Below are 144,179 nucleotides of genomic sequence, written 5' to 3' on the forward strand. Positions count from 1 at the left end.
AAATAAATGTTAGAATAAAAATATTCAAGCGTCATAGAGATGACACTAGTCTAGAGCAATCGTAACTACTCGGCCATTCTCGCTATGCAGTAAAGTTATTTCTTCGTGCAACCAGAAAGGCCGAGTAGTTCCGATTGTAGTCTAGAGATATTTTCCTCTGTTATCTAGCTGGTTACTATTCGAATAAAAATAAAGAATAAGCGTAGTCACGGTGCTGAAATCTCATAAAAATATGATAAAATCTTCTTTCCCTATATAAGTCAAGTACATCTGCCCTTAAGTTATAAATGAAATCAATTATTATATTTATATTGGTATTTTTCAAAAGATGTCGAATATTTGAATTGCAAATTCTCACTATTTTGAATAACCTCTTTACAATCAATTCATAACAAACTACTAGTATAATTTTGGAACAACATATAACAAATGCGATCTTAATATAAATGTCATACTTGTAAGTTAGAATAATTTAAAAAAAAAAAGATTAAATTACTATATATTTTCTTTCTGTGTAGTGATATATTGATTGTTAGTTTTCCATTTTGTAGATAAAAACGGTTACCAACGTAAATCCCAACAAGTAATTCCCTTATCAAGTTTTACTTCGGTCATTTTTGTTCGGTTACAGCACGTACTTTAACAACAGACCGTGACCACCCTATTAAGTTCTATCATGTGACCAGTTTTGTATATCCTGTTACCGATAGCACACGAGTATTGTATTTTGTGTGTGCTAGATATCCAAGGCGAAGCTTAGGAAAGACCTTGTAAGACCTTGTTACCTTTAACATGTGATCGATTCAGACTCTTAATTGAGAGCCTCTTGTTTATATTTAATAGAATAAGTTGTAAGAGGATGTGGTATGAGTGCCATTGAGACAACTCTATCATCCAAGTAATTTATAAAAGTAAACCATTATAGGTCAAAGTACGGTCTTCACGAATGAAGCCTTGGCTCACACCGAACTGCAAGCTATATTGAAAGGACCCCAAAATGACACTTGTGACTGAGTTTTTTTGCCTTTTGTTTTGCTAAATGGTCGCATTTTTTTTATACGGTCGTCATCTCTTGAAAATTATATTTTCAAATATCTAACTGATTTATCTGCAATTATATGATTTCTTATTTTGTATGAACAGAGACATATATTATATATGTCTCTGGTATGAACTGTTCATTTCTGGAGAGACATATACGTGTCTGATTTCTATAATCATTTTCATTATTATGATAACCCGTTCTTAAATTTTTTTTACAACTTTTCCTATTTTTCTCTTCTCCTTATTTTTTTCTCATTTTACTTTCCCAAGAGCTAATTTTCTAATAATGGACTTCTGCTATTAGTCAATATTTTTTTGGTCATTTTTATCTATTCCATAAACCCCATCCTGCTGTATATTGTACTTTTGTTGTCTAAGCTTCTGATTTGAGTTACAAATATCCTTTATTAAATATACTGGGTTATTTGCAGTATACCTCATAGTCAAATGTGGGAGTGCTTAATTGTTGAGTTTTTTATTGGGTTCTTTTTGTATTTTTTATATTGCCTGAGATTTCTCCGCACAAACTTCTAATGCCTCATGTTTGTCTTTTCAAAGTGAAAATACACTTACCGGGTGCACTTGAATCAATTTCAACAGAGTATTCATTGAATAATAATACATTGCTACTATTTTGTTGATTGTATTTTCTGTGGTATATTATTTTATTTTATTATTTTTATAACACTTGTTACATATATCTTTTAGTGTGTGTGAATTGCATATGTTATTGTTTATAATAATATTGTCTGTATGATATGCGCTCCTGGGGCCCTAATTTGGTAAATAAAAATATTCTATCCTATTCTATTCATATCCGATACTGGTTAATTATGGTACATATTAAATTGTTGTACAGTAAAGCAAATCCTTTAATTAGGTCCTTTCCAGTACTTTAAAGTTATATTACTAAAACACCTGTTGGTTATCGGTTAAACTTTTTGTTTCTGGTTTCCAGATTTGACGGTGCTTCTCTTTTTACTAGGCTCTTTACCTAAACAACCGATAAGGGCCCAGGTGACCGAGTTAGAAGAAATCAAGAAATATATGTGAAAGTTTTGGAAGACCTTTTCAGCGTAAAATGGCAAGCCAGAGAGCTAACAGAGGTAAAAATGACATCATGATTCACTTTAAGAAATGCACGAGAAAGCCCAAATCTGTAGTACATAATACACTGTAGGTTGTGTTGGAATAATATAATGTGAAACATGAATGATGTATTGATGGATATACTCAGTCTCTCTTTAATAGAAAAAATATAAATGGTCTTAAGATTTTATAAATTTATTCAGGTTTTTACATTTCTAAGGCTAAGCATGTTAAGTTATATAGAACCTTGTGTTTACTTGATAATGAAAAATGTATGTTTTCCCTGAGCCTTACGTTTGTTTGAAGTATATGATTTATTATTATATATTTATACTACTTAAATATTGAGGTCCAATTTGTTAGCTGGCATGATGTTAAAACAATAAATCAAACAATTCAACTTTATATATACTATAAAATTGAGAATGGAAATGGGGAATGTGTCAAAGAGACAACAACCCGACCAAAATAAAAGCCAAAATTTGTTCCTGTGAAAAAAGTTCCAGTGGAACTAATTTCACAGGAAATATGTTCTGGGAGAACTTTTTTCACAGACAATTTCTATATATATAATTTGTTCCATCTCTATGAAATAAGTTCCACACTTTACCTTGTGAAATAAGTTCTGGGTTTGTGAACTTTGTTCCTTACCTAGTGAAATAAGTTCCATGTTTGTGAGATTTGTTCCTTACCTGGTGAAATAAGTTCTGGATTTATATGTGAAATTTGTTCTTCACCTAGTGAAAATAGTTCCTTGTCTGTGAAATATGTTCCACTGGTTAAACAAGTTATCTTATATACTAAGCACTTGTCATCAGTAAGTTAAAGTCATTATAAAAACATGTATTATATTGATAATGCAATAAATAGAAAGTGTATACATCAAATTTGGATCATGTGGAGTAAAGCAAAAGTTTAATAACATACTCAATTAATAAAACTAAAAATGACACTTATGGTCCAGGGAAGAGTAGAATAAGAAATAATAATAAAAGTCTTTCCGAAAAAAAAGTATTAACAGTTAAAGATGAACATTACATAGAGATGGAACAAATTATATATTAAAAAACTCATGGTGCTGTGATTTTTGTTCTGGTACTTATTTCACACTTGGTTACAAAATTAATTCCAGAACAAATTTCATAGTACTGGAACATATTTTCTGTGACATAAGTTCCGGTGGAACAAATTTTATATGTTGTGACGTTTTTGATTTTAACGAACGCAACCTATGTATTACTGGTAAATTATTAAACCAGGGATATCGTTACCATAAATTACTTAAAACCTTTACTTAATTTTTCCATAGATATAAAGATTTGGTTTTGAAGTTTGGTTGTACCTGTAGAAAACTTATTTCAAACGGGATAGCACATCCTCATTTTTACGGAAATGTTGTTAACCGTGCCCGGAAATTTAGAAATGATCCATGTAAACTTGTTGCTCCTTTAAATAAACTTATTCTTAAAGGTTACCTATTTAACACTGTAATAAGATCATTGAATATTGTTTTATTGGTATAAATATTGACTTTGTTATCAGTAGATTAAAAGCTAACTAAATATTACTAGTACATGTATGTTATATACATATACTTTTTCTTGGATCTACAATCTGTCGATACCTGTAACTTGGCATTGCACAAGGTCATGTTTTTCTCTGGCTGATTATGACGTCTTTACACTAAATCCATTGTATGTTGGATGTGTACGGATTGATTGCTTAGTCTTAGAGGCATGATTTTTTTATTAGTTGTTAATGGCTTTGAACTAGCTGTCAGATAACTGCGAGTACTCTCAGATCTGTTCATTGTGTCTTTTTGTGTCGGGATGTATAAGTACCCGGCCAAGTCCACTTGTATTTTTGTCTATCTGATGAGTTCAGCCTTTTTCAACTGATTTTTATAGTTCCTTCTTATAATGTACTGTTATACCACTGTCCCAGGTTAGGGGGAGGGTTGGGATCCCGCTTACATGTTTAACCCCGCCACATTATTTATGTATGTGCCTGTCCCAAGTCAGGAGCCTGTAATTCAGTGGTTGTCGTTTGTTTATGTGTTACATATTTGTTTTTCGTTTATTTTTTTACATAAATAAGGCCGTTAGTTTTCTCGTTTGAATTGTTTTACATTGTCTTATCGGGGCCTTTTATAGCTGACTATATGCGGTATGGGCTTTGCTCATTGTTGAAGGCTGTACGGTGACCTATAATTGTTAATGTTTGTGTCATTTTGGTCTTTTGTGGATAGTTGTCTCATTGGCAATCATACCACATCTTCTTTTTCATATATAGTAGAAATGGACGTTTAACATGTTTAAACAAATTCAACTTCTCCTTTTTGAAGCCGATTCTAGTGAAAATGCATAGAAAAATATGCGGCTAAGTTTTTTTGCAGTAGCACATTGCTGATGATAAATAATTTTGCATGACGTCAAATTGGAAATCCAGAGATGTCACAAACTTGCAAGCATAACGAACTTGCAAGCATAACGAACTTGCAAGCGTAGATGATATTTAGCATGATCAATAAAAAGAGTTGGGTAAACTATTATAAATTGACAGCATCATTTAAAGCCAAGACACAGTGTCATTCATTTGTCAGTGAGAACCTTGACAATTTTTTCATGGATCTTTTCCTATTAGTTGAATTTTTAAAATAATTTTCAGATCAGCTGAATTAATTTGATGGAAATTTCAGTATATTTTGTAAAACAAAAATTTGTTTTAAAAAGAAATCAAACATGGTTTTGTCTTTTCCAGTGTTATACAACCATGATTTAAGCTTTAATTGCACATGTACAAATGTAGTATTACTGCTTCAGCAATGCACTATCTTTTATTTTTCATAAGGACCAAATAAGTGTCCTTCTTTATCATAAATAAGGACATTTATTTGGTCTCTATGAAAAGTCAATGATCATTCAATATTCTTACACTAGAAAATAAATTGTGGTATTCTAGCTACATGTTCATCTCTTCTACTGATATAATAACTAGAATCATGCAAATAAACGAATAAAGCTTGTCATACAAATATGACAGTTTTTCTAGACCACAAAAAAGCATGCACAAAAACGTCACAAAATTCAATGCAAATAGATATAGGAAGATGTGGTGTGAGTGCCAATGAGACAACTCTCCATCCAAATAACAATTTAAAAAGTAAACCATTATAGGTTAAAGTACGTCCTTCAACACGGAGCCTTGGCTCACACCGAACAACAAGCTATAAAGGGCCCCAACATTACTAGTGTAAAACCATTCAAACGGGAAAACCAACGGTCTAATCTATATAAAAAAAACGAGAAACATGTATATATTACATAAACAAACGACAACTACTGTACATCAGATTGTAACCTGGGAAATTTTTGTTGCACACTAAAACCCCCATGGGGATCATAAAAAGTTGGCATGTATGGTTTAGGAATTTGTGTCAGATGTTCAGACTCCTTGGTATTTTCCTTCTAAACAGGGTAAAATATTTTGCCACATAACAACCATTTTTCTATTCATATAACTATAAGACTTCAATATCTCAGAAAGGTAATTGATCGAAATTTTGGCAGATTCAAGATTTCTTTTCTTTTGATTTGAGACCCAAACATTTTAAAGTTGTGATTTTCAGTATAGATCTTTAAAAAAATGTTTTTAAAACCTGGAGTATAAAGTCATCATATATATATAAATCCTTTCAGATTCATTAATGGATGCTCTTCATCTAATGAATTGGCTGTCCTTGAAATATTCATGGACATTTTATTTTCAAGTTTCAACTCTTGACTGCAAAAAAAAATGAAATAAACAGCCAAGAAAATGTCCCTGTTTACAGAATATATACCATTGACTTATACCTTACATGATATCTTCTGTTATTTTTATTATCAATTTATGTCTAACTAGAGTTACTGCTCTTCATCTACATTTTCTGAACGAATCTACATGGAATTTTTCTATTTTGTATTTAAGGATTTTAGACAGAAAAATGGTACAGTGACCCTATCTTTTCTTTTGATATTCACACATCATTTTCTAATAGCTATCTTCTTGTATTTTATTTTACAATTCTATCATTTAGTTTAGCTTCTAATCACATTACAATGTTTTTTTCCTGTAAAATCCATAAAAAATGTGTCATTTTGCCACAACCTGTAGCTTGAGAAAATGCATGGTGACCTAACATTTTTATTATATTTTGAACATATATATCAATAAAAGTTTTGGGAAGTAGGATCAAATATTATCATGTTTAATTTAGACACCCATACCACCTTAAATGGGCTTTCAGAAAATAGAAAATAAAAATTAGGGTCATATAGGACTTTTTTTTCTCATTAAACAAAACTAAATAGTATATTCATAACAAATTCCAATGTAAAAGTGTCATTATCTAAGTTATATCCCCTTTGTATCTTTTTATATGGCAAACCCATGTTAAAAAGAGCATAGAGCATGGCATGAAAGAATTATTTCTTAAGTATACACTTTGTATACTCAGATGTTAAAAGTATGTCAGTATTTACCACTTTGATAAGCCATAGACTGTACTGTTCTTATACATCAGTCACATTAATTACAATCATTGTTACTAATACATGTATATATGTTATTAGAAGAAAGATTCCATTGTGCCAAAGCTCTGTTCAGAACTAATTTTATTTTCTGATGGCTAAAGGATATTATTCTTTATGGAGCATACTAATTACCGTATAAAAGTTTGATGAGGAATTTTTTTTTTTCATATTGATTGTTGGTCCTGAGGGGGTTCTTTGTTTGGAAAAATGCAGATAAGGGATAAATGTTTAAATAATTTGCTTTTATATAGAAAAAGATATATATGTGAATGTGAAAAAAAGTGGTTTTAAACAAATTGTAATATGATTATTGCTTATAAACATGATTATAATGTTAAATGGAATATAGATAAAACATACAAGTCACAACCTGTTAAAGTAAAAACTACATTAACTAGACAAGTAGGTACTATTGGAAATTCATCAATCAAATTGGCTAAGTGATATTTCAAGGGGAAATATTTTCATGATAATGAAGTATAAAAACATGAGATAAGCAAACAGAAAAGTGAATATTGTAGAAATTATGATTGAGAAAATAATAGTAATATTAATTTTTACCAAGTATTCACAGCTTTATAATGTGAAAACAGGTTGGAGACAAATGATAAGCATATGCTACAGAGAATATTAGTGAAAATTAAAAAGTTAATAGATATATATTTAATATGATATGAACAAAATTAAATAAAAACTGAGAATGTAACAGGTGAATTTATAGGATAATCCAACATCTATCTAGTTCATGCTTTAAGGCGGTTGTTTTAATGGATATTAAAATTCATCAAATGGAAGAAATTATAAAATAATGCTGAAAGGTGATGGTACAGCATGTTTATAAAGATGGCTGATAAAATTGGAATGAAACATAATGTGTGTTTCTTCTAGATAATAGAATAGCAGGAGGATTTGAATTGTGACTTTACTTGAGTTGTCTCAAGTAGAATTCTTTGTTAAACAAGTTTTACTCTGCTTAGAAGTTCGACCATACATTTAGTTACATGAACTATTGGGAACATTGTGTTATAACACTAAATGGAATATGTGGTCTTTACAAACATTTATACAATCATGTTTTGATATTTGAAAAAGGAGATATTTTATTATTTGTAATATGAACATGGAATTAAATAATTATCAAAAAATTATGATTTATTATGGTATACATGTCATATTATATATATTTACATGTACCTATACATTTTTAGGATAGGATAATGTAAAAAAACTATATGAAATATTTGGCTAATTGTTTAGCAAAATATGATTATGTTTTATAACATGATACATAATATCTCAAAAACTTGTATGTGAAACTAAAAAGATGACTATATAGTTTAGGGAAAATGAAATGAATTCTCAAATGTGGACTGCTTTTTACCCTTATCAACACATACATGCAGGAAAAGTTAATTAAACAATATGCTTAAAATGTGTACAATTCCCAGTCTCTGCATTACTCTATAAATATTGGATTTACTGGATTAATTCAAATGACATGGAATAGAAAATGTTCAATATAAAACCTGTTTTATGTGGATTTACTACTTAATGTTGACTTAGAACAAAAAAAACTGCTTTGTCACTAATTCTGTTTAACAATAGAAACACACATATCATATGTTACTTCCAATAGTTAATAGCTTATAAGGTTTTCCAATATTCTTGGTTTTATTTAATGGGATATTAAGTGAAGTATAATTTTACACTGGATATGGTTAATTTACTTTGTACATGATGTTAAATTTATGTGATTCATGAATAAAGAAGAATCAGCAACTTGGCCACTGGTCACTTCATCTGACCAATCAGAAATCAGCTCACAAGATGAAGATGAAAAACAAAATTATAAACTTTTAAAGAGAACAGGATCAAATGACTCTGTATGTGAAATTAATAATAGTAAGGAATATAGGAAACTGAAGCAGTTTAGGAAAACCAATAGAAAGAAAAAATCCAGGAGTAGATGTTGTGTGGGCTGTCTTTGTTGCTTCAAGGGAAATACAGGTAAATCATATCAAAACTCACATGTTAATGGACAGGTAAATAACATCAACACTTACATGTTAATAGACAGGTAAATAATATCAACACTCACATGATAATAGACAGGTAAATCAATCAACACTTGTAAGCTAATAGACAGGTAAATCATATCAACACTCACATGTTAATAGACAGGTCAATCATATCAACACTCACATGCTAATAGACAGGTAAATCATATCAACACTCACATGATAATAGGCAGGTAAATCTGATCAAAAATCACAAGCTTATAGACAGGTAAATCAATCAACACTTGTAAGCTAATAGACAGGTAAATCATATCAACACTCACATGATAATAGACAGGTAAATCATATCAACACTCACATGCTAATAGACAGGTTTATATTATCAACACTCACATGATAATAGACAGATAAATCATACCAACATTCACATGTTAATAGACAGGTAAATCTAGGAATAGATGTTGTGTGGACTGTCTTTGTTGCTTCAAGGGGAATACAGGTAAATCATATCAACATTCACATGATAATAGACAAGTAAATCATATCAACATTCTCATGAATAGACAGGTATATCTAATCAACACTCACATGATAATAGACAGGTAAATCATACCAACATTCACATGTTAATAGACAGGTAAATCTAGGAATAGATGTTGTGTGGACTGTCTTTGTTGCTTCAAGGGGAATACAGGTAAATCATATCAACATTCACATGATAATAGACAAGTAAATCATATCAACATTCTCATGAATAGACAGGTATATCTAATCAACACTCACATGATTATAGACAGGTAAATCATATTAACATTCACATGATAATAGACAAGTAAATCATATCAACATTCACATTCTAATAGACAGGTAAATCATATCAACATTCACATGCTAAGTCTAATAGACAGGTAAATCATATCAACATTCACATGAAAATAGACAGGTAAATCATATCAACACTTACATGTTAATAGACAGGTAAATCATATCAACACTCAAAATGATAATAGACAGGTAAATCATATCAACACTCACATTCTAATAGACAGGTAAATCATATCAACACTCACATGTTAATAGACAGGTAAATCATATCAACACTCACATTCTAATAGACAGGTAAATCATATCAACACTCACATTCTAATAGACATGTTAATCATATCAACACTCACATGACAATAGACAGGTAAATCAAATCAACCTCCACATGATAATAGACAGGTAAATCATATCATCATTCACATGATAATAGACAGGTAAATCATATCAACCTCCAAATGATAATAGACAGATAAATCATGTCAACATTCACATTCTAATAGACAGGTAAATCATATCAACATTCACATGTTAATAGACAGGAAAATCATATCATCATTCACATTCTAATAGACAGGAAAATCATATCAACACTCACATTCTAATAGACAGGTAAATCATATCAACACTCACATGTTAATAGACAGGTAAATCATATCAACACTCACATTCTAATAGACAGGTAAATCATATCAACACTCACATTCTAATAGACAGGTTAATCATATCAACACTCACATGACAATAGACAGGTAAATCAAATCAACCTCCACATGACAATAGACAGGTAAATCATATCATCATTCACATGATAATAGACAGGTAAATCATATCAACCTCCACATGATAATAGACAGATAAATCATATCAACATTCACATTCTAATAGACAGGTAAATCATATCAACACTCACATTCTAATAGACAGGTAAATCATATCAACCTCCACATGATAATAGACAGGTAAATCATATCAACACTCACATGCTAATAGACAGGTAAATCATATTAACCTCCACATGATAATAGACAGGTAAATCATATCAACCTCCACATGATAATAGACAGATAAATCATATGAACATTCACATGATAATAGACAGGTAAATCATATCAACGTTCACATGATAATAGACAGGTAAATCATATCAACATTCACATGATAATAGGCAGATAAATCATATCAACACTCACATTCTAATAGACAGGTAAATCATATCAACACTCACATGTTAATAGACAGGTAAATCATATCAACACTCACATGCTAATAGACAGGTAAATCATATCAACACTTACATGTTAATAGACAGGTAAATCATATCATTATTCACATGCTAATAGACAGGTAAATCATATCAACATCCACATGATAATAGACAGGTTAATCATATCAACCTCCACATGATAATAGACAGCTAAATCATATCAACAATCACATGCTAATAGACAGGTAAATCATATCAACACTTACATGTTAATAGACAGGTAAATCACATCAACACTCACATGACAATAGACAGGAAAATCATATCAACATTCACATTCTAATAGACAGGTAAATCATATCAACGTTCACATGTTAATAGACAGGTAAATCATATCAACACTCACATGTTAATAGACAGATAAATCACATCAACACTCACATGACAATAGACAGGTAAATCATATCAACATTCACATGATAATAGACAGGTAAATCATATCAACGTTCACATGATAATAGACAGGTAAATCATATCAACAATCACATGCTAATAGACAGGTAAATCATATCAACACTTACATGTTAATAGACAGGTAAATCATATCAACATTCACATGATAATAGGCAGATAAATCATATCAACACTCACATTCTAATAGACAGGTAAATCATATCAACACTTACATGTTAATAGACAGATAAATCACATCAACACTCACATGACAATAGACAGGTAAATCATATCAACATTCACATGATAATAGACAGGTAAATCATATCAACATTCACATGATAATAGGCAGATAAATCATATCAACATTCACATGATAATAGACAGGTAAATCACATCAACATTCACATGCTAATAGACAGGTAAATCATATCAACGTTCACATGTTAATAGACAGGTAAATCATATCAACACTTACATGCTAATAGACAGATAAATCAAATCAACACTCACATGATAATAGACAGGTAAATCATATCAACACTCACATGACAATAGACAGATAAATCATATCAACACTCACATGACAATAGACAGATAAATCATATCAACACTCACATTCTAATAGACAGGTAAATCATATCAACACTTACATGTTAATAGACAGAAAAATCACATCAACACTCACATGACAATAGACAGGTAAATCATATCAACATTCACATGATAATAGACAGGTATATCATATCAACGTTCACATGATAATAGACAGGTAAATCATATCAACATCCACATGACAATAGACAGGTAAATCATATCAACACTCACATGATAATAGACAGGTAAATCATATCAACATTCACATGATAATAGGCAGATAAATCATATCAACACTCACATGATAAAAGACAGGTAAATCATATCAACATCCACATGATAATAGACAGATAAATCATATCAACACTCACATGATAAAAGACAGGTAAATCATATCAACACTCACATGCTAATAGACAGGTAAATCATATCAACACTCACATGTTAATAGACAGGTAAATCATATCAACACTCACATTCTATTAGACAGGTAAATCATATCAACACTCACATGACAATAGACAGGTAAATCATATCAACATCCACATGATAATAGACAGGTAAATCATATCAACCTCAACATGATAATAGACAGATAAATCATATCAACATTCACATGATAATAGACAAGTACATCATATCAACACTTACATGTTAATAGACAGGTAAATCATATCAACACTCACATGCTAATAGACAGGTAAATCATATCAACCTCCACATGATAATAGACAGGTAAATCATATCAACCTCCACATGATAATTGACAGATAAATCATATCAACACTCACATTCTAATAGACAGGTAAATCATATTAACCTCCACATGATAATAGACAGGTAAATCATATCAACCTCCACATGATAATAGACAGGTAAATCATATCAACACTCACATTCTAATAGACAGGTAAATCATATCAACCTCCACATGATAATAGACAGGTAAATCATATCAACCTCCACATGATAATAGACAGGTAAATCATATCAACACTCACATGCTAATAGACAGGTAAATCATATCAACACTCACATGCTAATAGACAGGTAAATCATATTAACCTCCACATGATAATAGACAGGTAAATCATATCAACCTCCACATGATAATAGGCAGATAAATCATATCAACACTCACATTCTAATAGACAGGTAAATCATATCAACATTCACATGATAATAGACAGATAAATCATATCAACATTCACATGATAATAGACAAGTACATCATATCAACACTTACATGATAATAGACAGGTAAATCATATCAACACTTACATGTTAATAGACAGGTAAATCATATCAACACTTACATGATAATAGACAGGTAAATCATATCAACACTCACATGCTAATAGACAAGTAAATTATATCAACACTCACATGATACTTCATAATGTCTCCCTTACAGTTTAGTGAGAAAAAGATATAGTTTGGAAGTTCATTCTTTGAACTAGAAAGAGAACCAAACATTGATGCCAAATTAAAGTTTGACCCCAAAATCATGGTCCACTGACTATAGAAAAATGATAGTACAAGTGGCGCATCTTTGTACTATGGGCAGGTTCTTGTTTTCGTAAAGCACTTACTGGCATTTATTGCAAATTCTAATTTCATATGAACACCTTCAAAAGTTTTCTCTGAAAGAAACTCTATTGATTCAGAAAAAATAGGAAAAAATGGAAATAGTAATTAAATTTCATTTGAGATGGAGGAAGTACTATATATAATACAATATCTCAGTATTTTATGTCCTTAGACCTATAGTTAAGTGTATATTACTTTATAATTATCTGTACAGGACAAGTATTGATCTAATATGCTATATAGTTAATGTGGAAAAAAGGCAGATTGATGGATGGAACCTTTAATGAAATAAATTATTGAGAGTATGGAAACTTTTCTGTATTAAATAGTAAACATGGTAAAGCAACTATAACCTGAAGGAAAACATTGGAAAGGATCACATTGGCTTTTAAAGTTGAAATGATCCAGTCTAGTCCAAGGTTCCCCGTGAGTTAATGTATTTACATATTTTCTGGCACATTGAACCTCAAGAATTTCTTAACCTAAATATTGACCTACTGGTTGTTTGTCTTAACTTGGACATGAAGGCTAACACAGCCTGTTTGACCTTTATATTCCTCTGTGGACTGTATTGAAGTCTTTCCCATTATAAGGCCTCATATGTCTACAAGGCATTTAAATTTATCTTTGGGCCATTACTTTTAGACATGAGACTATTATTGATCTTGCTGAAATATTGTCTGTAGTGTAAAATCATTCACCAGGATGGATATTAAACTTTCTGTTAATTTGGGTTCCACAAGGCTGACATAGAAATGTCGTCTGTCTGTCTGTCTGTCTGTCAAATTTATTTGGTCAAAACAGGGTGTATATAAAAAGATAAATTGGAAGAGTTTTATCACTTAGAAATATAAGATTATATGAAATATAAACACTGTATATAAGATGATTTTTTAATTAGTTCAACTTACACCACCACACATACCTCAAATAGATTGTAACAAATAGATCATGTTGATTGGTTGTCTTTAATAATTTTAAGAGCTGGCGTAGTTGACATGCAAAGTTAAGTAGGATAAATATAAAAATTACATATTCTAAATGGCATACACTCATCTGCATCTGCAAAAATATTATCAGATCAAGGAGACTTATTAAATTCTAAATTTGTTTTTCATCTGCAAACATATTTTGTGTACAATATAGAAATATGATAATTCTACAGTGAATTATGTCATATTAAAACTACAGGAAAGTTTCATTATCGATTGAATGTGGGTCTTTTCAGTAAAGTATTAGATGATTATCAGTAATCAGATCTGCATATGTTCTGTAATACACTTTGATGAAATCATTTAATTTTCTTCTGTGTAGGTAGTGCTCATGCACTGAGGCACCATCTGAAAATATCTTACAGGAAAAAAGTTTTGTACATTAGAAATGAATAAAATGTTGATTTTTGGATACCTGGTTGATTTTGAATTATGGTTTTATTTGTATTTCATTTATTATCTAAACTTTGTAGTTAATTGTTTTCTGAGGTGTTGTTTGCTGTAGATAGTATCATCATGATTATTGCAGAACTGAATGGCATTAATTATATTTATGTTTGAGTTTATTATGTAGATTGTCCATAATGTATTTACTCACGGAACCTTTTGATTGTTGGTTTACTAAGTGTATCATAAAGATAAAAGGATATATTATATGGATTTGTTTGTTAAGTTGCATTGCTTTTAATTAATTAATTTAGATTTTATTAATATTGATCTACATGTGATTCTCTGTCAATTTGCTTCTGATATTTGTCACTGAACATCTATATGTGATTCTTTGAATTTGCTTGTGATATTGGTCACTGAAAATCTATATGTGATTATTTGAATTTGCTTGTGATATTGGTCACTGAACATCTTTATGTGATTGCCTTGAATTTGCTTGTGATAGTTGTCACTGTGAACATCTTTTACATGTGATTGCCTTGAATTTGCTTGGAACATTTGTCACTGAACATCTTTTACATGTAATTGTCTTGAATTTGTTTGTGATATTTGTCATTAAACTTCTTCATGTAAATTTGCTTGTAATATTTGTCACTGAACATCTTCTACACATGATTATCTTGAATTTGCTTGTGATATCTGTCACTGAACATCTTCAACATGTGATTGTCTTGACTTTGCGTGTGATGTTTGTCACTGAACATCTTCTTCCTGTGATTTTCTTGACTTTGCTTGTGATATTTGTCACTGAATATCTTCTACATGTGTTTGTCTTGAATTTGCTTGTGATATTTGTCACTGAATATCTTCTACATGTGTTTGTCTTAAACTTGTTTGTGATATTTGTCACTGAATATACTCTACATGTAATTGTCTTTTATTTGCTTGTGATATTGTCATCACTGAACATATTCTACATGTGATTGTCTTGAATTTGCTTGTGATATTTGTCACTGAACTTTTACATGGGATTCTCTTGAATTTGCTTGTGATATTTGACACTGAACATTATAATTATATGATTGCCTTGACTTTGCTTGTGATATTTGTCACTGAACTTCCACATGGGATTATCTTGAATTTGCTTGTGATATTTGTTACTGAACATCTTCTACATGAGATTGCCTTGAATTTGCTTGTTGTATTTGTCACTGAACATATACTTGACATAAGGAAGATCACAAGAACTCTGTGAGGTTTTCTGTTAATATCTTTGTGAGTATGAAACTATATTGTACATTATATTAATGTGACTAATTTTCATACAAAAATATACCTTTCCCATTAATATATGCAATGCTCTTTTCTTATTTTTGGCAATGAATGCAATTCTTTTTATACCTTTTTTTAACTTTTCAGAATAAATGACATTGTTGTTTCCTACTAAAAGATCAATTGATGTAAGATTGAGTGACCTGTATTTAAAGTGTCACATAAAACATCCATTACCACTCTGTCTGGTCAACAAAATCAATAGTCTCCCCTGTACCTCAACATATTCTACCAAGCTGCCTGTCATAAATACAAATTGATCATTGCAATTAGTTTGAACAATTTAAGAAAATTAGTTTTCCGTTAAATTTTCTGTATTTACAGAGTTTTAGAGAAGCAAGCTTCAGAAACAATTCCCTTGATTATGACATTAATTTTATTTGAAAGACAGAATTGGAAGATATAGGATGGGGTATAGATTCTGATAGAGTGAACTGCATCCAAGGCTATATAATGTGATAATTAGTACTCCACATTGAAGATTTTATACCACATCTCTCGGTAGTTGGTGTAGGTATTGACTTCAGTGTTTGAGACAAGAGAAAATGATTATTTTGTTTGTTTTTGGTAAATTGTCATTGATTTTGTTAGAATGGAATATAATCAGGTAATAATTCACACCACTTCTAAAATCAATGTATTGACTGGATAACATTGAATGCAATCAACATCATAAAGTATTCAATGAAAAAAAATCCGACCTATTTAGATTGGACTTTACCTGGCTAAACCATGCTTCATTATCCTAGGTCTGAGGTATTACTTCTAATCCAATAATAAGCACTGGCAAATGAAGAAAGACAAAAATGATTAAAAATACTGTCAATATAGAACGTGATATTGAAATGACCATGGAATTGATGTGTTTTGTGTAATGGTATAAGTTAATCCCTTGATATCAGTAAATATATAATGGTCAACCGTAGAGATGGATGATAATTAACGAGTGTCTATCTATATCAAGGATATCTAATGTCATACCGTGAACTCTTAATATCAAGGATATCTAAGGTGTCACACAGTGTGCAGTTATACGGCCAGGTTTAGTCATAAGTGATTTAAGATTCCATTATAACTGGTACCTTTCTATATCAAGGAAATCTAAGATGTCATACTGTGTATCGTTGTATGGCCACTTTTAGTCATAAGTGATTTAGGATTTCTGAAAATTGGTGCGTCCTTATGTCAAAGATGTTAGAGATGTCACCCAGTGCCTATACATCTATGGCCACTTTTATTCATAAGTGATTTTAGATTCCTGTAGACATCATGCCATGCAATTGATAGAACTATTTTAGGAATTTAATGACAATTTTATTGTGTTAAAATGATTGCTCTGTGTAATATTCAGTAGAACAAGAATAACATAAAGGAGGAAAAATAGATTAAGGTTTTAAATTGTTTATGGAATAACTTGTTGAAACATGGAATGTTTAGCGTATAATCAACAGAGATTTGCATGTGTCATTCAAAATATCAATAAAGAACTGCACCATAAAGGTGAGTCACTCTGAGACTGCAGATATATGATGTAATTCTTACAGAATAAAGAAAAGGATAAATAGGTTTCATAATGTCAACAGAATTTAGCATACATGTACATACATAAATTCTAGAAACACTGTCAAAGACACCAATCAGTAGTGGATCCATAACTTCTCAAAAAGGGGGGGGGGGGGGGGGGGCGCTCCAGTCATGCTGATTAAGTGATTCCTTCTATAATCAACCATTTTCTCCCATGAAAGGGGAGGCCGAGGCTCCCCAGGACCCCCTCCTCTTATCCGACTATGTTAATTGCAATTATTGATGTTTTTCAGATCATGTTAGTCTGTAAGTGTGAAAATGTGCATTACACTATGAAGGGGCCTCTGTGGCCAAGTGGTCTGTAGTATTTCATCTACTATGTTCTTTATAATCCTGTCTATAAACTCTTGGTCTTGAAACCGTATATGCAACTGACAAGGTGCGTTCAAAGCCTTTTATTTTCTTCTAAATTTTTCCTGCTGACTGTTATTAAAGTTCTCTCTGAGTACTTTAGCTTTCTCCACCAAATATAAATTGGCAACCATCATATATATGGAAATTGTCGTTAAAATGCTGAAGTACCACAAAAAAAACATAAATCAGGCTGTTAGAATTCTCATTTAAATGTTTTACAATCTTTATTTTGTGGCCTTTTATAGTATACTATGAACATGATGAAGTATATGTGACCTGTGGTTGAAACAGTTGTAATTTCTTCTTTATTTGGTATCTGGTGGTGTTGTCTAATTGACTCATTGGAAATCATACCACATCTTATTGTTATAATAACAAAGAAACAACAGACATTAACCATTGATGAACAGTTTTTTTTAACTAGTTTTAAATCTTGCTTTTCTAATGGAAGTTGTTACGTTTATTTTGGTGTTGTTAATAGAATTTTGAAGTTTTCATTTGGAAGCTCATTTTGTTTTCCTTGACTTTGACCATGAACAGTTTTATTTTGGTATTCCAATCCATTTCTTATACTGATGGTTGATTATCAATGTTGAAAATAATTTCACAACACAAAGCTCCCCTTTCCAAAGGCAGCATCCTCCAAATATAGAAGTCAAGATTTTTGTATTAACACAAACATTTGTCAAACATATTTCATACTTTCATAGTACATTTTGTAGTTTATGATTGATTTGATTATAATTCAATTTAATAGGAAGTGTTTATTGATTTTTCTTGTTTAAGTAGTATGCTATATCTTATTGTCAGCTAACTGTCAAAAAGCTCTTGGCTGTTCTTTGAAAATGTTTGGCATTGAAGTTGAACTGAGTTTTCCTCACTGAATTTTGCAAGAAGTTATAAGATATATTTGATGATGGCTAAATTTGGATAGTTCCTTCTATATATATAGAAGTCATTGTACTTTTAAGACACCAATTATTAAATGCATCTATATATATAGCATATATCTTCAAAACTTTACTTTCATTGTAATGTAACATTGTTATATCATAGCAATTAGTAAGGCCACACTTAAAAATATTTTGGTTTGCCCAAACCCTACCCAAAGGTTGAGACAGTGAGTAGGTAGGTAGGCTTTTTTTTTTTTTTTTTCAAAAACAGAAATTGAAGTATCAGATGTTTATTAGTCTTCATGCCTATTTGATTAAAAAAAAACTTCTTCAAATCAGGACTATAAAAGAATTTGAGTAGGCAGCTTTTTTCTGAGTAGGTAGCGTTTGGGCAAACAAACCTATTATTTATTATGGCCTAAGATTTTCAGGTCCTGCATAAGCACTAAAAATAAATAGTTGTTTGGTAATTTTTTTTAATATATATATTTCTGGTATATGAGTTGAAATAAAACCATGAAACAAAGACATGAAAGAGTAAGCTGTATGAGAAATATTTACATGAGTCATGGGTTAATGGAGACTTGAGTTCATTGTACAAAAATGTATCATATCTAATATTACTCAAATGTTACTGTATAAATTTAATACTTATATAGGCCTATCCATTGTAATAATTTTCAAGGTTGCTGATCATGAACAGATTTAATAATATAAAGAAGATGTGGTATGGGTGCCAATGAGACAAGTTTCCATCCATGTCACAATGTGTAAAAGTAAATAGTTATAGTCCTTCAACAGGGAGCCTTGGCTAACACTGAAAAACAGCAAGCTTTAAAGGAGTAAATAGTTATAGTCCTTCAACAGGGAGCCTTGGCTAACACTGAAAAACAGCAAGCTTTAAAGGAGTAAATAGTTATAGTCCTTCAACAGGGAGCCTTGGCTAACACTGAAAAACAGCAAGCTTTAAAGGCTCTAAAAAGACTTTTTTAAAACAATTTAAACAGGGAAACCAAGTCTAATTCTATATATGAAAAACAAGAAATGAGAAACACTTATGAAAATAGTAAAAGCACAAAAATACGGAACTCTAAAATTCAAAACAGAAATTCCCTTTACAAATGGCAAAATCAAAAGCTCAAACACATCGAACAAACAGACAACAACTCATATTCCTGGCTTTTTACATGCATTTTCTTATGTAGAACATGATGGATTAAACTTGTTTTATAGCTAGCTTAAGCCTCTTACTTGTATGTTTTATAGCTAGCTTAAGCCTCTTACTTGTATGTTTTATAGCTAGCTTAAGCCTCTTACTTGTATGAAAGTTCTATTGACAACAAACCACAACCACTGACTGTGACTGAGCAACAGTTCTCTGACTGAGGACAGTTGCATACAAATGCAGAGGGTTTATACCTTTTCTATATATATACATGTAAAATGTAATAATTTTCTATTCCAGGTTATGTAGTGGGAAGTCCTGAAGATGAAATTAAGATTTCAGAGGATATGAGTCCTACTACAAAAGTTCAACACCACAACAAACAGATATTAACAGAAATGAGTAAGTCAGGTCAATGAGGAGGTGTGGTATGACTGCTAATGAGACAACTATCCACCAGAGACCTAAAGAAGTAGACGCTAGTAATACTAAGTCAAAATACACCCTTCAACAATGAGCAAAACACATACTGCATAGCTAGTTATTAATACCTAAAAAAATAAAAACTTATATATAGAACATGTACCTCACATGTATGAAAGTGAAGAAAAATAGTATTCATTTGAATTTTGCAGTTTTAGGGATTTTTTTCATGAAGTCATAAACATATATCTGGGGTGTTTCATAGCACCATTCTTTTTTAATTTGGTATTTCTATAAAATATTTTGAAATTTGACGTGACATTGTTACCAAACCTAGTAACACAAACGTACCCAAATTGCACCAATGAGGGAATGACACCTTGTGAAGGCCATTTGACAGCTCAACTTTGTTTAACAGAATTCTCCCATGCTTAGTGGTTTTGTTTGCGGTCATGTGTCGTTATCTAGTTGACTGTATTGACGCATAATTATGATTTTGTCATTTCTGTGGGAATTATGAAAATTGTACCACAATGACACATTGTGACACACATTTGAATGCCTCATTCATACATTTTGTGGAACATTGTGCTATGGGGACTCAGGTAGCGATTTTGTTATTACCAAAAATATTGTACCCTTGAGTAACATTTCAAAAGATTTAAGGTATTCTATGATAACCTGATATATACAAGAATATTTCTGTTTAAGACTCTCCAATAGACTATTGCATGTTGATGATTACCTGGATATATTGAAGTTAATTAGTCTATAAGGTTATCAAAGTCATCTTAGGCATTGATAGATATCTCCACCATACTGGAATCAACCTTTATACAGGACCTCCAGCTATGAATACTATTGAACTTCCATTAAACACAGAAAATAACATTTATTAGGGTTAACTTGTACATTATTTAGTAGCCAGTCACACAAAGAAATGGTAATTAACAAATAATCATGATGGTTAATATTGGTGGTAGAATTGAAAATTGAAATAGAATCGATTCTTTGGAGATTTTATGTTTAATTTTGCTTCAATTGTAAAGCTTGTAGGAAGAAAAGTTGTGAATTTGAATAGTAAAGATTAAAGTGGGGGAGGTGAAACTTAATTTAAATTTGCGAAGGTTAGACTCTCAATTGAAAAAAGGGAGAAAGTCTGTGTAATCACATTATTTTTTTGGATGTTAATTTCGTAATTGATTGGTTATAACCTGCTAAATATCCAGTGGCAAATATTTCATGCATTTGAAGGATAAGGGCAACTATTAACAATTTAAAAAAACAGGTAGGCTCTGTAAGGTGGGGGGAATGGATTAAGGGAAAGAAATTTTGTCACTTTATGTTGTTGGATAGTGGCGGAAATATTGCTTTGTAACAGACTACCTACAAACCCCTCACTAAAAGTTATATGGTTGGCTATGGGTCAGTAGTTGACTGTAAAACGAATTTATTGGACCCTGGACTTTTTCTGCGGCGTTTTGTTGAAAAAAACACAATGAAACACTACAACATTAATAAATGACGTCGCAATAAACACGTCATGAACCCCATATGAAATCTACTAACAGTCTCATAGGGGGTCACCAAGTGACGGCGTTTATCCAATCACAACGTGGTAATTTATCTCTGGTCCGATAAAGAGTTATATCAAGTTCCAAGGGGTTCAAGAATGCCAGGCCAGGGTGGATTGTTGTACGATTGATCATGTTGATGTAGTGATGCTTTTATAAATGTTTCCAATTTACTAACCAAATTATAAAAAAGTTCTAAAATAATGTTTTATTTTGAGTTTAATCCAAGCATTTATATACAAGCATGTGATACAATAGTTCAAAACAAGTTAAGATGTTAAAAATCATAATAAAACCCAGTAACCATTAGTTAAGATAAGCTATGTATTCAACATGATCTAAAATTATAGACTTCTAGTTACAACAAGTTATATTATATACAGTATATATGTAAAAAGTAAAAAAATACCAAAGATACCTAACTCCGAGGAAAGGAATAGGTTCAGTAAGACCCATTTTTGGCCCAATAATATAGCAGTTTTACAAAATTGTTAAAATTTATACTTTTAGCTATTCATTGGAAAGTAAAATGAATTTGCTACATAAACATGATAAATATGTTGGTTTTTTTTACAAAACAATGCACATGTATATATTGGGTACTAGCATCATTAAGTCAAGCTAAATTACTGAAATCTTCACAACTTTAGCATTTTAGTTAAATTTAAGACAGTTTCCGTCATTAAAGGAAAGTGGCCGCATTCATATTCATTCTTAATATTGAAATGTAAGTTGTATTTGATGATAATACATAACATATATACAGGTTGAGGATGAACACGGATGCGGTCACTTTCATTTTTGACCAAAAAGTAACCACCTGAATAAATCAGTTAAAATCTTTCACATAAACTTATTGAATTTTGAAAACTGAAATAGACAGTTGAGTTTTTAAAAAGTGTCTAAAATCTGTTGTCAGATGAACTTGAAATTTGAGGCCAAAATCAGCCCTTACCGGACCTACTCCTTTCAAAATGGAAAATAGTTTATCATTGTTTATCATAATTATGAAAAAATCAAAAGCACACATACACATCAAACCAATGGGAAAAAACTGTTATATTCCTGACTTGGTACAAGTATTTCCTAATGCAGAAAATGGTGGATCTAACCTGGTTTTGTAGCGCTAAACCTCTCACTTGAATGACCGTCCCATAATTATCATGAACTTCCAATTTCATATGACAATGAAATAACAAAAATATACATGAGTAAATGTTTCTACTTCATGTCATCCTGTCCAAACCTTAAATATCTCTCTAGTCTTCAAGCTTATCATCTCCCATCAGCTCCTCAATGCTAAAACATAGGGCCTTTATATATCAATTGCCACCAACTTTTGTTCCTTTGTCCTAAATTGCCACTAAACATGCACCAACCTCTTTATGTAAAACTATATATCTAAACATGGTAAATACTAACATGCACTTTAAGTCTATATAACCTCTATGAAATCAGATACATTATATGATTACTTAATTAACTATGACAAATCTAAAGTAAAAAAATTAATGAATACTGTAAACCAACTTATTTTCGCAGATACTTTATTTCAAGTTTTACCCTTTCTTGACCTCTTTCCCGGCTATTTAATTTCGCAATTATCTGAATTACTTGATGAAGTTTATTAAGGAAAGATCAAAGATTGACATATTCGCGACGATTTTTATTTGTGTTATTTTTCTACTCGCGAAAGTTGCGAAAATAAATCGCTTGCGAAAGAATAAATAACTCGCGAAAATAAGTTGGTTTACAGTATACAGTTCAGAGTTTAAATGTGTTTGAAAAAAAAAATTACCATTAAACATCTAATTGCTACACATTTACATAGGTCTATTTTAACAATTTTCAATTTTTTGCCTCTTTATGAACATCTTGTGAACTCAGATTATTTATTTTAATATTTATTTTCAGGGACACAGAATTTCGATGTTATACGGTTTGCCACTTACAGAACGGCCTGTAAACTCAGATTTATACAGAAGAAGACCAGTCGTAAGTTTTTATAAATACTACAGTCAAAATTCAATACAAAAATCCAAAACTATTGACTACTGTGGATTCGTTATTATTCGTAGGAATCAATTTTCGTGGTATTAGTTGGTAATGGTGAACCACGAATTTAAATGTTCAACATATCACAAATTTGCTGTTGGGTGGTAAAAAAACTTTGACCAAACAATGAAATCAAATATCCACCAAAATTCAAGATTTTCCCAAACCGCGTAAATTTGTACCCACGAAAATAAATGAATCCACAGTAACATAATATACATAGTTTAGCACAAATAAATGAAATATAAAAATAAGGAGATGTGGTATTTGCAAATGGGATAACAAACTGTCCACCAGAGTGCAAATGAGGAGTTGAGTTATAACAATACAATTTATGAAAAACAATTATGTACAAACATGAACAAACTGGACAGCAACTGAATCACAGGCTATTACTTTGGAACAGAGGTGTAACAGCATTACATAAAAATATTTTGGAAAGAAGAAAACTATTATACAAACAAGAGACAAAGCGCAGACATAAGAGTATTTTGAGTTGCAGAAAGCTGGTTCAAAGCTTATTACAACCAATAATTCTAATGTAATATGTTCAACCTATAAATAAAACAATAAAATTTGTCCTGTAAAAATTAAAATAATTCCTTGATGTCATGCTCTGTGCTCATTTTAAAATGGATAGGCATAATAATTGACAAAACACTTGCTGTAAGCAATGGTAAGATATAAACAAATATAATACCTACTCAAGTTAAAAGGAGCATAGAGCATGATACAAAGGAATTGTTTCTTAAAAAAAAAGTTTTACTCCCAGACTTTTTACTCCATATTTGACATGTTTAACAAATGACATATTATGCCTGCATTGATATATATTCACAATTTAATACAAAATATAAAATAAATGCAGAATAAAAAAAATAAAAAATGAATACATAGTTCAATACAAAACACAAAATGAATACACAGTTCAATTCAAAACACAAAATTAATGTGTAGTTCAAAACAAAACACAAAATGAATGCAGAATACAGAATACTAAACACAATAACTACAAAATGCAAGCAAAATTAGTTGTTTTTGTACTGGATTGATTGATTGATTCCTTAATTGCTGCTTACTTCACTTATGTAAATATTTCATGGTTAAATATGAGAACAAATTAACATTTGATATAGTAGGTAAGTTCTAGAAGGTAGATAACTTGAAGGACAGGAAATTAAGACTGCTATTGGAAAAGGAAAATTTGTGTAAAAGTTCATATAGTTAAGCTGTTATGAGCCTTTTCCAAAAAGGATCATTTTAGAATTATTGTCCATATTGGAGAATTTATATATAGGAGTAGGTCCAGTAAGACCCCTTTTTGGCCCCAAAATATAGCAGTTTTACAAAATTGTTAAAATGTAAACTTTTAGTTATTTATTGGACAGAAGAATGTTTCTGCTACATAAATATGGGCGGTTTTTGTCAATACAATGCACATATATATATATCAGGTACTAGCACCATTAAGTCATGCTAAAATACTGAAATCTTCACAATTCTAGCATTTTAGTTAAATTTTAGACGGTTTCGTGTAAAACGAAAGTGGTCCGTGTTCATCCTTCATATTGAAATGTAAGTTGTATTTTATGATAATACATAACATATATAAAGGTTGAGGATGAACACAGATGTGACCACTTTCATTTTTGACAAAAACAATCTGAAAAGTGACATTTTTTATCATATTTGGTAGATTTTTTATATTTTAGCTTGAATCAGTCGTTTTTAATGACTTATCAGTTAAAATCTTTCACAAAAAACTAATTGATTCAAATGAAATAGACACTTCAGTGTTAAAAAAGTGGTCAAAATCTTGTGTCCGATGAACCTGAAATTTGAGGCCAAAATCGGTCCTTACCAGACCTACTCCTTTTGTGTTTACATATTTTTCTTAAGCTTTTTTCTGATCAATAAAGTATACAGATTACATGCACAAATCAATACAATACACAAAAAAACACCTGAAAAACAGACCAAGTTCAATTCTATAAAATATAAAATACAAAATTTACATGCATAATTAAAAAAATACAGATAATCTAAAAAATCATTTAAAAAATACAGATCTCACTTCTGATAGATTGATAATATCTATCTGAACATCATCTTTGCAAACTTTGGTTAACCTAGATGGAAGTTTGAAAATATTGGTTCTCTTTGTATTGCTTGTAAACTATTATATTTCTCCACATCGTTTGTATGATGTTCATGATAAGACTTGTCAGTCAGCCATCAATCTTATTAAAATAAGTTCTCATCACTTGCTCCTTGATTTTTTATATGTCACTGCTCACAAGGCGACATATAAAATCTTTCAGGAGCAAGTGATGAGAACTAATTTTAATAAGATTGTTCAGCCATTGTCATAAGACCTTCACCTCATTTCATTTGAATGATTCATTATCATGATTATGTGAATTTAAACAAAAAAATAATATGAAAATGGAAATTGTGCATTTTTTAAAGTTATATTAATCAGAAAAAAGGGAAAAATCAAATAGAACATGACCTTTTTACAAAAATAGAATAGAAAATCAGTAGCATTCATTTCATGATGTAAAACAATAAGGAAAAGTTTGATGTAATTATGAAGCATGTTTAATATCATAGTTGTAGTGGGGAAATATTAATTGGTTAGATCTAAATAGAAAATTTGTTATATAGATATATGTGACAAAAAAAACCTAAAAAAATATTTAATAATTGAATGTTGTGTTGCATACCTATACATGAATCATTTGGAAAATTAGAAACATAGTAAAGTATAAAAAAGAAAATAGTTTCTGAAAAAGCTTTGTTGAAATTCAATGAAATAAAATAAAAAAATGTTGGAATGTATTGTAATCCAAAACCATTAGTAATATTTCATGAATCAATGACATAAATATACATTGTAATATTAAATACTCAAAATCACAATCTTATAAAGAGAACTTTCAATATTTAAACAAAATCTGTCTGACCAAATAAAAAAATGTATTATACAGCCATACAGGAATCAGGACTTTTATTTTATTGTTAGCAAAATTGTTGGTATAATGTGATTGTAATATATATTTGATGATTAAAAAATTGAATCAGTAAACTAAAACAATTAACTTTGTGTCATTTCAGTATCAGTAGTAGATATATGGAACATTATAGAAGCTTTCAGAGAGAATGGACTTAACACTTTAGAACCAGAATCAGAACTGAATTCCTCCAGAGTCGAGGCTGTGTTAAACAGTATATATGTCCACCTAAACAAACGATTGCCGTTATCACAACAGGTCGACTCTCATCAATGTGTACAGATGTTATTAAACTGGCTGGTGGGAGCTTTTGACAGGTAGGATTTATAGAAACATGTCCTCTCATTTCTATGTATGTTGACAGTAAGATATACAGTGGAAGGGATCACAGAGGTTATACTGTAAGCAATTGGTTAATTATATTTGGTGTATGGAATGACCTGATTTTCTTGGATATGTGATTTATTTGAGTTGTCTCTAGTAGAATTCATTATTAGATAAATATTATTCTGCCTAAACCATGGTTTAATGAACTTAGACTAACTGTGCACTACATGAAATATATGTTGTTCATATACTATTTATAAGACAAATTGAATTTTGCCATGTATGTGCCTCTGTTATCACAAATTAAACCTGCAGACTCATTATGTTTAAAACAAATATACTTTGGATCCTCCAGTCCATCCTCTTCACCAATCAGTACTTTACTGTTCTGTCCATCTTTTGATATTACTATTATTCTATCAGATTCATGGTCTGCTACAATAATGTTACCATAAGTATCTATACAAAGTCCTCTTGGTCCTGATAAATCCTGTGTATATTGCCAGATTTGTTTACCTGATTCATCATAACAGTATACTGCTTTACCTTTCCACTCACTATATATTACTCTGTCATTACAGTAAGCAAGGTTAAGCAGGACTGATTTACTCTCAACTTGTATTGACTTCAGTGTATTTCCTTTCAAGTCTACAATACAGATTTCATCTCTACCCAGACCTACAGCTAGAGAATTATTGTAGAATGATAAACCATAGCAATCTTTGCCTAATTTGATAACTTTGGTAACTTTTTCATTCTCCATATTGAAGATCTTAATGGCTTTCTTATCAGTATAAGTTATAGCTATAGTGTTCTGATTAATCTGGGTAACACTGTAGGCTCCATGAGGTATGGGTAATTGTTTCTGTAGTTCGCCATCAGAAGTAAACAGGTTAACTTTACCCCACAGTTCCACTTCTATAACTCTACCATCCATCAGACAAATCATGTCACTTATCTCCTTCTTTATGTTGATCTCTATCTTTGTCTCTATATTCATTGTCATGTTGTTTATGTTGGATTGTTCTCGTGATTCTACTTGTGCTTTCCTCCTCACACTGGTTTCTCTGCTAAAGCCTGTTTCTGTCCTAACAACCATTACATCTCCCAGGTATTCTAGTGATTCTAACTTCTTAAGTATCTTTTCTATTTCATCATTTTGCTTCATTTTCATTTCAAATTCTTTGGCCCTGTCATCTTTTTCCAGATCTTCAACATATCTTTGACATTGATGTACTTGTTGTTCAATCTGATGTAAACCTAGAAATGATTGTAATTTAGAGGTTTTTGTTGTGACTGCATGCAAATATTCTTTCATTTCCTTCACTTTTTTTTTCTTCCTTTCAACTTCAGAAATGAAATCTCTAGCTGTTGATATCTCTTGAGACTTGATGTTGTCTATTTCTTTGCATAACTTTTTCTCTAGACAGTCCAAATATTTATTTATTTTCTGCCTTATTTTAACAATTGATTCTTTAATGCCTTCACATTGTTGTTCTCCAGTTTTGATGTTTGTTGATTTGTTATTTACCATTTTATCCAAGAGATGTAAGATGGAGTTGATATCTTTCTCCACAGAGTCTTTGGTTTCTTCAATTTTTGTTTTCTCCACCACACTAGCTAAACTTTTTATTCCAGTACATTTCAAATGACTTGTGGAAATACATTCATCACAGCAAGGTATTAAATGACTGGGACAGTACAAGTTAAGCTGTTGACCATGTTTGTCACATTCTGTTTTGATAGCTTGGATGGAGGGTTTATAACTTTTGATATCAATAGTTTTATGATCACGAGATGATTTTATTCTTTTATGATGACCAGAACATGTTGAACATAATCCTTCATCACAGTTGTAACACCAGATGTCAGCTTTAGTGTTGACTTTTACTTCTTGACAAGGTCCACATGGTATAGGTTTACTGGATGCCATGGCCTAAAAATATACAAGATATAAGTTATTTAGCCTCATGTAGCAACTTTTGCAACTTTATCTCATGGGCAGGTACACCTGGTATAGGTTTACTGGATGCCATGAGTGCATGACTTACACATATATAAAATGTAAGTTATTAAGCCTCATGGGCAGGTACACCTGGTATAGGTGTACTGGATGCCATGAGTCCATGACTTACACATATATAAAATGTAAGTTATTAAGCCTCATGGGCAGGTACACCTGGTATAGGTGTACTGGATGCCATGAGTCCATGACTTACACATATATAAATGTAAGTTATTTAGCCTCATGGGCAGTTACACCTGGTATAGGATTACTGGATGCCATGAGTCCATGACTTACACATATATAAAATGTAAGTTATTTAGCCTCATGGGCAGTTACACCTGGTATAGGTTTACTGGATGCCATGAGTCCATGACTTACACATATATAAAATGTAAGTTATTAAGCCTCATGGGCAGGTACACCTGGTATAGGTGTACTGGATGCCATGAGTCCATGACTTACACATATATAAAATGTAAGTTATTAAGCCTTATGGTCAGGATTCACATGGTTCCAGATTTATTATCTACCTGATGTTATTGGCTCTTGACCTTGTAATTAAAAATAATGGGGCTTGGTGAATTACCCTTGTCTGTCTTTACATACATACTTAAGTCTGTATGTCCAAAAATTGGCTTCTGTTTTCTAACTTAAACCAAATGTTATGAAACTAATACACAAAAATACAAATGACCACAAAACACAGATCAAGTGTGAATTTTAGTGGCGTCACTTTTACAATTCTCGAGTTATGCACCTTTACAAATGAAGATTTGATGAATTTTTCGTTTCCGTTATTGAAATTAAGTTTCCCTTATCTAAATGTAATGAAACTTATTCAGTACTATACACAATGCTTATTAGTACAAAACTCAGTTTAAGTACACATTTTGGAAGCGTAACTTTTTCTTTAGTACAGTCCCTTTTTGTCGAAAAAGCGAGACTAAGCGATCCTACATTCCGTCGTCGTCAGTGTCGTCGTCGTCGGCAGCGTCCACAAATATTCACTGTGTGGTTAAAGTTTTTGAATTTTGATAACTTTCTTGAAATATCCTGGATTTCTACTAAACTTGGGACAGAAGCTAAAGTGTTTATGTTTATAAGATAGTATACAGGAGTAAATTTTGTAAAAATAAAATTCCATTTTTTCCGTATTTTACTTATAAATGGACTTAGTTTTTCTGCCCGGAACCATAACATTCACTCTGTGGTTAAAGTTTTTAAAATTGTAATAACTTTCTTAAACTATTCTGGAATTGTACGAAGCTTGTTTATGATCAGAAGATAGCATCTAGAAGTAAATTTTGTAAAAATAAAATTTCATTTTTCCTGTATTTTCTTATTATAAATGGACTTAGTTTTAAAGGCAGTGCTTTAAGGCCTGACTTTTAAGTCATGAGGTTCATCTTTTCATACGCAATCCATGCTGGGGGTCTTTTGGCCAGAAATAGATCCGGAAATGTTCGAATTTCTCCTCTTCTTTTTATGGTATGATATGGTTTTTGTTTCTTTCATTTACATTGGGGACTAAAGAAACGATCAGTGTGTATTGTTCGTTTTATAGAACTTGTTATAAGTGTGTATTTTTCATTATAAGCAGTCAACCTGACTACAAACTATCATTATTTGTATATTCCGTGTGGAAAGAGGTCGGGTCAATTTCAAGTGTTATCTGACATCTAAAGATTCTTTAATTAGTTCAGACGTTGATATAACAATGAAAAGTCGACTGAACATGATTAATATTGCATCTTCTATAATTCAAAGCGGAATTCAGTTTATGAACGAGAAACCGTAAAGCGTTTTCAATTTCGGTATTAGTTATGTATGTTATCTACGTATTATCCTGGTTCCCGGTACTACGTTCCGGGTATTAGCTATTTGATATATTTGATGTGTAACATTACAATCGGGTACCAGCCAATCTACGTGTGTATGTGTACATGATTTACCGCCAAAATGACCGACTTAAAAAATAGTCCATAAACGTTCCGTATAATGATATGCAAATTCATAACTAATCGTAACTTTTTTTTATCTTTGTATAATTAATATAACAAAATGGATTCCACAAAATTGAAAATAGCATTATTTTACGAGGATTTCTCATATTTTTTTTCACTTCCGGGCGCAGTAATACGTATGTTTTGAAGAAACTCGAAGAATTTGACAAAGTGAATATTGAGAAGGAAACGGATAGATATACGTTCTTGCTATCAGGTAAAACAATTTAAATGTACAGAACAAACACATTTACTTCACACAAATAGTACAGGCTTAAGCTTTTTATTGTCTAGCTTATACACGACTGTAGTCAAGTGTTTAAACGACGGCAGTGACCTACAAGGTACGGGTCATACTGGGTCAAGTCCAAATATGTAAACATATCCACGTGCTATTAGGTAGAACGCATCGTAGTGCAATATCTACAATTTTTCCTCCTTTTTACATCGTTTAACCAGATATATTTCTCCTTTTTACATCGTTTAACCAGATTTATTTCTCTTTCAAATAGACTTAAACACGGGTTGTATGTACGTATCTTTTCTAGTGTTTTCTTGTTGTTATTAAAGTTCATTTGTTGATGTTTAGAAATTTTTGAACGACTGAACACAGGAGTGAATGAATGCAACAATTATATATACTGAAGACTTGGGCTGTACAATGATAGTGTACGTTTATCATACTGATAATCATTCTAGCAGTAATTATGTTAATTTAGGATGTAATGTCTAATGACAGGAATTCATGAGCTATGCCTCAGGCTTTCAGAAAAAATATCAATGACAATGTAAACAGGAACAAAACATTGACACGAATGATGCTCTCTTCTATGTTATATAGTTATTTAGGTATATGTGTTGCACAAGTTTCAATTAAGCTTAAGTTATAAAACTTTTTTTCAGGGCACAAACCCACTTTAAAGAGACTTGTCTACTGCCATACCCATCCTATTTTCATGCACCATTTGCAAGCAAGAGACTGAATGGTTTGCAAAATTAAAAATCAGGACGGTGTCCAATTAAAACAAAAGAACTAAACTGGATGAATATTGTAGGAGAAATCTAGACATGCTAGAGGAAAGTTTTGATTTGTGAAATTGGTTTTCCTGAAAAGTCATTCATCCTAGCCTGCAGAAAGGAACTATAACTGTCCACCACCAACTGACGAGCTAATGTTGAGCTTCACATATGGAATTACTCAAATACCATCAATGTCTATGTTTTCAGCACAAATTTCACAATTTATGACACAGCTGTGCTTTTTTTTATACCGTTAAAGAGTTGTATACTAAATTTTATTTTTTTATCAATAAATATATATTATATTAATTGTGTCATCTAAGAACAAAGTCTTGTATTTTGCCAAAAGATGCATACTAGTGAATGAAAGTGGTGCAGTTCATTTTGCTTTGGTGTATAGAATTGAATTACAATTGTTCATGTTATTGGAATGCATATAAAAATAAGGAGATGTGGTACAATGTATATGATATTTAGTGAGTTTATCAAGCAAAAGTGAATAAGAAATAGGTATAAGCAGTTACAGGTACTACTGTACAATCTCAAACAAGGAGAAAACCTCATACCGTAAAGAGAATTTCATATTTACAAGTAAGTTTTGTTTTTGCGTTGAATAATTTTCTTCTATTGTTTTAATTGAAAATATGGGAAGTGGTTAAAATGCTAATGAGACAGCTGTTATGGCCACAGAGCCTTAATTGAAAACTTCTTTTTCATTCATACCGGTAGATTTTGCCTGGAGTAAGAAACATATCTGCCAACTTTTCAAAATGCACATGGGGGTTTTACGTGAAAGATGGTTCATATAGTCATACAAAACCTTCAAGGGGGCCTTCAAATGGAAGCAGGACAAGTCGCCCCACTGGCTAATCTGTCCACTTTTTAAAAAAACACCACAAACTGATTTATCAAATCACCCCACATGTGAAATTGGTTAAATCATGTTTAATATTACTCCTGCCAACTCGCCCCACATGTGAAATTGGTTAAATCATTGTAAATCAGGGTTCTCACTAAGGATTTTTGAAGGCGAGTCCAGGGACTCGTCATTTTTGGCCACGGTGAGTCATGGTAACTGTGTTCAGTTTATACAAAATATTTCAATATTGATGTATTTGTGGACTCGCCCGTTTTGAAAATGGTGAGTCCAGACAGATTTTGTTGAGTCCAGGACTCATGGACTCGCCTTAGCGAGAACCCTGTTTAATATTACTCCTGCCAACTCGCCCTACTTATAAAAAAACGGTAATTTTTAGATTTATATATATATATAAATTAAAAATAAAAACTCGCACCACTTTAATGAAAACTAATCTACACAGAATACAAACAAACCGAAAATTAATTTAATTACTATTATTGATATATACTGAAGAATAAATGTAAGTTTTGAAGCTTAGTTATTTGCATAACAATTGAAAAGAAACCTGTTAATTGTATCATAATGCAATATAAGGAATTGAACTTATATTCAATGGGATAACATCTTTTTCCATACGTGGGGCGAGTTGGCATTACTAAATTCATCCTGGTTAATAATATATTTATCTAGATTTTACCGATTTCCATTAGGTGGGACACTGGGACCAGTTGGCAAGAGTTATATTAACAGAATTTAACTTATATACAATGGGATAACATCTTTTTACATAAGTGGGGCTAGTTGGCATTACTAAATTCTTCCTGGTTAATAATATATTTATCTAGATATTATCGTTTTCTATTAGGTGGGGCGAGTTGGCAGGAGTAATATTAACAGGATTTAACACAGTTCACAAGTGAGGCGATTTGATAATCCAGGTTGGGGCAGGTTTTTTTTTAAAGTGGGGCGAGTTAGTGAAAAAGTGGGGCTATTTGCTAATGGGGCGATTGTCATGGATTCCCTTCAAATATATTCTAATGTGGTTTTTGGCTTCTTCTTGCATTAACAAGCTTATAGCCATTGTTGAATTAATTGTTTTCTTTAAATAGTCGACAAAATTGCTCTTCCAAATTTCCATTTGGGAGCCTCGAGCTCGATGGGGGAAATACTCTGCAAATTCTGACAGTTGGCAGGTATGGTCATCAAAAAAGTTGACATGTTACTATGTACATTTACCATTATGTTACTTGATGTTCTTGCTATACACACAGTACAGAGACTAGTCAATCTTTGTGAACTATTTTTTTATGGGAGTCATAGAATATGCGTATACAATCAATAATTAAAAATAGTCTATTTATATTGAAAAGGAAAAGTTCTTATATGTCTAAAGAAGAGGGACGAAAGACACCAAAGGGACAGTCAAACTCATAAATTTAAAGCAAACTGACAAGGCCATGGCTAAAAATGCATTTCATGGCGAGGCACAGAAAATATACTGTAAACAGTAGACTATAGATACATGTATAAGTGAACTAAGGTACAAAAGAACTCTAAATCTTAAATTCTACAAACCAACTCTGTTCTATGGAAGATAATGATATAACTGGACTAGAAATACACACAACCTGTAATTAACTGCCTTTACAGCGCTTTCGCGCTTTGATTCTTCCAGTTAACATTACATACAGTCTGTAGTTAAAGTTTTTAAAACATAAGATTCATAAACTAGCCCGGATTTTTTCCAAACTTGGGCAGAAGCTTCTGACAATCATTGATAGTATCAAGAGGAATAATTTTATTGATTTTTTTCATCATTTTTGTTAGTGTGTGATCAACAGCAAAAGTAGGCGAGACACTGGGTTCTGCAGAACCCTTACAATTTTTTTATTATCATAAGAGACACTGTGTTTTATTCAGTTTTTTTTGCAGATATTTCAAAGGACATAAAACCTTTGTCATTCCCCAGAATCAGTTGGTATATATCTTGAATTGATTTTTTATTGCAAGGTTAACTGCTCAGTTGAATAAATACTAGTGTTCTCTGTGGACGTCATTCATTGGGAAATTTGAATTTCGCTTAGGATCTTTGTTTTTATAAAAACAACTACAGTAATTAAAAAATTTAAGGAAAACAATTATTGTTATAATAAGTTTATAAGAAAAGGTTCAACGTGAAAAAAAGTATCTGTGAAAATAAGTTGGTTCTCAGTTATTTAAGGGATATTTATGAAAGTTATCTCCCTTAGAATTTCTAGGTGTAGTGGTTAGCGCATCGGATTGCTAAGACAAAGGACTTTTAAGGTTCTTGATTTGATCCCGGTTCTGGGGAGAAAAATTCAGAGACTGAATTTTCAGCTCTCCTTTGACATCATTTGTAAGTATGGTCTTGAGAATCAATGATAGTCTGTAGGAAGGGAACAATAGATGGCTGACCCTTGTGAAGAGTGAGCAATATATCTTACATGTAAAAGACAACTTTGTAGATTTAGAAAAAGTACAGGATTATGCAAAATGGCCATGGAAACGGATTGATATAAGTTGTAATAACTTGTTTCCCAATCAACTATAAATAAATATGTTTGATCTAAGATTTCAATGGTTTTAACTGCTTAAAAGATCGGAAATATTTGTACAAAAACCTTACAGCAGGAATATATGATTCTTGAAAGATTGAAAAATGGTGTTTCCAGTCGTGTCCGTGCATTTACGCATGAACTGTTCTACCAAAGCTTCCCAAATTTTAATATGTTGTTACTGATGACAAAATGGAGGTCAAGTTCAATAATGATGATTTTGACTTTTACCATTCAGGAGTTATGGTTCTTGAAAGATTGAAAAATGGTGTTTCCAGTCGTGCCCGTGCATTATCTCATGAATCATTCAACCAAAGCTTTTGAAATTGTGATATGTTGTTACTGATGACAAAATGGAGGTCAAGTTCAATAATGATGATTTTGACTTTTAACGTTCAGGAGTTATGGTTCTTGAAAGATCGTAAAATGGTGTTTCCATTCACGTTGTTGCATTTACTCATGAACCATTCAATCTAAGCTTTTCAAATTTTAATATGTTGATACTAATGACAAAATGGAGGTCAAATTTGATATTGACGATTTTCACTTTCACCATTCATCAGTAATGGTTCTTGTGATATTGCCAGGACACAAATAAATGTTAATAAATCCGGTTTGCTGTTGTTGTGACAGCCTCTTGTCTCTCTTTTGGAACTTTAGAACGTGTATTCTACTTTAACATTGAACACTACATGAAACCCAAATAATAAAGGAAAAGGTGACCTTTTTATCATGGAATATATATATATGAAAAGGTTTTCTTTTTAACCAGATTTTTGACAAATCCGGTTAGAAATGAAAACCTTTTCATATATTCCATAGGTAAAAATATTACCTTTTCCTTTATTGTTATTCAGTTATTGATTTGTGGATGGTGGGGCGGGAGTCAGCCAAATGTTGTCTGTGCATTTACTCAGGAACGATTCAACCAAAGCTATTAAAATTTTAACATGGTGTTACTGACAGCTATATAAATTATATGAAAAAGGGTGGGAGGTTAACAGAACCCCACCGCTCCCTATATCAATTAAATATTGAATAGCTGATTCTCAAACAAACTATATAAATATTATATAATATGATAAGTATTTTCAATGACATCAAAGTATTATAGGCTCTTAAAACATTGTCAAAAGTATAAAGATTAGGTATTTTTCAACCTCATACCTATAACATGTATCTTTTGATTTTTAGTTTATAGTTACTTCTTCTGAGAATTTTTGTCTTCCATTTTCTGATATGTTTGTCTACCAGGAAGTTAATAAGGACAAGTTTATACCTGACCAAGATTTAAATATTTATATACATATAGAAGACATTTAAATTACACCAATAAACATTTAAATGACATGATAATAAAAAAAAGGATATATAATAAATTGATTTTGTTAGAAATGAATGAACTCTAAACTTTATGAGATGATACATCTTACTGAATTATGACAAACAAAGGAAAAGAATTTAATGTTATGGGTTTTAAACACAGGTTACTTATGATTGATTTGTCTATTTTTAGATGCATAAACATACTGAATATTTTTAAATTTTTAATTTTTCACAACACAAAATGTTATCAATTCTGTTAATGTTTAATGCATATCATTTCATAAAAAAGAATATATTTTTATTTATATTTCAGGGATAATGTATTTGTTTAATAGATTTGGGGGGAAATTCAAAAGCATAAAATGTTTTTTTTATTTGTATTCTACAAATCAGAAAAATATTGGCTACAGATCTGTAAACCAACAAATTAAAAAACCCTGGCCTCAAGAACAATTAATAATGTTAAAGTGTTATAACAGAGGGCAAAATATTGTGTTCTTCATAGCACAACAAAGAAACACTTAGATAAGGACAAAACTGCATTCATATGGCATAATGATTAGGTTACATGTATATTTCATTATAACACCTTATTATGATTGGCTATCAGGAATCTCACGTCATTCTGAAATCTACATTCATTTCAAAATGAATTGCAACTTCATGATGACATTATCTTCCACAATAAAGTGCACAGGTTAATAAAAGAAAAACTTGATAGAAATCGTGTCTTCATGATCCTAGAAAAAAAATGAAATAATAAATATTGAATGCTTCTTTTAGTCATTTTATAGGGTTGTAAAAGCATTGACCATGCACAGAAGTGCTGCATACAAAATGTACTTGGTCAACACTTTTACACCCCAATAAATTTACAAAATGAATCAGGGAATAATAATGAAAAGAACAAGCAAAGGGACAAGGATAATTCATTACAGGTTGAGAACAAAGTCTTTATATGGACCATAATTTGGTATTCGGCCTTTGGTTTCTTTTTGTATCCTTTTTTATAAGTTCTAAAATTTTAACTTTTATTTTGTGGGTTGTGTTGGTGTTAGCAATAGTATGAATGGAACAATTGAGTTTTTGAGAAAAAATTAATACATTTTGATTCACTGTTTACGTGACATGAAACCAAACAGGAAACCAATCTTTATTTTCTTTATTTTGCACAATATAATTCAAAAGGCATAAATAAACACCATTACTAGTGTTACTTGCTTCATGATAATATTTAAAATCTATTTTCAATGTTATATTAAAGTTTTTTTTAAACCTGACAGGAAACCATAAGAAACGAAAGCATTTTTTTAGTTTTATTTTATTGCAAAATCTGCTTAAAATAATCTGAACAGTATACTTTTTCTTAAAATCCATCTTAAATGTAACAGTATTATAAAACTCCTAAATATGTGCTTGTTTTGAAAACAATTAGTACAATTTATTCAGAATTTTCCATATTTTCTCCATTGATACAGGATACCATAATCGTTGTATCTTGATGTTTAAGCAAAAAAAATGTATTTATATTTGGTTTTGATATTCCAGTTATATACAATTTATTCCAAATCATTGGCAATGTAAAATTCTTTAAATCCAGTAAAGAAAAAAACTTATAACTTGGAATTAAAATCATTAAAATAGGCACACTGTGATACTTGTGACCTGTAACAAAAACAATGTTTAGACCTAGTATTTCGTACATCCGGCCGTAATGGCGTTATCACGTGTTAGTCACATGTTTCACGTATGACCGGAAATGGTTAGAACTTAAGGACAAAAACAATTTTAATAAATAACTGGACTTCTGTTTCGTGTGAAATGTAACGCATAACGACAACGTAATTTTATTACTTAATTATTACGAAGATCAAAACAAGAATGTAAATCATCTTGGATTTACCTGTTTGAACATCTCACGAGAGTTCATATTTGCATTTTGTTTTTAAGAATTCTATTACAACAAAGCAGATTACATCATCTAAAAATTGCGTTACGAAATCGGACACAAAAATCACGCCACTGTTCTTACATCTGCTACATAAATACTTATAGTTCTTGACATTTTCTTCTCACTATTCTTATTGGTCGATGTTCTTTGTTATTTGAAAGCAAAAGTTACGAATTTGCCGGTGACGATTATCTATAAATCAGTCAGCGTTATGCTCTTCGGAAGCAATAAGTAACACGAGAAACGACACAAAAATACGTTTGTAGAATCTTTGAAATTCGTATATTTTAAAAAAATTTCTAGGGAAGAGTAGCATACACTTGTATGTTGATAAAAATAATGGCATCTTTAGATGTAGTTGCAACTTTTCTTACAGTAATTCACATTTTATCACTTTTCTATAGTTATAGGAAACAGAGCCCAATAGCAAATTATATATAAACATGTTTTTTTTTGTGTATTTCAGTGTTGGAAGAGGAAAGATAAAAGTGTTCTCTCTGAAGGTTGCCTTATCTCATATGTGTGCTGGAAAATTGGTGGACAAACTCAGATGTAAGAAAATAAGGTTAAGACTTAATAAGCCAACTCATTTAGAAAATATTTCCCTAAATATCACCTCTGAATGCCCTTCACAGTTTTCCTGTGGAGGGTGTCTAAATTTTTTTGATTTTTTGTATTTTCTTTTTTAAATAATAGTTCTCAAATGGTTGCTTCTGACATGAATGTAATAACCAAATGAATATGAAATAATAGTTTCTCAACAGATACATTTGACAACACACAAATGTTATCTAACTTTGAAAGGGTATGGGTTATAAGTTTCAGTAGGAGGTTTTTCTGGATCATGGGTAAACCTTGAACTCTGAAAAAGTCTGGAAATGTAAAAAAAAACAACAATTGTTTATTTAAAATTACAACTACATGCAGATAGTAGACCATGTTCTAAATTTTACATTTTTATGAACAAAGAGAAATAACTCAATATTTCATTTTCCTGTTCCTTTGCTTATTATTACATGTATTAGAACAATTCAATCTTTAATTATTGTAAATAAAAAACAATCTGTACACACTCTGTGTTCAAAAGTACTTTAATTTTGATAAATGTACACACAAACTTTTGGATTAGGTAAGACATGAATACCAGAGTTTAGGACAGCTTGACAACAATTGATTGAGTTTATGCCCATAGCTGTCAGTATTCTTTGATGAAGTGATAAATAGATATAGGAAGATGTGGTATGAGTGCCAATGAGAAAACTCTCCATCCAAATAACAATTTATAAAAGTAAACCATTATAGGTCAAGGTACGGCCTTCAACACTGTGCCTTGGCTCAAACCAAACAGCAAGCTATAAAGGGCCCCAAAAATTGCTAGTGTAAAACCTTTAAACGAGTAAACCAAGGGTTTAATCTAAATAAAAAGTTGTGTTTTGTATTGGTTTTTTTTCATCTCCATGACTGGCATCTGTGACATAAGTGGCATCAACAATTAGGGTCCTTCTGTGGTAAAAGTCTTTTTAAGACATCAATAACTTAATTAAACCATTATGGAAATTTTATAAACCTTGGACAGCAGCTTTTTTATGACCAAAAGACACTATTCAATCATGCCAGTACAATATTTAAAAAATATTTTATGTTCATTTTCCTGTATTTACCTAAAGCTAGAGGCTCTAAAGAGCCTGTGTCGCTCACCTTGGTCTATGTGCATATTAAACAAAGGACACAAATGGATTCATGACAAAATTGTATTTTGGTGATTGTGATGTGTTTGAAGTTCTTACTTTACTGAACCATTTTGCTTCTTACAATTATATTTATAATGAACTTTGCCCATTAGTAACAGAGAACTATATTTGGTAAAAATTTACATAAATTTACCAAATTAATGAAAATTGATAAAAATTGACTATAAAGGGCAATAACTCCTTAAGGGGTCAATTGACCATTTAGGTCATTTGACTTATTTGTAGATCTTACTTTGCTCAACATTATTGCTGTTTACAGTTTATCGCTATCTATAATAGTATTCAAGATAACTAAAAACGGCAAAATTTCTTTAAAAATTACCAATTGGAGGGCAGCAGCCCAACAACCAGTTGTCCAATTCATCTGAAAAATTCAGGGCAGATAGATATTGACTTGATTAACAATTTAACTTCTTGTCAGATTTGCTCTAAATGCTTTGGTTTCATAGTTATAAGCCAAAAACTGCATTTTACCCCTATGTTCTATTTTTAGCCGTGGCGGCCATCTTGGTTAAATGGCCAGGTCATCGGACACATTTTTCAAACTAGATTCCCCAAAGATGATTGTGGCCTAGTAGTTTCAGTGGAGATTTTGTAAAAGATTACTTAGATTTATGAAAAATGGTTAAAAATTGACTATAAAGGGGAATGACTCCTAAAGGGGTCAACTGACCATTTCAATCATGCTGACTTATTTGTAAATCTAACTTTGCTGAACATTATTGATGTCTACAGTTTATCTCTATCTATAATAATATTCAAGATAATAACCAAAAACAGCAAAATTTCCTCAAAATTATCAATTCAGGGGCAGCAACCCAACAACAGGTTGACTGATTCATCTGAAAATTTCAGAGCAGATAGATCTTGACCTGATAAACATTTTTATCCCATGTCAGATTTCCTCAAAATGCTTTGGTTTTTGAGTTATAAGCCAAAAACTGCATTTTACCCATATGTTCTATTTTTAGCCATGGTGGCCATCTTGTTTGGTTTGGCGGGTCACGCCACACATTTTTTAAACTAGATACCCCAATGATGATTGTGGCCAAGTTTGGTTTCATTTGGCCCAGTAGTTTCAGAGGAGAAGATTTTTGTAAAAGTTAACGATGACGGACGACGATGGACGCCGACGCCGGACGCCGACGCCGGACGCCGGACGCCAAGTGATGGGAAAAGCTCACTTGGCCCTTCGGGCCAGGTGAGCTCAAAAAGGACTTATTTTTTGTCACAGTTACCATTCAGATAGTCTACTGTTTGAACAATCTTAATTTGAAGTTTTTCTGCCATCTATGTCCATGTCAAACCTTTTTAAAATATTATATAAATTTGACAGAAGCTGTTCAATGATCAAAAGACAATATTCAAAGCAAAATTTTTTTCTTTCTTAAATTTATTTTATTGATAAATGGACATCATGATTTTAACATTTAACAATTATTTACAGTCGTGTGTTACACTAGTCATGTTAGGTCCTATTATAGCTGGCTGGTTAGTGTGATCAAAGGCTCTGCGTTGAAGGCTGTACTTTGACCTATAATTGTTTACTTATTACACATTGTGACTTGAATGGAGAGTCTTCCCATTGGCACTCATACCACATCTTCTTATTTGTGATTTATGTTATTAGATATCAATTTTTTTTTCAACCTTTCATAGAATTTTATGAGATTTTTTGTAATTAAGAGATAATTTCTGGAGCAATTTTTTAACGACATTTGGCAGGTAACATTTGCAGACAGTCTGGGACGAAATATTTTTGATAAGATAAATCATAAACCTTATGGATTGTTATGAATAAGGATATAGGCTAATCTTCAAGATCTAGAAAAAAACCATTGGAAGAATAAAGATTGATTTTTAAAATTCTAATAAATGGACTTACATTTTAAAATCAACATTAAATTTTTGAACAGGAGTCCCAGACAAGACACAGCCTAAACAAGTATTTTAGGGAATTTGGTCTAAGATATATAGTCACCTATAATTGCTTACATCCACCTCATTTGAACTTCAACTGACCTTGTAAGCTGAGTAACAATATAATTTGATTTTTCCAGATGTTTTCACACAGATATCAGATTCAAGTGGTTGCCTGATTCGTAGCCGATTTATTGATTACCTAAAAGATTTGCTTGCCTTACCCACAGCAGTATTTGAAGGGCCTTCATTTGGATACAACGACACTGCCTGTAGAAGCTGTTTTGACAATGTAAATTGTAAACACTGTAGAATTGGAAGGTTTCTTTCTAAAGTTAATATAGGAATTAAAAGATGATTTATGATTACAAAATTAGACAACTATTCACCATAAACCAAAGAACAAGGATGTTTTAAGCAAATAGAGTACACACTTCAACAATGAACAAAACCTGTATATCCTGTAGTTAGCTAGATCACTGTTCACCCTTCAACAATGAACAAAACTCGCATATCATGTAGTAAACTTTTTAACCTTCAACAATGAATAAAACTCTTATTTTCTATCCTTCATACCTGGCTCAATCTTTTTTTTTTTAAATTGGATTAAGATTTCTGAATTCTCTTGTTTTTTTTCAGAGAACACAGATAAACGTAAATGATTTTCTCAATGCATTAATGGCTGACCCAGGCCCACAGTGTCTGATGTGGTTACCAATTCTAAATAAAATGGCTCATGTTGAAAATGGTGAGTTTATACAAATATTTCATAGAGTTTTTAATACAAATTTTTAAAATTCACCAATCTTAATTTTGTGCCAGTTTACTTAATAATGTTTGCAAATGAATCACTTTTCATTTTGATGAAATAAAGTTACAGGAAGTTTTAAACTTACAATAATGACAAAATCAAATGTTTGTGAATTGAACTTCAAAATAAACTTTATATGTATATCATAATATTATTTCATACCTCTGTATCTTTTTCAGTCTTTCATCCTGTACAATGTGAAGGTTGTCATAGGGAATCTTTTATGGGGTTCAGATACAAATGTCAAAGGTGCTATAATTATCAACTATGTCAAGATTGTTTCTGGAGAGGTCGAACATCGGGTAACCATGGCAATGATCATGAAATGAAAGAGTATACTACCTATGTAAGTGATCTTAATAAAACCAAATTTAATGATGGGGTACTGTGAATTCAATTATTTTTTATGGGTGTCAATTTTAGTGGATTGAGGAAAACTGGCATTATCATGGATATTTGGTTTCATTGTTTTCCAAAAGACTGCATATAATCATACAGCAATTCGTAATTCATTGAACTTTTAAATTCTTGGTTTCCCTGTACCTACGAATTCCCGAAAAATTGGTATCCAACAAAATATAATGAATCCACAGTATATAGATATAGATATCTACTTGCTTTTATGTACAAAATTTGGTTGCTGAATGAATTTAAGGAAATGTGGGTTAAATGTCAATAAAAAGCTTAAACATGTAACAACACAAAATACATTAAAAACAGCAACATTTGACTTACAGCAAGGCAATACTGTCTGTACAATGTGTCTAGACTAAAAATCTGCCGTTAAATTCTGTAAGGGACAAAAGCATTGCAATATGAACAATGACAATCACTGACCTCTTTCTTGTTCTTGGAACTGACACATTTCATTAACATGTGGTTGATCTAAACTAGGTTTTAGTTCAGGTCAACACAATTGGGATTTAAGCAAACTGTAATCTAAAGTTGAGGGGGCATTAAGTTTTACCCTTGCCGTCTGTAAATCTGTTTGCCCCGCAAATTGCTTTCTGTTTTTTAACTAGAGTTTGCTTCATCTAAATGTTATGAAAGTTATGCACAATGCTAATTACCACTAAACTAAGATCAAGGATATGAATTTGGGTAATGTCACATTTACCAATCTTGAGTTATGTCCCTTGAAAACATTATATGAAAGCATGGGCATCATCTGTGTGGTATGTACACATTTCACATTTATTTTACAAACAATTGTATTTTCTGAGATTCATGTATATTTTTTCCCACTTACAGAAATCTCCTGCCAAACAGATTGGTCATGCATTGAAGAAATCTTTGAAGTGTGTGCCAAAGTCTAATGCACATGTTCCACAGTTCCCCAATACACCAGAGAAGAAATTAGATCTGTCATATATTATGTAAGTGGAGACATCTCATTTAGTTTGTTATTGTTTTTATTCAAATATATGAATCAGATTAAGTGAAAGGAAATTAAATGTTAAAGGCTGTGGTGAACAAAAACCATTTTAAAAACGAATCGGTCATTTCAATGTTAAGACCATGTGGTAATGACCCAACACAAGTTTCTTTGCTCCTGATTTACTGTAGCCATCCCTACTATAATAGATATATGATCAAGGGGCCAAGTATTTTATTCAGCAAAATATTTGTTCTTGACAGAGACTTACTGAAAAAGTAAAATCACAAAAATACTAAACTCTGGGGAAATTCACAATGGAAACTCTGTATTCAAAGACTAACTGTAAATTGGTCTTAAGCTGAGTCAAGAATGAAAGACTTTTTCAGAATGGAGTAAAATTGAGCATTAAATAAGTTTAATGTTGATTAATGTATTTCAGTAATCTACCATTTGAAGAGATATTGGAGCTGTTAAAGTATGTCTGGAATGTGTGGAATGTCTGATCAGTTATCTTACCTACAGTTTGATCATCCACTTTACATGTCTTTGTGTCTCACAATAATCTTTCAACAACATTTTTCTTTTTTTTAATAAAATGCTTCATATTTGTTCTAAAATAGCTCTGGCAGTTTTTTTGTCAGTGTATAAATTAATCAAACTGTAGGTAATTTTGTGTACTTTTCTGTAGGATTTCCTTACATTACTGCATGAGTACGAATATAGAAATAAAGATTGTTAATCATACATGTCAACAGACATTTTCACTGTATTTCCGTTATTTGAAAATGTTTAGTTATTCCTAGTGTATGATACTAACACTATATGAATGCAGTTATCTGCCCTTGATTCATGGTACTATATAAAAGTTTTGTGTGCAGAAATGTTTTAGATGTTGATTATTCTACTAACAAAATTAGAATGAAGTTATATTATCTTGGTCCATTGCTCATGTCTTGATGTAAAAGAATTTGTAAGTGCAGTAATTTTTTTGATGAGTAGTCATGGTAGTCAAATGTTGATTTTTACACTAACAATATTACTTAATAGAATGAATGATGTTATTCCCCCCTTGATTCATGTTTTTTGAAAATTAGTCAGATGTTGATTGTTATACTAACAATATTACCTTGTAGAATGATATTACCTCCCCTTGATCTGTTATTTGAATACATTTGTTATCTCCCTTTGATCTGTTGTTGGAATACATGTGTTATGCCTCTTTGTTAGGAATGGATACATGTATATCTGCATGAATATTATAACATTAGGAATTAATCAGAATAGAAAAAGACGATTCACATCAAATTGATAGATACCAGGCAGTTTAAATATTATTTAAAATGTTTAAAGAAGATATGCAAGATATTAAATGTCAACAAACATTAACTCTATTAAAATATTACACAATTTTGCTTTAATTAGCTTTTGATTTTTTTGGATACAATTTAAAAAAAGAATTTCCACAAAATAACCCAACTTATTATTAAAAGTTGTTTGTACTTTGTGCTGTTTAATGGGAAACGAGGCATTATCTTGAATGGGAGGACTTTCACTTAAAGTTCTTTTCTACTTAAAAGGATTACAAAATCATGGCACTTTTAAATAAAATAATAAAAGTTTATGTCATTCTATTGATTTGACAATTTCAGATGATAATCCTGTTTATTTTTGCAAAACATGTAATAGTATGTATGTTCTTTGTAGACCACCTACACCAGTCCCCGTGAGGAATGGATACCATGAAACATCCATCGTTACAAGTCAGTCACCTGATGTTTTATCAATAGACAGTGGCAACAGTCCTCAAAGGTAGGGGGAACTAAATCACATTATTGCTATTTTATTATTAAAGTACATATAAATCATCCTAAGAATTAGGAAGTGGTGAAAATATGAGGAAAAAAACCCTTTACATTAATTTAAGTTCAGAATGAATAATGGTGCACAAATATAATAATATGTTCTGGAATTTCAAGATATAATTTGGTTGAAATGTGCTAGGGGAGATAACTCTATTATTGCTCTCAAAATCACCAAAATTATTTAGATATTGTTCATATTACTAATCACACAGAAATGAGAGATCTACCATTTCTAACTCTACAAAATCTATTTTAAAGCAGTGGTCTAGTGAATAAATTGTTCATTTCTCAAGGAGAGAATGATAAAAAACAATAGGATTTTGTTAAGTGAATTAATGATGAATACTAATAGTTTTCATTATGTAAATCCTTCTTTTACAAATTAACACTATAAAGAGTTCACTGAAAACTTGGGTATGTTTGTATTATTATATTTGCCTTTTTGCAGTCCCAGTAAGCTAACAGAGAGTTTGAATTCTATGTGTATTGATGATGAACATAGACTAATCGCACGGTATGCAGCGCGGCTAGCGGCAGATACAAAAGATGCTGTAAGTACAGTTATAATGTTTTATCAGTCTGGGACAAAGTTTGGAATGGGAGACAATTCTACATTCCCTCAGGATTTTAGAAGACATTTAGAAATTTATCAGACCTTCATAGAACCTTGAAAAGCTTTGATAGAAGCTACTACATAATCAAGGGACAGCATTAAAGCAAAAGTTTGTAAACATTTTCTGTATTTCACTGCTTAATAAACTTATATAGTCCTCTAAAACTTAATAAAATTTGGTAGTGTAACTTACATTTTGGACTATTTTTGATAATGTAAAATGTCAGTTTGTGTCTCAGCCATCTATGATTAATTGATCATATTTACATGTATCCATACACAACAAGAACAAAAAGATAGTCATGAACTGTAGAATACTATTAATTCATATAATTATATAGTGATAGACCAAATTCACTGTATTACAGTACATACACATTTAGCTACTCCAAACCATATGTTCAATTCCATTACTTTTTTTTTTAATGGGATTTCCAATGGAAAAATCAGTTATTGATTAGGGGTTGTACTTTTGGCATCTTGGTGGACGGCTGCCAAACAGTGTCTATAGATGCATTTACTCATGAACAGTTCAACCAAAACTTTTCAAATTTTGATATGGTGTTACTGATCCCACCCGCAAGTGGAAAGGGATTAATATAAGTTGCAAAACTTGTTTCCCAATCCACTATAAATAAATATGTTTAAACTGATGATAAAATTGAGGTCAAGTTCAATGTTGATGATTTCCAGTTTAACTGTTCAGGAGTTATGGTGGTTTCAGTTGTGTCTATGCTTTATCTTACTAACAGTTCAACCAAAGCTTTTCAAATTTTTAATATGTTGTAACTGATGACATAATGGAGGCCATGTTTGAAATTGACAATTTTCACAATAACCGTTCAGGAGTTGTGGTTAATGAAAGATTGGAAAACGATGTTTCTAGTATTGTCTTGAATTACAAGATAAAACACAGAAAATGATAAGAATGATAAGAATGATTGAAGTACATTTAAAAAAAAACAAACATGAATACACATTCACAATAAGTAACCTGATCATAAACAATGTTATTATCAAAACCTAGAGTTATTTTGGATGCCACTGTGACCCAGAGAAATTACAATATTTTTATAGTCTAAGGAAGACAACTCTGATAGATTTTATTACATATATTTTTAGATATTTTTTCTTCTTCTATTTTTTTCAAACAATAATGATATTTTCTATGATCATTCATTGTTCTTCAAAAAGGGAGTGCAATAAATAAGTTAAGTTTGAAGAAACAAATAAATCTTTAGATGATAGAATCCAAACAAATTTCATTTCATTGGATAACCTTGAAATTGTTTTGAATTTGTTGTTACTGATGAAAAAATGGAGGTCTTGTTTGATATTGTTTACTTTTACCGTTCAGGAGTTATGGTCCTTGTGATATTGTAAAATGTCAGGACACCAACCAAACAAATGTTCTAAAATCCAGTTACTGTCACTCGGACCGCCTCTAGTTTTATTACAAAATAGGAAAAGCAGCCTGGCTGAAAGATATTTCTAATTTTATCTCCCTTTAAATATTTTAAGGTTTCCTAGGTATTTTTCTGACCTCATTTTTTGAGAAGTAAATTATACTCTGTAATTAAAATGAAGTAAACTGTTGAATCGTATGATATAATGAGAATTAACTGCTGACTTTAACAAATAATTAGTGTAGTGTAAATATTGATATTATGTGAAATGGCCATATGTCAGCTAGATCTAGTAACACAGAAAACTTGTTATCAGTTTTACAATCTTACTCATGTTGTACTGTAAAATAAGATTAACATTGGACATTGCTTTAGTTGTTATAATGATTAAATGGAAACAAAGTGGAGGGGTAATGTAGTTCTTCAGGATTCTTTGCTTGTTATTCTATTTCATTTAACCAATTGACACAAAAGCTAACCTCTAAAGGTCACTGTCCAGCCTTCAACAATGAGCAAAGCCCATACCACATAGCAGAAATGTAGATGTTATAAAATCAGATTTGACAGTACATATATACTATTAAGAGGGTGTCCATGGAAAAAACAGGCAGTGGATGGCACATGACATATTTTGTTTTCAAAATTTTTTCATCTATTTCATATCACAAATTCATTCTTTCTCAAACTTAAATTTTTTTTTTTTTTATTAACAGCATCAAATAAAGAAAAAAATAATACATAGAGAGCACTGAAAATTCATCGAAAAAGGGAGAACTCTTCATTTTGAACAAAATTTTGTTGCATTGTTAGTGAACTTTAAAATCTTTTTCTGAGCCATCCACTGTTGATTCAAAAATATCTTTGACATACATATCCTTTGTATGATATAAACATTGCAATGGTATCAAAAATTCAGTGGGAAAAAAGTTATGTTGTGCCACCCATTATACATACCTGCCAACTTTCATTATTTGCGGGGGATTTCCCCCATGGAGGCTTCCAAATGAAAACTTTGAAAGAACAATTTTGTCTATAATTTTAAACAAAACATTAAATTTACAATAGCAATGGGCTTGGTAAAGTTTGAAGAGGCAAAAAACAACATTAAAATGTATCTGAAGGCCCCCTTGAATGTTTTATAGGACTGTAAGAGCCAACTTGCACATAAAACCCCAATGGGGATTTTGAAAAGTTGGCAGGTATGCCCATATCATAGGATTTGCCTGATATTTACTTGGACAGCCTCTTAAATCTTACAGAAATTCTATTTGATTGGCATAAGCTGTTGTTGAAAGTAATATTGAAATCAGATTCAGATTATCAATTCTGCAATAGAAAATGAGACTATATGACTATTATTCTGTGGGTAATTATCAGAAAAGTGAAATACTTATAGATTATCGTTGATCATCTCAATGAGATTGATTTTCTGGCTTGAGCTGGTACAGTGAAAGTGAGAAAAGCAATCGAGTTGAGATGACCAATGATAATCTGTTTATCGCTATTTTACCTATGACGACGTTGTCAATTTCATGTCAATTTCGTTAGCAACGCCACATGACGTCTTAGTTTCTAGCAATAATTTTTCCATCTCAAGCAAGAAGCATACATGTCAGTTTATTTACTTTTCAAAAAGTAGGTTGCAATCATATTCATTTAAATTTTCACTGATTTATGGTTATATTTTTTTTTGCATCTGAATTTGTTTTTTCCAATATAGTTTGTAGGTATGGTTTTATTCTGCAACCCACCGTTTTGAAAATTAAAAATGACTTACAATTAGATATTTGTGTGATAATTTTACATATATAATCTCCTGTTCATCATGTTCTATGATAAGCAGTTCATTTTATTATACTTCACACTAAATTGCCATATTTTGATTTCTTTATACGAGGGTGTTAATTTACTCTATAACATGGCTGAGAGGGTGACAATTTTTTGAATGTTACCCTCTCTTCCAGACAAATCAAAAAAGGGTAATTTAAAGGACAATGAATTGAATTTAAATCAAGTAATTAAATATAATGTTAAGTTATGTGTTTTGGCTCAGATTTTATTATTTGACTCAAAATAAAAAAACTAAAATAATTTCCATTTTTTTTTCTTTTTTTTTTCTAATACCCGTACTGTTGTTATGTACCTGACGTCATAGAAAATACTTTAAAAATAAAACTAATCTGTAAAAGACGATAATGATAGGACATTCAGTATAATAAATTAAATAACACATAGCTGACAGGGTGATAGAGTATATTGGTACCCCTCGATAAAGCATTGTCAACGTTGGCTTCTACGCAGTTGACAATGTTTTCTTGGGGTAACAATCTGCTCTATCACCCTTTCAGTTATGTGTTATTTATATAATATTGCATTAACAGTTTATATCATAATTTTTTTTGCTATCCTTGTCAGATCTTATACAGCCTATAAGGAAAATGCAGACAATACAAAGATTTTAAATATCAAAGTTTTTAGCATTTCTTTAATAGACAAAAAATATTTAAATGGCAAAAATTATTTGAAGTATGGGGATTTTATTAAATCAGATTTGACAAGACTGTTATGCTCATATAGAAATTCAGTCTGATTGATGTAAGACCTTGTTAAAAGCAATTTTGAAAGCAGAATATGCAATTAAGTTCATGTTTATAAATTCTGCAATAGAAAATGTATGACTGGTTTTTGTTGAGCAATCAGTTTTATTGATGAAATAATTTTCTATGATAATGCTAGTATAAGATCGACAGAACTAGAAGAAAAGAAAATAACTAGTATGGTTAATTATCTCTATGTTTTAGTATAATAGTCTTCCATTTATACTGTAATAAAAATCCTTCAGTGAAATGTTTATTTAAAAATTTATTAAAGATCGTTTATTCATTTTTATGCCCCACCTACGATAGTAGAGGGGCATTATGTTTTCTGGTCTGTGGGTCCGTTCATTCGTCCATCTGTTTGTCTGTTGGTCTCGCTTCAGGTTAAAGTTTATGATCAAGGTAGTTTTTGATGAAGTTGAAGTCCAATCCACTTGAAACTTAGTACACATGTTCTCTATGATATGATCTTTCTAATTTTATTTATTATAATGTAAAATCTATTATCAACTTCCAATTTAAAAAAAAGCAGTCTGATTAAAATAAAACCTCTCAGCTCTCCTGTTCCTGATATGTAGTTTGAAGAGCCATATAAGAAACAGGAGCGCTTAGAGGTTTGATGCGACATATTAGAAACAGGAGAGCTAAGAGGTTTGATGCGACATATCAGAAACAGGAGAGCTAAGAGGTTTGATGTGACATATCAGAAACAGGAGCGCTAAGAGGTTTGATGTGACATATTAGAAACAGGAGCACTGAGAGGTTTGATGTGACATATCAGAAACAGGAGCGCTAAGAGGTTTGATGTGACATATCAGAAACAGGAGAGCTAAGAGGTTTGATGTGACATATCAGAAACAGGAGAGCTAAGAGGTTTGATGCGACATATCAGAAACAGGAGAGCTAAGAGGTTTGATGCGACATATCAGAAACAGGAGAGCTAAGAGGTTTGATGTGACATATAAGAAACAGGAGCGCTAAGAGGTTTGATGCGACATATCAGAAACAGGAGCGCTAAGAGGTTTGATGCGACATATCAGAAACAGGAGAGCTAAGAGGTTTGATGTGACATATCAGAAACAGGAGAGCTAAGAGGTTTGATGTGACATATCAGAAACAGGAGAGCTAAGAGGTTTGCTGCGACATATCAGAAACGGGAGCGTTAAGAGGTTTGATGTGACATATCAGAAACAGAAGCGCTAAGAGGTTTGATGCGACATATAAGAAACAGGAGCGCTAAGAGGTTTGATGCGACATATAAGAAACAGGAGCGCTAAGAGGTTTGATGCGACATATCAGAAACAGGAACGCTAAGAGGTTTGATGCGACATATAAGAAACAGGAGCGCTAAGAGGTTTGATGCGACATATAAGAAACAGGAGCGCTAAGAGGTTTGATGCGACATATCAGAAACAGGAGAGCTAAGAGGTTTGATGCGACATATAAGAAACAGGAGCGTTAAGAGGTTTGATGTGACATATCAGAAACAGAAGCGCTAAGAGGTTTGATGCGACATATAAGAAACAGGAGAGCTAAGAGGTTTGATGCGACATATAAGAAACAGGAGCGCTAAGAGGTTTGATGCGACGACATATCAGAAACAGGAGCGCTAAGAGGTTTGATGCGACATATCAGAAACAGGAGAGCTAAGAGGTTTGATGCGACATATCAGAAACAGGAGAGCTAAGAGGTTTGATGCGACATATCAGAAACAGGAGCGCTGAAAGGTTTGATGCGACATATCAGAAACAGGAGCACTGAAAGGTTTGTTGCGACATATCAGAAACAGGAGAGCTAAGAGGTTTGATTTTAATCAGTTTGAAAAGATCATGTACTAAAGCTAATGTTGTGTCCAGAAGAATCTGTAAAACTTCTTGATATAACTTGAAATTTGTTTATCCTTTATTCAACTTTAAATCTATGAAGATAGATATAAGAAGATGTGTTTATGTATATAGATTATAGACAAGTATATGATTTGGTTCAAAGTTGTCCTAATTTATTATGGTACAATGCACTGTTGTTTATTCTTCCCAACCAGTTATGCCTAATTTAATTAGAACAGCTCTTCTATGAAGTGTTGAAAACAAGACTAATATAGAATAAAGTAGAAATCTCAGTGAGGTCTTTATCTGGAATAAATAAAGAATTGCCTTGTACATGTTGTAGAAACTTTAACATTAATAGGAAAATAAGAGTCAGGAAACAAGAAAAAAACCATAGAAAATAAAACCTCATGAACAGGTTTAGACGTTTGTGAATTAGAATCTCCATGGAAATGAACTATTTAACAGTATTCTAGTTGTTTGGGTTTTTAGTGTCTTTGTGTTGTTATTTTAATTATTCATTATGTTAAAGAAAGGTTACCAAAACTAGAATATATATCATATCATATGGGGGATAGCAATATTATAGATAATCTTGTTAAAAAATAGACATTACTTTATTTTAAGAAGGATTTTCTGTAGTAAGCACTAATTTAATTGGTATCCTTTTTATGACAGACATTTGGAATATGTCAGTTGTCAAGAAGTTAAAGCATAGATGGAAATATTGATTTATTTTATTATTGCTATTTAATGTAAGTCTCTCTGATTGGATTTTAATTGTCTAGACCAAAGATATACAAACAGAATGGTTTTATAGACATAAGTCATGATAAAATCTGCCCTGTAATCCAGGGAGAATTGGTCGTTATTGTCATCACAATGACAGATGGGAATTTAAATTTAAAATAAATGGTTACTGCTGTGAAACGTATTAAACTGAAGAAATATATCTTTTGATAATGAATTATTCAGAGTTATTTAAGAATTGGTATCGATGAGTTACATAAACTATACAACCACTGCCATCACAATTACAGACAATTTATATGCATGGTTCCATCCTGTTCTATGGAAATAATGGATTTTCTTTGGCCATCATACATATAATAAAACTCCACAGTAAAAAGTACAGTTGATAGGAATTTATAGGTTTTAATTCATGGCTATGATCTTGGTAATTAACTTTTCACGGGAATTCAAGCAGAAAAAAACTTGATTAAGATTGACAAGGCTATAAACGAGATTCAAATCCAGTTTTTAATTAAAGTTTAAAGCATTTTAATTTACAGATATGGAGTTAATTGAGTGACTTCAAAAGAAACTTCAGGTGTATAAAACATTGGTATATAATACAACTGCACGTTACATAACCTGACATTTACTATAAATAAACTTCATATCAATAATACCTCCCAGTCATCAGATGAAAAGATGTATTTTTAGCTTACTGTTAAAGTCCTTGTGAACTGCTAACTATATGGTATGGGGTTGATGACCCATAATTGCTGATATGATATATCCACAACATTTGACCATTGGTGGATAGCTGTCACTTTAGCAATCCATGTCTCCTTAATTCTATTTTATTGAAACAATTTATCATTCATCTGTCCCCTTTTTTTGTGCATAAACAAGATGGAAAACACCAAAGGTATTGGTGTATTAATTATTGACACAAAAACACTACATGTACATGCCGTAACCATAAGGTATTGGTGTATAATTTTCTATAAGGTGTTAAATATCTTTTGTTTTTATGCCCCATTTATGGGCATTATGTTTTCTGATCTGTGTGTCCGTCCGTCTGTCTGTCTGTCTGTTTGTACGTTCATAAGTCCGTTCATCTGTTCGTCATGCTTCAGGTTAAAGTTTTTGGTCAAGGTAGTTTTTGATGAGGTTGAAGTCAAATCAACTTGAAACTTTTACACATGTTCCCTATGATATGATCTTTCTAATATTAATGCCAAATAAGAGATTTTTCTCCATTTTCACAATCCATTAAACATAGAAAACGATAGAGCGGATGGGGTATCCATGTACTGGGGACTCAACCTTGTTGGTTATTTCTTTTAAATGTAATCCCAAAGGTAACAGTTACTGTCTGTTATAAATAAACATCATTCTGCAATGAATGTAGTGGATGACACTTGTAATAAATGTAAAAATAGTGTGGTCATTACAATTTTTTCCATGGTGATTGTCATATTTTTCCAATACAAAAATATTGATATCAGTCCATTTACATGGATTTAACATTTGGTTTCTAGACTAAGTAAGTAGAATAGTTATATAAGAAGAATTTTATATCCTACATGGTAGTTTACTTGCCTTTAAAAGCTGACTCTTGTCATTGCTGACAAAATGCTTATATAATTACTATCTTTATATAGACCACAATAAACCCTATCAGACATGGATTTCCTGATGATTTATGGGTAATTAAGTGGAGAGATGAAGTCATATGTCACCAGGAATATCTTGTCTGAAGAGGCTTTATGACCAATATAAACCTTCACTAACATTCTCACTGCTAAAGTCAGTCACCAATAAACATGTTCACTGCAAGAACCAGCCAACAATAAAATTCAGGGAAGATTGCTAATTTTTGTATAGGTTTCTGTCAAATAGAAATGATTACTGGCCTTGTAGAGGCTTATCATGCTCAGGCTAATTGGATAGCAAACGATGTGAGAGGATTGACCCAGCTTTGATTGCTTTCCCACAGGAAATCCCTATAATTCATAGCTCATAGTTAAGTTTATTTGGTTAGGTCCCTTTCTAATATGTCAACTATATTTGGTGTATTTTTAAATTACTATGTGTCTGTCTGGTATGGTTCAACTATTGTGAGTTAAAGCTTTGACTTTAATTACACAGGTCTTGGTTTATAGTTTAGAATATAACTAGAGAAGAGTCGGAGGTGATAGATATTGTCTGAAATTGACCTCATTCACAGTTCATGAGTTCAATACATCTGGAAAACATATTAGTAACATAGTAGATAGTTTAACATTATTTAATAAAAAAGTCAATTCTAGACTTATGGTAACTTTGATGTACCAGAACTGAATATATTAAAGAATTATAAGAATTCAATCAATTATGAGAAATATTGCACAGTTTTTTTTCTTTCTCATTCATGAAAATATAGCTACGGCAGCTGATGAACGATTCCTCTGGGATATTGATGATATAATTGACTGAATTCTATGTGTTGTATAGAAAACCATACATCACAAACCGTCAAACATAAAACCTGCTCTTTTATACAACTCTGCACTTTTAAATATTGCAAGTAATTAACAAGTGATATTCTATATACAGAAAATATTTGCTTAGGGGAATGCATTCATTTAGAAAATCTGATTGAGAGTACATGTACTCAACAAGAATGAGAATATTTGATAATTCAGTTTTCTGAAATGCCAGAAGGCTTACAGCTGTATACAGTAAATCTTCTGGTTTGTTTTAGAAAAAGATTTAGATTTATAAGATTGAAGTTTCTGCAGTTGACTGATCCGTCTATTGATTGTATACTTATTATAACTGTCTTTAGTTGTATTCTGTCTATAAATTGTTTTAACCATATTATTTCTTCTCTAGAGAGCATTTAGAATTTTTCCATTATGATGGGCAAAAAGTGTTCATACCTGCCAACTGTCACTACTTGCGGGGGATTTCCCCCATGGAGGCTACCAAATTGAAATTTTTAAAGAGCAATTATGTCCAAAATTTTAACAAAACAATTAGTTTAACAATGAATTGAGGCTTATAAAAGTATGGATAAGCTAAAAAAACAGCATTACACTGTATTTGAAGGCCCCTTGAAGTTTTTTTAGGAATATGGCAGCCATCTTGCACACAAAACCCCCATGAGCATTTTCAAAACTTGGCAGGTATGAGTGTTTTGTATTTTAAGAATTATATACATAAAACTGGCTGCCACCAAAAAGCCTAAAAGTGGCCCTTTAAAGAAGTGTTGAAACATCAACAATCAATGTGAAGAGTTGAGGCCTCAGATGCTTCATATTTGTATGCAGATACCGTATGTTTTGAAGTTTCAGTCAATTACATGTCCTCATTTTCATAGTTCCCCCTGTGACTGTTTGAAAAAAATTGATCATATTAATTTCTCACTTATTATAAGTAAGAGGATAACTATATATGGTATACAAGTTCCTTGCAAAATATGTTAACATCCGTAGCAATGCAAACTATTTGCATAACGCTTTATATTTCAGAAGATCTGGATGCTTCATACCTTGTATGCTGATACCTTACATGCAACAAAGTTTCCTTCTGTAGTTATGTCCATTGTCCTTTACCTCATTTTCATGGTTTAGCAACAACCTAAAAAATAGTTATATTTTTTGTCATGTGTTTTGGTTTGTTTTTCAAATACTGTAAGCAGAAGTTAAATATATATGGTGTGTTAATGTCAGTTTGACAGAATTAATCTGACCTTGACCTATTTATCTTGGTTTTTCAAGAATGTAAAGTTTATTGGATACTTGTTGTGAATCTTGCATCTTTAAGACTTTCAACATATACTATAAGGTCTGAGTTAAGACAACAAGACATTTAAGCATGTGCTCTCTTTGTTGTTATTTTGCAAATAGATTAAGTTAACATTCAGTCTGGGTTCAAAGTTTTTATGTCATCAATGACTTTGTTTGACCTTGACTTCAGATGACACTCTGACTTGCATCATGTAGAAGGATTATTGTCCTTATCAACTAGAGTGGTGTGTTTGACCTTGACTTTAGATGACACTCTGTCTTGCATCATGTAGATGGATTTTTTTTGTCATTGTTTGCTGGAGTGGATTGTTTGACCTTGTCTTTAGATGACACTCTGTCTTGCATCATGTAGAAGGAATTTTTTTGTCATTGTTTGCTGGAGTGGATTGTTTGACCTTGATTTCAAGTTACAGTCTGACTTGCATCTTGTAGAAGAATAAATGTCATTGTTTACTGTACATAGTGGATTATTTGACCTTGGCTTCAGATGGTCTGTTGGCATGTTTGATATAGTGAGAACTATTTTCTAATCAGCAGGATTGGTTATTTGACCTTGACCTCTGATGACATGTCGTCTTGTATTTTTTAGCAAGAACTTCCTTTTATATTACTTAGTAAACTAATATGTTGAATGGTATACAGCACATCATTAATTAGATGAAATTTAAAACGGATACATTTCTTTTTATATTCACTGTATATTCGTGAGGTTGACATTGTAATGCATCTATAGACAAATTGTTGACAGGAAATGAATGCCTTTAACTATTGTCATTAGTCAGTTGAATATGTAAGGTACAAATTACTTTGAAATGTAAGATTTGCATGTCTTGATGATGGACAATTTGGCATAAAGAGATAATTATTTATGTTTGAGTATGAAGATAGACTAATTTGGCATTAAGACATAATTATTTATGTTTCAGTGAAAGATGAACAGCTTCCTACTGTAAACTCATACTTTTGAAGTCAATAAATTATTACATATAGTCTGAACTTTGGTAATTCAGTAAGAATCTGTCTGTGTAGGGAGTGGTAGAATGTTCTCTTAATGTTAGTTTGGTATTGAGTATTTAGTAAATATAACAAACATTGAAAAACTTTAGAATTTTGAAATTGTACATAACGAATATAAAAAATAAAATCGCAAAAATACTGAACTTAGAGGAAAATCAATTCGAAAAGTCCATAATCACATGGCAAAATCCAATAACAAAACGCATCAAAAACAAATGGACGAGAACTGTCATTTACCTGACTTGGTACAGGCATTTTCAAATGTAGAAAATGGTTGATTAAACCTGGTTCTATAGTGCTAAACCTCTCACTTTATAATGACAGTCTCATCAAATTCCGTTATATTTACATTGATGCGTTAAACAAACAGACACAATAAACAAAATAGTCAAAACATGGGTACATCAGTCATCATCGTATAACAATTTTAAAAGGAACAATTTAACAGAACACATCTACTATCTACGAATACTTTGAGTGTCTGACGTCAGATTTTTAAAACGTCACATAACTTTGTCATTCAATATGCATACAAACAGTTTTAAACTTTACATAGGCAAATAAATTTCAGCGATAGACCGAGATTTAAACTAGTCCAAAAGTTATATATATAATTTATAAGAATCCAAAGTTAGTTGATTCCACTACACAAAAGAATGATATTGACGTTTGTGGTTCAACGTATAAAGTACTTTGTAATAGAAATATATCATAATGACGGGATCTTTTAAAGTACAGAGTCACGTTGTAAGAACAAAAGAAATACAAAATGTCGCATATACAAAACAAACCACTTAAAAATGAAAGCCAATATAATTACATTGACGAGATGTATAAGTACCGAGCCACGTCAAACGGATATCACAAAAAACCATTCAACAGTAAAAGTAATATTAATAGTAGAACAAAGACAAATGAAAGAACAATAAAACAAGTTGTTAAGATGATAAACAACATCAGTACACAGAATCTATTCATCAAGACCATCATGTATTATTTGAGAAGTTGACACGGAATATTTATCAACAAGGTCTTAGTACCTTCTGATGAACTTTTTTTAGAAAAAGGACGAGACGTTCTTTGAAATACCCCTAGTTCATCAACTTTCTACTCAGACACTGATGACCTTTTACAAAGCTTGAGTAGGAGCTGTAAGCTTTTGAATATCGAATAAGTTGGGAAATATATATCCCATATGCAGGTGAAGTTGGTATATTGCTACGAAGGTGGGGAAATTTATAATTATAAAATTAAAATCGTCTCGTTTGTCATAGATTCTGGTACTGAGATGACTGTGTAAGTCAAATTCGAGATATAAGTCTACAAATGAGGCGGAGGAAGCCGTGTCTGTTGTTTCTGTAATCTCTAGTTCTAGGGGATATATTAATGGAACCCAATCAGAAAAGTTCAGATTGTTTATGGAAAGAACATCATCAATATATCTGGCTTCTTTGATCCTCTTGTTTTTGACAAGTGTCTGGAGGAACTCCGATTCATATGAAAATAAGAAGAGGTTGGCAAGAAGAGGTGCACAGTTTGTTCCCATAGGGATGCCAACAATTTGTTGAAAACGTCTGCCTCCAAACTCAACAAATATGTTGTCGATAAGAAACTCTAGCATACTGACCACCTGTTCTTCTGTGTAGCATGTTTTACCTTTTTGTTTGTCACTATTAATAAAATATGCCTTATGAAATCCCAAAGTAATAAATTTATAGTGTATGCTACCATTTTTATGTCGAAAGGCATTGTGGATAATTTCTTTTAGGCGATTTTTCAATTTTACATGGGGAATGGTGGATAGCCAGGGTTGAGAAATCAAAAGTTTTGATGGAACTAATTTCAGAAAAAGACCGAGATTTAAAATTGTCTAGAAGTTCTTTAGAATTTTTTAGAATCCACATATGGTTAATACCACTACGTGAGTAAACAGTTTCACAGTATTTCTGAAGACACTCTTTCACTGCGGACAGAATTTTAGTCAATCTAATGGACAAATCTTTAGTGGAACATTAAGATGAGCCAGCAATATACCGTTGTTTGTATGGAATTTTATGAAGATTTGATAATTTTATAAAACCTTGCTTGTATCAGAAAAATATTCATTCCTCATTTTACCCATTTATAATTTAAGGGACTACACAAGAATTTTAAAAGGGGTTAAAAGGGGAGGGACAGTGATACAGTACATATATAGAATAGCCATATATTTGTACTGTGCTCAAAACAGGATAGAAATGCTTGGAAAGCCTTGCTTTCACCTTGTTTCTAAGCTTTGCACAAATAAAATTTACATTTCGAGACCTTAATTGTATGGTTGTTCTATATTTAAGTGATCTGTTATTTTTATAACAGATCTGTTAAACAAATATATAGAACAGATCTGTTATAAAAATAACAGATCTGTTCTATATATTTGTTTAACAGTAAACATGTATTTATGTAATCTGTAATTGATATACAGTAAACATGTATTTATGTAATCTGTAATTGATATACAGTAAACATGTATTTATGTAATCTGTAATTGATATACAGTAAACATGTATTTAACCCCCCTACCAAACCACACACATATTCTTTATTAAAAAAGGTTTAAAAAATAATAGACTAATTTTTACATTATAAAGATGAGGAATTTGTTTGACTCATTTGAGGTTACAGCTTTTGATGTCTGACATTATACCTTCCCTAATATATACAGAGAACATCCATTGATTAGGTTTATTTTACATACTAAAAAGTTTATATTAGAGAGGCATAGTGTAATTTAAGGTTCAGCCCATTCAGATCAATAATTGACAATATTAAAATTATGTTTACTATAATTACATGTTATATTGATTTTATAATCAGAACATCATCATTAGACCACTTTTACTATCAATAATATATGAATTTCACAAAAAAATTGTCATTTACTGACCCAGTTAATAAGATCTCGGAGATGTATTTTATGTCGTAGCGACAGTATTGATATACATTCAATTTTCTGCTTGGATCTGTATTTGGAATATATATAGAAGTGTTCTCCCTATGTCTAAATTTGATTTCAATATTTTGTTCCGTTATCCCGGGATTAATGATGACATATGAATTTGTTGTGAACTTTGACACGCAGTAGCATCAGTTACCTCATTAATCGGACATTTATCGTCAAAACTTGACGGGAGTGTTTAGAAGCTGTATTAGTAATACATGTTTCTCAGTGTAAAATGACTTTGTGGAAAGTCCTTAAGTTCTGATAGTTTTTACCATCAAGATTCAAATTGTTTTTGCAAAAGTGAATCACATGGTTTTTTTTTCTAGAACTGAACTCTGATTTGATTGTTGACAAATTATTGGTTGAATTATTATATAGATTATTAATCTGAAGTATAAATCCAATAGCTTCTCCGGGCTATTGCAATATTTTTTTGATGATGGCTTTATTATTATACAACTGTTTGATGACACAACATCATGCAAGCCTTCTTTTCTTCTGGTAGCTGACAGTTGAAATTACTTTTCTAATATGGAATTGTTCTTTAACAATGTCATAGCGTAAACTGGCACTTCGTGTTGAATAAGAGATGGCTTATTACCATATGAAATGTGTAAATAGCAGTAAACAAAATGAACTGTTGCTTGAAAGGAGTTAAAAATGCATGATTTAACATCTGAAAAGGAAATTATTAAGGGAATAAAAATTAATCAAAGTTCATGTTATCTGTAAAATGTATTAGTTTGAATGTGAACAGGGCCAAGGATATGTACAACTTAATCAAAAGGATAAAACGAAGTTTTTCTCTCCATAGCTTGGTAAGCATAATTAGAACAAGTATTTTTTATTGTTTCTTTTTTCTGCATTACCCTGTAAGTATGAATAAGAGACACTAATGGAATAAATGTTAATGTGACAGCAGCCTAACAAAGAAGGCTGACTTTTAACTAAATGTTATCATTAGGCATTAGATAATAGACATGCATTTATAGTTGTGAATTCTTAGAGTTTATAGACAAGTTGTGAATCTGTCATAGGTGCATTTTCCCTCCCCGTGTATTAATCATAATTTTTAGTATTTTCCAGTATTTCATATCTATTTTTCTATATGTTAGATAATTTTAGAATTATATGTTTATTGTCAAAAGTTGGCTTTATTGAGGAATAAAGTTTATTTTTCAGTTTTCTATTTAAATTGTAATTTAATTAAATCACATATGGCTAATTAGAAACATTTGTATATGTCACAAATGTCTTTGAGTATCTTTTTCATAGTAATTGTAAATCTTGTTAATTAGGCAGACACATGTCATTTGATAATTAGAGTTTAATCCTTTAATTGCATTTGATCATAATTTCACTATTCATATTTATACATTTGACATTTTGTATACAAAATCATTATTACTCGCATTAATTTGAAATTTATGTCTCAGCTTGAGTTCTTTTCAGTTTAGGTATAAATAGTTCGTAGAAATTTTGATACTTCACTATTAGTCACAGTCACAGTAGGGAAACATCATGTAGGGACAGTAACATCATAGTCACTTAGGTGACCATCCAGTAACGACAGTTAGTGAGTTCCAGGAACAGAGTACCTAAAGTCAAGTAGGAGAAAAGAAGTCAACTTCACAACTGTAACCAAACAGTCTGCTCTTCAGTATCCAACTGGCGCGGCAACTCAGGATATTCATTAGCTATCAAGGATGTGGTTTCAGATCCAACAACTAGAACAGACTCAAACTGAACTATATAACAACTAAGTCACAGTCACCGTTACAACAGTTAGAAGCGCGAAGGAGTTGGAGTGATCCTGCAGAGTACCGTCTTGTTCCAGTCTTGGTTATTCAACGATCAGTAACAACAGATTGCCTAGCGATCATCTGAAACATTGGAATGCCATCAACCCGACAACAAAGGAAAGACCAACAACTCATCGGATCAAGACCTTCAACCCTGGAGCAAGTTCTAACTTAGGAATATAACTATTTGGACAATTTCATCTTACAAGTGCATTTCGAACAATTCCAGCTAGTGATTATACAACAGTGATTAGACAATTCTTACGAACAGTGACATTTAAATTCTTTAGTGCATTTGTTTTAATTATTTGGAATTATCTTTGGTATATATTGTTATTTATTAAATTGTTAAACGTTTTAGAGTATTAACTTTGCCACTTGTCTGTCGTAAGTCTATTTATGGACTGACCCCCTGTCCCTTGGGTCAAGCATGCATAGTTAGTTCCCCCTAGCAAAAAGCATGCCACACTGGCCCTCGGTGACAGATATGGCGGAGTGACTCGGGCAAGTTCTATTGACTTTTATGACAGTGGCATAGTTATGTTTTAAAACAAATTTCAAAATTTTTATTCTAATCAAAATTCAACAAATTGTGTGAACCAGCTTCAACATACGGACCAGTCTAATGGAAAAGATCAAATTCTACAACAGAATTGTCATAAGATAAGTACATTTGTCTTCTTTTTTTAGTCAGATTTTTGTTAGTTTAAAAGCAGACATTCAAGAACTGCTATTTATTAGAGTCAGCTTTCAGAGCTCATTTTGAATCATAATTTTTATTTCTTATTTGTAAAGAATGGCTATCAAGTGTATTATTGAAGCATAAGGCTTATCAAATATTCATTTAGTTTCAGATCTGTAATGTACATGGTGAAACAATGGCTCCATTGAAAATTAAAGAAAGGATGGTGCTGTTGAAAACCAAGATGTGCTGCCTTATCGCCTATCACAGATCAAGAGCCTCATTGGAAAGAAATCTTATAAATCAGAAAAGTGTTTAAAAGACAGTGGCACTGCTTTCAGCTGCATCAGCAAACATGTGCTTCATAAAGTTAAACCTAATGCTAAAATTCAAAGATCCTCATTATTCAGTGCTGTTGGAGTATGTGGTGAAGTACATCCAATACTAGGAGAAACCATGCTACAATTAACATTTGGAAAATTTAAAATCCAACAGAAATTTAGAGTTTTTGAAACAATTCACGCAAGAATTATTTTAGGAATAGACTTTCTTCAAGAACATCAAGTGAAAACTGACTTTGGTAAAATGACGATCACAATTCAGGAATGTGAAGGTCACCATAATTCAGAATCATTCGTTAACCTTCATTCAGTGTCAGTGGAAACCAGTACAGAGACTACCTCACAGATAGGAATTGCAGAAACTCTGTCAGAAACAATTATTCCACCTCATAGTGAAATTGTGCTCGCATTACGTATGGAGAGATTTAAACATGGAACAACACTTTTATTGGAACCAAAAGTAGACTTATCAAAGTTACATTGTTTAGCAGGTGCAAAAGCCATATCAAATGTCAACAAAGGACTTGTTACATACAGATTGTTAAATCCAACAAATCAAGAAATAGTGCTCCCACAGAGAACTAAGATTGATAATCAATATAATATACATGTATCACCAAGTCTATATTTTGGTATTGGTCAATTTGTTGTTTAACTTTTGGGTTGATCAGATATAAAGTAGGGTCTCATCACCCAGACTTTGTAAATGATCATGTAGTAGGTAAGTGTGATGAACTTATTTCAGTACTTCAAAAATATGTATCCCATGTACTAAGTAAGCCTGATGAACTTACTTCAGTACAATGAAACTTCCAAATTAGGTTTCAAACCTCTTTTCAAAATTGTGTTTCACATAGTTAAAGACTTTGGTTTTACATTTTATGAGTGTATATATATTTTTATTTTGTCTGCATATCTTCTAGGCCATGTATAGAATATTTATTTATGTAATGTTTGAGGACAAACATTTTTGAGCAGGGGGAAATATGTCATAGGTGCATTTTCCCTCCCCGTGTATTAATCATAATTTTTAGTATTTTCCAGTATTTCATATCTATTTTTCTATATGTTAGATAATTTTAGAATTATATGTTTATTGTCAAAAGTTGGCTTTATTGAGGAATAAAGTTTATTTTTCAGTTTTCTAATTAAATTGTAATTTAATTAAATCACATATGGCTAATTAGAAACATTTGTATATGTCACAAATGTCTTTGAGTATCTTTTTCATAGTAATTGTAAATCTTGTTAATTAGGCAGACACATGTCATTTGATAATTAGAGTTTAATCCTTTAATTGCATTTGATCATAATTTCACTATTCATATTTATACATTTGACATTTTGTATACAAAATCATTATTACTCGCATTAATTTGAAATTTATGTCTCAGCTTGAGTTCTTTTCAGTTTAGGTATAAATAGTTCGTAGAAATTTTGATACTTCACTATTAGTCACAGTCACAGTAGGGAAACATCATGTAGGGACAGTAACATCATAGTCACTTAGGTGACCATCCAGTAACGACAGTTAGTGAGTTCCAGGAACAGAGTACCTAAAGTCAAGTAGGAGAAAAGAAGTCAACTTCACAACTGTAACCAAACAGTCTGCTCTTCAGTATCCAACTGGCGCGGCAACTCAGGATATTCATTAGCTATCAAGGATGTGGTTTCAGATCCAACAACTAGAACAGACTCAAACTGAACTATATAACAACTAAGTCACAGTCACCGTTACAACAGTTAGAAGCGCGAAGGAGTTGGAGTGATCCTGCAGAGTACCGTCTTGTTCCAGTCTTGGTTATTCAACGATCAGTAACAACAGATTGCCTAGCGATCATCTGAAACATTGGAATGCCATCAACCCGACAACAAAGGAAAGACCAACAACTCATCGGATCAAGACCTTCAACCCTGGAGCAAGTTCTAACTTAGGAATATAACTATTTGGACAATTTCATCTTACAAGTGCATTTCGAACAATTCCAGCTAGTGATTATACAACAGTGATTAGACAATTCTTACGAACAGTGACATTTAAATTCTTTAGTGCATTTGTTTTAATTATTTGGAATTATCTTTGGTATATATTGTTATTTATTAAATTGTTAAACGTTTTAGAGTATTAACTTTGCCACTTGTCTGTCGTAAGTCTATTTATGGACTGACCCCCTGTCCCTTGGGTCAAGCATGCATAGTTAGTTCCCCCTAGCAAAAAGCATGCCACACTGGCCCTCGGTGACAGATACCTAGGGTTTAGACTATTAGACAAGATGTGAATCAGAAGTGAACTCAGAATCCCTCCTGACATCAACATTAATAAGTCATAATACTAGTAGAATGTTACCATAAAGAGACTCTTGACTAAGATATTAAAATCTTTTGTAAAGCAACAACTTCAACGTTTAAATACATCCTTTTAATTCTAAAAGTTTGTAGATGTACATAAGCAGTCATACCACATCTTTATGTATCTTAATTATATATAGCTCACATGTTTTGCTGTTGAAATCACTTTAGAAATAAGAAGATGTGGTCATGATTGCCAATAAGACAGATCCACAAGAGACCAAATAACACAGAAATTTACAGTTTTAGGTCACCATATGGTCTTTAACATGATTTAATACCCATACCAGTAACCACATAGTCAGCTATAAAAAGCATCAACACATTTCAAATGAAAAAAATAACTGCCTTATTTATGTACAAAATAATGACTAAAAAACAAATATGATATATAGCAACAAACATCTACCCAGCACTACTGGATTACAGGTTCATGACTTGGGACAGGCACATACATAATGTGACAAGGTTAAACTTGTTTGAAGGTACCAACCCTCCCCTTAACCAGGGACAGTGGTGTAATGGTACCACATTAGAATAAACTATATAAATCATTGGAAAGGGCTTAACTCATCAGATGGATACAAATTGAAATATATCTAACAAAAACAAAAGAGTGGATGTGGCTGGGTACTTGTACATCCAAACAAAAAAAGACACCAAAAATACATCTAACAAAAACACAGAGAGGATGTAGCAGGATCCATGTGAAACAAAGTCTTATAGTTTGACATGACTGAATATTTAAAGTTAAGTTCCCATTGAATGCTATTGTCTTGCTTTAAGTCAGAAACTTCTTTGACAATGAACATTTTATAACAATTGAATAATTAATAGGATAATGAAATAAACTTTTAAGTAAGAAGTATCCTTCTGTTTATTCAAAGTTCATACATCATGATAAGTAGGCATATGATAACAATGTCATACAAGCTTACATTTACATTGAAAAAGCTAATTTTGAATTGAAAAATAAATAAGTCTCTTGTTGATTAAGAAATGGAAATGACCGTGTGATGTGGGGGTGGGTTTATTTCTTCTCTTATTGATCGATGCTATCAAAGTTGTAGATTTGAACATGTTTTAAAACCTGAATACTCTTAAAAAAAAGAAACTTTATAATTTTGACTATAAGTAGAGAAATATTGCAGTCTGAGGACAGTATTTATATTTACTCTGTATGATACAGACCACATAAACAATGTCACCCAATCTTTTGCTCTAAATACCAATATTTATTCCAGGTAATTCTTATATAATTGATTAAAGTTTTCTCAGTAACAGCCTCATTGATTCACTTTACAATTGATGTGTAATTAAATTATTTTCCATGATCTTATTCATAGAAACTTTAAATTTCAAAAATGATCAAGACAATATCTAAAAATAAAATGTTTGATAAAAATAATTATAGATAAACAGAAACTTTAAATATAAAAAATAATCAGCAAAGAAAGATCTACCAAAAAGTTGAATATAGCTGATATAGCATACCCGTAGCCAGGGGGGTTCGGGGGGTTCGGACGAACTCCCCCTGTCCGAACCCCCCCTTGAAAACAAATAAGCACTGTTACAGTCGATGTTCTGTTCGAATTGTGACTGTTAAAGTCGAGTTTGTGAGTCAAACGAACCCCCCTTTGGAAATTCCTGGCTACGGGCCTGTATAGTTAGTAGTTTTTTTTTTACCCTCTCTTGTGTTTTATGCTGAAACTAAAGAAGATAAAGAGAAGCTAAACAGATCAACAACAAATAAAGATCAGAAAGAATACTCTTAGGTTCATTTTATTAATTTGGACATCTGAATATTCAATTTCCAAGAAGATTTTGAGGTCTTATTCTTTTAAGTAATTTGTCTGATCAGCTTATAGTATTTTATGTACTTAGTAACTAGTATTAGTGATGGCCCCTCCCTTTTAAACATGCAGTAATATTGCTTTATCAAATTAAATCACTGTTTTTGTAAAGCAGACAAGAACTTTATCTGTATTGCAAGACTTTATGCCACACCTAGTAGCAATATGTTTTTTCTTTCATCTGTTTATTCGTCTATCGGTCTGTCAGTTCAACTTCAGGTTAAAGTTTTTGGTCAAGATAGTTTTTGATGAAGTTGAAGGCTAATTAACTTGAAACTTCTATACTATATAGATATAGGAAGATATGCATGATGTGTTATGAGTGCCAATATACTCCTTTGAAGGCCATGAAGAAAAGAACATAAATTCTTGTACACTGTTGGTCATGTGACAGATCATAAACCAATGGGATATTCAAACTATACTATATATACCAAGTCAAATAAAAATCTGACAAATAGTTATCAAAAGTACCAGGATTATAATTTTATACGCCAGACACGCGTTTCGTCTACATAAGACTCATCAGTGAAGCTCAGATCAAAATAGTTAAAAAGCCAAACAAATACAAAGTTGAAGAGCATTGAGGACCCAAAATTCCAAAAAGTTGTGCCAGGGGATGAAACAAAATACCTCCTCAGTAAATAAAACTCATCATAGAACACTTAGAGACGGAGCAACACAAACACCACCAAATACCATTCATACTGTGAGAAAACTATTAATGCAAGTCGGAAACAAAAGTTAGGACCCCCTTGTCCAGTTATATTATATACTGAGTCTGCAGTAGTAGTTAACTATGACATAAGAGATTATGATACATGTTTATTGGTCTGTTTATTTAATATCATTGGTAAACGTAACATATCAATGACCAATATTATAGAAATCAGGTTTGAAGGACAACAACAAAGAAGATTGATTAATTCAATAATTTCAAAACTTGTCTCGTTCGTTACATGTTATCTTAACTGATTGGTAAAGTGCATTGTTTGAAATTGAATTTCATTTGTTATAAATTGGCATTAATTGGCCTATTTAGAACATTTATAATGAATCAATCGCATAAAGTGGTCCTTAATTAACTTGTATTAAATCATTGATATATTGGAATACAATGGCTGCTCTGTCGGCAAGGTTCTAAAAAAATTGTCAGTGCCATTTTCTGACACACTTCAGTCTTTGCCCTGTAAATGTTATTATAGTTCTCTTTTCATTAGCAAGTGCTTGTGAAAATTAACATATAGATAGTATAAAGTTTACAGTTTAATTGTTTAGGATTGTATGGTGATTAGAGTCACTGATTGGTTTATTTCATATCAGACTTTTTATATTCAGGACCGTTTTAATTTTAATACAGCAGCAACTTTCAGCATAACAATGTAAGACAGACTTAAGGGGTCAAATTCATATTGTCACATCACTTATGATTTAAAATGGAAAAAGTGATATTAATAGTAATCTGTGGAAGTATTATAATGTCAATATAACACTTCCATCATGTTCAACTATGAGAGAATTTCTCAATGCACTAAATTGATCACAAGAGTGAGTATGATCTATTAATTGATGTTTTTAACATTGATCGTTCATCTTCTGGTGTTCATTTTGCTGTTGATGATATATATTTTTATGCGCCTGCCTGTTAGGGAATTGGGACATTTATTGTTACTCCTGACTGTCCTCCCCCTTCTGTCCATCCTAGTTTCCTTTAAGCATGCCAAATATTTTGAACTCATACATATTGCTTAGAACAACAAAATGCAAAAAAAGTTTGAATTTGGGTAGTAAATAAAGGCAACAGTATTATACCGCTGTTCAAAACTCATAAATCCATGGACAAAAAACAAAATCGGGGTAACAAACCAAAACCAAGGGAAACGCATTAAATATAAGAGGAAAACAACGACACAACACTGAAATGCAACACACACAGAAACGGACCAAGCATCAGACAAAACACCACGAGAATAACAAATATAACATGTAAAACCAAATACATGAAATTGGGATAGACAAGTCCTGTGCCAAGTCTTATCTCAATATCTCAAAAATAAGAGAAAACACAAGTGACTCAATGTTAAAATGCAACACAAACACAGAAACTAACAATAATATAACAATGGCCATCTTCCTGACTTGGTACAGGACACTTTTAAAGGGGAATAAAGTCCAACAGTAAGTCATTTAATGTTCTGAAGATATGTGTCTTTTTAACTTAGTAAATTGCAAAGCTTGATCAGGCATTTTTGTCCTCAGATACATTCTTCTATTTCTTTTTAAAGCAAAATTTCGCTCAAGTAGCTTGGTACTGTATGTTTTGCATGATTTTGGTGATCATGTGATCTGTTGTGGTATGTGAATGCTGTCACCTGAATGACATTGAAAGATTTTGGTAATCATGTGATCTGTTGTGGTATGTGAATGCTGTCACCTGAATGACATTAACAGATTTTGTTGAACATGTGACCTGTTGTAATATGTGAATGCTGTCACCTGAATGACATTAACAGATTTTGGTGAACATGTGACCTGTTGTAATATGTGAATGCTGTCATCTGAATGACATTAAAAGATTTTGGTGATCATGTGATCTGTTGTGATATGTGAATGCTGTCACCTGAATGACATTAAAAGATTTTGGTGATCATGTGATCTGTTGTGATATGTGAATGCTGTCACCTGAATGACATTAAAAGATTTTGGTGATCGTAAGATCTGTTGTGGTATGTGAATGCTGTCACCTGAATGACATTAAAAGATTTTGGTGATCATGTGATCTGTTGTGGTATGTGAATGCTGTCACCTGAATAACATTGAAAGATTTTGGTGATCGTAAGATCTGTTGTGGTATGTGAATGCTGTCACCTGAATGACATTAAAAGATTTTGGTGATCATGTGATCTGTTGTGGTATGTGAATGCTGTCACCTGAATAACATTGAAAGATTTTGGTGATCGCAAGATCTGTTGTGGTATGTGAATGCTGTCACCTGAATGACATTGAAAGATTTTGGTGATCGTAAGATCTGTTGTGGTATGTGAATGCTGTCACCTGAATGACATTAACAGATTTTGGTGATCATGTGATCTGTTGTGATATGTGAATGCTGTCACCTGAATGACATTGAAAGATTTTGGTGATCGTAAGATCTGTTGTGGTATGTGAATGCTGTCACCTGAATGACATTGAAAGATTTTGGTGATCGTAAGATCTGTTGTGGTATGTGAATGCTGTCACCTGAATGACATTAACAGATTTTGGTGATCATGTGATCTGTTGTGGTATGTGAATGCTGTCACCTGAATAACATTGAAAGATTTTGGTGATCGTAAGATCTGTTGTGGTATGTGAATGCTGTCACCTGAATGACATTAAAAGATTTTGGTGATCATGTGATCTGTTGTGATATGTGAATGCTGTCACCTGAATGACATTGAAAGATTTTGGTGATCGTAAGATCTGTTGTGGTATGTGAATGTTGTCACCTGAATGACATTGAAAGATTTTGGTGATCATGTGATCTGTTGTGGTATGTGAATGCTGTCACCTGAATGACATTGAAAGATTTTGGGGATCATGTGATCTGTTGTGGTATGTGAATGCTGTCACCTGAATGACATTGAAAGATTTTGGTGATCATAAGATCTGTTGGGGTATGTGAATGCTGTCACCTGAATGACATTGAAAGATTTTGGTGATCATGTGATCTGTTGTGGTATGTGAATGCTGTCACCTGAATGACATTGAAAGATTTTGGTGATCATAAGATCTGTTGGGGTATGTGAATGCTGTCACCTGAATGACATTGAAAGATTTTGGTGATCATGTGATCTGTTGGGGTATGTGAATGCTGTCACCTGAATGACATTGAAAGATTTTGGTAATCATGTGATCTGTTGTGGTATGTGAATGTTGTCACCTGAATGACATTAAAAGATTTTGGTGATCATGTGATCTGTTGTGGTATGTGAATGATGTCACCTGAATGACATTGAAAGATTTTGGTGATCATGTGATCTGTTGTGGTATGTGAATGCTGTCACCTGAATGACATTGATAGATTTTGGTGATCATGTGATCTGTTGTGGTATGTGAATGATGTCACCTGAATGACATTGAAAGATTTTGGTGATCATGTGATCTGTTGTGATATGTGAATGCTGTCACATGAATAACATTGAAAGATTTTGGTGATCGTGTGATCTGTTGTGGTATGTGAATGCTGTCACCTGAATGACATTGAAAGATTTTGGTGATCGTAAGATCTGTTGTGGTATGTGAATGCTGTCACCTGAATGACATTAACAGATTTTGGTGATGATGTGATCTGTTGGGGTATGTGAATGCTGTCACCTGAATGACATTGAAAGATTTTGGTGATCATGTGATCTGTTGTGGTATGTGAATGCTGTCACCTGAATAACATTGAAAGATTTTGGTGATCATGTGATCTGTTGTGGTATGTGAATGCTGTCACCTGAATGACATTAACAGATTTTGGTGATGATGTGATCTGTTGGGGTATGTGAATGCTGTCACCTGATTGACATTGAAAGATTTTGGTGATTATGTGATCTGTTGTGGTATGTGAATGCTGTCACCTGAATAACATTGAAAGATTTTGGTGATCATGTGATCTGTTGTGGTATGTGAATGCTGTCACCTGAATGACATTAAAAGATTTTGGTGATCATGTGATCTGTTGTGATATGTGAATGCTGTCACCTGAATGACATTAAAAGATTTTGGTGATCATGTGATCTGTTGTGGTATGTGAATGCTGTCACCTGAATGACATTAACATATTTTGGTGATCATGTGATCTGTTGGGGTATGTGAATGCTGTCACCTGATTGACATTAACAGATTTTGGTGATGATGTGATCTGTTGTGGTATGTGAATGCTGTCACCTGAATGACATTAACAGATTTTGGTGATGATGTGATCTGTTGGGGTATGTGAATGCTGTCACCTGAATGACATTGAAAGATTTTGGTGATCATGTGATCTGTTGTGGTATGTGAATGCTGTCACCTGAATAACATTGAAAGATTTTGGTGATCATGTGATCTGTTGTGGTATGTGAATGCTGTCACCTGAATGACATTAACAGATTTTGGTGATGATGTGATCTGTTGGGGTATGTGAATGCTGTCACCTGATTGACATTGAAAGATTTTGGTGATTATGTGATCTGTTGTGGTATGTGAATGCTGTCACCTGAATAACATTGAAAGATTTTGGTGATCATGTGATCTGTTGTGGTATGTGAATGCTGTCACCTGAATGACATTAAAAGAATTTGTTGATCATGTGATCTGTTGTGATATGTGAATGCTGTCACCTGAATGACATTAACAGATTTTGGTGATCATGTGATCTGTTGTGGTATGTGAATGCTGTCACCTGAATGACATTAACATATTTTGGTGATCATGTGATCTGTTGGGGTATGTGAATGCTGTCACCTGATTGACATTGAAAGATTTTGGTGATCATGTGATCTGTTGTGATATGTGAATGCTGTCACCTGAATGACATTGAAAGATTTTGGTGATCGTAAGATCTGTTGTGGTATGTGAATGCTGTCACCTGAATGACATTGAAAGATTTTGGTGATCGTAAGATCTGTTGTGGTATGTGAATGCTGTCACCTGAATGACATTAACAGATTTTGGTGATCATGTGATCTGTTGTGGTATGTGAATGCTGTCACCTGAATAACATTGAAAGATTTTGGTGATCGTAAGATCTGTTGTGGTATGTGAATGCTGTCACCTGAATGACATTAAAAGATTTTGGTGATCATGTGATCTGTTGTGATATGTGAATGCTGTCACCTGAATGACATTGAAAGATTTTGGTGATCGTAAGATCTGTTGTGGTATGTGAATGTTGTCACCTGAATGACATTGAAAGATTTTGGTGATCATGTGATCTGTTGTGGTATGTGAATGCTGTCACCTGAATGACATTGAAAGATTTTGGGGATCATGTGATCTGTTGTGGTATGTGAATGCTGTCACCTGAATGACATTGAAAGATTTTGGTGATCATAAGATCTGTTGGGGTATGTGAATGCTGTCACCTGAATGACATTGAAAGATTTTGGTGATCATGTGATCTGTTGTGGTATGTGAATGCTGTCACCTGAATGACATTGAAAGATTTTGGTGATCATAAGATCTGTTGGGGTATGTGAATGCTGTCACCTGAATGACATTGAAAGATTTTGGTGATCATGTGATCTGTTGGGGTATGTGAATGCTGTCACCTGAATGACATTGAAAGATTTTGGTAATCATGTGATCTGTTGTGGTATGTGAATGTTGTCACCTGAATGACATTAAAAGATTTTGGTGATCATGTGATCTGTTGTGGTATGTGAATGATGTCACCTGAATGACATTGAAAGATTTTGGTGATCATGTGATCTGTTGTGGTATGTGAATGCTGTCACCTGAATGACATTGATAGATTTTGGTGATCATGTGATCTGTTGTGGTATGTGAATGATGTCACCTGAATGACATTGAAAGATTTTGGTGATCATGTGATCTGTTGTGATATGTGAATGCTGTCACATGAATAACATTGAAAGATTTTGGTGATCGTGTGATCTGTTGTGGTATGTGAATGCTGTCACCTGAATGACATTGAAAGATTTTGGTGATCGTAAGATCTGTTGTGGTATGTGAATGCTGTCACCTGAATGACATTAACAGATTTTGGTGATGATGTGATCTGTTGGGGTATGTGAATGCTGTCACCTGAATGACATTGAAAGATTTTGGTGATCATGTGATCTGTTGTGGTATGTGAATGCTGTCACCTGAATAACATTGAAAGATTTTGGTGATCATGTGATCTGTTGTGGTATGTGAATGCTGTCACCTGAATGACATTAACAGATTTTGGTGATGATGTGATCTGTTGGGGTATGTGAATGCTGTCACCTGATTGACATTGAAAGATTTTGGTGATTATGTGATCTGTTGTGGTATGTGAATGCTGTCACCTGAATAACATTGAAAGATTTTGGTGATCATGTGATCTGTTGTGGTATGTGAATGCTGTCACCTGAATGACATTAAAAGATTTTGGTGATCATGTGATCTGTTGTGATATGTGAATGCTGTCACCTGAATGACATTAAAAGATTTTGGTGATCATGTGATCTGTTGTGGTATGTGAATGCTGTCACCTGAATGACATTAACATATTTTGGTGATCATGTGATCTGTTGGGGTATGTGAATGCTGTCACCTGATTGACATTAACAGATTTTGGTGATGATGTGATCTGTTGTGGTATGTGAATGCTGTCACCTGAATGACATTAACAGATTTTGGTGATGATGTGATCTGTTGGGGTATGTGAATGCTGTCACCTGAATGACATTGAAAGATTTTGGTGATCATGTGATCTGTTGTGGTATGTGAATGCTGTCACCTGAATAACATTGAAAGATTTTGGTGATCATGTGATCTGTTGTGGTATGTGAATGCTGTCACCTGAATGACATTAACAGATTTTGGTGATGATGTGATCTGTTGGGGTATGTGAATGCTGTCACCTGATTGACATTGAAAGATTTTGGTGATTATGTGATCTGTTGTGGTATGTGAATGCTGTCACCTGAATAACATTGAAAGATTTTGGTGATCATGTGATCTGTTGTGGTATGTGAATGCTGTCACCTGAATGACATTAAAAGAATTTGTTGATCATGTGATCTGTTGTGATATGTGAATGCTGTCACCTGAATGACATTAACAGATTTTGGTGATCATGTGATCTGTTGTGGTATGTGAATGCTGTCACCTGAATGACATTAACATATTTTGGTGATCATGTGATCTGTTGGGGTATGTGAATGCTGTCACCTGATTGACATTGAAAGATTTTGGTGATCATGTGATCTGTTGGGGTATGTGAATGCTGTCACCTGAATAACATTGAAAGATTTTGGTGATCGTGTGATCTGTTGTGGTATGTGAATGCTGTCACCTGAATGACATTGAAAGATTTTGGTGATCATGTGATCTGTTTTGGTATGTGAATGCTGTCACCTGAATGACATTAACAGATTTTGGTGATCATGTGATCTGTTGTGATATGTGAATGCTGTCACCTGATTGACATTGAAAGATTTTGGTGATCATGTGATCTGTTGTGATATGTGAATGCTGTCACCTGAATGACATTGAAAGATTTTGGTGATCATGTGATCTGTTGTGGTATGTGAATGCTGTCACCTGAATGACATTGAAAGATTTTGGTGATCATGTGATCTGTTGTGGTATGTGGATGTTGTCACCTGAATAACATTGAAAGATTTTGGTGAACATGTGATCTGTTGTGGTATGTGAATGCTGTCACCTGAATGACATTGAAAGATTTTGGTGATCGTGTGATCTGTTGTGGTATGTGAATGCTGTCACCTAATTGACATTGAAAGATTTTGGTAATCATGTGATCTGTTGTGGTATGTGAATGTTGTCACCTGAATGACATTGAAAGATTTTGGTGATCATGTGATCTGTTGTGGTATGTGAATGCTGTCACCTGAATGACATTAAAAGATTTTGGTGATCGTGTGATCTGTTGTGATAGGTGAATGCTGTCACCTGATTGACATTAAAAGATTTTGGTGATCATGTGATCTGTTGTGATATGTGAATGCTGTCACCTGATTGACATTGAAAGATTTTGGTGATCATGTGATCTGTTGTGATATGTGAATGCTGTCACTTGAATGACATTGATAGATTTTGGTGATCATGTGATCTGTTGTGATATGTGAATGCTGTCACCTGAATGACATTGAAAGATTTTGGTGATCGTAAAATCTGCTGTGGTATGTGAATGCTGTCACCTGAATGACATTGAAAGATTTTGGTGATCGTAAGATCTGTTGTGGTATGTGAATGCTGTCACCTGAATGACATTAAAAGATTTTGGTGATCATGTGATCTGTTGTGGTATGTGAATGCTGTCACCTGAATGACATTGAAATATTTTGGGTAATCGTGTGATCTGTTGTGGTATGTGAATGTTGTCACCTGAATGACATTAAAAGATTTTGGTGATCATGTGATCTGTTGTGGTATGTGAATGCTGTCACCTGAATAACATTGAAAGATTTTGGTGATCGTAAGATCTGTTGTGGTATGTGAATGTTGTCACCTGAACGACATTAAAAGATTTTGGTGATCATGTGATCTGTTGTGATATGTGAATGCTGTCACCTGAATGACATTGAAAGATTTTGGTGATCGTAAGATCTGTTGTGGTATGTGAATGCTGTCACCCGAATGACATTAACATATTTTGGTGATCATGTGATCTGTTGTGATATGTGAATGCTGTCACCTGAATGACATTGAAAGATTTTGGTGATCATGTGATCTGTTGTGGTATGTGAATGCTGTCACCTGAATGACATTGAAAGATTTTGGTGATCGTAAGATCTGTTGTGGTATGTGAATGCTGTCACCTGAATGACATTAAAAGATTTTGGTGATCATGTGATCTGTTGTGATATGTGAATGCTGTCACCTGAATGACATTGAAAGATTTTGGTGATCGTAAGATCTGTTGTGGTATGTGAATGTTGTCACCTGAATGACATTGAAAGATTTTGGTGATCATGTGATCTGTTGTGGTATGTGAATGCTGTCACCTGAATGACATTGAAAGATTTTGGGGATCATGTGATCTGTTGTGGTATGTGAATGCTGTCACCTGAATGACATTGAAAGATTTTGGTGATCATAAGATCTGTTGGGGTATGTGAATGCTGTCACCTGAATGACATTGAAAGATTTTGGTGATCATGTGATCTGTTGTGGTATGTGAATGCTGTCACCTGAATGACATTGAAAGATTTTGGTGATCATAAGATCTGTTGGGGTATGTGAATGCTGTCACCTGAATGACATTGAAAGATTTTGGTAATCATGTGATCTGTTGTGGTATGTGAATGTTGTCACCTGAATGACATTAAAAGATTTTGGTGATCATGTGATCTGTTGTGGTATGTGAATGATGTCACCTGAATGACATTGAAAGATTTTGGTGATCATGTGATCTGTTGTGGTATGTGAATGCTGTCACATGAATAACATTGAAAGATTTTGGTGATCGTGTGATCTGTTGTGGTATGTGAATGCTGTCACCTGAATGACATTGAAAGATTTTGGTGATCGTAAGATCTGTTGTGGTATGTGAATGCTGTCACCTAAATGACATTAACAGATTTTGGTGATGATGTGATCTGTTGGGATATGTGAATGCTGTCACCTGAATGACATTGAAAGATTTTGGTGATCATGTGATCTGTTGTGGTATGTGAATGCTGTCACCTGAATAACATTGAAAGATTTTGGTGATCATGTGATCTGTTGTGGTATGTGAATGCTGTCACCTGAATGACATTAACAGATTTTGGTGATGATGTGATCTGTTGGGGTATGTGAATGCTGTCACCTGATTGACATTGAAAGATTTTGGTGATTATGTGATCTGTTGTGGTATGTGAATGCTGTCACCTGAATAACATTGAAAGATTTTGGTGATCATGTGATCTGTTGTGGTATGTGAATGCTGTCACCTGAATGACATTTAAAGATTTTGGTGATCATGTGATCTGTTGTGATATGTGAAAGCTGTCACCTGAATGACATTAAAAGATTTTGGTGATCATGTGATCTGTTGTGGTATGTGAATGCTGTCACCTGAATGACATTAACATATTTTGGTGATCATGTGATCTGTTGGGGTATGTGAATGCTGTCACCTGATTGACATTAACAGATTTTGGTGATGATGTGATCTTTTGTGGTATGTGAATGCTGTCACCTGAATGACATTAACAGATTTTGGTGATGATGTGATCTGTTGGGGTATGTGAATGCTGTCACCTGAATGACATTGAAAGATTTTGGTGATCATGTGATCTGTTGTGGTATGTGAATGCTGTCACCTGAATAACATTGAAAGATTTTGGTGATCATGTGATCTGTTGTGGTATGTGAATGCTGTCACCTGAATGACATTAACAGATTTTGGTGATGATGTGATCTGTTGTAATATGTGAATGCTGTCACCTGAATGACATTAAAAGATTTTGGTGATCATGTGATCTGTTGTGGTATGTGAATGCTGTCACCTGAATGACATTAACATATTTTGGTGGTCATGTGATCTGTTGGGGTATGTGAATGCTGTCACCTGATTGACATTGAAAGATTTTGGTGATCATGTGATCTGTTGTGATATGTGAATGCTGTCACCTGAATGACATTGAAAGATTTTGGTGATCATGTGATCTGTTGTGGTATGTGAATGCTGTCACCTGAATGACATTGAAAGATTTTGGTGATCATGTGATCTGTTGTGGTATGTGGATGTTGTCACCTGAATAACATTGAAAGATTTTGGTGAACATGTGATCTGTTGTGGTATGTGAATGCTGTCACCTGAATGACATTGAAAGATTTTGGTGATCGTGTGATCTGTTGTGGTATGTGAATGCTGTCACCTAATTGACATTGAAAGATTTTGGTAATCATGTGATCTGTTGTGGTATGTGAATGTTGTCACCTGAATGACATTGAAAGATTTTGGTGATCGTGTGATCTGTTGTGGTATGTGAATGCTGTCACCTGAATGACATTAAAAGATTTTGGTGATCGTGTGATCTGTTGTGATATGTGAATGCTGTCACCTGATTGACATTAAAAGATTTTGGTGATCATGTGATCTGTTGTGATATGTGAATGCTGTCACCTGATTGACATTGAAAGATTTTGGTGATCATGTGATCTGTTGTGATATGTGAATGCTGTCACCTGAATGACATTGATAGATTTTGGTGATCATGTGATCTGTTGTGATATGTGAATGCTGTCACCTGAATGACATTGAAAGATTTTGGTGATCGTAAAATCTGTTGTGGTATGTGAATGCTGTCACCTGAATGACATTGAAAGATTTTGGTGATCGTAAGATCTGTTTTGGTATGTGAATGCTGTCACCTGAATGACATTAAAAGATTTTGGTGATCGTAAGATCTGTTGTGGTATGTGAATGCTGTCACCTGAATGACATTAAAAGATTTTGGTGATCATGTGATCTGTTGTGGTATGTGAATGCTGTCACCTGAATGATATTGAAAGATTTTGGTGATCATGTGATCTGTTGTGGTATGTGAATGCTGTCACCTGAATAACATTGAAAGATTTTGGTGATCGTAAGATCTGTTGTGGTATGTGAATGTTGTCACCTGAACGACATTAAAAGATTTTGGTGATCATGTGATCTGTTGTGATATGTGAATGCTGTCACCTGAATGACATTGAAAGATTTTGGTGATCGTAAGATCTGTTGTGGTATGTGAATGCTGTCACCCGAATGACATTAACATATTTTGGTGATCATGTGATCTGTTGGGGTATGTGAATGCTGTCACCCGAATGACATTGAAAGATTTTGGTAATCATGTGATCTGTTGTGGTATGTGAATGTTGTCACCTGAATGACATTAAAAGATTTTGGTGATCATGTGATCTGTTGTGGTATGTGAATGCTGTCACCTGAATGACATTAAAAGATTTTGGTGATCATGTGATCTGTTGTGGTATGTGAATGCTGTCACCCGAATGACATTAACATATTTTGGTGATCATGTGATCTGTTGGGGTATGTGAATGTTGTCACCTGAATGACATTGAAAGATTTTGGTAATCATGTGATCTGTTGTGGTATGTGAATGCTGTCACCTGAATGACATTAAAAGATTTTGGTGATCGTAAGATCTGTTGTGGTATGTGAATGTCATCTGAATGACATTGAAAGATTTTGGTGATCATGTGATCTTTTGTGGTATGTGAATGCTGTCACCTGAATAACATTGAAAGATTTTGGTGATCGTGTGATCTGTTGTGGTATGTGAATGTTGTCACCTGAATGACATTGAAAGATTTTGGTGATCGTAAGATCTGTTGTGGTATGTGAATGCTGTCACCTGAATGCCATTGAAAGATTTTGGTGATCATGTGATCTGTTGTGGTATGTGAATGCTGTCACCTGAATAACATTGAAAGATTTTGGTGATCATGTGATCTGTTGTGGTATGTGAATGCTGTCACCTGAATGACATTAACAGATTTTGGTGATCATGTGATCTGTTGGGGTATGTTAATGCTGTCACCTGATTGACATTGAAAGATTTTGGTGATCATGTGATCTGTTGTGGTATGTGAATGCTGTCACCTGAATAACATTGAAAGATTTTGGTGATCGTGTGATCTGTTGTGGTATGTGAATGCTGTCACCTGAATGACATTAAAAGATTTTGGTGATCATGTGATCTGTTGTGATATGTGAATGCTGTCACCTGAATGACATTGAAAGATTTTGGTGATCATGTGTTCTGTTGTGGTATGTGAATGCTGTCACCTGAATGACATTGAAAGATTTTGGTGATCATGTGATCTGTTGTGGTATGTGAATGCTGTCACCTGATTGACATTGAAAGATTTTGGTGATCATGTGATCTGTTGGGGTATGTGAATGATGTCACCTGAATGACATTGAAAGATTTTGGTAATCATAAGATCTGTTGTGGTATGTGAATGCTGTCACCTGAATGACATTGAAAGATTTTGGTGATCATGTGATCTGTTATGGTATGTGAATGCTGTCACCTAATTGACATTGAAAGATTTTGGTGATCATGTGATCTGTTGTAGTATTTGAATGCTGTCACCTGAATGACATTAACAGATTTTGGTGAACATGTGACCTGTTGTAATATGTGAATGCTGTCACCTGAATGACATTAACAGATTTTGGTGAACATGTGACCTGTTGTAATATGTGAATGCTGTCACCTGAATGACATTGAAAGATTTTGGTGATCATGTGATCTGTTGGGGTATGTGAATGCTGTCACCTGAATGACATTGAAAGATTTTGGTAATCATGTGATCTGTTGTAATATGTGAATGCTGTCACCTGAATGACATTGAAAGATTTTGGTGATCATGTAATCTGTTGGGGTATGTGAATGCTGTCACCTGAATGACATTAAAAGATTTCGGTGAACATGTGACCTGTTGTAATATGTGAATGCTGTCACCTGAATGACATTGAAAGATTTTGGTGATAGTAAGATCTGTTGTGGTATGTGAATGCTGTCACCTGAATGACATTGAAAGATTTTGGTGATCATGTGATCTGTTGGGGTATGTGAATGCTGTCACCTGATTGATATTGAAAGATTTTGGTGATCATGTGATCTGTTGTGGTATGTGAATGCTGTCACCTGATTGATATTGAAAGATTTTGGTGATCATGTGATCTGTTGTGGTGTGTGAATGCTGTCACCTGAATGACATTGAAAGATTTTGGTGATCATGTCATCTGTTGTGATATGTGAATGCTGTCACCTGATTGATATTGAAAGATTTTGGTGATCATGTGATCTGTTGTGGTATGTGAATGTTGTCACCTGAATGACATTGAAAGATTTTGGTGATCGTAAGATCTGTTGTGGTATGTGAATGCTGTCACCTGAATGACATTAAAAGATTTTGGTGATCATGTGATCTGTTGTGGTATGTGAATGCTGTCACCTGAATGACATTGAAAGATTTCGGTGAACATGTGATCTGTTGTGGTGTGTAAATGCTGTCACATGAATTACATGGAAAGATTTTGGTGATCATGTGATCTGTTGTGGTATGTGGATGTTGTCACCTGAATGACATTAAAAGATTTTGGTGATCATGTGATCTGTTGTGGTATGTGGATGTTGTCACCTGAATGACATTAAAAGATTTTGGTGATCATGTGATATGTTGTGGTATGTGGATGTTGTCACCTGAATGACATTAAAAGATTTTGGTGATCATGTGATCTGTTGTGGTATGTGGATGTTGTCACCTGAATTACATTGAAAGATTTCGGTGAACATGTGATCTGTTGTGGTGTGTGAATGCTGTCACCCGAATGACATTGAAAGATTTTGGTGATCATGTGATCTGTTGGGGTATGTGAATGCTGTCACCTGAATTACATGGAAAGATTTTGGTGATCATGTGATCTGTTGTGGTATGTGAATGTTGTCACCTGAATTACATTGAAAGATTTCGGTGAACATGTGATCTGTTGTGGTATGTGAATGCTGTCACCTGAATAACATTGAAAGATTTTGGTGATCGTAAGATCTGTTGTGATATGTGAATGTTGTCACCTGAATTACATTGAAAGATTTTGGTGATCGTAAGATCTGTTGTGATATGTGAATGTTGTCACCTGAATTACATGGAAAGATTTCGGTGAACATGTGATCTGTTGTGGTATGTGAATGCTGTCACCTGAATGACATTGAAAGATTTCGGTGAACATGTGATCTGTTGTGGTGTGTAAATGCTGTCACATGAATTACATGGAAAGATTTTGGTGATCATGTGATCTGTTGTGGTATGTGGATGTTGTCACCTGAATGACATTGAAAGATTTCGGTGAACATGTGATCTGTTGTGGTGTGTGAATGCTGTCACCTGAATTACATGGAAAGATTTTGGTGATCATGTGATCTGTTGTGGTATGTGAATGTTGTCACCTGAATGACATTGAAAGATTTTGGTGATCGTAAGATCTGTTGTGGTATGTGAATGCTGTCACCTGAATGACATTAAAAGATTTTGGTGATCATGTGATCTGTTGTGGTATGTGAATGCTGTCACCTGAATGACATTAAAAGATTTTGGTGATCATGTGATCTGTTGTGGTATGTGAATGTTGTCACCTGAATGACATTGAAAGATTTTGGTGATCGTAAGATCTGTTGTGGTATGTGAATGCTGTCACCTGAATGACATTAAAAGATTTTGGTGATCATGTGATCTGTTGTGGTATGTGAATGCTGTCACCTGAATGACATTGAAAGATTTCGGTGAACATGTGATCTGTTGTGGTGTGTAAATGCTGTCACATGAATTACATGGAAAGATTTTGGTGATCATGTGATCTGTTGTGGTATGTGGATGTTGTCACCTGAATGACATTAAAAGATTTTGGTGATCATGTGATCTGTTGTGGTATGTGGATGTTGTCACCTGAATGACATTAAAAGATTTTGGTGATCATGTGATCTGTTGTGGTATGTGGATGTTGTCACCTGAATGACATTAAAAGATTTTGGTGATCATGTGATCTGTTGTGGTATGTGGATGTTGTCACCTGAATAACATTGAAAGATTTTGGTGAACATGTGATCTGTTGTGGTATGTGAATGCTGTCACCTGAATGACATTGAAAGATTTTGGTGATCATGTGATCTGTTGGGGTATGTGAATGCTGTCACCTGAATTACATGGAAAGATTTTGGTGATCATGTGATCTGTTGTGGTATGTGAATGTTGTCACCTGAATTACATTGAAAGATTTCGGTGAACATGTGATCTGTTGTGGTATGTGAATGCTGTCACCTGAATAACATTGAAAGATTTTGGTGATCGTAAGATCTGTTGTGATATGTGAATGTTGTCACCTGAATTACATGGAAAGATTTCGGTGAACATGTGATCTGTTGTGGTATGTGAATGCTGTCACCTGAATGACATTGAAAGATTTCGGTGAACATGTGATCTGTTGTGGTGTGTAAATGCTGTCATCTGAATTACATTGAAAGATTTTGGCTTGATGTTTCAAATGGAAGACAAAATATCTTTTTGATATGACGATTTGTCTTGTAGCAGAAACTAATTTGAATATTTTATTATAATTACAATATGACAAATATTATGTTATAGGCAAGAAGTCCAACAGAAATCAACTTTAGTTTAGATACCAATAAGGCACAGAGAGAATTGATAATACAGCTAGAATCTAAAAATAGGTATAATATACTTAATCTAATCTTGAATTTCTAAGTATATGCCACAAAAGAACACATTACCACATCACAATTTTGTCCTTTAGTTTCCTACAACATAAAGGATCTCCCTTTATTCTAGCAAATCATTTGTTACTTTGGGAAAAAACATAGCCATTGACAATATGCATTTAAAATGAATTTGTTGTATATAAAGATTTGTATATTCTCACAAATTTTTATGGTAGATTTGTATGTTGTCAATGTCGATTAAAGTAAAATATATCACAATTTGATAAACAAAAAGTGAACAGACAGATGTTCATCATAAGAGTGCCATTTACTTTATTAGTAAACTATAAAACAGTATGTTAATCAGCTTGAAACAAAATATTTATAAAAATTGAAATTCATGAATTTACAAATACAAATGTTCATAGTAATTACATCCGGTTATATTACTGTAATATTTATACTATATGGATAGTTTGTAAACGGATATATCATGTTAAGGAGGGGTATTTGCGAAAAATACCAGTGGAGAGAATGTTAAATTTCGGGAGCCATAAGGCGAAGGAATTCATTCTAAGGACTGGTATTTTTCGCAAACACCCCTCAAGAACATGATATATCTGTTTAATTACACTGAATGTTAATGTTCAAAAACGCATTGATGATCATGAGGTTACAAGCATCCAGTCCGATAGAGATTTTTTTTTGGTTACCCCAGCGGCGTTAAGAAATGAACGGTTTTCATTTGAACACAGTAAATTGGTGAAAAATACACTGGCTATCGAGCAATCAAAATCCAGGATTCTTACATCAGTTGTAATTAATCTTTCTTTTTTTTTTTTTTTGCAACAAATTATTAATGATATATAAAAAAAGAAGATGTGGTATGATTGCCAATGAGAGTCGGACAGCTATCCACAAAAGACCAAAATGACACAGAAATTAACAACTATAGGTCAACGTACGGCTTTCAACAATATGCAAAGCCCATACATGAGTTCAGTTTATACATTATGACATTGCTGATACGTGTTGGTCAATGTTTTAAAGGCTGGATCAACATATTTGTTAACAGGAAATTTATTAAATGACCACATAATTGATATTCATGTCAACACCTAAGTTCTAACTACTAGGCTGGTGATACCCTTGGGGAAGACAAGTTCACTAGCAGTGGCATCGACCCAGGGGTGTAAATTTAAGTGAACACACATTGCTTTAATATTTCGAATATAAAAAAGATGTGATGTGATTGCTATTGAGACAACTTTCTACAAGAGACAAAATGACAAGGATATTTTAAGCAACTATAGGTCACCGTATGACCTTCTACAATGTATGTAACACATCAACAAAAGACAACCACTGAATTACATGCTCCCAACTTGAGACAGGCACATACATACAGAATGTGGCAGAGTTTAACATGTTAGCAGGATCCCAACCCTCCACCTAACCTAAATTGACAGTGGTGTTACTGTACAACATAAAAAATAAAAAATCATACAAGACTATATCAAAGACAAATCATGACAAAATATATATTGTAGAAGCATTAATTTTCGTGGGGTTAAACTTTCGTGGTTTTGTCTCTCTATAAGATTTCATGGGGATTTAATTTCGTGGTTTCCTTAAATGTAAGTGGTATGATATGAAGGTTAAATTTTTGTGGGGGTTTTAATTTTGTGGATATATTCTTTCCACGAAAGAAACAAAATTAAATCATCCTCGAAAATTATTGCTTTTACAGTAATAGCATATATTGGAAGCAAAAGTTAAGCCTAATAGATCTAATAACCTATTTCTTTGAACAAGACAATGAAGTATGACATCTCAAATTACGCAATAAGTTCAACCTTTGCATATACCTTTGCCTTTTAACACCCACCCTGACAGCTGTGGTGAACATGGCCTTAGCTTTCACTTAAAAAAAAAGCAATTGTACTGCTTTTATAACATTCACTTTAGTTATTGAATCATCATCTTTATAGCGAAAGTAATGTTACAGGATACTGCTCACTTCTTTTATTGCTTTCTAAGAAGTTCCTTTATGAAGTCAGCCTCATATGAATAAAGGAACAAGTAGGTAAGAAGATGGTCGCAGTTTGTTCTCATTGGAATGTGAATAGTTTGTCCACCAAACATAACAAATTAGTTGTCAATCAAGAATCAAGCATCTTGATAATGTCAATTTCAGATAATGTTTTGTTTGAATCAGAGTGATTTTTACAAAGTAGGATTTATATACTTGTATCTACCTTGGTCATTCTTGTTATTAAACAAAAAAATACCAGCTATTTAAAATTCATCTTTTAGTTTTGAATGGGAAATATTTGTGTAAAAGTTTAGAAAAATCAAATGTTTTAAAACTATTCCAAGATTTGAGAGTCTTAGATTGTATGTACATGTAGTCATTTGGAACTTAATTTTCCTTCCTTTCATTACTTATAGTCCATCTGTATTGTTCGCTTGTTAATACTTTAAAACTACCAGAAGATTTATTGTCATGATACAATTTAATTATTTCATCATATAAACATTTCTTTTCTATACTGTTTTCCATCTTGACTACTAAACATGGATATTGGATTTCATTGTTATACCAAAGTCTGCATATATCCTAATAGAAAAATATGTATTTCATTGAACTTTTAAATTCATGGTTCTTCTCTTCTTATGAATCCATAAACATTTGTATCCAATGAATACTAATAAATCCATAATGTATAACAAATTTATAGTTCTATAGAATCCACTTTTCTCTGTATGTTTTATCCGGCAGATAAATTGAATGTTGTCAAGTATGTGCCATTGTAATCACAAATAAAACCTGCAGACTCATTTTGTTTAAGACAAATACACATAGGATCCTCCAGTCCATCCTCTTCACCAATCAGTACTTTACTATTCTGTCCATCTTTTGATATTACTATTATACTATTAGATTCACAGTCTCCTACAATGATGTTACCATAAGTATCTATACAATGTCCTCTTGGTCCTGATAAATCCTGTGTATATTCCCAGATCTGTTGACCTGATTCAGCATAACAGTTTACTGCATTACAGTCACTGTAGATTACTCTGTCATTACAGTAAACAAGGTTCTCCAGGAATGATTCACTCTTAACTTGTATTGACTTCAGTGTATGTCCTTCCAAGTCTATAATACGGATTTCATGACATCTCAAACCTACAGCCAGAGAATTATTGGAGAATGATAAACCATAGCATGCTTTGTCTAATGTGATAACTTTGGTAACTGTTTCATTCTCCATATTGAAGATCTTAATGGCTTCCTCATTAGGATAATTTATGGCTATAGTGTTCTGATTGATCTGTGTAACACTCCAGGCTCCACCAGGTATAGGAAATTGTTTCTGTAGTTTACCATCAGAAGTAAATAGGTTTACTTTACGATGCTCTTCCACTACTATAACTCTTCCATCCATCAGACAAATCATGTCACTGATTGTCGTCTTTATGTTGATCTCCATCTTTGTCTCTATATTCATTGTCATATTGTTTATGTTGGATTGTACTCTTGACTGGACTTGTGCTTTCTTTCTCACACTGAATTCTCTATTCAAGTCTATATTTTTTTTAACAACCATTATTTCTCCCAGGGATTCTAATGATCTTATCTGGCTTTGTATACTTTCTATCTCATCATTTTGTTTGATTTTGATATCAAATTCTTTTGCCCTCTCATCGTTTTCCAGATCTTCGACATATTGTTGACATTGATGTACTTGTTGTTCAATCTGATGTACTTCAAGGAAAGAATGTAGTTTTGAACTATGTGTTGTGACATTATGTAAATGGTCTTGCAATTTCTTTAACCTTTTCTGTTTTCCATCAATTTCAGTAATGAAATCTGAAGCATTTGATTTTTCTTGATTAAAGATGGTTTCTGTTTGTCGGCATAATTTCTTCTCCAGGTCATCTAAATGTTTATTTATTTTCTTTCTATATTTCACAATAGTTTCCTTTATGCTGTTCACTTGTTCTTCTCCTCTTTTGATGTTTCCTGATTTCTTGTTTAAAATTTCATTCAAGATGTCTAAAGTAGAGTTAATATTATTATCTATTTTTGTTGTTGATTGTTCAATTTTGGTGTTGTCTACTACACCTGCTAAACTTTTTATTCCGGTGCATTTTGAATGATTAGTGGAAATACATTCATCACAACACGGCATTAAATGACTAGGACAGTACAAGTTGAGTTGTTGACCATGTTTGTCACATTCTGTTTTGATAGCTTTGACGGAGGGTTTATAGCGTTTGATATCAATAGTTTTATGATCACGTTTTCTTTTGAATTTTTTGTGTTGACCAGAACATGTTGAACACAAGCCTTCATTACAGTTGTAACACCAGATGTCAGCTTTAGTGTTGACTTTTCTTTCTTGACAAGGTCCACATGGTATAACTTTATATGAAGCCATGACCTAAACAAAAATGAAATATAATAATTTGATCTAATGGATAGGGTCCAATGGGTATAGATTTTCTATAATTGGTTTATCTAATAGGTAGGGTCCAATGGGTATAGATTTACTATTAATTTGATCTAATGGGTAGGGTCCAATGGGTATAGATTTACTATTAATTTGATCTAATGGGTAGGGTCCAATGGTATAGATTTACTATTAATTTGATCTAATGGGTAGGGTCCAATGGTATAGATTTACTATTAATTTGATCTAATGGGTAGGGTCCAATGGTATATATTTACTATTAATTTGATCTAATGGGTAGGGTCCAATGGGTATAGATTTACTATTAATTTGATCTAATGGGTAGGGTCCAATGGGTATAGATTTACTATTAATTTGATCTAATGGGTAGGGTTCAATGGGTATAGATTTACTATTAATTTGATCTAATGGGTAGGGTCCAATGGGTATAGATTTACTATTAATTTGATCTAATAGATAGGGTCCAATGGGTATAGATTTACTATTAATTTGATCTAATGGGTAGGGTCCAATGGGTATAGATTTACTATTAATTTGATCTAATGGATAGGGTCCAATGGTATAGATTTACTATTAATTTGATCTAATGGGTAGGGTCCAATGGGCATAGATTTACTATTAATTTGATCTAATGGGTAGGGTCCAATGGGTATAGATTTACTATTAATTTGATCTAATGGGTAGGGTCCAATGGGTATAGATTTACTATTATGATGTTATCTTATTTGTATAAGGTAAGAAGTTATTTGTAAATAGAATTGATGTTAAGTATGAAATTGACTAGTTATTTCACTTTTATGCTTTAGCAATGAGATATGCATTTAAGAATAGGGGGGAAAAAGGCTGAAAATGCACTAAATATTATATCACTTGTCGAAATTCGTACACATACTATATGTTCTTTATGTATCTACATTAAGTATGAATAATCTCATTTGTTAATTAAGACATCAAATTGTTCTAAAATGTTCTCCATAGTTTTCAACTGGTTTCACTGTTTGACCAATATTCATAGATATGGTTACTTGACAGTGCTAGGACTATTAGGGACATATTATTAGATCCTGAGGGTCATTATATAGTACAACTTTGGTACTTCTAAAAAAGGATAGTGTGAGTAACAATTTAGAAACACCTTAAAAATTCTCATTTATATATCAATTTAACTCAGTATTTCTGCCAATCTGATATGATAAACATATACTGTGTTCATACATTGCTTGTTACAATGATCTTACAATAATCCATTCTACTTTCTGTTTTAAAAACCTTTCAGGGTTGAAAGATAGTGTTGTAATGATTAAATAAACTCATCATAGATACCAGGATCGAAATTTTATATTTACGCCAAATATTTACTTTCAAACATTTGAAGGAAGAAATTTCATTGGCTGATTTGATAATTAAGATAACAGAAAATAGTGTATCCAAATCCCATATTTGATGAAAAAAAATGTTATGGTTAAGCAGATGACATAAAACATATTCTGTAGTCAGATTTTCCCCATACCTTAGAGTAAAATATTTGAAATAAAATATTATGATTAAAAGCGTTGAAAAACTAATATATACCTACTGTGTTAAGGTAGGTAATTTATTATACTATATAAACGTAAAAATGAAATCCTATAAACACAGGTCCTGTGACATTGTCTAACTAATACAAATAAGTTGTATAACTATAAAATACCTCTTGATGAATAGAAAAGTCCTTTCAGTTGTTTAAATTAAAATTTATAGTCATTTCCTTCGCTGTTTCTCAAAAAATGATCCTACACTTAGGAAGTTAATAAGGACACGTTTATACCTGATTCAGGTGATCTATAAACATTTAAATGACGTATATTGTATTTACAATGAAATATGATATATTAATAATAAATGGGCCAAAGATGAATTAAATCATTTTATCAGATCTATTTATAATAGTTAGTTGTGAAATATTTCTTGTTAAATTTCAATTTGTATAAGAGGTAAAAAGCTATATCAGAGACAATTACCTATGAATTACAAAGATGAAATAAATAAATGTCAAAACGATTATTTAGAGCATTTAGTTTTGATAAAGCAGGAAAAGTGGCATTATTTCAAATTGTCAAGACGCAGTAACTTTCACAAGATGCTTTTTTTGTTAATTTTCGATTTATGGTTATCAAATGTGAAATCTTAAATTACAAATGTTTGTCATATTTAATAATTTCAAAAACATTAAATATTGCTGCATCAAAATACCTATCTTACTGGTGATTAATTTAGTTTGTTTAGTTGTGAACCTGTTACAAATGTATATGATATGTGATATTTATCCAATAACAAAAAGTGGTATTGAATATTATTTCAAGATGAAAAGTTGGTGTAGTATTTGTTCTTGATGGATACCATTATAGCAAATATTTTTCAAATAAAATGGACAGAAAGAGCTTTGATGGAGGTTTCAACATTCTTCCTCTTTATTATGACAATTCAAAGGGCAGATAAACAAAGTAAACAATCTTGAAACCTTATTAAAAAAACACTTCACCAGTAAAATTATAAGTAAGTCTGTCAGTAAGACATGAACATTACACTATATAAACTGAAGATCAATTTAAATAATTTGAATCGTAAGACTGATTTTTATGAAAAGAGTTACTGAAGCTTAACACACTAACCTTATTATTTTCCTGTCCTATAACATTGTCAAACTAAAATTATACAAATCTTTTCAATGAAACACGTTAATTAAACTAAAAGTCTGTATTATATTTGGCTTATTACATTTATAACCTTACTTTTTTAGATCACCTGGCCTAAAAGGCCAAGTGAGCTTTTCTCATCACTTGGCGTCCGTTGTCCGTCGTCGTCCATTGTTGTTAACTTTTACCAAAATCTTCTCCTCTGAAACTACTGGGCTAAATTTAACCAAATATGGCCACAATCATCATAGGGGTATTTAGTTTTATAAAATGTGTCCTGTGACCTGGCCAACCAACCAAGATGGCCATTATGGCTAAAAATAGAACATAGGGGTAAAATGTAGATTTTGTCTTATAACTCTGAAACCAAAGCATTTAGAGTAAATCTGAGAAGGGGTAATATTGTTAATCAAGTGAAGATCTATCTGCTCTTAAATTTTCAGATTAAACGGGCAACCGGTTGTTGGGTTGCTGCCCCTGAATTGGTAATTTTAAAGACATTTTGTTGTTTTAGGTTATTATCTTGAATCCTATTATAGAGAGAGATAAACTGTAAACAGCAATAATGTTCAGCAAAGTAAGATCTACAAATAAGTGAACATGACCAAAATTGTCTAATGACCCCTTAAGGAGTTATTGCCCTTTATATTCAATTTAATAACAATTTTCATTAATTTGGTAAATTTTTGTAAATTTTTACCAAATAATTTCCTCTGTTACTAATGGGCAAAGTTCATTGATGATATAATTGTAAGTAGCAAGAACGTTCAGTAAAGTAAGAACTTCAAACACATCACCATCATGAATCCATCTGTGTCCTTTGTTTAAAATGCACATAGACCAAGGTGAGCAACACAGGCTCTTTAGAGTCTCTAGTTTTTAGTTCTATCATTTTCCAGATAAAATAACATTGTAAACATCAATTTAAATGATTGCCAATGAGACAACTATCAACCAAAGTTCAAAGGGAGAAGTGATCAGTTCTTACAATGTTAAACTATTGTATACCTAATGTATTTCAATATTGAAGAAATATCTTCTTATTTTCTCTCTTTTCAATTTTATGCTTGAAGATTAATGCCTGCAAATATTTTTGGGATTTAAAAGTAATGCCAAACATCAGTAAGCCAATAGAACTGACAGGCAGTGCCTTGGACATTCATTTATTATTACATGAATGTCATTTAATCTTTTACATGATTTAATATTGATATTTGCATTTTGATATCAAAATAGCATACAGGCAATATCTCTGTTGTAAGATAAGATTTGTTTAATGTTATTAGATACAAATTGAGGATTTAATTTTAGAAAGCCCTGTTAATTATATTTCAAGTCTTTTTATAAACATTTGGTGCATTTTAGAATTGTAACAAAAGAGTTTTAAATATTGATGGTTGAGTGTTAACCAAATCAATATAGTTAAATGGATAGAACATGGTTTACATTTGTTTAACCAGTTTGATATTAATATGACAAGAACATCATAGTAAATGTTATCTATTGTTGAAAGTAAACATTTCTATAATTGTAACTGTGTTATTGTTGTCAAAATATTATACATTAAAGGAAGTCAAAGAATTATTGATCATTTTCTATCTGGGTATAATTATCTGCATGGTAAAGTCTCAGCTAAAGTTTTAGCCATTTCTAAATTATTTTATTTTTTTATAGAGAAATAATGAGAGAAATACAACGATTACGTGCTGAGCAGGAAGCCCACGCTAAGAGTACAGCTGACGCACAGTACAATCCAACATTATTAGCCGAATTACGTCTTCTAAGGCAGCGAAAAGATGAATTGGAATCCCGTATGCAGACACTACAGGAAAGTCGCAAAGAATTGATGGTCCAATTAGAGGGCCTAATGAAACTGCTGAAGGTAACATTGTAATAATATGATTGCTGCATTGTTAAATAGCAACAGTTTTCATTTAACAATTATAGGATATCTCCATTGTTAATTAGCAACAGTTTCATAGATATAGGAAGATGTGGTGTGAGTGCCAATGAGACAACTCTCCATCCAAATAACAATTTAAAAATTAAACCATTATAGGTTAAAGTACGGCCTTCAACACGGAGCCTTGGCTCACACCGAACAACAAGCTATAAAGGGCCCCAAAATTACTAGTGTAAAACCATTCAAACGGAATGTTTACTAAACAGATTGTCATATCATTGTAAGATTTGACGAAGACAGTGCAAAATAAAAGGCACAGAAGTTCAAGTTTTATTTACAAATTTTGAAAGTTTTATTTCTGTTTACTTTGAATAAGAGGAATCTGCTTTAAGAATATTTCAACTATAGCCTCCATCTCAAGGTTGACCATTTTTTTTCTGTTTTTTTTTTGGCAGAGTCAGGATTCGGGCTATACTTGAGATAATGGTTCACTATTTGGATGGAGTGTTGTCCCATTGGCACTCACATGTATAGATATAGGAAGATGTGGTGTGAGTGCCAATGAGACAACTTTTAAAATAACAATTTAGAAAAAAAAACACCATTAAAGGTCAATGTTTGGCCTTCAACACAGAGCCTTGGCTCACACCGAACAACAAGCTATAAAGGGCCCCAAAATTACTAGTGTAAAACCATTCAAACGGGAAAACCAACAGTCTAATCTATATATAAAAAAACGAGAAATCTATTTACATATATAATTACATATTCAAGCTCAACAATTCTGTCCAGTTCTATTTTGGGGTCATATAAGTCTGTCCTTTTAACTAAATAAACAGACATCTGGACCAAAAAATTTACAGAATCTGCAGTAATTGAAATATTCCACGTATGGATTTGAGGTGTATGATCATTGCTAAATTCTCACATCTTATCAACCTTTGAGAATGCTTATTTAGAAGATCGTAATATGCATATAACATCTATTTGTCAAACAGGAAAAAGAATGTTTTAATAGATATAGGAAGATGTGGTATGAGTGCCAATGAGACCACTCTCCACCCAAATAATAATTTGAAAAAGTAAACCATTATAGGTCAATAAACAGCCTTCAACACTGAGCCTTGGCTCACACCGAACAACAGGCTATAAAGGGCCAAAAAATTACTAATGTAAAACAATTCAAACGGGAAAACCAACTGTCTAATCTATATAAAAAAAACAGGAAACGAAAACACGTATAAATCACATAAACAAACGCCACCTATTGTACATCAGATTCTGACTTAGGACAGGTGCAAACATTGCTAAAAACATTGCTAAAATCTGAATGTAAAGATTCTTTGTAAAACATATTCAAGTGGGCAACCATTTACCAATTAGACAAAATATTAAGACCATTCCCCATATTCTTTTGAAACAAAGGCCATATCATATGTCAAATTTATCTAAACTTTTCATATTGTATTTTTTAAAATGGCTGTAAGTGGTTGTTGTCAGCTATTTATTGAGATGTTGATTACCTGTTTGTTTTTAACAAAAACATAGATGATCTTAATTTTCATCTTTTTTATCATAAATATTTAATTTTTGATTCCAGACCAATCCTACCTCTCCACGATCAACGCTGAATGGCAGTACACGATCTCATGTCAGCCAATCACAGTCGTTTGCTGGACCAATCACAATCAGATCACAATCAATGTCAGATTGCCCAGGGAACGTTCCAACATCTCCTGGAATGGAATCTTCCACTTTGTCAGGAGTTGGTGGTGAAGTACAGGAAGCCTTCAGTCAGCCGTCGTCTGCTGGTAATGTCCGTCTACTGAGGAATGATCTCCTTTGTGCTGCAGATTCTGTGACAAGTGCCATGTCATCTCTTGTCAAGGAACTTAATTCTGGTATTTTTGCTTAGTCATGATTTCATTATGTTAGAAATAAAGTCAACCAATTCAAACATTGAAAAAAAAAAGAGGATACTTTGCGCAACAGAACTTATAGGTTCAAATGCAAATGTATAGAAACAAAAACACATAAGCATTTGAAACAACATAAATGTTTTATAGTTAACAGAAAGATTTACTTTTACCTATAGACACCATCAAGATTTGTGAGTCTGCCTCAAATTCTATTTATATTCCACAATAAGGTTTCTTACATAGTCTTTAAAAAATTCTGATTTTCACATAAAAAAAAACGTTACAAATATATAAACTAGATCTTTAAATCTAGAGGAATAATTGACAGATTTTTTGTCTTTACAGAACAGAGTTGTAGTGATGATGATGATGACAATGGCGAGGCTGAAGGTTGGTATTAATTCATGGATTCTTAGAGGTCTTATTGGCCAAAGGTCATATTAACGCTGTAGTAAACTTAATAAAATGTTTACATATACAAACACCAAATGCAAAATGACAAGTTTTCTTCTGGACAATACATGGTCTCTAGTTATGGAGAAGAGGTCTTACTATCTGAATACACCTTATTGCTATTTGGAAATATGTGCCGATTGAAATGTTGACGTCATACAACAATCATTTTTCCATTGTGAATTCCGATATATATATATTGTGACGTCAAAAAATTTCGGGAACCTTTGTGATGTCCAGTAAAGGCAGACAAATACTGTAGCAATAAGTTATATTATAACTAAATGTGTCTTTTATCCTCATCTTTTTGACAGTATATTTTTGTTAGAACAATCCCTGACATACACATTTAGTTTTTTCAGTCCTGAATTTGCAAATTTAGTTACAATTTTATTTAGGACTTTAAATATCATTTTGAAATGTTATTTCCCAATAATAAAATGAAGTCTTTTCTTAACTACTTTCTACTAATTTCTACAAGAATAATGTCTAATTAGGAGGTATGACTCTAATTGAGAAACTCCTGCTAGTGATGATTGTTTAAATCCTGTCATCATGGTAGTTAATATCTGTTCTTTTCATCGTGACTTTCTATGAAAACCTTGATAGGGTTCATCTTGATGTGTTGGAGTAACATTTATAAGTAAATAATGAAAGAAATCAGATTGTTCTTAGAAATGCTAAACATTGAAGCAAATGAATTGTTTCAATAGGGACATTAGGATTTGGCCTTTATTTTTTCTGGAGCTGAAGATTTATATATTTTGGGACATTGAATTTAATTAGGATTCAAGAAAGAATGTGTTTCTTTTACTGGGAATGATAACTATTAAACAAAACAAAAACCTAACACAAAGCCAAGTAATCTGTACACTATTTTATGAATCAGATATTTCCCCATGTACAGTTGTCTACCGCAAACTCATTATTTCTATGATGTCAATTCAAATGGCATGACAATTGACTGGCACAAAATTAGGGATCTTTCTTAATATTTTGGAAAGTTTAATCAATTTTAGCATTGTCCTATTATATTTCCCCCCTTCAAGTTTGGAATAATTGAAATCCCTTCAAATTTTTTAATAGTACAGAGTTCTTTTTTATTCAATATGCTGTTTTAATTTCATGGGTTTTTCCTTAGAGAAATGTGAGCTCGACAACTAATACAATGATGTTTTCTATGTTTGCAATTAGATGCATGTTTGTTTATTTTTTGATGAAATGGAATTTTTGATTTAATATCAGTAATGTTTCTACTATTATAGAATATTTGACATTTCTGTATAATAAAGTCAGCACAAAGTTATTGATAGAAAAGGATAAATCATTAAACTTTTACCACATGGTATTACTCATTATACTGGTACCTAATGGTATAAGATTACTCATTATACTGGTACCTGATGGTATAAGATTACTCATTATACTGGTACCTGATGGTATAAGATTACTCATTATACTGGTACCTGATGGTATAAGATTACTCATTATACTGGTACCTGGTGGTATAAGATTACTCATTAGCTAATTTTGGCCCTTGAATTTGCAAAACAAAAAAGACTTGTTTCAATTTGTATCAGTCATTACACAAAACAGTAAGCTGACATTTGATATTGGATTAAAAAAGCAAAAAAATTATTTAATGACTAAGCACTCTATAACTGGAAAATGAAGTTAACATTTAATTTGACATTCAATACAATAATTTACTAAACCAAAGAAACTATCATTTTAGCATTAATTTTTTCTTCAATTGATTTGGGCTATGAAATTAATGAAATAAGTTAATAATTCATAGAAAAATAAAATAATAGAATTTATATTCAAATTGAATTGTTTAGTTGATATGTTGGGAGTTAACCAATCTACATAAAATTTGACTGGTTAAAATGTCATGTCTCCATGGAGATGAGACTGATGAGTTTGTTTCTTTTTAAAGCTGATTTCAAACGAAAAACTTGTTTTGGGGTTATAGGTTATTTTTTGGTTGTTTTTCTATAATTTCCTGTTTTTCCATCCATCACTTCATTAATTTAGACAACAAAAAGCAAGACAACAGTAACATAGGAAATTTCTGTATCAACAACACATATAATTTTTCAAGAAAAATTATATGTAATAAAAATGAGAAATTTGAGGATTTTGAGACAAAGCTAGATTTTATTTCCTTTCTATACATTTTTAACCTATTTTAAAAGAAGTGAATCAGTTATATTTTAGATGTTCAAAGAGTTGAACGATTATTTCTTATATTTTCAATAGAAGCTTGACAAATCCAAAATTGCAGACAAAATTTTAGCTAAATCTGTGACATAGCACTTTTACTGTAACTTGACCTTAAGAAACTGACAAAACTAGGGTTTTAAAAGATTGAATTTATTCATCCTTAAACATACAGCTTAACATGACTTTGGTGCTATCCTGTAAAATAATATATTTCTTATGCTTTATTTATTTAAAGTCCTAGTTATAATGGAACTTTTAATTTTATTCTAAAAGATGATGTTATATTCTTTTTGAAGACTTGATATTTTCATAAATCATCCTGGAAATACCTGAAATAGTTGCCACTGCTCATTTAACAAGTTGAAATAGTTTCATCGTTACAATTGTAGTTACAGAAGAAATATGCATAAAAAAGCAGCTAAAAGTTATATTAAAAGGGAGACAACTCTTGTTATATTTTTAGGTTTTCATGCAAAATTATTGTTCGGTGTAATTCACTAAACATTTTGAGTCTTTTTTTTTAAAATGCAGCAATGTATGCCATATATTATGAAAAAGATTATTAAATCTAGTAGTGTAATATTTGTCTCACAAATGATTACGTTATAGTCATTGTTTAGGATGTCAATTTTTACCTGACAAACTTATTTTATTTTATTTTCTAGCTAACATAGAGATGGCCGGTGTCATATGGTATTTTGAACCCCCTAAAAATTGAACACGGGGTCAAAATACAATGCGGTAAAATGACCCCGGGGTCATTATACCGCATGGTATTTTGACCCCGGGGTCATTTTTCACGTATGGTATTTTGACCCCCTGCGGTATATTGAACCCCCTACCATAGACATTCAATTTAAAAAATTCCAGCTATTCTTAATCCTTAACATAGTAATAATACTCCAATCAGTCGGAAAGCTGACCCCGGTTTGACCCCATTTCTTAAAGCAACAGTGGACGTCATGTGATTACCATATATGGGCATATTTTTACCAAAAAAAGTTAAGCCCGTTTTTTGGAATTTGTAGTACTTTGCATGAATTAAAACTAATTTCCTTTAAAGTGAACATTCTTGAGTATATAAGAAATACATGAATCAACTCATTTATGGATTACACTAATTTTTTCCTCTCAAATGTGTCTTCAAAGTTAAGGTGTTGACGAAAAAAATTGGTCACAGAAAATTAAAATCGTAATTTTCTTTCTTAACTTCTCAGGAAGCTATGCTGAATTTAAATTATGTTATGTAACATAACTTGGACTATGATATGTCAAATTTGTGCCAGTTGATATGCTAAGATACGCAAATGTGCCAGTTAGATGTGTCGATATTTCTGACGAAGCAGGGCCGACGGTAATTCACGAGTTACGTCCCTTTGTTTGACACTATCATGAACAAACTATTGTTATATCAAGCACCATATGCTGTTATTTACATGTGGATATTATTAAAATGATCTTATTAAATATATTTTGATACTGTAAAAAAAAAATAGAACTCAGTCCCAGTGAAATAGGTCCTATGTGTCCCTATGTGGTCTAGGTGCCATACTAATTTTATACTATACATTTTAAAATATTCCAAGGGTTAATTTAATTTTCATGTTTAGGTAAGTATTTTTACTGCTGTAACCAAATTATTTCTACACAGAAATAAATTTCTACTCAATTGATACAAGGAGTAGTCAAAATATTCATGAATAATGGATCTGGCAAGACAGGATTAAGATGATATAAAACAGGAGTTCCTTTTCATTAGGCTACTGATACCTGGTCCTACCTTTTTCATTTAAACTTAAAATAGATCATATTAAGTGAAAGTATTCTGAATGTAAAATCTTCATTATTTTAGATAAAAGGAAAATTAGTTTGCAATTTTTGTATGAACAAACTAAATATAACAATAAATGTTGTCTCATTGATTTCATGCAAGTTATAGTTCTAATGAATGGACTCAAATTATAAAAATAACACACTAAACCAATAAATAAATGATGCTTTTCATAAACTTGAAAATAAATTAGACAAAATTGACTCAGTAATATTTTTCTTTATCTTTTTGAAAAAAATAATAACATTAAAAAAAACTATGCATTTTTATATTTTACATAAAATATAAAAAAAAGATGTGGTATGATTGCCAATGAGACAACTATCCACAAAAGACCAAAGTATTTCAGAGCAGTTTCTGAGGGGGCTAAGTCAACAATTATGTTTTAGATCATAAATCAAAATTAAGTCACACTTCATGTCACTGTCAGTATGATAATGCTTTGAATAAGATTGATTAAAATGATACTCTGAATGTGATTGTTTTAAGGCAGCAACCATGGAGGGGGGAACTATGGATCCCCCCCCCCCAGATAAGTTGAAAACAATTCTTCTCTTTCAATTTTAGCATTTCATTTAATAGCAGCTGAGAGTAAAACAAACATTTGTTTTCTCAGGGTCAAAAACAAATTATTTTTTATCCAAAATTGGAAACAAATTTTTTTTCAAAACAATCAATAGCCACCAACCCCTCCCCCCACCAGACACTCAAATGATTAATGGCTGAATAAGTTCAAATTCAGGACAATACTTATTCATTTACTTTTGGCAGTTTTGCAGGATTCCTTTATCACAATTTTTTTTTTTATTATAAACAACGAATGAGTTTTATGTAAGTCATCTAAAGCAGTTAAGGTTGTGCAAAGACAGTATAAGATTTCCTTACCTTGTTTTTAGTTAAGTCGTACATTTCATTGACTTAAAGAGAATAATTAATCCAGTCAAATATTCACAGCTGATCTCGCCATTACTTTTTCAAACAAACAGGTGTGTACTTTAGTCTTTGACTGTGTTCAGATGCAAGCTAGGTGACATCGATGTGTAAGACCGAAAAACTACAATGTCAAAAAATGTCTTTCTTTTGGAATTTATTTCAAACGGGGTTTCCAAAGGGGTGTCAGATAGAACGTTATACTTGATGCTTTTTTGAAATTTTGAGATACGTCTTATATTAATAGACCACTTTCGAGTTCATCCGTCACGGTCAAAAACTCGTCAATTATACACGCCTTTATGACGTCATTTACCAGATAGAGGGGCTCGCCTGTATCCCTGCACTATTTACGTTCATCAAGCGTCTTAGTGATCGTCTTTGTGCAGGATAAACTAGAAATAATGGTTGCTCTGTAGGTACTTACTGAAAATTCCCTAATGACAGCAGTGTTGATTGTCAATTTTGAGAATTCAATTTGCCGAATAATTCGTACAATATAGAATTATAGTTTTCCAACCACTCGCTCAACATTGGAAGGAAGTGACGACGCCCCTAAACGCACAAATGACGATGATAAAGGCGCGTATAATTGACGAGTTTTTTCCGGTGACGGATGAACTCGAAAGTGGTCTAAAGTTTGTACATGTAGTCTTTGTTTATCTGTGACAAATAGAAGAAAATAATTTTAAACGACGATCAACAGCACCACGGGATTGTTAAAAGACGGCCAATAAGGAATTTGACATGTTTGAGAAATTGTTTTCCTTTTGATAATAAAATCAATGCTTAACAAATCGAAATAAATCTATTTCAGACCCCATTGGCAAGTAGGAAACTGAAAAAAGATAAACTTCCAAATTGGCGCCATAAAAATATTCCGCGAAATTAACGCAATTTCAGAATGGCGGGTTTTAATATCAGTCCCATTGTTGTCTTAAGAAAGTAGCAACAACGGTCGATTCTAAGGGCTTGCTTTCCGACTGAATAAGTAGTTTGTATGCATTTAACATGCTTGAAAAGATATTTTGAAGAAAAAAAAATTCCATGGTATTTTGGTCCCCCCCCCCTAAAGTCCATGGGATATTGAACCCCCTACTATAGACCTTGAATTTCAAAAACCCAAGCTATTCTAACTCCTTAACATAATTATAATACTTCAATAAGTAGTTTGTATGTATTTAACAAACTGGCAAAGATATTTGGAAAATTTTACTTAGCCATGGTATTTTGACCCCCTGCGGTATATTGAACCCCCTCCCCTACCATAGACCGTCAATTTCAAAAATTCTAGCTATTCTAACTCCATAACATAGTTGTTATACTCCAATTTGTAGTTTCAATGCATTTTTAAAATATGCTTAAAAAATATTTTGAAGAAAAAAAAAATTCCATTGTATTTTGACCCCCTCCCCCTTCCATGGTATATTGAACCCTCTCCTATAGACCTTGAATTTTAAAAATCCAAGTTTTTCTAACTCTTTAACCTAGTTTTAATACTCCAATGCGTAGTTTTATTTGTATTTAACATGCTGGAAAAGATATTTTGAAAATTTTACTTGGCCATGTTATTGTACCCTCAGATTGTACCATGGTATATTGAACCCCCTACTATACATCTAAAGACCTTTCATGTTAAAATATCTTGCTACTGTAACTCCTTAACTTATTTATTATGCTCCAGTTAGTTGTTTGTATTTATTTTATTAGTTTGAAAAGATGTTTTGAAAATTTTACTTTTTAAAATCAAGTGAGCCATGGTAATTTGACCCCCTCCCCCTTTTTTACCATGGAGAATTAAAACTTAAAAGTCTACCATTCTATATAAATATTTTAAATTTCAAAGAATTATAGTGTCCAAGCTACATGGTCTAGTTTTAATGCTTTAAGAAGTTTTTTGAATGAAATTTTGTTGGTTAAGACTTCAGAGCACTTGTACCAAGCAAATATTTTTCTTTTAACCAATCATTGAAAATTGACCTCCCCTTCTTGTATAAATGATTTTTAATATTTGATTAGCTTTTATATAATGTTAAATGTTTTATTAATCATCTAAAATGAAAAAAACCCAGGGGGGTTCAATTTACCATGGGGGTTAAATTTTCCATACAGGGGGGGTTCAATTTACCAAGGGGGGGGGGGGGGGGGGTTCAATTTACCATAGTGGTATTTTGACCCCGGGGTCATTTTACCATGGGGTTCAAAATACCATATGACACCGGTTCTTATGTGACAAACTTATTTTATTTTCTAGCTAAAGTAGAGATGGCCGATGCTTATGTGACAAACTTATTTTATTTTCTAACTAACGTAGAGATGGCTGATGCTTACGTGACAAACTTATTTTATTTTCTAGCTAACGTAGAGATGGCCGATGCTTATGTGACATCCTTTTTTTATTTTCTAGCTAACGTAGAGATGGCTGATGATTATGTGACAAACTTTTTTTATTTTCTAGCTAATGTAGAAATGGCTGATGCCTATGTGACGAAGACCCAGGAAGATATGGATAGCTGGCAACAGGAGGTATTAAAACGTCTTGATCAGGAACAAGATTTTATAGCACAACTGAGAAAACGACGTCAACATAGTAATAGCAGCAGTATTATTCAAAGTGATAATGAAAATGACAAGTAAGGACCTATTTCACTATTTGATATTCATGGTTGACAAAGATATCAAAATTTCTAATCTCAAGTATAAGAAAATTCATAGAGGGAGATTTGTTATAGAGCCTATTTCACATTTATATGGTCCCGTCAATTATTCAGAGGAAGGCCTATTTCTGCCTTCTTTGGGAATAAGCTTTGACTTTTAACTTGCCTCACAATCCACTCAGTGAATCATCTCTCCATCAATATTCTCTAAATTCATATTATCATATTTTGCTTATTGCTGTTCAAATGTTAATGTTTTGTATGCTCCCGCTATAACAGAGGAGGCATCAGCTTTTACATTTGTCCGTCAGTTCTTATGTCTCAAAGCTGGTTTCTGTTCTCTAACTTTAGTTTGCCTCAACCAAATGTTAAAACACTTATACACATATACTTATAAAATTTTTAACACAAAATACAGATCAAGTTTGAATTTTGGTGTTTGAAAGTAGAACAATTTTAAAATCTTCAAAATTGAAAAGAAATGTGTGATAAATTAACACAGCTTAATAGGGTTTACCGTGTTCTAAATGGGTAAATAAAACGGGACTATATAAGTTCATCCTTAAATATCAGAAAAGTAAAATTATCCTAAGCCATGCACACATTTACATCCTGAATATTTGTATTCCAGCTCTATACCAATGGACATGACATCATCTTACGTTAAGACAGATGACAGTAGTGTCGTAACAGACAATGATAGCTGTACTAAAAGTGATGGGGATGAGGAAGATGATTCAGAACTCTATGATAATCACCCAAAAGTAAGATTCTCAATATTAAAATACTGGTATTGTAACACCACAAGTTACAAACATAAATGGGAATAGATATGATCATTGGTATCACATGATGCTAAATAGCTGTACTAGTTGCTGATAACAATGTAGTAACTTTAAATGGATCTGATAAGTAGTTTTGTCAGATGATTTAACATGATTTTTAATCTCTTTTATTGTCAACAAGAGTAAAAATCATTATATGGGGTAAGTCCATACCAACAGCCAGGGGGGTTCGGATCCCCCCTATCCAAACCCCCCCTTAAAAACAAATAAGCACTGTTAAAGTCAATGTTCTGTTCGAATTGTGACTGTTAAAGTCTAGTTTGTGAGTCCCCCCTTGGAAATTCCTGGCTACAGGCCTGAAGTCCATATGATGTGGATGATTACAACTATTGGTAATGTTACAACCTTCAACAATGAGCAAATCCCAGTGGGCATAGCAGGCTTTAAACGGCCTTACATTACATTACTACTTCTCATTGTAACTCCATGTTTAATGAAACTGAATCAAGCAAAAATAGATCAATCAACCAATTAAGTGTTACTAGTAGATTTTGCTGCATGAAATCAAAATATCTTTCACAACATTTTGCACTTCTTGATTTTTGATTCAGGAGCTACCCAATAGAATGACATCAAGTACATTTTCTATAGTATATCTGTTTTAAAAACTACTTCTGTTTTTCAGGAGCTACCCAATAGAATGACATCAAGTACATTTTCTACTGATGAGGAAAGTTTTCTACAATCAGACGCTGAATCATACATACGAACAGACGAGGAGGACAATGATAATGACTGGGAGGAGTCTATGAAAAGATGGGCAAACAGATGAAACCACAGATTATTGTTAAAATCTTAAAAGTCTGCATCACACAGTATGCTGTTAATGAAATGGTGTCTTAGTTCTCTACTAGGATTGAATAAGATCTTCACATAGAGAAATATCATTATATGACCTCAATCAGTCATTGGATAGGTTCCACATACAGAAAAGATCACCGATTACTGTTGATGTATGGGTGAGGTGGACAACCTGCCCATGACACTATAATAAAGTACCTCGATATCTGTGTCAAATTATCATAGCTACTATCATATAGAATTCTGGTAGAGTCGGTATGAAATTTTTATGTTTTTTTATGCTAAAATATTATTCTGGTAAAAGATATAGGAAGATGTGGTGTGAGTGCCAACTCTCCATCCAAATAACAATTTATAAAAGTAAATAGGTCTGATTAGAATGCAATACAGTCATATGATCATGTGATCAATGTTATGACAACAAGAAATTCATGTTAATTATTCAGATACTTCTTAAGTTTGTTATTTTATCATCTCATATTTGCTTGGTTACAGATACTCCTTGTGATTGCAATGCATTAGTACTATTTTATTGTAATCAATGTAAATTTTAGTTGCTATCATTATATTTGAAAAGAACAAATAATATTTCAAAATTATAAGTTATATAATTAATCTGTGTAGCCCACTCTTATCACCGTATATATATTGAAAAGAAATTTATAAAACCTTCCATCACATTATCATTCTATATTTTACAACATTTGTCAGTTTGTATAGGGTTTGAATATCATATAAATTAGTTATTCTTGGTTGTGATTCTACCAAGTTTGCCTTTCATTACGTGTAAGTTATATTTATAATGTGCAAATGGAGGCTACTAAATTAATATATGTATATGAATCTACAAAAAATAATGTCATTTTTTAAATGTATTTATGATTTCTTTTTTTTCTTCAAAGACAGATTAACATACTACTGTAGATGAATGCTTTTCTTTTTGTCCCTCAATGCTAAAATAGCTTCTTGCATTATCTTGTAAGTACACAAGATCACTTTTCTGATGTTCATGGTATGTTGTGAAATAAATATTGAAATGTTTAGGTTAAAATTTAAAAATCTATGACAGTCCCTCAAAAAATCAAATTTGCTCAAGTAGATATTTTCTTAGAAAATGTTCAATGAAGACAAATCTCTTTTGAATTTTGACTTATTTTGGGAGCTGTTTAAATTGAGTTAATTTAGGTTTTATTTTTCAATATTGATAGCATGTGTACTTTATAATTCTAAAAGAGAGAATATTATATTCAGGATTATTTTACTACATATATTCTTCCTTATAATTTGAATATTTTATGTATTAAGTCTTTAATTACTAAGTAATTGGCTATAATTAGCCTATTTGCTCCCCAAGAATGTGAAATTATTGCTTATTATCTCTAGTTTAATATTTCATTTTTCAAACATCTCGGTTCGTTTTTGGGGGAAAGCTTTAATATGTTTATTTTTAAAAGTATTATGTTATTTACAGATTCACTCCTTTCAGTTTTGAAGAGTTTCACATATTTGGAGAGGAATTTTGTTTTTGATGAATTATTTTAATCAATTTAGCTGATTTGTTGTATGTTCCTTTCGTTTATCTGTTTAATTTTAAATTGGGAAAGAAAATGTTAACACAATGTCAATTTTGAAAAAAACCTTCAATATGGCCAACAGTTATTAATTCAATTGCTTGTCAGTATTTAAAGTTGGGAATGAAAGGGTGGATCATACATAATTTTATTTCATGTTTTTTTTTTAATTATACAAGTTATTATTTGCAAGAAATATCCGTATCAGAAAGGAACAGATTGTATAACCAACATCACAAATATATAGATACATGTTATATTCCTGTATCCTTCATTATTTCTATGTATTGCCATTTATGTTTTTTTGTTTTATAAAGATGTTTACTATTTTTACTTATAATTTTTGTACTTATTTAGATCTAGTCGGTTGAGACTTCACCATTTTGGTGATATATATTTTGATTACACAATGATGCTATAATTATTTATATTTTGTGAGGCAGAATGTTTTGTTTTCATATCTTTTTTGGAAATTAATCATTTTCTTATTAAATAAGTATTCACATAAACGGGTTTCTGATTTTTGTTAAATCTAAGATAATTTTTTTCTGATTTGTCTTTTTTGTATTTTTATGCCCCACCTACAATAGTGGAGGGGCATTATGTTTTCTGGTCTGTGCATCTGTTCGTTCATCCTTTCGTTCCTCTGTCTGTCCTGCTTCAGGTTAAAGTTTTTGGTCAAGGTAGTTTTTGATGGAAGTTGAAGTTCAATCAACTTGAAACATAGTATACATGTTCATATGATATGATCTTTTTGATTTAAATGCCAAATTAGAGTTTTAACCCCAATTTCACGGTCTACTAAACATAGAAAATGATAGTGCTAGTGGGGCATCCGTGTCCTATGGACACATTCTTGTTTTATATATACATATATATATATTATATTGTCATTTTATATTTACAATCTATGAGTTTAACTCTCCCTCTGCTATCTTTCGTCCCTCTTTTTTAAGTCTATACAGTGGTAATTAGTTTCTGTACAGTTTTATTGTTAGATTATTTCATTGTTTTTATTTTTTTGTTAAAGTTTTATATCTATTTTACAAATATTAAAAAATCAAAACAATTTTCTGGTCATTTACTTAATAATTATGTTTACTTATAATTGTATATGTTACAGTTGAAAATTTTAATTGATTGGAACTTTTACACAGGGCATAATCCAGCAAACACCTTGGTGTTTCTCAGCTGTTGTCTGTACTTTGGTCGGGTTGTTGTCTCTTTGACACAATCCCCATTTCCATTCTCAGTTTTACACTATTAAAGTACACAGATGATTCACTTGTAAACGAATTCCAATAAACCAAAATCTTGCCAAATTCCTAACGATTTCTTAATTTCTTTTGAAGTACTTTTGCTTATTAAAACCAAATTTGCTATGATGAAATAATTATATATAATATAAATATAAATTATTTCCCTTCATCTGCAATAAAATGGTCACTTGTTGGTTTTCTTGATAGATATTAACTACTAGTTCTATATACCATTCAAGATGGCAGCCAGAAATTGTTAAACTATTATAATACATAGTATACACAGTAAAATACAAATGTTAAACAACCCTTTTCATATATGATCTGAGCCCCCAAACTGTTAAGAGAGACATAAATTATATGAGATTTAGACTTGGAATGTTTTATGTAGATTTATGCTTCAGACAACTCACCAATACAATACAGTTTCCCACGGTTTGGTTATGTTTTTCTATGCCGAATATGTAATGTATGTTTTTTATGGCGAAGATCAAACTATTTCTTTTTTTTGTTATGTAACTTTTTACTCAGATTTTAATACTTTATTTTGTATGAGATTCGTTGACCTTTGTTAGATTTATTTTCTACAAGTTTGTAAAAGAATAACTTTCGTTGGCTTGTCTGCTACAAATTTGTAAACAATAATTTATAGAACATTACAAACATGATAATAGGTTGTATTTATGAAAGTTGTGATATTCTTAAGAAATACATATTTTAAACAGAATAAATGTTGTTTATTTAACAAGGTAGCAATAATTATCAGAATTTTGCTTCTTGCAGTAATTATAGCATCAATCCAGGAGTCATGGTTATATTGTAAATACCTTGTCCATTCATTCTTCCATCCCTCGGCTTGTCCAGCTAATCATTTCCATCACACTTTTCTGATAAACTATCAATAAAATGACTTCTTATGTAGTCTGCAGTTTGACAACAATGAGTTGTCAGGTTTCAGCACGTTTCAGATCTTGTCAATATGACAAGTGCTACTAATGCAATAGGAATTGAAAACACAGTTATTTAATTTAAAGGTATATTATGTGGAGGGGAGTTTAGCTGTTATATCCCAATTGAAGTTTATTGTGATCTATACTTCACAATGGTAGCCATCTTTGAAATATCAGACACCAATTGCACATCTACAAATTCTTATAAATGCTAATATATTGTCTGCTGTGAGTTTAGAAAGCAAATGTTGTCTTTTTTCAATTCTGGTTTTGATCAAAAATTTTATTAAAACTTTTTCATGAGTCTAATCTTTTTTCTTGATTTGAGTTTGCATTCATTTCCTCCTTTCCTTTAAAAAAAAAAGGAAAATCAAAAGCTGATTTCATTTTCAAGATTTGTGAGAATAAAAGTTGAATAGCTTTGTCATATGATATTTCCTGTTACCACCGTATTTCAGACATTCATATGTAATATTCCCCAATCTAGATGATTTATTTTTTAGGCTCTTTCCCTTACTTGGTCAACTAATATTTAACTAAGCATTTTCATAAAATATTCCTTTGAAATGTTTCTGTGTGACCTCAACTATATTGTTTATTTCCTTTCCTTGCCATTAATTGGTTGTGATCAGGTATTATGTTTGAAACTTGAAAGTGCCTGGTCTTGGAGATAACACTGGATTGAACATTATCTCCCTTTTACAATTAATTTTGATAAGCAGATTTTTAGGCAGTTAAGCTGCCTTATGCGAGCGCCCTGGATTTGTGTGCTACCCAATAAATGCTGAAATACGTGCCATTGTTATTATCTAGCTGTCTACTATATTATTTATAACTTATTGGACAGTTTTTTCATACTTTTCATTCTGGATTACAAAAAATATGACCAGAAAAACCTTAAATGATCGTCGATTTTCCCAAAAGTTTTGAAGTTGCACATGGGAAGTAGAGCACATTAGGAATCCTTATGTAGTTTATTATCCCCTGAGCTTTTGGCTAAGATGTCAAAGAACAAATGTATGAAATATTTCATCGACGAAAATTTCTAAAGACAAGTAGTTAAGATTTCCCAAATTGCAAAACTCGTAGGAATATTGTTTGTCGTCAATACGTAGTCAACTACGTATATAAGTTCAACTGATCACGCTGTCGGCGGCAATTTTGAATTAGAAGACGAAATTTTCGTATCTTTTTAATTTGGACGCAGGGGTTCAAATTAGCGGTGGTCTGGGGTCTGTGACCTTCCACTTTTGCAGTCGGACTTTCTACTAAATTACTAGCTACGCCCGACGGACCTTGAAAGATAATAAAAACATAACTTTGCAAACATTTTTACCAAAGTTTCCTAAACAAGAGTGTACACGCTGAAATGTCTCGCCTTCTTTACTAATCATAGATATAATGTTGATAGACCAAATATAAAGCTTTATTACAACTGTCACTTAAACTCAACATTAACCAAGAAAACAAAACATTGATCAATGAGCCATGAAAAGGAGGTCAAGGTCAGATGAACCAAGCCAGGCTGACATGTACAGCTAACAATTCTTCAATACAACAAATATAGTTGACTTATTGCTAAAAAAAAATCAGAAAAACAGACCAAAACAAAAGAACTTAACACTGAGCAATAAGCAGTGAAAATGAGGTCAAGGTCAAATAAAACCTGCGTAACAGACATATATATCATAAAATATTTCCATACACCAAATATAGTTGACCTAATGCATAAAGTATTATAAAAATAGACCAAAACTCAAAAACTTAACTTTGACCACTGAACCATGAAAATGAGGTCAAGGTCAGATGACACCTGTCAGCTAGACATGTACACCTTACAATCATTCCATACACCAAATATAGTCGAGCTATTGCATATAGTATAAGAAAAACAGACCAAAACACAATAACTTAACTGTAACCACTGAACCATGAAAATGAGGTCAAGGTCAGATGACACCTGCCAGTTGGACATGTACACCTCACAGTCCTTCCATACACCGAATATACTAGACCTATTGCTTATAGTATCTGAGATATGGACTTGACCACCAAAACTTAACCTTGTTCACTGATCCATGAGGGCCCTCATGGGGTTTTTGGAAAATGACGCAGTCATTGTTCCATAACTGCCGACCTGAACTTCATTACATTTCTCTGCCTACCGCGCTTGGTTTCGTATTTACTATTTTCCATACAAACTGGAATCTGCTTGTGTTATTATTATGCATCATTGTGTAGTATTAAATCAGCCAGGACCCAGTTTACACTGGTTTCTGCTTGTGTTACACTACACTCGAACAAAGTGTTGTAGTTTGACGGGAACCAGTTTTAGAATTTGTAAACTACAAAACGTAATCGGTTATTGTTCATTCCGTTTTGGTGTTTCATACCGACTTATATGGTTTGAATAAGCTTAAGACCCTTCAAACATTAATGTGATAGGTATATTAAAGACTGTTTTACAAAAGGATTGAACTGTTTTACTTTCAAAGTCGTACTATAGGGATATCTGTCATATACGGATTTCCACTCTCACCGGTTAATTTCTTCTTTTACACGTGCTTTTGAAACTTCCTGTTTAAACATCGCAAGTTTTAAAATTGTTTTTTGAGTGAATTAAACTTATTTTAACAATCATGAAGCGTTCCAGAATCATTTTAAAGCAGTTTCTTCTTCTCTTTGATGATGGAAAATAGGTTTTCTCAAGAAAATACCGCAAACGATCGCAGAGGAATTGAAACGTACAAGTCAAGTCGGCACCTGGTTAAATTGGCATCTAGTCAAATCGGCACCTATTCGACGTCAATTCGGCATCCAATAATATTTGTTATAATATTTTCTATTCAATTAATTAATTACTGTTACCAAGTTCATAGTGAATATGTTGTTGTGTATTTTGGTAAACAACGAAACGAAAGTGAATATGTTAAGTGTATAAAGGTAAACAACGAAGCCCTTACCAAAGCTGTTGTTTTAACAATAAGACAATTTGTCTAATTGTATTATGAAAATAAAATGGAAAACTATGAGTCCCTTTCAATAAATCAAACAAGCCTTGCCAGACGTAATAATTATTTGGACTACTCATATATATATATCATTAAAAATACACCAAAAAAGTCATTTAGTTGAGAAAAATAAATATATACAAAATGTACATGAACACCCAAAAATGTGAAAGTTAGTATTTAACTCTTTTTGCTTAAATACTGAAAAAAAATCTGGCAACCCCTTTCTTATTTTTACCCTATTGCTTAAAATACTGTTAAAAATATATATTTAACATGGGTGACGAATTGACTATATCAGGTGTCGATTTTAACCAGGTGCTGATTTGTCCATGTGCCAATTTAACAAGGTGCCGGTTTGACTAGAATTCTTTGACAATTTTAATTCAAATTCAAGTTGAATAATTGAAAAATCATGGTTGTTGTTTTAAATTGCTTTGGTGTAAATACTGAATGTATTTATAGCTTGGTATGAGTAAAACATTGAAGATTTTAATGGAAAAAACACAAAAGATAATTGTTTTTAACAGCTTGGTCCCTTTGATCTGAAACAACGAAACAATAAAACATAGAAACCAAAATATAGCAATCCACTAATATAACCAAAACATGATAAAATTTATTCAACACACAGAAACAAACAAAGTCAGAATCTGACTTCATTTTGAAACAAGTCAATGAAACAAGTTATAGCAATAACTAACCAAAACATGATTAAGAGTTATTCAACACAAAATAAAACGTTGACAAAATACCACTTTATTTAGAAAGGATTATTATTATTTTTAGCAATACCCTATCCAAAACATGATTAAGATTTATTCAACACAAAAACAAAATTGCTGTCTCACTTTATTTTGAGACAATGACAACAATTATACTTATAAGAAAACACTTGCTTACAGAGTTATTAAACACAAAACCAATTAAGATTGGGTGCGAACATGTAGGGTGTGAAAGTGAAAGGGGGTGAAAATGAGTGGGCGCAAACATGAATGGAAGCGAACGGACCCGGATTCAGACTATGTACCAGAGAGAAATATACAAGCCTTTCTACGGTATTTATTTGTACAATTCAGCTAGTCTTGACCTATTCATTTGTCTTAAAAAAACAGCCAGTTGTCACCTTCACTTCACACACACACACACACACATATACGAATATCAATTATATGCTCACCATACATGTTGCATTGTTAAACTAATTACGGTATGTGAAAATCAAGACTTGCATAAAAATTAAAATAATATTAGAGACAGTGGCGTCATTTTTCTTCAGAGCTTTCAGCTCTTTGATTGATTATGTGATTACTTGGACGTTTTTTTAATGATTATTTGATTATTAAGCCAAATATTTCATGATAATTTGATTACCTAGGACTGTATTTCTAGTTTATGATTATTTGATTACTAAAGATAAGCAAATATTTAATGATTATGTGATTATATTGGCAAAACTTTTTTTTCAAGTAGTCACTGAACCATGAAAATGAGGTCAAGGACATTGGACATGTGACTGATGGAAAGTTCGTAACATGAGGCATCTATATACAAAGTATGAAGCATCCAGGTCTTCTACGATCTAAAATATAAAGCTTTTGAGCAGTAAGCTAACGCCCCGCCACCGCCGCTGGATCACTATCCCTATGTCGAGCTTTCTGCAACTAAAGTTGCAGGCTCGACAAAAACGATCTCAAACTTATTTTCATCATTACTATTCATGAAAGCGATGTTCAATTTGTTCAACTGCTAGCTTTATACAGAAAATCGCCGGTAAATAATGTGTAAATCCGAGTAAATTCGTATCTCACTTTCTGACAACAACAACATTGTAAACAAAATGGATGCCGCGAGACTACAATATCGGATCCGATTCCGGAAGCGGATAAGGGTAATCCCGGGTTTTTTAACTAAAAAATCCAGATAGGTGACAAAAATGCATGGTAAATAAATATAAACACTAGAATTGAAAACCAAAATTGTTTAAAAGAAAGAAAAAGCAGAAAATATTTTCTACACCAATTTTAATGTCAAAATCCAATACAAGCATTGACAAGTGACAGCTGGGAACAGTTTATCTAACAATATATATGTTCCTGGTAACAGTATAATTTTTTTTATCAGTGATAAATGTTGGTAATGCATGTTAAATGCTTTTAAAGTTAAACATATTGCTGCAATTTCAAGGGGTATTTTTTTCTCCTTAATTTTGATAGGTCAGTTAAAACAGCTGGAAGTTTCTTCAGGAACATATATATTGACTTTATAGATATACTGTTCCCAGGTTTCTTATATATATAAAAAAGATGTGGTATGATGTGCAATGAGAAAACTATTCACAAGAAACCAAAATGACCAAAACTTGGTAACGGTCAAGATCCCCACCCCAAAACAATATATATATTAATGTATGGGACAATATAACAAATCATATGAAATATAGATGGAGTTCGTGGGGCCACTCTACCCCTTTCTGTTTATGAATTTATAACGGTCGAGATCCGCAATCTTAAACAAAATATATTTATGTATGGGACAATATTACAAATCAAATAAATTATAAGGGGGTCCCTATGGTCACTGTACACCGAGTGAGAGCTTGGAAAAATTCGAGATCATCATCCCTTAACCATATATACTCATGTATAAGACTATATAACAAATCAAATGAAATATAGGGGAAGTCCCTGTGGTCACCCTACCCCTCATGTTTAAGAACTTTGAAACAGTTGGGATCCCCAATTCTAAATTAAATGAAGTATAGGGGGAGTCCCTGCAGTCATCTGATTGATAAAATTGGAAACAGTCCAGATCCCCACCTTTAAATTAAACCATATATATTCATGTATGAGAACTAATCAAATGAAATATAGGGAGAGTCCTTAGGGTCACCCTACCCACTCCTGTTTGATACTTAGAAACAGATGAGATCCCCACCCCTCAACCATATATATTCATGTATTAGACAATATAAGAAATCAAATGAAATATAGGGGAAGTCACTAGGGTCCCCCACCCCTCCTGTTTGAAAACTTGATAACGGTCGAGATCCCGAACCCATAAACCGTATATATTCATGTATGGGACAATATAAAAAATCAAATGAAAATAGGAGTAGTCCCTAGGGTCACCCCACACCCTCTTGTGTGTGTTTTGAAAACTTGAAAAAAGATTTAGATACCAACGCCTAAACCATATTCATTCCTGTTTTTCATTTCAAAAAGATTGAATGACATACATGGTTAACTGCCTTCAGTGCTTACAGCGCTTTGATTGACTTTTTATTTTTGCTGTTAAATGACCAGAGACGTTTTTGATCTATATCAATATATTTTTCGAGTGAATCATGTCTCTTACATATGCTTTTGATAGACAATTCCTGACTTAACTTTCTCGGCAGATTTGTACTCTTGAAATGTGGTGTGTTCTCAGAAATCCATTGTTGGCATTTTAAAGTCACATGTTGCATTTACATGTTGAATTCAGTACGGTTTAACTGTTTTGATCTTAGCGTCACTGATGAGTCTTATGTAGATGAAACTTGTGTCTGGCGTAGTAAAATTATAATCCTGGTACCTGTGATAACTATTAAGATATATAATGAAACTTTTGTCTGGTAAAGTTTCTGTTTCTGCTTATTGTATTTCATTGACGATATTTGTATAACACTCTCTATCGATCAGAACATCCTTCATTTGGTATTTCCACGTCCTAAAGATATTTTGAAATTGCAAACAAATCTTTGTTTTATTTTTGATTCAGCATGATCAGTGTTTACAATTAATGTGTTGTCTAATGTTTGCTTGATTAAAACTGGGTGATGATTCAAACATTGAATGAATGATCGTTTAAGACACATGCTGATTCTACCATACTGACATATCCTTTAATATCCAAATATGTTCTGTAGACGGACTGGAATGTAAATGTATTTCTAACAAAACTAAAAGATCGACCATGGGTGTAAATAAACTCATCATGGAAACCAGGATTAAATTTTGTATTTTCACCGATGTTGGTTTTGTTTACAAAAGACTCATCAGTGATGCTCGAATCCCAAAAAGTTCAAAAGGTTAAAATAAAGTACGAAGTTGAAGAGCATGGGGGACCTAAATACTTAAACGTTATGCCAAATACAGCTAAGGTTATCTATTCCTGAGGTAGAAAAGCCTTAGTATTTCTGAAATTCAAAAGTTTTGTTAATAAAGGCAACAGTAGTATACTGCTATTTGAAATTCATAAATCGATTGAGAGAAAAAAAAGAAAATCCGGGTTACAAACTAAAACTGAGGGAAACGCCTCAATATAAGAGGAAAACTACGACACAACAGAAACTCAACATTAAAATGTAACATACAAAGAAACGAACTATTACATAGCAATGGCCAGTTTCCTGACTTCGTACAGTACATTTTAAGAAAAAATGGTGGGTTGAACCTGTTTTTGTGGCATACCAAACCTCCCTCTTAAATGGCAATATTCAATATAACATTAAAATGACAATATTAAATGACAAGACTACAATACAAATAAAGGGGAGATCATTTATTTAACAGATAATTTATTAATATGACCATATCAAAGATAATTCATGTCAGCACAGAAGTGCTGTAAGTTTCTTCGTTTGAATTGTTTAGATTTTGTCATGTCAGGAACTTTTATAACCGGTATAGGTGCAAAATAGTTGCTTTAATGCTCCTGTTTGAAATCTGATGGAAAGTTGTCACATTTGCAATACTACCATATATCCTTAGTTTTTATATATATGTTGAAAACCATGTAAAACATAAGTGCAAATATACAGTTTTAAATTCCTTTCAACTGTAGCAAAATTGTAATAACTGAAGATATATGGGCATACATATATTACAAATATTGCAGTTTTAATAAATCTGTCTTTCATTTGAGAAAGCCTGTCTTTATACATAACAATGGATGTCTACATTATACGTGTTTCTTTCTATGTCAAATTAATAACTGGAATGAATATTTAATCTGTCTAAATCCATTTAAAACAAGAACAATATACCACATTCAACGATGACGGAAATATGTATTTGTGTTGAGATCCAATTAAAAGTATGTTAGCATTTAACATGGACCTGTCTTGTTTGACTTGACAAGGCAGAGATGAATTTGTATATCCTACGTTCCGGTAAAAATAATATATTTCAATGAAGTACATAAATATCGTGTCTGAAATGCAAAATACTAAAGTGAACCAATCGACCTCTTTTATTTCTGCTTTTGGCCACTTCAGGTCCAAAACATAAATGAGCAGAGTGGACCCTGTTGTCACTTTGTGTATTACTTTGGGTTAGTAATATACAGCTGTAATTGTTCATCCTAGTAGACTGAGGATTATCAGTCATCTTAATGTTTCTCCAAGAAAAAAAAAGAAAAAAATACTGAACTCTCAACGTTGAAAATGGTAGATAAACCTGGTTTTATAGCTAGCTAATTTTCTCATTATTATGACAGTCGTATAAAATTACAACAGAATGTAGACAATACAAACAGACATTATATAGTTAAAAATGTAAAAGAAATAGGGATATAGCAGTCAACATGTGTTATAATCTTAATCACTACGAAAAAGGCATATAGACAAAGCACATGACATAAAACGAATGCACATTTTTTACTATAGCAAAATAACAAAATGACGGGATGTTAAAGTTTTGAGCCACGTCCAATGCATATAACAAATAATAGACAAAACAGTAGCAGTAATACTTTGTTTAAAAAAACAACACCATACCGACTCCTTGTAGGTTCTTGGTGTCTTGTCCAGTGGGAATCTGGAAGACAAATTTTTTTTTCTTTTATTCTTGTTTTTGTCGAGCCTGCAACTTTTGTTGCAGAAAGCTCGACATAGGGATAGTGATCCGGCGGCGGCGGCGGTGTTAGCTCACTTCTGAAAAGCTTTATATTTTAGAAGGTAGAAGACCTGGATGCTTCATACTTTGTATATAGATGTCTCATGTTACGAACTTTCCGTCAGTCACATGTCCAATGTCCTTGACCACATTTTCATGGTTCAGTGACTACTTGAAAAAAAAGTTCAGATTTTTTGTAATGTTAAATTCTCTCTTATTATAAGTAATTGGATAACTATATTTGGTATGTGCGTACCTTGCAAGGTCCTCATGCCTGTCAGACAGTTTTCACTTGACCTCGACCTCATTTCATGGATCAGTGAACAAGGTTAAGTTTTCGTGGTCAAGTCCATATCTTAGATACTATAAGCAATAGGGATATAGCAGTCAACATGTGTTATAAACTTAATCACTACGAAAAAGGCATATAGACAAAGCACATGACATAAAACGAATGCACATTTTTTACTATAGCAAAATAACAAAATGACGGGATGTTAAAGTTTTGAGCCACGCCCAATGCATATAACAAATAAAAGACAAAACAGTAGCAATAATACTTTGTTTAAAAAGACAACACCATACCGACTCCTTGTAGGTTCTTGGTGTCTTGTCCAGTTGGAATCTGGAAGACAAAATTCTTTTTTTTTCTTTTTTTCTTGTTTTTGTCGAGCCTGCAACTTTTGTTGCAGAAAGCTCGACATAGGGATAGTGATCCGGCGGCGGCGGCGGTGTTAGCTCACTTCTGAAAAGCTTTATATTTTAGAAGGTAGAAGACCTGGATGCTTCATACTTTGTATATAGATGTCTCATGTTACGAACTTTCCGTCAGTCACATGTCCAATGTCCTTGACCACATTTTCATGGTTCAGTGACTACTTGAAAAAAAAGTTCAGATTTTTTGTAATGTTAAATTCTCTCTTATTATAAGTAATTGGATAACTATATTTGGTATGTGCGTACCTTGCAAGGTCCTCATACCTGTCAGACAGCTTTCACTTGACCTCGACCTCATTTCATGGATCAGTGAATAAGGTTAAGTTTTCGTGGTCAAGTCCATTTCTTAGATACTATAAGCAATAGGTCTAGAATATTTGGTGTATGGAAGGACTGTAAGGTGTACATGTCCAACTGGCAGATGTCATCTGACCGTGACCTCATTTTCATGGTTCAGTGGTTATAGTTAAGTTTTTCTGTTTTGGTCTGTTTCTCTCATGCTAAATGCAATAGGTCTACTATATTTGTTGTATGGAATGATTGGAAGGTGTACATGTCTAGCGGGAAGATTTCATCTGACCTTGACCTCATTTTCATGGTTCATTGGTCAAAGTTAAGTTTTTTAGTTTTGGTCTATTTTTCTAATACTTTATGCATGAGGTCAACTACATTTGGTGTATGGAAATATTTTATGATCTATATGTCTGTTACGCAGGTTTTATTTGACCTTGACCTCATTTTCAGGGTACATTGCTAAGTTTTAAGTGTTTGTGTTTTGGTCTGTTTTTCTTTATTTATAAGCAATAAGTCAACTATATTTGTTGTATTGAAGAATTGTTATATGTACATGTCTACCTGGCATGGTTCATCTGACCTTGACCTCATTTTCATGGTTAATTGATCAATGTTTTATTTTCTTGGTTAATGTTGAGTTTATGTGACAGTTGTAATAAAGCTTTATATTTAGGTCTATCAAGATAGTATCAAGGATTAGTAAAGAAGGCGAGACATTTCAGTGTGTGCACTCTTGTTGGTCCTTTTTGGTAGCTTTCAGTAACATCAATTATTTTCAATTCGTACATTTGTGTTAGTTAGACCTGGTGACACAATTTTAATGCATTTATGTAATTGATTGTTTACTTATTTGGGTAATATCTCGTCTCACCATTTTGTGCATTTTTTTTTATATAGAATAGACCGTTTTCCTGTGTGAATAGTTTTACACAAGTCATTTTTAGGAATTTGTAGCCTGTTCTGTGTGAGCTATATAAGACCCGTGTTAAAAGTCTTACTTTGACCTATATTTGTTAACTTTTCATACATTGTGATTTGAATGAATGGAGAGTTGTCTCATTGGCACTCATACCATATCTTCTTAAAATAAAGTTGTATTCAATTCAAATGGGAAAACTGATGGTCTGATGTACGAAACAAAACAATAAACGAAAAACAAATATAGAAAATCAAATATGATGTACAGCAATAAATGAAATCCACTGAAATACAGTGTCGTGTCTTGCGGTAGGCAAATACAACATGTGGCGGGGTTAAATAAGATAACAGGCGTCAACTCTCCTTCCTATTATTTCACAATGGTGTAACACCATATTTTTATTATTTTGTAATATAAAGGTGCATATTGCTGACGTCCAAAGCCATACATTGTGATTATTTTATTGGTTATTCTAACAATAAAGTATTCTAAAATCAGAGCATCATTCAAAAATAACTATTTACAGGGTAATACCGGTACCTTATTTCAAGCTACTAAATGTGGCATAATCTCATCCAATAACAAATTAGAATTTTTCGACCAATCAAAAGTTAAAATGAATTGTGAAACTAAGTGATTTTTATTTATATAAGTCTAGAAAGCAGACTGTTCTAAGTCTTTAAATCGTTTTTTGAAAATGTCGAAACAAAGGATTCTAATGGTCAAAGTTATAATTTCCATGATTTGTGTTTGTAAGGCAGTATTTCAGTGTTCACCAGGTGTATACCAGTGCCATCTATATACATGGTCAGCTTGGTCAACATGTTCGTCCTCGTGTGGTGGAGGTGTTTCGACCAGATACAAAACCATCTGCTGTGCATTGAATTTTAAGTCGTATTTCGATTGTGTGGCGTTTTACAGATAATTATTTGGACAAAATGGTGTGTGGCAAATCACCCGTCCGTTATTCCTTCCATCTGTCAAATTCTAGTTAAGGTTTTGGTCAAGGTAATTAATTTTTGTTGAAGTTGATGACCGTTATGGATTAACCGTTTCACAAATGATATCGGATATGTTCCTTACGTCGTAACTACAATCCCCTTCCCTTTCATGAATGTGACCGAATAAAACTATTTACCGAATTTGTTATCACATAAGCAACACGACGGGTGCCACATCTGGCGCAGGATCTGCTTACCCTTCCGGAGCACCTGAGATCACCCCTAGTTTTTGGTGGGGTTCGTGTTTTTTATTCCTTAGTTTTCTATGTTGTTTCATGTGTAGTATTGTTTGTCTGTTTGTCTTTTTATGTTTAGCCATGGCGTTGTCAGTTTATTTTCGATTTATGAGTTTGTCCGTCCCTTTTGTATCTGTCGTCCTTCTTTTGAAACCCAGTACACACGTGAATTCGATATAAATATGTCTAATTTCAATGCCAAATATGAGTTGTTACCTGAATTTCACGGTGCACTGGACATCGAAAATAATAGTGCGAGTAAAGCATTCTTGTACTATCGACACATTCTTCTTTTTCTTGATCACTGATTTTTTTATAATCTCGGAATTCCACGGTGAGATTGTTTATCTGAGTGACTTTCAATTTGGAAGATAATTCGATAATTTTCTTAAAAATTGTTAGACAATTTTACATGGAATCGAAATTGGAAGAAAACCTTTGTCGGTTGTTATAATGATTAAAATAATTATTTGAAATGTGTTGAGAATTCAAAAGAGCGAAGCATGGACATATAATTTGCATTTTATTCCGATGAGACCATACATAAGTTTGATGAATGTGATAAACAAAAAGCCCAAAATTGATTTAACTTGTTTGTGTGTTTGTTGATTGTGTAGGACTTCCTATTCGTTATGTCATTAAACTGGTTTACATTTATATAAACTTTACGGTTGCCGCGACGTACACCACTGAAATAACCCAAGGTATATAATTTCACCTGAAAGTAAAATAGATTGTCCGACTTTCAGAATTGTGTAAACAAGATTGTAAGTTTGGTGACTGCAATGCTGATAAATGTTCATGCATGACATTTTATAAGGAAAACTCTTGCAATCAACGTAAGTACTTGAATATTTGTTGCATTTTTCAAATGAAACCGATAAATATCTTTAACGTAATTAATTGCAAAATTTACATATGGATATTGAAGAACGGAAATTAAATGAAATATCCTTAACACTGCCTAACTTATAAACGTAAGAAATATATCAAAGACACTTTATCAAGAATTAATATTAGGCCGTTAGATTTCTCGTTAAAATTGATCTTTTGTAATTTCCCGACTTTTTATAGCTGGTTATGCAAAGCACTCTTGACATTTGTAGATATATACTATAAAATTGAGAATAGAAATGAGTAATGTGTCAAAGGGACAAAACACCGACCATAGAACAGACAACAGCAGAAAGTCACAAACAGGTCTTAAATAAAGCCTCGGGATGCGTCCTTCAGCTTGCCCCCTAACAAATATATACTAGTTCAGTGGTAATGAACGCCATACTAATTTCCAAATTGTACACAAGAAACTAAACTTAAGAATGATACAAGACTAACAAAGGCCAGAGGCTCATGGCTTGGGACAGGCGCAAAAATGCGGCGGGGTTCAACATGTTTATTATTTCTCAACCCTGCCCCTATACCTCTAGCCAATGTAGAAAAGTAAACGCATAACAATACGCACATAAGAATTCAGTTCAAGAGAAGTCCGAGTCTGATGTCAAAAGATGTCACCAAAGAAAATAAACAAAATGACAGTAATACATAGATAACAATAGACTACTAGGAGTCAACTGACATGCCAGCTCCAGACTTCAATTACACTGATTAAAAGATTTTAAAAGTCTTCATCATATGAATATCAGACACAATCCTTTCCGTGAGGGGTTTAGTATCATACCATCATAACATACATGAGAAGAAAATAATTTGTTTATATAATGACTGGCAATTGTATATATAATATGTTTAGTCGAAAGTAGTGTTTTTTTTTACAGCTAAACTGTGGTTCATAGTAGCAGCGGCCGTGCTTGGAACAATTGTTTTCATGATGACCGTTTGCTGTATTGGTCGTTCTTGTTGCGGGTATACGTAGGGTTGCCATTAAACACGGATACTTAGATACATATATCCGTTACACTAACATTCAGATACAAGCAAACACACCATAATCGAGAAAAATCGTATTAGACTAGCTTTAGCAATTTTCTTAAGCAACCTGTAACATTTCAGCATTAAATCAATTATTTTAGACCAGAAATTAGGTCTAAATCAACATTATTTGGAAACATGTTCTAGATAATTATTCATATAGAAATTGTATTGAAAAGCAACAGCGATATCTGAACATAAGATAGAAATTAAGCAGATCGATTCAAAATGATTAACCCACCTAAGGTCAACCCTGTTTACTGTACAAAATAACATTAGAGAGCCGTGGTGTAGTGGTTAGTGCATCGGACTACTAACACAAAGGTTCCTGGTTCGATTCCCGTTTGGGATGAAAATTTCAGGAACTCAATTTTCGGCTCTCCCTTGACACCATTTGCGAGTATGGTCTTGAGGAAACGATGATAGTCCGTCGGACGGGGACGATAAATGGCTGACCCGTGTTAAGAGAGAGCCATATCTCTTGCACGTTAAAGACACCCTTGTAGATTTCGAAAAAGAGTAGGCTAATGCCGCTACAAGGCAGCACTCGCACCCGCAAAGTGGAAAGGGATTAATATAAGTTGTAAAACTTGTTTCCCAATCCACTATAAATAAATATATTTAAAACTAAAACTAAAACAAAATAACAAATAAACTGTTTGTGGGACCCTTTTTATCTTGCTGTTCGGTCTTAAATGCATTACTTTTACCTATAACGGTTTACAAATTGTGACTTGCATGGAATGATGTCTCATTGAGATTTATACCACATCTTCTTATATCTATCAATTAACGTAGTTTGTCCATCGATTGTTTTAATTGACTTCCATTAGAACGTATAAACAGCAAAAGTTTTTCGTAAACTGCCTGCATCAACGACCGTCGAACCCGATGATATAAAAAGTAAGAATGAATTAGCAGGAATATTTTACAGTATGAAAATACGGATTTTTTGTGTTAAAATTTATTGATACAAAATATTAGAAATTATTTTAAATTAAGGAATGTATCTCCCTCATGCAAAGCTCTGATTCCTTTCACTGATTTGGCTATACTTTTTGGACCTTTTGGATTATAGCTCTTCATCTTTTATATAAGCTTTGGATTTCAAATATTTTGGCCACGAGCATCACTAAAGAGACACGTATTGTCGAAATGCACATCTGTTGCAAGAAAATTGGTACCGTTAATTTTATTATTACATTAACAAAAAATTATGCCCATGCAAATTTCATATTCGAAAAAAAAAAATGAATTGTTTTTTTGGCTTAAATATGTAGAAAAAAGGCATTTTAGTATCATTGCAACCATACAAATATTCACCAGAAATCAAATGGGGTAGATGTTACTACTGTAAGACCGGAAAAAATTAACAACACGCCATACTGCAAAGCAAGCCATACAATTCAAGCCATTACGTCAATTTTTTTTAAAACAATTCTGGCTAGAAAACATACGGATTCATTAATGGTGCAATTTTATGTTTTTTTTATTCCCGATATGGACATGTTCATGAGTACATGTAAATCTGTTTGGCGAGTGACACATGGCAAGCTTACAAGGACTCAATTTGTTTTGCCTTTATTTGTCTCTTCCTTATATGACATTTAAACATCAGTTAACAAATGTCGCTTTAAACTTGTTAATATATGTTCACCTATTATCCCGACAAAAACATTTACCCCATAATAATAACAAAAAGCAAAATTATTATCCAGCAACAAACAACAACCAATGAATAACAGGCTCCTGTTTTAATTCTTGGAGAGACAAAAATAGATTGCAGAAGATACAAACATGTGTGCTTGCTTCCAAACACCTCATAACCCGTGTAACATTACAAAATAAGAAAAAAAATACTACCTAACACTTCACTGTTTAATCACTTTCAAATATGTTTATCTGACTTTTGAAGGTATGGTAAAAAGTCGGAGTGTAGCGGACAGAAACCAGTGTGAATAAACTAATATAGACTGAGCTCAAGAAGCTATCATTCTAATAAAAACATAATTGGTTGCAAATTCTGTTGATTTGTGATATCAGGATGTTGAAGAACAATTATAATCGTTATAATCAAAGGCAGTTTCACATTTTTATGATAGTGTTTCATTTTCTAGGCGGCGTAGAGCAGAAACGTCTTTTCCCTTGTTGGATTTGCTTAAGGTTTATGTATTGTATTTTGTACTATATAATTTTGCAATGTCTGTTTTTTTTTCGTAATACCATGGTCATTTCTATTCACATTTCCCTATCTTTTTTAAAATTTCTGTTTAGGTTTGAGCATTCCGGAATCTCAAAACGTACAAGGTTTACAAAGGGTGTCTGCTATCAAGGCAGCAATTATACAGGGTGTTCAACGTTGGAAAGTTTAATCATTTGTGTTAGGGGCGTACTTATGGATATGGTTATGGAATATTTGTGTTACAGATGATTAAGGATATATACCAATTGCCGTAACTACAATCATGATAACGTTTCTTCGATTAAGACAGCAACGAAAATCACCGGTTTTGTATTTGCATGAGTATCACGACGGGTGCCACATGTGAATCAGGGAAAGATAATCATTCCATAGCACAAACGTGCACCCTTTGCTTTTGGTTGGGTTTGAGTAGGTCAATTCTTATTTACTTTATAGTTATTTGTAGCAGGGGCGTGTCCAGGATATTTGAAAGGGGGGGCGAAGAATAAAATATTTCGCCGAGCGAAGCGAGGCGAAAAAATTTTTGGACCCTTTTTTGGCTTAAAAACATAAAATAATAGAGAATTGCACTAATGTAACGGTTCCTGACTTGGAGCATGTATATTTTATAGTTAAAGTGTCAGGGTGTGACATTTTTTATGTCGAGTTCTATCCATTAATTGTCTATGGTATATTAAAATGATTGGATGGATCTTAACAGCAGTAGACCAATAACGAGAAACTCCAAACTCAAGGGTATAAGGAGTTACTTAACATTTCAATTCCTAGGCCAGGATTTTATGAACGAGAGGCGTTATTACGGTTGAGGGTCCATGCATGGGAAGCTCAGAAGCTCCTGAATTTCAACAATTTAGCATCAAATTATGAAGTAATTCCTCTATTTTTGATTAAGTTCGGGTTTCGTTGAACGACACACATGATACAAGACAAATAAACACTGAAGAATAAAGTTCTTTCGTTCTGAGTATTGCTTTAATGTGGAAATATACATATTTCTAGTATACATGTACCTTGACGCAAAACCTAAAATGAACACAGAAAAATACTGACGGACTCTCATTTTCAATTACTAGAGTGGATTCATTAGAACCATTTTACGTGGATTTCTCATGGCGTAATCGGCAATAATATATCGAAATCAAGTTTAATGTCTCTGTGAACATATAAAAGAAGCAGAGCATTAAGGCGACCCTCCTTCATCAGTGGTGCTTCTCAAATCATTCTTGATCATCTTAAGGGATGAGTTAGCTCTTTCGGTGGAGCTTGACGTGACGCTCGTCAAAGCAAGTAAGAAGAGAACATGATGTTTGGAAATAAAGTCGAGCATGCCCTTACATCAGTTAAGGTTGATAAATTACCATTATTCAATACAATACTAGCAGATTATAACGGTCGTTTTTTTTTTTTTTTTTTTTTTAAAGGGGGGGCGTACGCCCATTACGCCCTTACCTGGACCCGCCCCTGTGTAGAGTTGTTTATTTTCTCTAAGAGGTTTTTGTTTTGTTCTTAGTATGGTGGTGTAAGTTTTGCTTATTCCCCCAAATTAATAGGGTCTCTATAAAACAACAAGTTTTCAACATAAGAATATCCTTGGGGTCCAGCAACATAATGACAAAATAACATTACGTTATTTAGAAGATAGCGCTCATACCTTAACAGTGCCTTAAGAAATAGTTAAAATGATGAACCATTATATTTGGGATTAAAAAAAGCTCTTAATGCGCGCTTTTGAATTTATATTATATTTCTAAATTCCTTTCATATTTGCTTCCCGTAAAGAGCTACAATAGTCAATGCACTAATCCGAAAGTTGTATTTGAAAACATGTCATTCTAATGTCAATATGCCAAATACGCCTGCTATGTTTTGAAATGTCGTGTTGTAAGTAATATTATAAATAAAATTGATTGCTCAACTTAGAGTCATTTATTATGTATAAACATACTTTCAGGTACATATTAATTTCAAGTTCGTGTATTATCATTTTGTAGAAGTACTTCCTTGTTGGGTAGCAATCTTGTTGGTTATACTGATTGATGATACCACAGTAACCACCATTATTACAATTCTATGAAATCCTTTATTTAACTTCATTTAGAATTTAATATATTGTTCACAGCTTAGTTTCGTCGCATCTTTAAGTGGGTGCCATATATGGACTATGAACTTTTTGCGCTTTACATTACTATGCCCATAATCAGTCGAAACATCGTCTTATTGAGAGAATTATGTTTTGTTACTAAAATTGAAATCGTTGTTAAAAAATCCTCATTTTTGGTAATGAATACTTATTTTGTGTGAAGAGCCTCATTGGTTCTAACTATAAATATACTAAAGAGGAATTATCAACAGTCTTGATTTCTTAACCGTTTGTGTTAAGAGAGCTTTATTGAAAATTGGTGTAATCCAATTGAGTTACTCTCTCTAAAGAAAGGTATTATTACCATTTATAGTTTTCAACAGATACTTTATGTGCGTCCGTATTGCCTCCTTGTTATTTATTTATACTCATAGGAAACATAATTCATACTAAACCTGTACAAAGACAACACAATCATTTTGCCCAATTCTATCATTTTACATTCAGATAATTTGACAATATCCTGTAAATCATACTCCATTCTGTAAGTACTGGCATTGTATTTACAAGCATCTAATTGAACATTAGATAAAGTATATCACCGAAACTAGATGGTCTGATTCATACTGCGATCTCTTCCGTGGTATTTAAACATGTATATACGGACTTCATTAACAGGGGCTTGCTCCTGCTACATTTAAAATATGAGGAAGACCTATCTAGGTAGTGGTGGATTTGATAGACATTTTTTGTTGTTTCTTGTACTGTTTTTGTTTTGTAGTATTTGTTTCACCAATACGATGTGTTAGTGATACACATTATTTCGCAGTCTTTGGGCTTTTGTTAGTTACTAGTCTGAACTGTAAGTTAACAATTGTAACATTTTATATGTGGATCAGCATCTGCGTACCCTTCCGGAACACCTAAGATCCCCCCAAGTTTTCGGGTGGGTGCGTGTTGTTTAGTCTTTAGTTTTTAGGCTGTGTCTTCTGTACTATAATTGTTTGTCTGTTTGTCTTTGTGTCTTTTTTTATTTTAGCCATGGCGTTGTCAGTTTATTTTCAATCTATGAGTTTGACTGTCTCTCTGGTATCTTTTGTCCATCTTCTACATCGTCTTCTCGTAGTTATAATATCAAAAATTGCATGTTAAAAAGTGACACATGAATAAATTTACAATTAAGATTATCTGTAAAAAGATTTTTCAGCATCTTTTATTACCATTTCAAGAATATTTCGTCTAGATTGTTTTTCTTTACCTGTATTTATGTCTATTCGATGTATTTGCATTTAATGTTTGCATCACGATAAGACAAGTAAATCTTTGCTGCATATCAATCATATTTTACTTTGCTGTACATTATTGTTTATCTCTTTCTATAATAATATTCAAGATAATAACAAAAAACGGCCAAATTTCCTTAAAATAACAAATTCAGGGAAAACAACCCAACAATAAATAGGTTGTCTGATTCATCTGAAAATTTCAGGGCAGATATATTTTGACCTGATAAACAATTTTACTTCGTCAGATTTGCTTTAAATGCTTTGGTTTTCGAGATATAAGCCAAAACTTACATTTTACCTCTATGTTCTATTTTTAGCCATGGCAGCCATCTTAGTTGGTTGGCCAGGTCACCGGACATATTTGTCAAACTAGATACACCAATGATGATTGTGGCAGAGTTTGTTTAAATTTGGCCCAGTAATTTAAGAGGAGACGATTTTTGTAAAAGTTAACGACGACGAAGAAAGATGATGGACGATGGACGCTAATTGAAAAGAAAAGCTCACTTGGCCCTGTGGGCCAGGTGAGCTAAAGATGAAATGAAAAATATATATCGTGCATGGTTTCAAGGGTATGCACTTAAACGGATTATAATTGTCTTGTTTTAAAAACCAAATTTATAGTGACTGAGGATTTCAATGCAGTACATTGTTCACCATAATCAATTTACCATAATCAAAATCTGTATATAACAAATGCTAGTATATTCAATTGACATGTATGTCATATCTTTCCAAAAGAAATTGTAAAATAACTTCCTGTATCATTTCCATTGTTTTAACACATTACTTAAAACGTAAAATCTGGATTTAGTGGCATATTTTCAAATACGGCAACCGATGAAACATGAAACAAAATTTTTTTTATAAACACTTTACTATTATTTCATTGGTAGTTTTAAGTTCTACGTTTACATTTTGTAATGCGGTGTTTTCATGTCAGAACAGGAAGAATGAGTGTCATTTGAGTCAGTGGGGACATTGGTCAAACTGTACCTCTTCATGTGGTGGTGGTACTTCTAGGAGATTTAAAACACTGTGCTGTAAATTATCTTATAAAACTATTGAGAAATGTGCAACAAACTGTAATATTACAACAAAAGAATACATTGAAAATGTAACATGCGGACAAACGTGTGTGAATGGTGATTTTAGGCAGAATAGTTGTCAGTGTCCACAAAGATATACAGGAAAATGTTGTGAAACTGGTAGGTCAATTTATATTCACTGACAATATTTGACACAGAGATCGTATCCATTTCGTTCTACAATACGTTATTATTAGTGTGGTAGTATTGCCGATGAGACAACTCTCCACCTGAGTAAATACGACATACAAGTATAGAACTTTAGGTCACCAAAAGACCTTTAGCTATGGACAAAACCGGATCTTTTGTTCTCCCGTAGTAACTGATACCATCTGTATTCTCATATATTCTTCTGTTTGTCTTTTTCTGGTGTTTCGACATTCTTTTGACGGTTTTTCTTTGACTTAAAATTTTTAGTGTATTCCTGTTTTTTATAATTATGTTTGCTTTCTTGATTAAAAAGCATTTTAATATAATCTGGACACTTGATGGACTCTTGTGAAGTCACGAGGTACATTTTTGTTTACCTTGGAGGTAATTTATAACTTATGCTTTGGTCAAAATTTAGATGATTTCGTTTTATTACAAGATCTTAAATGAGGCAGTTTTGAATTTAGTGTAAGAAATTGAACTCCCTTTTTGGCAATATATCGGACAAAAAAAAAACCGCCATAAATGCTGATGTCTGGTGAACTTTTGTGTACTAATTTTATGAAGAATCATTTTGGTAAATTTATAATTGGTTTTCTATTTTGAAATTTATTAAAATGTAAGCCTAATATCTGCTGCTGGTGGATATTTTGGTGTCGACGTAAAGTCCGATATATACCCATTGAATCTGTGTCGCTATTACACAATAAATATATTTTCTGTATTTTGTTAATAAGTAACACATTGTTTGTCTTAACATTTAGATGCATGTGAACAAGGTTGTAAATTTGGTGAATGCAAGAATGGTAAATGTTCATGTATGGCATTTTTCAAGGGAAAGGCATGTCAAAAACGTAAGTTATGGAATACGCGATCATTGCAACATCTCAGCAATCGTCACCTTTGATGTTCTATAAGTGAACCAGTTCACATCGCACATTGCTATTATTATCTGAAGCATATCAATACAGTCCCGGTTGTAAATAGCTATATAACCTTCGTTATTTTAAAATTTAAGAAGTGTTTTTGTTTTCAGTTTAAATGGTTTCAAATGTATATTTTTCAAGATTGTTATAATTAAATTTAAATAAACTGATATGAATCATTTAACATCATAATCATACTGATGAAGGATATCTGTTATCTGCAAGATTTATAGGTAATTATATTTAATGTTTATTTTTTTTAATATTGTTGTTGTTTTGTAAACTTTTTATGAATTTGTACTTTGTCTCCAAACTCAAAGTAAATGTTAACTCAAGTTAAAGATAGTCTTCTTATAACATACTGATAATGGTGTGTACAATGTGTTACTTTATGCAGTATTCCCTTATGTTGTAGCTGAACCGTGGTTTCTTGTAGCCACATCTGCTCTGGGAGGTATCTTGGTGATGATGGTAGGTTGTTGTGTTTGCCGTGTTTGTTGTGGGTACGTTGACAAACAATACTTTGATAGTATAATGGCTAGGAAAAAACATGAAAGACGCAAAACTTACATGCATGTACAAGGCTCCGTGTTGAAGGCCGTACTTTAACCTATAATGGTTTACTTTTTAAATTGTTATTTGGATGGAGAGTTGTCTCATTGGCACTCACACCACATCTTCCTATATCAATGTACAGAAAACCAATCAAAATCAAGACCTTATACAAAACACGTTTATAATTTTAATTAGGTGAACTCCAATTTTTAATAGTCAATTAACTATTTTAAACCAGTATTTTGGCTGAAATAAATTTTAATGATGCGCGAGCGATGCGTTTTCAGGCTGAACTGAAAAAAGGAGCTTTATGAGACAAAAATGTGGACAGCGAAATTCGTTAAAATACACACAGATGTTTCTTTAAACCAAGTGAATCTAAAATGTCTTTGACTAAACACAATTTTGAATGATGTCACGATCCGTGTCTTTGAAAACCACAACCAAAAAGACAAATCAAGATTTGAATTCGAGTTTCCTGTGAATTTAATTAATTAATAGATTTTTTTTTGTAGATATGGTAAAAAAGTTGAACCTTTGCAGAAACAAGTGTAAAATAATTAAAATAGACAGTGTTAAGAAGTGTAAAGATAGCTAAATAAATCATTCGTTTCAAATTAAGTTGTATTGTCTACTGAAAATAGAGATAACGGAAAGAGTGGTCCCAGGATCAAGGAAAACAGTCAATTGTCGATATAGAGAAAAAAAAAAAATCACAAAAAACCACAATGAACAAAATATGGGGACGAAACATAAAAAACCCCATAAAAACCAAAAAAAATTTTGAAGTTAAATGCCTTTTATTTTCAATTTTATATCTCTTTGTAACAATGATAGAACTACTAGCCAATATAACAGTAGTTAAAAACCCCATTCACAATATTTAGTAGGCAATGTTAACTGTAACCAATACATGAACTTTATCATGGTACATGTTGATAATTTCTCCGGTAATTCAAAGAATGTATATAAAAAACATGTTTTAGCAACGTCAAAAACATTAAGTATATGTTAACATTTTGTGAATTTGTTTTCATATTTATTCTCAATTTTCTCTGGGTTTGTTTTTGTGAAATTGTTTCCGGGTTGTTAAACAACACTTATTGTCATATTAAGAAAAATTGATACCATCATCTGTCTATAAATATGCTAGATAATTTACTTAGGTTTGTAAACAATGACAACAGTATCATAAAGAGTAAAAACACAAAAATACTGAACTCCGAGGAAAATTCAAAAGGAAAATCCAAAATCAAAAGGCAAAATCAAAAGTCCAAACACATCAAACGAATGGATAACAACTGTCATATTCCTGACTTGGTAAAGGCATTTTCTAATGTAGAAAAAGGTGGATTGAACCTGGTTTTATAGCTAGCTAAACCTCTCACTTGTATCAAATTCCATTACATTGTCAACGATGTATGAACAAAACAAACATTCTCAAAGAATAAAAATGTCAAAAATAGGGGTACATAAAGGCAACAGTAGTTTACCGCTGTTCAAAACTCATAAATCCATGGACAAAAAACAAAATCGGGGTAACAAACCAAAACCGAGGGAAACACATTAAATATAAGAGGAGAACAACGACACAACACCGAAACGCAACACACACAGAAACGGACCAAGCATCAGACAAAACACAACGAGAATAACAAATATAACATGAAAACCAAATACATGAATTTGGGATAGACAATTACCGTGTCACATCTTATCTCAATATCTCAAAAATAAGAGAAAACACAAACGACTCAACGTTAAAATGCAACACACACAGAAACGAACAATAATATAACAATGGCCATCTTCCTGACTTGGTACAGGACACTTTTAAAGAGGAATAAAAGTGGTGGGTTGAACCTGGTTTTATGGCATGCCAAACCTCGCACTTTAATGGCAAAGTTAAATATAACATTGAAATGACAACATAATATTACAGGACTACAATACAAATAAATAGGAGAACATATTAGACAAAGAAAAACATGATTAATAGATAACAAAAAGCATCAGGTTTAAAATTCAATACGCCAAAAACGCGCCTTGTCCACACAAGTCTCACCAGTGACGTCCAGATATAAAAGATCGAGAGTGAAAAAAGTACAAAGTTATACAGCAATGAAGATCAAAAGTTGAAAAGGTTTCGCCAAATACGGCATTGTTTTTATGCCCGGGATAAGAACATTCTTATTATACAGCAGTCAATCATACCGCTGTTCAATAGTTATCGATGGATAAAGCGAAAGCAATTCAGGGTTACAAAATAAAACCGAGGGAAACAAATCATACATAGAAACGAACTATTAGATAACAACTGTCATTTTACTGACTTGGTACAGAACAATACAAATACAATGTCTTAGAAAAAGAAATAACATATCCTTTTCAGTATAAGTAAAACTCAATTCATCGGATATTGTCTGTTAATACCAGTCTTTTCTTTATAACAACAGACAAATGTCACTAAAACCAATGAATGAATATTCAAATCTCGCTTCATGTCTTATTTCATATAGTTACAGTCAGGATTCTACTTTGTCAAAGTAATTTCCACATTACGCCAGTTTATTTTCACAAACGTAGAAATGGGTCCCATTGTAGGGATGATGCGCTGCCAATTTTGCTCTTGGAAACCGATGAATTTATCCACATTGCACCATTATGATCCTTATATGTCAGTTGTATTTTAAAAGACAAATGTATCAACTAGCTAATGAGCATCAGTTAATGATCTTGTCTGCACTGTGTCAACCTAAAACTATCGTCTGGTCGGTTGTCATGGTGAATTTTCTAAAATTCACAAGCGTTTAAAGAAATTCTAATTAAATAGTTCGTGGAAGGGTAGACTAGATTTGTTTAGTGGTTGAAGACTATAAACTCTAGTTTTCACACACAAAAAATATAATTTTTCAAAGATATGCATTTCCATCATCCAACTTGAAAGACTGTCGTCAAGTAAGAAAATAGCTATTCGAACACACGTACTCTGTTATTTGTGATTCATTGGATAGGTATTTCACTTGACCCATATATTTCATCTTTTAGTACTGTGATTTTTTTTATGTTATAAAGTCAACCTATAGCTTTAATATTCAAAAATGAAAGAATCGGAAGCGAGACGATGTATGAAATATTCTTGCTTTGTACGATATCAAGACAACATATTTAACTCAAACACGCGTTAACATAAAAAGGTGCACTGGGTATTTTTTTCTTGAGTCACATAATGGAAGGACAGACACGAAAGTTACTGAACTAAAAGATATATATATGTTTTCCGGCCGTAGTATTTAAAAAAAAATCGGAGGTTATGCCTTTTCTACATCCATGTCGTCGACTTGATATCTAATTGTTCTGCTTAACTATGTACTAGATAAATTGAAAACTTATACAAATGGTGTTTTTAAAAAAAACACACTTCGTAATTGAGAACAACTTGTTTTTATTGACTTTTAAGATTTTGGTCACAATAGTAAACAATACAGTAAGCATTAATCGCCTTCTCTAATAAAGAGCTTCGATTCATTTGTTCTATTTAATGTGTTCAGTGTTCTTTGGTCTTTGTAATCTTTTTTTTTTTTTTTTTTTAACGTTAACATATATTTTATTCAATTATTTCCTGTTATATAAATACCTAAGTAGCCCAGGTTGCATACTTAGGGGCCCCTGTTTTTTAATATCTTCACTTGACCAGGGAAAATATCAAATGAGTTTATACAATAGTTTTACATACATAATTATATTTAAATAACCATTACAATTGATTTTCCCACCTGAAAGAATCACTGTATATCATCACTATCGTATATCCGGTTCACTGAACAAAACATGTGTTGATTTAAACTGGAAATACTTTAAAATTTGATTGCGAAAATAAGTTATTGTTTGACTTGAAGAATTTTTATGTGATTGAACAGAATTTGAAAGTATTCTTTAATATATATATATGGATTATAAAAAAGGATAAAGCACATGTGGTGAGTACAAATGTATTACGAAGGATAATATATGTGGTAATTTACTTATTTAACTAATATGCACAGACATAGATTCAATTAATAATTACAATAAAAGATATGGTGTTTTCTTTCTGTTGTAATAACATTGTGTTCACAACTTTATACACAATATACAATAAGATAAGTATATATGGAATCGAACACACCTTTCGTTTAGAGCAGTAGAACTACGTACATCTTCCTAAATTTTTTCGATAAAGAGTTTAATTTTCGTTTTGCATATATACTTTATATCGGAGCGTAGCAGAAGAAATTTTAATTCGTTTTTCATGTGCAATTTTAGCATAACCTGTATAGACTGCACATTCAGTTTAATTTTATAGAATTTGCATTTATTACGTATTTTCCAAATAGTCTTTGAAATCTTAGACACGCGTGTATTATGTTATTCTATATGAAAAATAGCATGTTTGTGTCCTGATAAAATTAATTGATTTATTATTGAAAAGTGGTTTGTTTCTGTGGAGTTTACAACAACCGAACCCATTCGAATGGTTTATATATGCTTGCGTTTATCTTTTCAAGTGTACAAATTGGAATAAACAATTCATACCAGTAGTTTTTTCTTGATTTAAAAAATTGAAAAAGTCTCCTTTTTTACCCAAACAAAAGCATGTGACAAGTATTGAATATGACAGTTCTTTATCACCCTGCGTCTATTTAAAATGGTCTAATAGGCATATACATAGAGAATGTGGCGGGGTTAAATATTTTAGCGGAATCCCGACCCTCCCCTAACCTGGGACAGTGGTTTAACAGTACAACATAAGAACGTAAGTCAGTTCAAAAAGTCTTAACTCATCAGATGGATAAAAAACGAAACCTACAAGTACAAGTGGTCGTGGCTGGGTACTTATAATATTTATTTTTGTCAAGACTTGCTTATTTTTAAGTTCCCTTTGATATTTTCTTATTATTATTTTTTTTGTTTCAATGTATTTGAAAGAGTCAATACAATAGAAGTAAAAGAATATCTCAAAGTGTATATTTAGAAGAATTGATACGACCTTTGTTTAATTGATTCAATGCTATTGCATTATAAGATGATTGGTTGAAAACAAATCTGTGAAGCATGAAATGACTTTGACACTCCTCGTTTTAAAAAGCATAACGAGCAACTGGAGTGTACTTACTCACAGCATGCTGACCTATCTTGCCAGGATATCCGATTCGTGCTTAAAGGTAGCTAGTGCATCCAAGGTTTTGAGAAACTCAAGTTGAAGACGTGTTTTATTAACGCAATTGTGATTTTGTTGACCGTTAAGACAATCTTTTGTACATCTAGATGACAACTGATTCCTACCTCGATATTAACAGTGATGGTCGACTTCAAGCAAAAACATATGACAGACGTGGTGATTTGAACATTCCAAATATCAACTCTCCATTTCCCAGCAATAGTATACCCTCATTCCTGTCAAATTGCGTTGAAATATTCCACTTAGCACATTGCGCCCATGCATGATAACATAATACGGACTTCGTTAACAATATTGGTCTTTTTCTAAAATAAGTTCTAACAAAACTTTTGATTTTTCAACCCTGTATACTAGCATTCCCCCATGTGAAATTATAATTTTGAAAAAAGTTTGAACGAAAAAATTATTTTATATTTCTACCTTTGTGAGTTTACATTCTGACTCAACATTAGAGTTAATGTGAATGCAGTCACAGGAATTCAAACATTTCAACCCTTAATGGATTGATTTAAAATACATATATAAGTAAGAAATGAATGTGATTGTTAATTTGCAGATGCGTTTTGTGCTTCTTTGTTAAATATTTGTTTCTTTCTGTTCTAATTTAGATTGTGACACAGTGATGACTGCTGTACCCCTATTTTGACAGTTTTACCAATCAGGTCTGTTTCGTTCACGCATCGTTGTAAATATAATGAAATTTGATGCGACTGTAATACAAGTGAGAGGTTTAGCGCTATAAAACCAGGTTAAATTCACGATTTTCTACAATTGAAAATGTCTTCGTAATTTGGTTAACCGATACGATGCATCGATGAGTCAACTCACCAGTAACGATTTCCTTGGTCTAAGGCTGTTAGCTAGCATTCTAATTAATTTATACGATGATGTAATTCAATCTAGTCTCGATTTTGACCTATATTTGCATAGCGGGCGATATATGCATTTCAAAAGTCGGTCACCCTGCTACTGCCGCCATTCTTGGTAATTTTAGATTTCACCAGTTTTTGTTTGTTATCTTGATTTGTTTATTCTCAAAAGATTTACAAAATTTAAACCATTGTTGTCTTCATATATTATATCCTTCTTAAAGCTGTCACGAGCAATGTAGTACTATGGATTATAATAAATGGAAATACTATATTACTCATAAAATATATAAGGTCTTTTTAAGATTATTTAGAACTGTTCATTATATTTGACCAAGCTTGAATCCATATTATCAAAGTAAATACTTGTTGTTTTTTTTATTGATGATAGGAATTCATTTTATCAGTATTTATAAAATTGAGAATGGAAATGGGGAATGTGTCAAAGAGACAACAACCCGACCATAGAAAAAAACAACAGCATAAGGTCACCAACAGGTCTTCAATGTAGCGAGAAATTCCCGCACCCGGAGGCGTCCTTCCGCTGGCCCATATACAAATATATACTAGTTCAGTGATAATGAACGCTATTCTTATTTCCAAATTTTACACAAGAAACTAAATTTAAAATAATACAAGACTAACAAAGGCCAGAGGATCCTGACTTGGGACAGGCGCAAAAAATGCGGCGGGGTTAAACATGTTTGTGAGATCTCAACCCTCCCCCTATACCTCTAGCCAATGTAGAAAAGTAAACGCATAACAATATGCACATTAAAATTCAGTTCAAGAGAAGTCCGAGTCTGATGTCAGAAGATGTAACCAAAGAAAATAAACAAAATGACAATAATACACAAATAACAACAGACTACTAGCAGTTAACTGACATGCCAGCTCCAGACTTCAATTAAACTGACTGAAAGATTATGATTTCATCATATGAACATCAGGCACAATCCTTCCCGTTAGGAGTTTAGTATCATACCATCATAACATACATGAGAAGAACATAACCCGTGTCATGCCAACAACTGGTTTTTGAATAAATGTGTTTAGTTCCGATGCAAAAACCCTATAAATGAATCAATATTTACGCCAAAATAAGCAATCTTTAATGACCTGACAACAGTATCGTAACTATATCCCTTCTTAAGTCTATTCAAAGGTTTTGTTAGTTTCTGAGGTGAATACTGACACATTTGTGCTTTATAAAGAATATTTCCATAAAAAATTGGACATGAAATACCTGAACGTATAAGAAGTCTGCATGATGAGCTATATTTACGAATGATGTCCTTATACCGATGATAAAATTTAGTAAATGTTTTGACTACCTTGTGATATCGAAAACCCTGGTGTAATAATTTTTCAGTAATACATAAATTTCTCTCGTTAAAATCTAAAACATTGTTACATACACGAGCGAATCGTACAAGTTGAGATATATAAACACCGTAAACTGGTGATAAGGGAAGATTACCATCTAAAAATGGATAATTAACGATAGGAAATGAAAAATCATCTCTTTTATCATAAATATTAGTATTCAGCTTCCCGTTAGTAATATAGATATCAAGATCGAGGAAAGGGCAGTGGTCATTGTTAGTATTAACTTTATTTAAATTAAGTTCAACAGGATAAATTTCTTTAGTATACATACTGAAGTCGTCATTATTGAGAGCCAAAATATCATCCAAATATCTAAAAGTATTATTAAATTTGTTTATCATATGTTGTTTCGATGGGTCTTTGCTTATTTTTTTCATAAATTGTAACTCATAGCAATACAAAAAAAAAGTTCCGCAATAAGTGGTGCACAGTTAGACCCCATTGGAATTCCGATAACATGACGATATACGTAATTCCCAAAGCGAACAAAAATATTATCTAGTAAAAATTCAAGGGCATATATAGTATCAAAGCATGTTCAATTGACATAGATTTATTTTGTTTATTGCTACTAAAAATGACCTAAAAGAGTTTGAACATATATATTCACATTCTGACTTTTTAAATGCCCATTTAATTAGGTGTGTGCCTTTGTCCTTAATGAGAATGTGAGGCAATGTAGTAAACAGGGTAGAAAAATCAAAACTTTGAACAGATTCAAAATCACCAATATATGCATGCTGTTGTTTGTTTATGTTTACTTTTCCACATATCAAAATACCTAGATCTAACGTGTCATAGTTTTAGACAATTAGATTGAGAAATGGATCCTAACAGTTACGATCTTCCACTATAAGAACGTAAATAAAACCGATTGTTTGTCTAACTTGATAAGTAAGTGATGTAAAGTTTACAACGACTAAGACCGTGTGTGTGTTGTGAACCTCTTTACATTCAGTTTCATGTAATGAACACTGGTTTTCACCATAAATTTTTCTCATTTGTACATCGGTTTAAATCATATGTACACGGAATTTTTTCCAGATGAGTAAACAATATGTACACGTGATTTATATGTAAGTTACCTGAATTAAATTAACAGTTTCTCAACTTTTGTATAAGTTAGACATTTTTTTTTTCTATTCCTTATTTGGAGGTGGAGGGGAGATGAATAGTTTAATTTTTTAAGAGAATATAGATTTGTCACAGAAGGAGGGAGGTGAAAATAATGGTTTGATTACTTGAAAGGGAAAGGCAAACATTTTCCTGTATGTTTTTGAAAAACAAATTGCTGATTTCTTTTAAAATGAATAATATTTAAAAAAAAAAATGGTTTATCTCACGAAAATTCCGTTCCAAAGAAATTCGTTTTATTTATTTAAAGACCTATGATAACGTTTTCTAAAACAGTCTTACATTTAACAAAAACAAAGATTTTGATAGTGAGTAACAGTAAATTGCAATATGTCTGGTGGCAACTTGGCATGCATGCTCAAAGCGAGAACAAATCCACAATATATACAATAGGTAGGTCCTGTAGTAGAAGTACTCAGAGAGAGAGATGGACATGGCCGATTCCTTTTACATCCTGCACATCTAAATAGAGGCCCTACTTTGGCAAAGGTTAAATGACCGATCGGAAGAAAATGTAAGTACAAAAAATTGAAAATGGAAATGGGGAATGGGTCAAAGAGACAACAACCCAACCATGGTGCAGACAACAACCGAGGGCCACCAATGTGTCATCAATGCATCGAGAAACTCCCGCACTTGGAGGTATTCTTCAGCTGTCTCCTAAACAAATATGTATACTAGTTCAGTAAAAAAGGACGTCATAATAAACCCCGAATTATACACAAGAAACTGAAATTAAAAATCATACAAGACTAACAAGGTAAGAAACTCCTGACTTGGGACAGGCGAAAAATTGCGGCGGGGTTAAATAAAGGCAACTGTAGTGTACCGCTTTTCAAAACTCGTAAATCGATGGACAAAATACAAAATCGGGGTAATAAACTAAAACTGAGGGACACGTTTTAAACATGTTTTTGGAGATCTTAATCCCCTCTATAACTCTAAACAATGTAGAACAACATCGCATAACAATACGCACAGTAAAACTGAATTTAAGAGAAGTCCGAGTCCTATGTTGCAATAGGTAACAAAAGAAAATAAAGAAAATGTCAATGATACATAAATATAAAAAGTCTACTAGCAGTTACTGACATGCCAGCTCCAGACCTCAATTAAACTGATTGACAGAGTATGTCTTCTTCATATGAATATCAGGCACACTCCCTATAATTCTTTTCCTCTTTTCCTCTTTTTCTCTTATACTTGTTGACAAAATTTACCCTGTCCATGACATGACGAAAATGAATAGTTTGTCCTACAAAATCGAGCCTTTTAAGAAAATGTTGTGTACAAAAATTGAAACTTATTTTTCGGCTAAGTGAATTATCAATCGGTGTAAAAATGAATATTCTATCATCAACAACAAGAAATCTCACTTTCCCTGAAAATCAAATGGATCACTAAGGATATAAAATTGTATCATGTTTTAACGGAGCAAGTTTTGAGTTGTTGTCATATAAATTTGGAAATGCATATACGGACAATGTAAGTCAAGTGACATAACTATAAATCGTAATAATTCTTCTTACTAATAAAGTAAACAGAAGCTATCAGCATTGTAGTATAGAATTTAAATACTTAGTTACAAAGGATTTTAATATTAAAAGTTCATTTCATATTTCAAAACAAAAGGTTTATCATTTGTGCTGTTACATCTGTCATTTCGAACTCAATTAAATGAATAACATTGCAAATGTATGCCATTCTTTATCATTTTTATATTAAAGAATGGTTTATCATAACATAGCCTTTGCCATTGTTTCAATTTTCTTTTTAACTGTTGGTTTGGAGTTTTATTTTCAATTTATATGAAATCATACACCTTTGGGACATATCCAAAAATACGTATTGCGAAGAAAAGAATATGCAATTATATTCACTAGTAATTTTTAGTTCCATGTTTGTTATTGGCATTGCTGCAGTTGCATGCCCAAATGGACAATGCAGTTTGAGCCAGTGGGGAAATTGGTCAAATTGTACCTCATATTGTGGTGGTGGTGCTTCTAGGAGATTTAAACATTTGTGCTGTGATAAATCGTATACAACAATTGAAAAATGTGCAGCACACTGTAATTTTACAGCAAAAGATTACATTGAAAATAGAGTATGCGGACAAACGTGCGTAAATGGTGTGTTTAGACAGAACAACTGTCAGTGTTTATCAAATTTTACTGGAAAATGTTGTGAATCAGGTAAGAACATAACAAAGTCATTGACTGACTTAACAGTTTATGTTATTTCAAAAGGCATAAAAATCTACATGAAATTGCCAGGATCTATCAAAGCAATTTCATAGAAAATTACAAAATAGTTGACGTTCATATTTGTTAACTTATTAAAACTTTGAAAGCCCCAAAATGGCCCTATATATATCGATTATTTAATTATTATATTTAATAAATATGATCACACAGAATCATAGATAATACAATTACTAGATAGGAAATGTGTCTATCTTATGTTCATGACTTTCAAACAGCGGTATACTACTGTTGGCTTTGTTTGTGTTTAACCTTAATTAATTTTTTTCACAGTTTAATCCCTAAGCATCATATTCCAGTGCCCAAGGTTTTCATGCGCTTAAACATATTATGCCACACACGTCGACAACAAATATGATGAAACATTTTAATTGTGTCGATGATTTTAGATAATATATTTGACATGAAAGTTAAGTATCTAGAACCATCCACTATATGTTTCCAAGGATTAAGCTTGGTTATCATTAAGGTGATTTTTTAAAATCATTATTTTGTTTCGCCAATTTAGATCTTGATTGTCAAGGTTTTAGTAGAAAATGCTTATTAAAAACAAAAAAAAATCACTTCTGCTTTTTCCAATGTTTATTTGAAAACTTTGTTGTCTGCAATGACTTACGTGAGGCAAGTTGCCAAATAAGCCCCATACCAAACCTTCCGACCTCCGATCTA

At 32.3% G+C, this 144,179-nt stretch overlaps 3 protein-coding genes and 1 long non-coding RNA gene across 7 annotated transcripts; 2 read left to right on the plus strand and 2 right to left on the minus strand.

Annotated features, from left to right (window-relative positions):
• Positions 1-694: 694 nt before the first annotated feature.
• On the plus strand, positions 695-106,867 carry LOC134697508 (dystrobrevin beta-like). 4 transcript variants are annotated; one of them, XM_063559813.1, is made up of 18 exons: positions 695-770; positions 20,405-20,506; positions 24,016-24,096; positions 27,274-27,487; positions 39,710-39,795; positions 43,055-43,206; positions 43,554-43,662; positions 43,905-44,071; positions 44,977-45,101; positions 46,808-46,912; positions 47,414-47,516; positions 85,788-85,873; positions 94,692-94,899; positions 96,521-96,821; positions 97,185-97,229; positions 104,738-104,912; positions 105,568-105,700; positions 106,407-106,866. In XM_063559813.1, exons 2-18 carry the CDS (start codon positions 20,452-20,454, stop codon positions 106,551-106,553), a joined length of 2,292 nt encoding a protein of 763 aa, XP_063415883.1. In that variant the 5' UTR covers positions 695-770; positions 20,405-20,451; the 3' UTR covers positions 106,554-106,866. The 4 variants fall into 4 exon arrangements, with proteins under 4 accessions (XP_063415883.1, XP_063415876.1, XP_063415860.1 ...); XM_063559806.1 differs by lacking the exon at positions 695-770 and adding an exon at positions 2,019-2,150 and having other exon boundaries at positions 106,407-106,865; XM_063559790.1 differs by lacking the exon at positions 695-770 and adding an exon at positions 8,441-8,714 and having other exon boundaries at positions 106,407-106,867.
• LOC134697540 (uncharacterized) lies at positions 22,295-37,212 on the minus strand. Its single transcript, XM_063559824.1, has 2 exons — positions 37,134-37,212; positions 22,295-29,433 (listed from the first exon to the last, which is right to left on the minus strand). The coding sequence occupies exon 2, from the start codon at positions 29,428-29,430 to the stop codon at positions 27,748-27,750; it is 1,683 nt and encodes a 560-aa protein (XP_063415894.1). The 5' UTR covers positions 29,431-29,433; positions 37,134-37,212; the 3' UTR covers positions 22,295-27,747.
• Positions 31,645-32,833, plus strand: LOC134697502 (uncharacterized). The gene is made up of 2 exons (XR_010103117.1): positions 31,645-31,725; positions 32,412-32,833. It is a non-coding gene; the product is annotated as an uncharacterized LOC134697502 (long non-coding RNA).
• Positions 87,201-92,139, minus strand: LOC134697549 (uncharacterized). The gene is made up of 2 exons (XM_063559833.1): positions 92,033-92,139; positions 87,201-90,312 (listed from the first exon to the last, which is right to left on the minus strand). The coding sequence occupies exon 2, from the start codon at positions 90,307-90,309 to the stop codon at positions 88,633-88,635; it is 1,677 nt and encodes a 558-aa protein (XP_063415903.1). The 5' UTR covers positions 90,310-90,312; positions 92,033-92,139; the 3' UTR covers positions 87,201-88,632.
• Positions 106,868-144,179: the final 37,312 nt, after the last annotated feature.

Source organism: Mytilus trossulus, chromosome 1 (genome assembly GCF_036588685.1).
Source record: "Mytilus trossulus isolate FHL-02 chromosome 1, PNRI_Mtr1.1.1.hap1, whole genome shotgun sequence".
Taxonomy (NCBI): domain Eukaryota; kingdom Metazoa; phylum Mollusca; class Bivalvia; order Mytilida; family Mytilidae; genus Mytilus; species Mytilus trossulus.

What these genes read in the sequence shown, in the direction of transcription:
- LOC134697508 (XM_063559790.1), top strand. Translation starts at nt 8,465, where the DNA reads ATGAATAAAGAAGAATCAGCAACTTGGCCACTGGTCACTTCATCTGAC. An exon ending in ACAGATATTAACAGAAATGA is followed by an intron (nt 20,507 to 24,015) that starts GTAAGTCAGGTC and finishes ATTTATTTTCAG; the next exon opens with GGACACAGAATTTCGATGTT. An exon ending in TATACAGAAGAAGACCAGTC is followed by an intron (nt 24,097 to 27,273) that starts GTAAGTTTTTAT and finishes GTGTCATTTCAG; the next exon opens with TATCAGTAGTAGATATATGG.
- LOC134697540 (XM_063559824.1), bottom strand. Translation starts at nt 29,430, where the DNA reads ATGGCATCCAGTAAACCTATACCATGTGGACCTTGTCAAGAAGTAAAA.
- LOC134697549 (XM_063559833.1), bottom strand. Translation starts at nt 90,309, where the DNA reads ATGGCTTCATATAAAGTTATACCATGTGGACCTTGTCAAGAAAGAAAA.